Here is a 144,179-nt window from a genome sequence, read left to right as displayed (position 1 = left end):
AAATTTTATCATTTTGCATGTGTTCATTCTCCTATTGTCACATTGAAATATACCTTGAAGTTATAATCCAGATTTGCTTCATGTGATAATTTAATTTTCATATTGTCTGATACGATCACCCCACAAATATTTCCTTTCTAAATTGAAATGCCCATAATGACATTTCAGAAATGAAATGAGCCAATGCATTAACAAAGTTCTATGTCAGAATCTTTGAATCACCATTGAGGAGATGAGCATTGAAGCAGAAATTTAACTTAGGATGGGATTTGGGGGAAACAATCTGAAACGTTTTTTCGCAAAGTGTTGGTTTGTCAGGTTTCTTGGAGGGTTTCTCTCTGTGATGTTTAGTGGAGTTTTCTTGCACAGTCATTGCAAGTTTGCCTCATTAACTCGAGACCATGCCCCAGTGTCACCCCTCTGGTCCAATGCTAGTCTGATTATCCCACTTGCCATAGCCAGAAGTTCTTATCACTGGCACGATATTCTGGAATACACCAGCATCCTTGGTGCCACCACCATCTTGGAAACCCAGTCATGCACCTAGTCAAGCCCTGGTAGTCCACAGTTGCCCTTCATCATGAATGTAATGCCACAGAAGGCACAAGCCAATGCTTCTCAATGGCATTCAGGAGCCACAGCTGCTCCTTTCTTGTACATATTCTGACACCTATCACTGTTTAAGCACCAGGCCACACAGTGCTGCAGTCCTTAGCCATATCCCACCTTACAGCCCTCTCTACATCACCACTATTGTTTTGTCAATGTGGCTGAGACCAGCACAAACAGAAAAGCCTTTAATCATTTTAAAACATTACTTTTATTTGTAAACAACGAAAATGAAATCTAACAAACAAAAGCTGTCTTGGACACAAATGAACTGCTTGCATGTCAAAAATCAATGACTTGACAATCAATGAGTGATCACTGCACCCATCTCTCATCAGTTGGAAACATGGGTAAATTAAGTCCTGTTTGACTTGTAGCTCCCAAAGCAGCTGTGCTTAGCATGAGCAAGATGGCGCTCCTCCTGCTCAATGTCTTCCTCCTTCTTGTCCTCAGAAAAATAATGTTCCTACTCCCCCAATTCCACAGAAACTATCATATCCCTTCATCTCCTGCTCCAGTTGTGTAGAGTACCGCATGCTAAGATTATGTGGCACCTTCTGTCCAGATTATACTGCCAGGCATCAGCAGACTGGTTCATGCAATGGAACATGGTCTTCAGCAAGTCTATTGACTACCATAGCATGATCATGGTTGAAGAATGCTCTACATTGTTTCTACATTTGGCCTGCAAGTTGCATAATGAATTCATCAGCCATGGTCATAGTGTGTAGCCTTGACCCCCAGCAGCCATCTTGTACCATATCTGGATACTCAACACATCAGAAACACAAGAGGTTTCAAAGGTGTAGGAATCATAGAATCTCCCAGGATAGCAGGTGCAAACTTCATAGAATTAGTACCGATGATCAGAGATTATTTGCATGTTGATGGAATTTTATTAATGAACTCTGCTATAATATGACATGGCCTTCTCAGCACGATCTCAGTTGATGGTGTCAGTGAATGTCAGTGAATCCTACTGCCTGGCTGCAGCACTGGCTTTGACACAGGGAAAATAGATGAACCGGTGTGATCTGGCAAAAATAACATCAGTCACAATCTTGATATATTTATGAGAATGGTGAGATTTGGTAGTAAGGAAGGTATAATGAGTGATAATCCCCATCAATAAATCTCACACTGCTCACTAGCAAGAATCTAAAATTATTGTCATCACTGGAGCTCCCGTGGCTCAGAGATAGAGCCCTTGTCACTGGGTCAGAAACTCCGAATTGAAGTTTAACTCCTGAATTTGGTGACTATGAAAGGAATGTTTGTGACGTGATTCAACAGGTTGATAATGACCCTAATAATCTTTCCAACACTCCCCCAAAAGAGAAAAATAAGTGAGAAGTGCTGAAATACACATCACTTATAGATTCGAAAGTTGAAAGGACAAATGCATTATTCTCCTGTTATATTGTTTTGATGTGTCTGTGTGCCAGAACTAAACTTCTCAACATAGACATACATGTATGTAAATGACTGTAGTGTCATTGCTTATTTTGCACAGATTTCCACTCTTCATCTCTTCAAATCTCCACAAAGAGACTTAGCCTGTCCCTGATTGTTGACTAAACCATGCTCATATAAACCTAGTTAAAAATCACACAACACCAGGTTATAGTCCAACAGGTTTAATTGGAAGCACACTAGCTTTCAGAGCGACGCTCCTTCATCAGGACAATCACCTGACGAAGGAGCGTCGCTACGAAAGCTAGTGTGCTTCCAATTAAACCTGTTGGACTATAACCTGGTGTTGTGTGATTTTTAACTTTGTACACCCCAGTCCAACACCGGCATCTCCGAATCATATAAACCTAGACCTTGTCAGTAAAATATTCCATCTCCCATATATGTTAAAGGAAAAAGCTGGAATAGGTTCTAACTTCCCATACTTATAATTCGTGTGTAAAACTCAAAATGATGAACTACATGAAGAAGCACATTGACCTAAATAAGTGCAACATTCAGGAAAATATGGAAACAGAAAGCAGGGAACTGTAGGCCAGTTTGCTAAACATGTCCTAGAGAGATGCTAGAATCCGTTATTAAGAAGACTATAACTAGATACTTAGCAAATCACCATGTGATCAGTCAGATTTAGCATGGCTTTGTGAAAATGAAATCATGTTTAATTAATTCAGCAAGGTTATTTGAGGAAGTAACAATAAGGTGGATAAAGGGGAGCCTGATAATGTGGTGTACCGGGATTTTCAAAGACCGTTTGATAAGGTGCCACATCAAAGGTGACTTCACAAAATAAGAGCACATGCTGGAGGAGATAACTTACCAGCATGGATAAAAGATTGATTAGCTAATAGCAAGTAGACAATAGAGATGAATGAACCTTTTCCAGACTAGCAAAAAGTCACAATCAAAGTACCACAGGGATCATGCTGGTGTCTCAACTATTTACAATCTACACCAAAGATGTGAATAAAAGTAGCTAAATTTGCCATTGACACCAAGATAGGTAGGAACCTAAGTTGTCAAGAGGAAACAGAGAATCTGCAAAGAAGTCAAGCGAGTGGTCAAAAAGAAAATTGGAAGATGGAGTTATCGTGTGGAAAAATGTTGACAGGAAGAATAGAAAAGTATACTATTTAAATGGAGAGAGATTACAGAACTTGGTGCAAAATGTGGAATATTGTGCAAAGTTGCGGTCTCTTAATCTGAAAAAGGATATAATTGTATTGAAACCAGTTCAGAAAAGGTTCACTCAACTCAAACCTGGGATGAAGGAAGGGGCAGAGAGGGAAGTGAAGTTGAAGTTACAACTAGATCAGTCCCAGTCCTATCAAATGGCAGAACATGCTCAAAGGGATAAAATGGCTCCTAAACCCTATGCGCTTCTGTTCCTAAATTCCAGATTGCTACAGAATGTGAATGCACTGATACATTTGCATTTTGCTTGCAAACAACAGAGATGCTATTAGCCATAGACAAAATCTAAATGCTGAAAGTATCTTTCCTTGAGGGTATTTTCTACAAATGCATTGTCCATGACCTTTCATTATGCTTTGAACAAGGCCTAGTCCCTCCATCTGTGAGTGTGCCTGTGATTTCCTTATATACGTTGGCAATATGTAAGTTTCCCTGGCACCAGCAGACACTTTAGAAAATGATGCCATATTGACGTAAACTGGATAAGCTTCTATGACATTGCACAAGGTAACTAGAAAAAAGATAGCTCTAAACATGAATTAGAAAGGCAGAAGCTGTAGCTGGATTGATGAGATTCACAGTATTAGTATTAAATCCTGAACTGCTAAAGGATCAATGGGGAATAGTCACAATATGATCTCATGGGTGGATGCCTCAAAAGTCAATAGTGATAACTAGGAATTTTCCACTATCTAGTTGAAATATTGACAGAAGTGTTAACCAATAATGGTGACACAAAAAAATAACATTCATGTAGCATTCACACATAAAATCACACTTCCTTTCCTCACTTGACCTCTTTCCTCTCCCTCATGAATGAGGAAGACAAAGAATTGTGGCAAACAATCTTTTGTGTTTCAAACTATCTGTAAATATCATGATCCCTGGGGACCTCTGAACATTCTTTGTGATAACTTCTAAAAGACTTTGTCAGCCAAATGGTAATGGTACTTATTGACTACTGCTCCGCCTTCAACATCATAATTCCAATCAAATAAATCATCAAACTTCGAGACCTAGGTCTCTGCTCCGCTCTCTACAACTGGATCCACGACTTCCTGACCCACAAATCACAATCAGTGAGAATAGACAGCAACACCTCCTCCGCGACAATCCTCAACACTGGTGCCTATCAACGCTGCGTACTCAGCCCCTCACTATATTCCCAATACACTCGTGACTGTGTGGCCAAAGTCTGTCCTAACTCCATCTACAAGTTCACTGACAACACCATGGGTGGCATGGTAGCTCAGCGGTTAACACTGCTGCCTCACAGCGCCAGGGACCTGGGTTCAATTCCAGACTTGGGCGACTGACTGTGTGGAATTTGCACATTCTCCCCGTGTCTGCATGGGTTTCCTCAGGGTGCTCCAGTTTCCTCCCACAGTCCAAAGATGTGCAGGTTAGGTGAATCGGCTTAGTTAAGCTAAATTGCCCATAGTGTTCAGGGATGTGTAGGTTAGATGCATTAGTCATGGGTAAATGTAGGGGAATGGGTTTGGGTGGGATGCTCTAAGGAAGGTCAGTGTGGACTCGTTTGGCCAAAGGGCCTGTTTCCACACTGTAGGGATTCTATGAATTCTAAGAAAATGACCGTTGTAGGCTGGATCTCAAACAATGAGGAAACAGAATACAGGAAAGAGGTGGAGAGCTTGGTGGCATGGTGCAAATATAACAATCTCTCTGACAACTTCAGCAAAATGGAAGAGTTGGTCATTGACTTCAGGAAGCAAGGTGAAGGGCACACCCCTATCTGTATCAATGGTGCTGAGGTAGAGATGATCGATAGCGTCCAGTTCCTATGAGTGACGATCACCAACAATCTGTCCTGGTCCACAAACGTTGATGTTATGTCAAGAAAGAACAATAATGCCTCTACTTCCTCAGGAAGCTAAGGAAATACAGCATGTCCATAAAGACCTTTACTAAGGTTTGTCAGTGCACCATAGAAAGCATTCTTTCTGGATGTATCACGGTTTGGTATGGCAACTGCTCTGCCCAGGACCGTAAGAAAATTGCCTCAGGAAATTAGCCAACATAATCAAAGACCCCTCCCACCCTGTTTATAACCTCTTCCAACCTCTTCCATCAGGCTGAAGACACAAAAGCTTAAATGCATGCAGTAACAGACCCAAGAACAGTTTCTTCCCCGCTGTTATTAGACTTCTGAATGGAACTCTCAAATTTTAAAGTTAAATGTTGATTTTGCTCTTTATGCAACTTTTCTGCAACTTTTCTCATAACAGTGTTCTTCGCTCTGTTCTATTACCCTAATACACTTTGTACAGTATGATCTACCTGTACTGCACGCAAAACAAAACTTTTCACTGTACTGGGGAATATATGACAATAATAAGTCAAATTAAATCAAATCAAAATAGGCCAGTGTTGACTAATAACAATAATGTGCTTATAACTCAAAGGGAGAAAAATAGCAGAATCTGATGATTGATTGAGAGGTAAGTGATAACTTTAAAGACCCTCCAGGATTCTGTGTGGATCCAAGCTTGCCACCCAATGATGCTGATACAGAAAAGGCACAATTAAATTTATGTCAGAAACATTTTAAAATCCTATGCAATTCTCGGGCACGCATGAAAAGTTTCAGGTATCTTCATTCCAGTACATAATTTCTGAATTCTGCTTGTGTTAGGAAGCACACTGACCTAATTGTAGAATATTAAAATAGTAACACATTTGCATATTGCACAGAAGCAAGATACAGCAGCTTCCAGCTATATACAAGAACCAACTGCTGAAAATGCTACTCTGGGGAATACATTTCGACAGGCACAATTTGCATATGCGATTGTGTCGAGGAAAGTAGTTCAGTGTCATCAGTAAATTTCATTAGTAAAGCTGATCTACTGAAATGTTATAAAACTAAAGTGAAAAATAGAAGAGAGTGATTCTTATAATTTGTATGACCTATAATTGCAAACAATCACTGTCTGTCTCATCAATATGCAATGTAGATTTGGTAAAATTCCTAATTAGAACTGATACCATAATGACAGATGGAGTAGAGACTACCAATTTTACATAAGATCCAGATTTTTTTCTTTATAAGAATTAACTACTTGTTCCAAACATGTCTTGGTTTCCCTCAATTGCATCATTTCTAATTTCTGTGTTATCAGTATTCCAAATTTTCTTTAACCTAAGCCAATATTCTTGTGCAAAATCATATATGTAATTGAGGAATGGAAAGTAACTTGAATTATTTTGATACCTTAATTTTGTTTTTGCAAAGAAAAAAAGCAATTGTGCTTACCTAGTAGAATATGAAAATGATTTCAAATAAAAATTCCCAGATAATATAAAGATAGAAGAGGCTTAATAAATTAAGCAGTTGCATTTATAAAGATTCATTGACTATCGTGGGTTTGAAGCCCTGGTGCTGAAAAACAGTGAATCGCCAATTTCAACAGCAAATAAATTTCATAGATTATTAGTTAATTTGTGAATATGTCACCTCCATTAAACAGTTTACATATAAATATTTAATCATCATGATTCTAATCACTGGGATGATTTATGAAATTTAAACAGTTTATTTTACTATAATTGGAAAATAAAATGATGATTTTACTGAAACACAGTAGCCCAGAGAACATGTGCAATAAAATAATGGAGAATAACATCTATTTGAAATGCTCAACCTGCAGATGAGTTTTAACCACACAGATCCAGAAGGTGGCACCTACGTCCACTCCCTTGCTTGTACCATTTCCACACAATTTTAAGTCAAATTTAAATGCCACTGGAGGTAGAGGTAGTATGTGAAATACCATGACAAGCTTTTCATTGGAGCCTGTGTAGCCTATGCAATCTGAGGTGTAAAAAAGGCCCCATGGTATGGCTGTGCCACGATGGCTACTGCTTTGCCACCAAACTCCAATTCCATTAACATTAAACGTATTGAGAGAACCAAAGTTGCAAACATACAAACATAGCAAATAGTATTATAAATAGGCCACATGCCCCATTGAGCATATACTGCCATTCAATATGATCATTGCAGATCCTCTATCTCGATGCCTTAGTCCTGCTCTCCCCACACCCTCTTGACTTCTTTAGCTACTAGAAATATAAATCTAAGTCTAATTCTTTCTTAATGACATTCAGTGACTGTCTCCCCTGTCTTCGATAGTGTAGTAGCCCACAGATCCATCACCCTCTGTGTAAAGCAAATTCATTTCTTCATCTCAGTCTGAAAAGCCAAACCTTCTTCAACCACACCACCGTCACCACCTGAATGGGGAAATATCATCCCTGCATCCAGTCAGTCCAGCTTTGCCAGAATCTTATACATTTCATTGAGATCCTCTTTCGCTCTTCCAAACTCCAGTGAGTGCAGGCCCAGTTGATACAATGTCTCCTCACACAACAACTCTGCCATGGAACTTGCATGAGCATTTTTCAAATTTAAATGTCACTTACAAAGTATTTCATTTCATATCAGGTATCACTTTATCCACATGTGCATCATTTTCATTGTTAAGAGTAGTTTAGTCAGAGAGCTAAATAGACTGGCACACTCCATGGCTGGAAGCCATTGATGGTGACAGGGGAGTTTGGGGCACTCCTTATCGAAAGCTCATGTTATTGTCTAGTGATCTACTTAAGATTTCAGATGGCATAAAGCTGAGGGAGAATGTGTGCTGTGAGGAAGTTGTAAAGATGTGAGGAGGATTTGGACAGGTTTAGTAAGTGGAAAAGAACAATGACAAATGTGGCAAAATGTGAGGTTATCCACTTTGGTAGGAGCAAGAGATATGCAAAATATTTATTAAATGCTAAGTTAGAAAGTGTAGATGTGTAAAGGGACTTGGGTGTCCTTGTCAATAAGTTACTGAAGGCAACAAAGCAAATGTAGCAAAACAGGAAAGTTAGTGAAGTATTAGCTTTTAGTGCAAGAGGATTTCTGTACAGGAGCAATAAAGTCTTGCTTCGTTTGTATAGAAGCCTACTTAGATTGAACCTAATGTACTCTGTGCAATTTTAGTCTCCTCACCTTAGGAAGGATATTGCTGCCATGGGGTGAGTGTAATGAAGGCTCACAGACTTGTTCATGGAATGGTGGGGCTGTCCTATGAAGAGACATTGGGGAAACTAGGTGTGTATTCTCTAGACTTTTAATGAATGAGAGGTGATCTCATTTAAATATACAAAATACTTGAAGGGATGGACAGAGAAGATGCAGCTGAGATGTTTCCCCTGGTTGGAGGAGCTAGAATCAGCCAGCACACTTTAAAAACATGGTGCTAGGACAGAGATTGGAAGAAATATTTTTACTCAGAGATTGTGAATCTTTGGAATTTTCCACTCTACAGGGTTGTGGTAGCTCAGTCTTGGAATACATTTAAAATGAAGATTGATAGATTTCAGCTTGCCAATTTCATAAATGGTTATGGAGATAGTTAATTACCTTGGTCAGGCCACTGACAGAGTATTGTGTGCAGTTCTGGAATCCACATCATTGCACTGCAAAGGGTGCAGAGGAGATTTACCTGGATGTTGCTGAAGAGTTTTAGCTATGAAGAGAGATTGGATAGACTGGAGTTATTTTCCTTGGAGCAGAGGAGATTTTGGGGAGACCTGATTGAGATGTATCAAAATATGAAATGCAGAGACAGGGTAGATGGGAAAGATCTCTTCCTGTTGGTGGAGGGATCAATGATCAGGGTCGAGGGGGAGGGTTTAAACATTTAAGGTAAGAGACAGAACTTACAAAGGAGATGTGAGAAACGTGCTTTCTCCTAAATGAAGGAGTGAATTGATCAGAGTCTGGAACTCAATGATCATAAGGATGATGGAGGCAAAAACCTTCATAATTTTAATGAAATATTTCTATATGCACTTGCGATGTCAAGACATACAAGGCTATGAGCCAAATGCTGGAAAATGGGTCTGGAATAGACAGATCTGGGTAGTTTCTGATTTGCACAGACTCAGTGGTTCGCAGGGTCTTTTTCTGTACTGTAGACCTCAATGACTCTATGGCTCTGTAATGCTGGTAAAAGGCATTGAAGTGTTCAATCAATCATGATCATATTAAATAGTAGAGTAGATTTGAAGGACTGAACATGTTTCTCCTGTTTATATGTTCCCAACATAAAGTCTGGAAAGGACGCTGCCAGGAAACATCCCGAGATGGACAAATGGATGGTACTGGCCCTGTCCCTTAGGTCCTTCATGTTCTTACTTTCACTGACTGCCCTCATTATCTCTCACCACTAAACCCACTACCACACACAAGGCCCTTGCCTTTTCCACTCCTCCATGCCCTCTACCCACCCTCCCATCCTCCCTTGAATCCCTCTTCCAGCACTCCATTACATCAACTCATCCCACACCCCACCTCCACCCCCTCCCTAACTCATCCTTGCCAGTCTTGAGCCTCCATGCTGGAAGTCATTTTCCTGATACCCTTACTTGTGTGGCAGAATTCAACTTGGATGACCACTGGCATCAGACCAACTGCACAAAGCCATCTGATGTCTGCACCTTGAAATGAATATGAACCAAAAAAAAGAGGTTTGATGAGGGCAGAGCAGTATATATAATCTATTTGGACTTCAGTAAGGCGTTCGACAAGGTTCCCCGTGGGAGACTGATTAGCAAGGTTAGATCTCATGGAATAAAGGGAGAACTAGCCATTTGGATACAGAACTGGCTCAAAGATAGAAGACAGAGGGTGGTGGTGGAGGGTTGTTTTTCAGACTGGAGGCCTGTGACCAGTTGAGTGCCACAAGGATCGGTGCTGCGCCCACTACTTTTCATCATTTATATAAATGATTTGGATGTGAGCATAAGAGGTATAGTTAGTAAGTTTGCTGATAACATCAAAATTGGAGGTGTTGTGGATAGTGAAGAAGATTTCCTCAGATTACAACAGGATCTTGATCAGATGGGCCAATGGGCTGAGAAGTGGCAGATGGAGTTTAATTTAGATAAATTGTGAGGTGCTGCATTTTGGGAAAGCAAATTTTAGCAGGACTTATACACTTAATGGTAGGGTCCTAGGGAGTGTTGCTGAACAAAGAGATGTTGGAGTGCAGGTTCATAGCTCCTTGAAAGTGGAGTTGCAGATAGGATATTGAGGAAGGCATTTGATGTGCTTTCCTTTATTGGTCAAAGTATTGTGTACAGGAGTAGGGAGGTCATGTTGCGGCTGTACAGGATAGTTTAGGGTCCCAGGCTCATTAGGTAAACCTGCTTTCCATAGCTCCTGTCCCTGTTGGCCCCATCAAACTTATTCCCCAATATGGAGCCTGGCCACTAAGATCATATATTAGAATATAATGTGATTCCACTGTTTTTTTCCATGATAAATAATAATGTAGGGAATAAACTTGTTGTCTACTTCTCATTGGCAAGGAAGTGTAATACAATGACCTGAGCCCCATATCATAAGTAGGACATGTAATAACGACAAACTTTTGCCTCATATTCTAATCATGGTATGAATAATACCCCCTCAGCAATGAATTTCACATGCATTGTGGGTCTACCTACAGCACATGAACTGCAGCACTTCAAGAAGACAGCTCACTAGCACCTTCACAAGGGCAACTAGAGACAATAAATGCTGGCACAAAATGCCAGCAGGCAATAAGTACCAGCAGTATCCGTGTTCCATGAGAACATTAGAGAAAGTTAACTTTGGAGATAACTCAATGATAATGTTCTTTTCATATCAGTACTCAGTAGTGCTTATTTTTGGTATATGTCCAAAGAAAAAATTCAGAATCCACGACATCTTTAAAACACTTGGTTAAGGGATTCCTCTCATGAGGTTCAGGATTATATTATTGCTCACTGGTTCTCTTGCAAATGTTTTGGAAACAGGTGATTTCATATTAGTTTACTCCCAATCTCATGGTAAGACACCCAGTCTATGGTTGGCAACAATGAATCCACATGAGCCTACATTGAGAGCAGATGTACTCTGTACAGCTCTGAAGAGCCCTGGTAATTATGCCTGAGTACTATTGTAGATGATGGAAATGTGTTGCTGGAAAAGCGCAGCAGGTCAGGCAGCATCTAGGGAACAGGAGAATCGACGTTTCGGGCATTAGCCCTTCTTCAGGAATGAGGACAGTTTGTCCAGCAGGCTAAGATCATTGTAGATGTACTATTGTAGATGTATTTTTTGTCATCAGCCTATAAACATTTTGTTAATGAGGAACATTCTCATCTGTAAAGAGCGAACTCTGGTGTATCCTCCACCATGGATCAATGGACAGGCCACAGACAAAGGAGGATGGGTGGCAGTGAACTACCTCAAACACCCTCAACCACTTACTGGCAGACATGCAGGTACTATGAGATGCCAGCCATGACGATCAGGATAATAGCACAGGCCCCTGTCTGAACAAGGCCACAAGTATGGATCTGGGAGAAAGTGAGGACTGCAGATGCTGGAGATCAGAGCTGAAACATTTCGGGCATACGAAGGGCTTTGCCCGAAACATCGATTCTCCTGCTCCTTGGATGCTGCCTGAGCTGCTGCGCTTTTCCAGCAACATATTTTTCAGCACATGTATGGATCAACTTCCCTTCAGGTTAGGAAGGAGAGACGTTAACCATATTTCATGCTACTGATTATTATCCAATAAATCCCTACTGAAATCACACATCCTTCTAAAATGTGCAGTCTAAAAATGTGCAGGTTAGGTAAATTGGTCATGTTAAATTGCCCATAGTGTTAGGTGCATTAGTCAGGGGTAAATGTAGGGAATGGGTCTGGGTGGGTTACTCTTCGGACTGTCTTGTTGGGCCAAAGGGCCTGTTTCCACACTGCAGGAAACCTAATCTAATCTTCTCTTTGGATTAGATTAGATTATAGTGTGGAAACAGGCCCTTCGGCCCAACAAGTCCACACCGACCCGCCGAAGCGAAACCCACCCATACCCCTACATTTACCCCTTACCTAACACTACGGGCAATTTAGCATGGCCAATTCACCTGACCCTGCACATCTTTTGGACTGTGGGAGGAAACCGGAGCACCCGGAGGAAACCCACGCAGACACGGGGAGAACCCGGGGAGGCAGCAGTGCTGCCCACTAAGTAATGCCAAGTACAAGATCTTAAGTAATGCCAAGTACAAGATCTGACTCTGATACCCTCTGTCATTAAATATAATTCTGACCCTTAATATGTGGGTTTAGAAGTAAAGAACTGACACTGAAATGAAGTGATGAATCCTAAAGTTGCCTCTGATTCTATTCCCTGATAAGACTCAGGAGAAAGCGGGGGAGAACTTGTAGGGAGGGCAGCAGGGATTTCTGGCTGCAGGAAGGTGGTGGGGGAAAGAGAAGCTAATTCTACAGGTCGATATTATGAATACCATCACCTTGTCATTACCCATATCCTTGAGCTATTATTAATTTTTCCAAATTATCTTCAGCAAAACAACATGAACATTAAATTCACAAACTTACCCAACAATATTTTCTGATTTCAATAACCATGTTCTTGTAAGTTGTAAGGTAAATTTGGAAACAAATTTGCGTTTCAATTAAACAAGGACAAAAATATAAATACCACATCTATGAAGAAATTACTCATATTGTTACAATCCTTAAAATTACTTTGATGCTGCCAAAACTCAGAATTTAATCAAGAATAATTGACATCGATCGTAACATTTAAACTATACACTCAGCCTATAGTGTAATTTTCATTTTTTATATTTTCTAATTAATATTTTTCAGAGATTTATGAGGTGTATCAAGCAAATTAAATTCTTGCTGAAGGGGATTGAATTTAATTGCATTTAGCCATGATAAGAAAACGGCCTAGTTTTTCCAGCACTGATAGCATTATACAGCTTAGTCGAGAGTGGAAGTAGCCAGACTGATGAGTTTAGACCTTAAATGTTGCTAAACTTGGGATGGCATGAAATATTAGGTGATCCTCATTCTTTTTCCCACTACCATGATGTGAGGCCCAAATTAATGCCACCTCGTAGCCTCTGAACCTCTGCCAGTATGTAGTTCATGGTTATTTGAGGTACTGCATTCCAATTTGCAAAATAAGCAAATGAAATGTGAGAAAAAAAACACACATGCATCGGCCAGTTTGGTCTGGAATGCACTGCCTGAATGTGTAGTCGAGGTGTATTCAATTGAACAAGGCAAGAGGGTCTGAGATGATTACTTGAATTGAAATAATAATGCAGGGTTATTTGGAAAGGACAGGGGAATCACATGGAGTTAAGATGCTCATTCAAACTGCTGGCACAGATATGATAGGCCATATGGCCTTCTGAACTGTACCCAGTTTATGATTGGGTAATAACCACTTCACTGACTCCTAGCTGATGAGGTAAAGGCTGTAGAGAGCAAGAGAAGGAAATTGCTTTCTTCAGCATCATTCTGTGATGATAGCAGCTGGAGTCTTCTGTCATGGAAGACTTGAGCCCACCAAGGATGTTGACCAAAAATGTAACAAAAAATGTACTTGTGTAACAGCACTCAAAATAACCACAAATAAGGCAACTGGATCCTCAGTTTCCTGACCCACAGGCCACAATCAGTGAAGACTGGGGACAATATTTCATCCTCACTAACACTCAACACTGGACTCCCCCAGGGGGTTGTACTCAGCGCTCTGCTGTACTCACTATATACCATTGACTGCATCACCAAATACCAGACTAATGTCATTTATAAGTTCGCTGATGACACCACCATAGTTTGTCGAATCTCAGATGGTGACGAAACAGGCTACTGACAGGTGGTGGAAGACCTGGAAAAATTATGCGCTGTGAACAACCTAGCTCTCAATGCCGGTAAAACCAAGGAACTCATAAATTGACTTTTGGCGGGATGTTACTCATGCCCCCCCTACACATTAACAGCACAGTGGTGGATAGAGTGGAGAGTGTCAAGCTCCTGGGAGTGGTCATCCACAACAAGCTTTCTTGGACTCTTCATGTGGATGCACTGGTTACAAAGGCCCGACAACGTCTCTTCTTCCTCAGGCAACTGAGGAAATTTGACATGACAGCGAATATCCTTGTTAACTTTTATAGGTGCGCCATTGAGAGCATTCTGTCTGGATGTATCACTACCTAGTCTGGCAACTGTACCATTCAAGATCGGGGATGGTTACAGTGAGTGGTGAACTTGGCCCAGACAATCACAAAGGCCAACCTCCCATCTATAGAATCCATCTACCAGGCCCACTTTCAAGGAAAGGCCACCAGCATTCTCAGAGATCCATCCCACCTGGCAATGTTTCTCTACAACCTCTACCATTGGGGACCAGGTACAGAAGCCTGAACACAAGCACCAGTCGGTTTCCAAACAGTTTCTACCCTACTGTTGTTAGAATGCTGAATGGACTCACAAACTCTTAACGTTCGCCTGTACCTTTTTTTTGTTTTTGCCACTGTTTACCAATTATTTACTTATCTCTGCTACTCAACTCTGTGATCTGCCTGCATTGCTCGCAAGACAAAGCTTTTCACTGTGCCTCAGTACACATGACAATAAATTCAATTCAATTCAATACAAATTCACTCACAACAGTCACAACCTCAACCCCTGGGGCAATCAATTGGAGAAAGGTCATTCCTGTCCCCCTCACCATATCATTTTTCAATTATTCTTTCTCTCTCCGTTACAGGATTCTGCCAGTCACAGGTTCCCGTTCTCCCAGTCTTTCTGTACCTCAACAGACAGAAACTTTGACTAGAGGATTAGTCAAAGGAGTTAGGGAACCTGGGTGAATTGGAGGAGTTAGTCTGAATGATTCTGGGTCCATCATGCAGAGCCTGGGTTTCTGCTGGGTGCGGAAGTGAGGCTGATGTTAATTGGCTGCCACATTTGAGTTAATAATGGATCTGCAAACTTTTAAAAAAAGGAAAAAGCCTTCGATAGGCCTTTAATAATCATCCACAGATGAAAAACCATTCCTATGCCTCCTGTACTATAAATAATTCTGAGCTAAAATTTAACTTCAGTGAAGAATTCAAATTTCCTCATTTACTTGGCTTAACAGCAAAAGATAAGGCTATTAATAGTCAAGTGGTAAAGTCAAAGCCTATTTATATCACTGTTAATTTCAATAGCATCAGCAGCCTGAAAGAAATTCCTGTTGAAATGGATGCTGTCCTCTTCAAGTTCCCAACCATGGGCACCTCCCAACACGAATCACTGAATGACCATGAGGAATAAGAAACCTGACTGGTTTTCTTTTTGTTGCTGGAGTTAACTGTAACAATATAAGCAAAATATTGAGAATGTTGGAATTCTGAAACAAACAGGAAGTGCTGCAGAGACTCAATCGGTCTGGCAGCATCCATAGAGAGGGGAACAGAGTGAACATCTGAGTCCAATATGACACTTCTTCTGAATTACTAGAGCAGTTGAACAGACTCACTTTGGAAAAGCAGATGATTTTTGAGAAAGAAAATGATGGCAGAAAGCAAGGATTAGCAGGGAGACTAAGGATTTCTCAATATTAAACAACAGGCTTCATTCCATGTAAACAATGTAAATACTTCCTTGTAAACTTAAATTCCTTTCATGTTTATAATGACCTAATGCCAGTGGAATAAAGAATCCTGGCTTCATGATCTTTGCGGCATGCATGTGTTGAAATGTTATGTCACACATATAGGATTTGCCAACAAAATGATTGAAATAAGATGGAGGCGATGACTGGATGAATATTGGCTTTCTGTTATGGTGTTGTACTTTATATTGGCTTTTTAGTGCAGCAACTATTTACTGTCCATGGAGATTATTGTGAAATGTTGAAGAGACTGTGCACTACATATTGGGACTTACATGGAGAGAACAGCTTACTTCAAATGGTTTGTATCATACAAAATATATTAAAGACATCAAGTTGCAAACCAGATGGCCTGCCAATAGGTTAAAAAACACTCATTTCTGATAAATAAAAACTATCTGTTAAGCACGTACTTAAAAGGAGCACAGCTGTACAGAGAATCAGTACATTAACTTGCAGTGATGCTCCTACTTCTTTGTTTGGCTGATAAAGCTCCTCTGTGTATCTTTGCAATTAGAAATGACCTTTCACACTGCTCTCTTTTAAACTCAGTTGTGCAAGCAGTCTGTTGCTGGGGACAGTGACAAATGAAGTCTTCAGGGAATTATTTGCCATTTTCAATGTTATCTGAAACACTCAGTGCTGCACTAAGATTCGACATGCTGCACTTTATTAGTGGCAGAAAGGAAAACAAAAAGCTTCAGAGTAAAATTCTATAAAAGAGTCAGTCGCATTATTCGATTCAGAGCAATCAGAATGTTTCTGTTAACTTATCGAAGTATAAGACGAAACAAAATCAATTATATGTACTTGGCAAATTCCAGCATTATATTTAAATTCAATGCTAACACAGCTTGGTATTTAGATGACAGTTCTCAACCATTTGAGGAATTTAAATAGTTCTACTGTCTGAAATAATTAGGATAATACGAGATAATTAGGACCAGTTTGTTGCAAACTATTTAACAAAACATTGACTTGCATATAAATAGCATCTTTCACAATCATGGGAACACTCAAAGCATTTTATTGAGCATTTTTAAATAAAATATCCCAATATGCTTTGGCAGAGACATGGGAGCACCACACCCTGTAAGCTACACACACCGTTCTGATTTGGAACTACACCGAAGCTCCTTCACTGACATTGGACCAAAATCTTTGAACTCCCTCACTAATGGTACTTTGGATCCCATAATGTGGACTGAAGTGGTTCAAGGTGGCAGTTCACCATCAATTTCTCAAGGGAAACTAGGAACTGATACCCACATCCCCCTAAAGAATAAAAACAAATCCATCTGCAGCTAATTCCAAAGAGTATTCTGTGTTTTATGCATTGCCAGAATTTGTTTCACTTTTTTCATCGTCAGTTAATGACCAATGCAAAATTACTACTGAATAATCCCTGTTTCCTTTCTGATTGGCTACAATGATAACCATGTGGCAATTGCATTTATGTGATTAACAGTCTACAAGCAATTCCAACAATCACAGTCCGAAAAACAAGTACAGATTATTCATTACACAACACTGAAAACTGAAGTAACTGGAAGCACTTAAAATGTTACAGAACGTTGAGGTAAGGAAAATGAAATGTTAACATTGAAAAGGTTAAGTGCTAACATAAATCTGAACTCTCTCTTTACTGGCAGTTCAATTAGGCTGAAGTAATCAATGCATATTTTCAGTGCCTTGACTAAACTTAAATCAAGTTCATACCCAACGACTAGTCCATTAACAATTGTATTTATATAGGCCTTTGCAATAATGTCTGCCTCTGATCCTACCCCATCTCTACAGTCACTGAAATGCTCAACCACACTTCCGCTACCTCCATGCTAGAACTCGCCAACATGCTTAATGTTAAGGACTCCTAGATCCAATTGCATTGGCTTTCATCCAGAGTTTTACTCCTTAATGTCTAACTTGTAAAAGTTCTAGTTCTTGCCAAAATTTATGGCTGTCCAAGTCACCAATATATTGATTTCAGAAACCATTTGTCAACAATAGATCTTTCTCTCTCCATTCAGCTGTTACTGCACCCACTAGACCCATCTCCCAACTCGCATCCTCTTCCCTTGCCCTGGATGGTGTTGTATTATGTTCCCCATTCCATTCCACCATCAGAACTAAGTCTTCACCCAGCAGAGCTCTGCTGTCTGAAATCCTAAGTCACTGACATCTTGGTTCATCACTTTAAAACTATCTCACTGAACACATCTTCATTTTCCCTCCTCCATATCTCTTTTTAATTCTTGATTAGTAACTGAACTTCCTCCTTCTCTCTTCCCAAACTATCATGGGTCAGTTCAACAGGTCTCATTTTGGATTTCAATTTATATTCAGTCTCCTGAAAAAGCAACAAGTGTGGGCTATTCTGGCCTGCTCAATTCTGCTATCTGATGCTTCATCTAAAGAACGCGTCAGAGACAATCTAACCGTGTATGACTCATCTATCCTCTATCGTGATGTTGATGAATGTGTTTTCTGATCACGAAGAAGGCAATCTATCTTGTCCCCCTGATTGAAGATGCAGTGAACCCTGAGTTTACCAGAGCTGTTCAATCCCTTTTAATTACCAACACTGTAACAGGAAACAGAGAGATAATACGAGTTATACACCTGCTGTGTTGAACATTTTTTATACTGGGTTTTCCTCAAGGCATTGCAGAGATTACATTCATTTCTAAGTGAGCAACAGATTTATTTGCAGCATTTACCTTAAAATACCTCTGCAATCACAAAATGTGTACGCCATGCTCATCCCAGCTCAGCTTCAACTTTCCAGTAACATCTCATTTCACATTAGCTCTGAGGCATCAACCAGACTTAAGTAATTGAGCACTGTGAGCATAGATCACTAAACAGGCTTAGAGAATTGAACACAGAAAAATTGAACACAATGAAATACCTTTCATGACCTCGGAGTCTCAAATGCTCTGAAGACAATTCAGTAGTTTTAAGTGTTGTCACAGTTTCAAAGTGAAGTAAGAGTGGCAACCCAATTGCGTTGGCCAATAAACAGAGAAACCCAAGTTTTGCATAAAGATTTGTAGCTCGGGTGCCAGTTACCATAGTTGTGGGTATGTTCACCAGGCTGGGAGGTTGCTTTGCAGACATTTCATCCCTTGTCTATGTGACATCTTCAGTGCTTTGGAGCCTCTGGTAAAGCGCTGCTGTACTGTTTCTTCTGGGATTTATTTGGTTCCGTTCCTGCTGCTTCCAGCTGCCTGTTCCTATTGTTTGTTGTAGTGGCCGGTATATTGGGTCCAGGACAACGTGCTTGTTGATGGAGTCTGTGGATGAGTGCCATGCTTCTGGAAATTCTCTGGCACTCCTCTGGCTTGTCCTATGATCGTTGTGTTGTCCCAGTTGAATTTGTGGTCCTTATCATCTATGTGTAAGGCTACTAGGAACAGCTGGTCATGGCGAGTTGGTGATCGTGGGTACGGAATACTAGTTGTCTGCCTGTTTGTCCTGTATAGTGTTGCATGCAGTCTCTGTATGGAATCTTGTAAACTATGTTTGTCTTGCAAATGATGGGTATTGAGTCTTTTGTCCTGGTGAGGTGCTGTCTGAGCATGGCTGTCGGTTTATGGGCTGTCATGAATCGCTATGGTCAGAGAGGTCAGGCTGTTAGTTCAGAGAATTTTTTTATGACAGGTAGTGTGGCTAGTGAGTTAGGTTGTGGCATGCCCTCATCACGTTGTTTGTCTGCTAGGCATCTACAGATGAAGACCACTACAATGAACAAACAGAACCAGCAACCGGAGGCAGCAATGGAATGGAATGGAACCAAATAAATCCCAGAAGACACAGAAGAGCAGTGCTTCACAGGAGGCTCCAAAGCATTGAAGATGTCACCTAGACAGGGGACAAAACGTCTCTAATCAACTTCCCAGTTCAGTGAACATACCCACAACCACGGCAAGCAGGGAAACTGTCACCCCAACATGAGTTAATGCCAAAAGGAGCAGGAACAAAGTTTAATCATCTTTTATTGTGATACACTGTAACACGTTAATTTTAAAATTCATGATCTCAAACACTAACCAATACCAAATGAAAATACATCTTGCTATCACTAATTGCTTGAATCACCATGTGATCACCCTCCTTGGACTGTGGGAGGCAAGTGGAGTACCTGGCAGACACCCACACAGATACAGGAAGAATATGCAAACTCCACACAGACAATCACCCAAGGCTGGAATCAAACCCAGGTCCTTGGCACTGTGAGGCAGCACTGTGCCACCCCAGCAACCATCTGTAGAGAAAGGAGCATATATTCACAGATCGAATTTAATGTCCCCCAAAGGCACATTGGAAGCAGAGTACTTGTGATCAGGTGATCAGTTGTGAAGTGGAAATATAATGTATAATTTTGCCTTTTTCTGACTAAGTCCAGATCAGGAAGGCTTAAAGGTAGCTTCCCCACAGACAGATAGTTGAGCTTCTCAAGTGGCTACTTAAGTGTTGCATCCTATCACCAGTGACATTCAATATCGTGTTGGATAGCGATAGGTGGTTGTAAAGGTAGACCCTCCTTGTTGGTAGCTGTATGTTCAATGAAGGTACCATTCAGTAGGAATAGAGGGACCTTAGAATAATACAGCCCATTTCCCTTCCACTCAACACCTCACTTCCCAGCATTAGCTAATGTACCTCACACACTTGCCTTGGATCAGTATCGATCACTGCACAATGAGCCACACTGTAGTGCAGCAGTGGTCACTGCTCCCTCTGGCACTACCAATACTGAAGGGCACCAGCTTCATATAATTCAGTTGCTCTCTGGTGCAGGAGAACTGCAGGAGAGCCAGTAAGACTGAAGCTGACTACTTGATTAGGACTTAATTCCACTGGGTAAAAACAATGACTGCAGATGCTGGAAACCAGATTCTGGATTAGTGGTGCGGGAAGAGCACAGCAGTTCAGGCAGCATCGAGGAGCAGTAAATTCGACATTTCTGGCAAAAGACCTTCATCAGGAATAAAGGAAGAGAGCCTGAAGCATGGAGAGATAAGCTAGAGGAGGGTGGGGCTGGGGAGAAAGTAGCATAGAGTGCAATAGGTGAGTGGGGGAGGGGATGAAGGTGATAGGTTGGGGGCGGGGGGAGGGTGGAGTGGATAGGTGGAAAAGAAGATAGGCAGGTAGGACAGGTCATGGCGACAGTGCTGAGCTGGAAGTTTGGAACTAGGGTGAGGTGGGGGAAGGGGAAATGAGGAAACTGTTGAAGTCCACATTGATGCCCTGGGGTTGAAGTGTTCCGAGGCGAAAGATGAGGTGTTCTTCCTCCAGGCGTCTGGTGGTGAGGGAGCAGCGGTGAAGAAGGCCCAGGACCTCCATGTCCTCGGCAGAGTGGGAGTGGGAGGGGGAGTTGAAATGTTGGGCCACGGGGCTGTGTGGTTGATTGGTGCGGGTGTCCCGGAGATGTTCCCTAAAGCGCTCTGCTAGGAGGCGCCAGTCTCCCCATTGTAGACGAGACCGCATCGGGAGCAACGGATACAATAAATGATATTAGTGGGTGTGCAGGTAAACCTTTGATGGATGTGGAAGGCTCCTTTTGGGCCTTGGATGGAGGTGAGGGAGGAGGTGTGGGCACAGGTTTTTGCAGTTCCTGCGGTGGCAGGGGAAAGTGCCAGGATGGGAGGGTGGGTTGTAGGGGGGGCATGGACCTGACCAGGTAGTCACGGAGGGAATGGTCTTTGCGGAAGGTGGAAAGGGGTGGGGAGGGAAATATATCCCTGTTGGTAGGGTCGTTTTGGAGGTGGCGGAAATGTCGGCGGATAATTTGGTTTATGCGAAGGTTGGTAGGGTGGAAGGTGAGCACCAGGGGCGTTCTGTCCTTGTTACGGTTGGAGGGGTGGGATCTGAGGGCGGAGGTGCGGGATGTGGACGAGATGCGTTGGAGGACATCTTTAACCACGTGGGAAGGGAAATTGCGGTCTCTAAACAAAGTAGACAAAATGTTTGATCAAGAGGGGGAAGCAGAATATGAGAGGAAACTTGCAAGGAGCATAGAAACTGACTGTAAAAGCTTTTACAAATGTGTGAACAGAAAAACATCAATGAAGACAAACCTTAGAATCGGAAATGATAATAGAAACAAAGGAACAGCAGAAGAATTGAACACACATTTTGGTTCTATCTCCACAAAAAGAGAGTACAAGTAATTTCTCAGAAAGTTTAGGCAGCCAAGAGTCCATTGAGGGAGAGGACATGATGAAAATTAGTACAAGTTAAAAAAAAAATGCACAAGAAATGAATAGGTTAAAGGCTGACAGGATCTGGTAAATTGAATCTCAGAGAACTAAAGGCAGAGGTTCTGGAAGTCTTAGGTACGTTGGTGGTCCTGTTCCAAAATTTTATAGACTGTGGAACAATTCCGCCAACTTGGAGTTTGTCAAACGTAGCCCCACCATTTAATAAAAATGGAAGGAAAGAGAAAAAGAGAATAATTGATCAGTTAGCCTGTCATCACCAGTGGGGAAAACACTAGAGACTATTATAAAAGACATGATAACAGAATACTCGGAGAACAGTTGTTGGGTTATACAAATCCAGCATAAGTTCATAAAGGGAAAGTCATGCTTAACTAATCTGCTGGAGTACTTAAGGATGTCATTTGATAAGGAAGAATTTATGAATGTGATGGACTTGAACTTCAAGAAGGCTTTTGATAAGGTCACATGTTAGATGCTAGTGGGCAAAATTAAATCACATGGGAATTGGAGTAATATACTCAGTAGGAAACTGAGAATTAGTTGACTGACCAGAAACAGAGAATGAGAATCTTGGTTCTTTTTCTGGATGAGAGATGGTGTCCAGTTGTGCGCTGCAGGGATCAATGTTTAGGCTCCAGCTATTTACAATATACATACATGACTTAGATGAGAGTACCAAATGCAATTTTTCCCAGTTTGCTGATGACACAAAACTAATTAGGATTGTGAGTTATAAGGAAGACTTTAGCTTGACCTAGGCAAGTTGAATGTGTGGGCAAACATATGGCAGACACAGTATAATGTGGCGAAATGTGAAGAGAAAATGGATTTGCTGTCCTTGCACTTCAGTCAATGAAAGAAGACAGGCAGGTGCAGCAAGCATTTAGGAAGGCAAATGATACTTTGCCCCTCATTGCAAGAAGATTTGAGTTCAGAAGTGTGGATGTCTTTCTGTAGTTAAAAGGACCTTAGTGGGACCACACCTGGAGTATTACCCACAGTTCTGGTCTCCCTATTTTAAAAAAATGTATATATTTCCCACGGATGGATTAAGGTTCAGTGGGTAAATAGCAGGTATGGCAGGAATTTGAATAGTGTTTAGTAGAGTGAGAGGGAATCAGATTGAAACATGTAAAATTCCGTAAAGGCTAGACAGACTAGATTCAGGCAGGATATTGCCTTGCTTCGGAGTTCTGGAACCAGAGATCACATTCTCAGGATACGGGGTAGATCACTTAGGACTGAGATGAGGGTTGTCAGCCTGTGGAATTTGCTACAATGAGGTTTGTGGAGGCTGGGTTATAGAACAGATATAAGGCAGAGATTGATACCATTTTAGATAGAAGGGGCAACAAGGGATATATGGAGAAAGTGGAAATATGGCATTGATTGAGAATAAGCCATGATCATATTGAATGGCAGAGCAGGCTAGGGGACTAACTGGCTTATTCCTGCTCTAGTTTCTGAATTTCTGTGTGTCAATCCTTGTGCGAGATTGATGTTTGAACTCCTCGTCTGTAGGGTGGTACCTTCCTCAAATCATTTTGTATTGCATAGAGTCATAGTCATAGAGATGTACAGCATGGGAACAAACCCTTCAGTCCAACATGTCCATGCCGACAAGATATCCCAACCCAAACTAGTCCCACCTGCCAGCACCTGGTCCATATCTCTTCAAACCCTTCCTATTCATATATGTATCCAGATGTCTTTTAAATGTTGCAATTATGCTAGCCTCCACCACTTCCTCTGGCAGCTCATTCTATAGACGTACCACCTTCTGCATGAAAAAGTTGCCCCTTAGGTCTCTTTTATATCTTTCCTCTCTTGCCCTAAAGCTATGCCTTCTAGTTCTGCACTCCCCCACCCCAGGGAAGAGACCTTGTCTATTTATCCTATCCATGCCCCTTATGATTTTATAACCTCTGAGGTCAGCCCTCAGCCTCCGATGCTCCAGGGAAAACAGCTACATCCGATTCAACTTCTCCTTATAGCTCAAATCCTCCAACCCTGGCAACATCCTTGTAAATCTTTTCTGAACCCTTTCAGGTTTCACAACATATTTCCGATAGGAAGGAGGCCAGAATTGCACGCAATATTCCAAATGTCGCCTAACCAACGTCGTGTTCGGCTGCAACATGACCTCCCAACTCCTGTACGCAATACTCTGACCAATAAAGGAAAGCATACCAAACGCCTTCTTCACTATCTTATCTACTTGCGATTCCACTTTCAAGGAGCTATGAACCTGCACTCCAAGGTCTCTTTGTTCAGCAACACTCCCTTCGACCTTACCATTAAGTGTATAAGTCCTGCTAAGATTTGCTTTCCCAAAATGCAGCACCTCGCATTTATCTGAATTAAATTCCATCTGCAACTTCTCAGCCCATTGGCCCATCTGACCAGGATCCCATTGTAATCAGAGGTAACCTTCTTCGTTGTCCACTATACCTCCAATTTTGATGTCACTTCCAAACTTTGCAACTATACCTCCTCTGTGCACATCCATATCATTTATATAAATGACGAAACGTAGTGGACCCAGCATTGATCATTGTGGCACTCCACTGGTCACAGGCCTCCAGCTTGAAAAGCAACCCTCCACCACCACCCTCTGTCTTCTACCTTTGAGCCAGTTCTGTATCCAAATGGCTAGTTCTCCCTGTATTCCATGAGATCTAACCTTGCTAACCAGTCTCCCATGGGGAACCTTGTTGAACGTCTTACCGAAGTCCATATGGATCACATCTACTGCTCTGCCATCATCAATCCTCTTTGTTACTTCAAAAACTGAATCAAGTTTGTGAGACATGATTTCCCTCGCACATGTTGACTATCCCTAATCAGTCCTTGCCATTCCAAATACATGTACTTCCTGTCCCTCAGGATTCCCTCCAACAACTTGAGCAGCACCGATGTCAGGCTCACTGGTCTATAGTTCCCTGACTTGTCCTTACCATCCTTCTTAAATAGTGGCACCACGTTAGCCAACCTCCAGTCTTTCGGCACCTCACCTGTGACTATTGATGATGCATATATCTCAGAAAGAGGCCAAGCAATCACTTCCCTCGCTTCCCACAGATTTCTAGGGTACACCTGATCAGGTCTTCGAGATTTATTTATTTCTATGTGTTTCAAGACATCCAGCACTTCCTCCTCTGTAATATGGACATTTTTCAAGGTGTCACCATCTATTTCCCTACATTCTATATCTTCCATGTCCTTTTCCACAGTACACACTGATGCAATATACTCATTTAGTATATCCCCAATCTCCTGTGGCTCCACACAAAGGTTGCCTTGCTGATTTTTGAGGGGCCCTATTCTCTCCCTAGTTACCCTTCATGTATTTGTAAAAACCCTTTGGATTCTCCTTAACTCTATTTGCTAAAGCTAGCTCATGTCCCCGTTTTGCCCTCCTGATTTCCCTCTTAAGTATACTCCTACTTTCTTTATACTCTTCTAAGGATTCACTCGATCTATCCTGTCTATACCTGACATATGCTTCCTTCTTTTTCTTCGCCAAACTGTTATTATTTTTAGTCATCCAGTATTCCCTACACCTATCAGCCTTTCCTTTCACCCTAACAGGAATATATTTTCTCTGGATTCTTGTTATATCATTTCTGAAGTCTTCCCATTTTCCAGCCGTCCCTTTACCTGCGAACACTTGCGCCCAATCAGCTTTTGAAAGTTCTCACCTAATATTGTCAAAGTTAGCCTTTCTTCAATTTAGAACTTCAACTTTTAGATCTGGTCTATCCTTTTCCATCTCTATTTTAAAACTAATAGAATTATGGTCGCTGGCCCCAAAGTGCTCCCCCATTAACACCTCAGTCACCTGCCCTGCCTTATTTCCCAAGAGTAGGTCAAGTTTTGCATCTTCTCTAGTAGGTACATCCACATATTGAATCAGAAAATTTTATTGTACACACCTAACAAATTCCTCTCCATCTAAACCCTTAACACTATGGCCGTCCCAGTCTATGTTTGGAAAGTTAAAATCCCCTACCATAATCACCCTATCATTCTTACAGATAACTGATATCTCCTTACAAATTAGTTTCTTAATTTCCCTCTGACTATTAGAGAGTCTGTAATACAATCCCAATAAGGTGATCATCCCTTTCCTATTTCTCAGTTCCACCCAATAACCTTCCTGGATGTATTTCCAGGAATACCCTCCCTCAGCACAGCTGTAATGCTGTCCCTTATCAAAAATGCCACTCCCCCTCGTCTCTTGCCTCCCTTTCTATCCTTCCTGTAGCATTTGTATCCTGGAACATTAAGCTGCCAGTCCTGCCCATCCCTGAGCCATGTTTCTGTAATTACTATGATATCCCAGTCCCATGTTTCTAACAATGCCCTGAGTTCATCTGCCTTCCCTGTTAGGCCTCTTGCATTGAAATAAATGCAGTTTAATTTATCAGTCCTACCTTGTCCCTGCCTGCCCTGACTGTTTGACTCACGTCTGTTCTCAACTGTACCAGTCTCAGATTGATCTTTTTCCTCTCTATCTCCCTGGGTCCCACTCCCCCACCCTTACTAGTTTAAATCCTCCTGAGCAGCTTGAGCAAAGCTCCCTGCCAGTATATTAAACCACTTCCAACTCAGGTGCAATCCGTCCTTCTTGTACAGGTCACTTTTACCCCAGACGAGATTCCAATGATCCAAAAATGTGAATCCTTCTCCCATACACCAGCTCCTTTGCTCTATCCTTCTATTCCTACCCTCATTAGCTCACAGCACCAGGAATAATTCAGATATTACTACTCTCAAAGACCTCCTTTTTAAATTGCGGCCTAACTCTCTATATTCTCCCTTTGGAATCTCATCTTTTTCCCTTCCTATGTCATTAGTTCCAATGTGTACAATGACCTCCTGCTGGCCTCTCTTCCCCTTGAGGACATCCTCTCTGAGACATCCTTGATCCTGGCACCAAAGAGGAAGATACTATTCTGATTTTTTGCTGCAGGCCACAGAAATGTCTGTCTGGACTAGACAGGCCACTCACATAATTGATCTCTTGGAACCTGACATACCCCTCATTGAGTAACAGCCAGTCCCGATACCAGAAACCTGGCTGTTTGTGCTACATTCCCCTGAAAATCCATCACCCCATACAGTTTCAAAACCAGCATACTTGTTTGATAGTCACAGAAGACTCCTGCACTACCTGCCTATCTCCCTTACCTTTCCTGCAGTTAATTCATCTATGCGACTGAATCTGCAACTTTTCTCCCTTCCTATAACTGCCATCCATCACATCCCCTTACTCTTGTAAATTCCTCATTGACTCTAACTGTCTATCCAACCGATCCATTCGATATGATAGGATTTTCAACCAACAGATTTGCAGATATAATCCTCAGTGAACTCTCCCTGAGCCCCCATATCTGACGAGAAGAGCCTATCACTCTACTAAAGACCATTTTTGGTTCTTTCAATCTACAGGCCCAGAAAATAGCACGGTCTTATTTCTCTACAAAACACTGCTCCTGGCTAACTAAATACTTATGGCTTGTCCTGTAAAGGTATTACACTCTGGCAACAAGGTGGGAATGTAGATTACCCAGGTGAAAAAATTTAGTTGGAGAAGTTTCCAGCTGACTATCAGAGGAATCAGCGCCAGGGTCCCGAGTTTAAATTTGCTTATAACAATCTTAAAGATCCTGTCTTAAAGAAAAAATATTTGGACACAATTGATAAAACACCTCGGAGCGTCCAGCCTAGTGATATCTAGGACATCAAGGAGAGTCCAGTGATTGAGAGTCTCTTGGAACATGTGTAGAGTGGCTATGGATGTTTTTCAACTCAGATAATATCAGTGGCTGAAAGGGAAAGGCTGATATTTTTAACAGAAGCAGGTCCAGAAGTATATGGAATGCTCAAAAATGTGCTTGATCCCACTGAGGAGAAAGTGAGGTCTGCAGATGCTGGAGATCAGAGCTGAAAATGTGTTGCTGGAAAAGCGCAGCAGGTCAGGCAGCATCCAGGGAACAGGAGAATCAACGTTTCGGGCATAAGCCCTTCCTGAAGAAGGGCTTATGCCCGAAACGTTGATTCTCCTGTTCCCTGGATGCTGTCTGACCTGCTGCGCTTTTCCAGCAACACATTTTGATCCCACTGAGCTAAACCATATGCAAGTGTCAGACATTTTGTGTAAATTTGGTTAGTTTTATAGCCCTGACACATTAGAGACTGCAAAATAGTAGAAGGAATGTCAGTTGCCCTTCAAGTTCAACTTGGCTTTTTTTTTGGTGGTTTATTGTAGCATACCTCATATTGCCAGTTGGACTCTTTCTCAGAAGAGAGTCTAGAATGAGTTTTTCATTGCCGAAACCACATCTAGCACAGGCTGTAGAAGTGAAACAGTCAGCTGTAGATGATCCGTGATGCAGGTAGAGCGAAATAAAGCTGAAGTGAAAGAGACGCTTGAATTGAAAAAAAGCCATCGTTGGTATTTGAAGTGGTTACCAGGCAGAATAGTGAAAATGATGTTGTCCTTGTATATGGTTGGTTAAGATGTTTGGCAATGGAAAGGTTAGATTTGTACAAATAGATTGTTTTACCTTCACAAAGGAGGAAATTGGGTGGCACGGTAGCTCAGTGGTCAGCACTGCAGCCTCACAGCGCCAGGGTCCCGAGTTTAATTCCAGCCTTGGGTGACTGTCTGTGTGGAGTTTGCACATTCTCCCCATGTCTGCTTGGATTTCCTCTGGGTGCTCCAGTTTCCTCCTACAGTCCAAAGATATGCAGGTTATGTGAATTGGCTGTGTTAAATTGCCCATAGTGTTCAGGGATGTGTACATTAGGTGCTTTAGTCAGGAGTACATATAGGGTTGGGAGAATGGGTCACTGTTCGGAGGCTTGGTGTGAACCTGTTGGGCCAAAGGGTCTGTTCCCACACTGTAGGGATTCTATGAACTTCCATGAATCAAATGTGTTTGATGGACTGAATAGTTGGGACACAGATAGACTACATTCCTCCAAATTCAACATTAAGCTACTTCAGATTCAAGTCAGAATCAGACAGACATGTCAAAGGAAGTCAAAATTTCAACTGAAGCTCAAAGACAAAATCAATCTTTGTTGGAGGAAGGGACTTCTCAGATTCAAGTCGAGAGTGTGGTGCTGGAAAAGCACAGCAGATCAGGCAGCATCCAAGGAGCAGGAGAATCGACGTTTCGGGCATAAGGCCTTCATCAGAAATGGGGCTTTCGACTTTGCTCTCCAGCATCTGCAGACCTCACTTTCTCCTTCTCAGATTCAAACCCAGATGTGCCAAGGTCCTGAAAATTTGACTCAAAACAACATTCTTTATAAACTGCTCACACATACACACAGGTGGATTCTGCAATGATAATGCTATTTAAAGTCAAAAACAGACTGATTCTCTCTTATTGGAGATAGACATTGCTTGGCAATTGTGTGATACTGGCCACTTATCAGCTCGAGTCACTTTTTTATTCATTCAAGAGATGAGGGCATCACTGGCTTGCATTTATTGCCCACCCTAATTGCCCTGAGGGCAGTTACGAGTCAACTATATTGCTGCAGGTCTGGAGTCACATGTAGGCCAAAACAGATGAAGATGACAGTTTCCTTCCCTAAAGGACATTAATGAACCAGATGAGCAATCAACAATGCATTCATCATCATCAGATTCTTAATTCCAGATTTTGTTTCACCACTGACTTTGAAATCCACCATCTGCTGCAACAAGTTTCAATCCCAGGTCCCCAGAACTTTACTGGGTCTCTGAATTAACAATCCAGTGTTACCACTAGGCCATTGCCTGAATGTGGTCCAGGGTTTCCTATGTTTGAATATAGAACATTGCCCTGAAGAACTCCTGAAGTGATGTCCAGATGCTGAGATAACTGACCTCGAACAATTACAAACATCTCTCTTTCTACTTGGTGTGACTCTAACTAATGATGAGTTTTCCTCTGAATTCCATTGACTCTGATTTGTTTGGGCTCACTCTTGGTCAAATGTGGCCTTCTCAAATTACTACTGGAATTCAACTCTTTCTTCCATGTTTAGACTAGGCTATACTGAGGTCATTGGTTTCCTGATGCAGGGCTTATGCCTGAAACATTGATTCCCCTGTTTCTCGGATGTTGCCTGACCTGCTGTGCTTTTCCAGCACCCCACTCTCGACTATACTGAGGTCAGAGAGCTGTGTGTCACTGGCATAACCCAAAACTGACCATCATTGAGCAGGTTATTGCTGAGTGAGTTCCACTTAATTGCACCATTAATTACACTTTCCCTAACTTTTCCAATGATTGAGAGTAGAGATCTAGAGCTGAAATTAGTCAGGTTGAATTTGTCCATTTTTGTGGACAATTTGTGCCTGGGCAATTTGCCACATTGCTGGGCAGATGTCAGGATTGTAACTGTCCCAGAACAGCTTGGCTAAGGGTGTGGCTAGTTCTGAAGCACCGGTCTTCAGTACTACTCTTCAGTACTCTTGTCAGAGTATTGTCAGGGCCCATGGCTATTGCAATATCTTGTGCTTGAAGTCATTTCTTGATATCAATCAATTGAATCTGGGCGTGCAGGTCCACCAATCACTGAAGGTGGCAGTGCAGGTAGATAAGATAGTAAAAAAGGCCTATGGCATGCTTGCGTTCATTGGAAGGTGCTTTGAATATAAGAATAGATAAGTTATACTGCAGCTTTATAGAACTTTAGTTAGGCAACACTTGGAACATGTCATATAGTTCTGATCACCACACTACCAGAAGGATATGGAGGCTTTGGAGAGAGTACAGTAAAGGTTTACCAGGTTGTTGCCTGGTATGAGGAATTTTAGCTATGAAAAAAAGTTGGATAGACTGGGTTTGTTTTCACTCGAACACAAAAGGTTGAGGGGTGACCTGATAGATGTTTATAAGATTGTGAATGGATAGAGTGGAAAGTATGAGGTTTTTGCACAGGATGGAGGAGTCAATTACTAGGGGACATAGGTTCAAAGTAAGGGGCGGGAGGAGTTTAAAAGAGATGAGCGAGGCACGTTTACCATGTAAAGGGTGGTGAATGTCTGGAATGCATTGCCAGAGGAGGTGGTGGAAGCAGACACAATAGCAGCATTCAAGAAGCACTGGGATGAATACATGAACAGGAAGGGAATGGAGGGATATGGATCCTGTAAGTGAAGACAGTTTTAGTATGGGAAGGCAAAATGTGTCAGTACAGTCTTGGAGGGCCGAAGGGCCTGTGCCTGTGCGATATTGCTCTTTGTTGTTTGTCCTTGAAGCAAAATGTCTGAAGACTGGCATCTGTGATGCAGGAGAATCTTGGAGGCAACCAAAATGAATCAGCCACTCGGTTCACTTGATTTGAGATAGTTGCAAATACTTTAGCATTGTCTTTTGCACTGGTGTATTGGGCTCTCTCATCATCAAGGACAGGGATATTTGTTGACCCTCCTCCTCCTATTATTTATTTAATGTCTATGATCATTCATAACTGGATGTGGCAAGAATGCAAAGCTGAGATCAGGCCTGTCGGTTGTGGGTTCATTTAGCTTTGTTAATTGCATGCTGCTTATGCTGTTTGGCAAACAAGCAATCCTGTGTTGAAGCTGCATCAAGCATGGATGCACCTAGATCAACAAAATGGATTAAACTATTTTAGTTGGGGAACTGCATGTGCACAGACCCATCTCTTTCATCCTGCAAAGATAACATAGTCTCCTCCCTCAACTTTACCTTCCCACACCATGCCATGCCTACTGATTAACTTAGTACTCAAAAGTCTTGATTTCTGTCACACGTTTACTCAACCATGGAATATTCACAGCTCTTTAAAGCAGAAAATTCCAAAGATTGACAACCATTTCAAGTGAAAACATTTCTCATTTACCCAGTCTGGAATGGTCCATGCCCTAGTATTAAACTATGATTCATCATTTTACACCTTGCCTGGGGAAAATGCTCACCTATCCTGTTACTGCACTGTACAGCAGTAAAATCAAGGACAACAAAGATGTAATGCAGAGTTGGTTGATTTGCAATTTAGAAAATGCAAGTTTAAATGAAGCCATGAAGCAGAAGAGCCAAATGGCCTATCCTTGCTCCTAGTTTCTATGCTTCAGTCCTTGAGTCTGCTGCTACTCACAGAAGCATTTCCAGTAAATTCAGAGAGTAGGTCACCGTTTAATCTCGAGAGACAGAAAGGTCAAGCTACAAGTGTAACAGCTGTGCAACAGAGTTAAGGGTGAGTGGTGATTACAGCTGGATGGCAGAGTGTTTCCCATAAGCTTTGTTAGAGTAATGCAACAGCACTGCAGAGGACACATGATCTTTCTTGAAGCTTCAGCAGCAGTCTGGATGGTGCTATCACCATGTAAATGCCTGACTAAGGCTGCTGCTGGATTTGTATTCACAATCAGTACAACTTTTGTGTCTTATGTGCTACTGAGTGAAAGAAAGCAAACCTGATTGCTCACAGCCACCAGAATGCCTCCAAGCTTTGCTGGAGGCTCTCATGGTCTAAATTTGCAACTCTCTGCCTACCCGAGCTCTGAGTCAGCAGAAAGACAGATGCTGAGCTGCATCATTTGCTGCAAGGACACATGCACCTACAATTTAATAGTTCATAGCACAGCTCGGGATGGTACATGTTAGCCACAACCTAAGATTAAGGGGCGTTCCCATTCAAGTACAGTGCAAGGCTGAGTCAGGGAAATTATGCCATAGGACTTCAGTAAATTAGTCGGAATATATCTGAAATTGTTATATTTATGCATGTGCTTTGAGAACAATGAAAGTCAAGGAATGAAGAGAAATCCTGATGATCATATCATGCATTTTTCACTTCAACTACCCCAGCCATCAAACAGAGACGGAGTGTTAAACTGTTCTGTCACTTATTTGCAGATTCACCACAGATTCTCTTTTCCTGCATTTTTGCTGCCACTTATCAATCCCTGTCATTTAAGCTTTGAGCAAAAGGCCAGGATGGCTTGAACTAAATTTAAAATATTTTGTTTGGACAGGATTAAGGTGAACATTAAGTATGTTTCATCAAAGGGCAAAGGAGACGCAGTCTGACTTTGTCACCATTGAAGACTCTTCTACTTATACACATGAAAGGATTTATAAAGCTTGCAAGTGACACATCTTAGCCTAACCTGTTTTGTACACCTCAAAAATGGAACATCAATACAACCAGTTCATTCATTTCCATGTTTTACAGGCGTTGTATTGTTTCTTTACCCCGGTCCTACCAAAAAGGAGCAGCCAAATCTGTCATGTAAAAATGGCTCCAAGTAACTATTTAGCAAATACCTTCAGCAAACCCGCTGGACTTGTATATGAAAATTAAATTAAAAAAAATCCCCAAGATATTTCAGAAGTGCGTTTGGGACCATGCAACCATTGCCAAAGCAGATAACCAAGGTGTGGATGAAGAGATAGTGGGCTTTTTGGAAAGGTTTATGCTTGGTGGGTTTGAGGATTGTTAGTAGAATTCCCAAGTGCAGGAATACAATAGGTATAGCTTCTGTCATTAAAAGTCAATCCAGGAAAGTGCAGACTCAGAATAGAGGGAATTAACCATGAAACCATTGTTGATTGTCAGAAAACCCCACCTAGTTTAGTAATCAAAGTTTGGGTGAAGATTTGTAGCTCGGGTGCTCGTTGTTGTGGTTCTGTTCGCCGAGCTGGAAAATTTTGTTGCAAACGTTTCGTCCCCTGTCTAGGTGACATCCTCAGTGCTTGGGAGCCTCCTGTGAGGCGCTTCTGTGGTGTTTCCTCTGGCATTTATAGTGGCCTGTCCCTGCCGCTTCCGGTTGTCAGTTTCAGCTGTCCGCTGTAGTGGCCGGTATATTGGGTCCAGGTCGATGTGTTTGTTGATGGAGTTTGTGGATAGTACCATGCTTCTAGGAATTCCCTGGCTGTTCTTTGTTTGGCTTGCCCTATAATGGTAGTGTTGTCCCAGTTGAATTCATGTTGCTTGTCGTCTGCGTGTGTGGCTACTAACTAACACACAACAAAGAGGACACCACAACACATACCTGGGTTAAAAACCTCTCCCACAAACAGCTCACAGACACGGAAAGAACAATACTGGCCAAGGGACTCAACTACAACCACAGGGACGCCAAGACAGCAGACTTCCTAGCAGCACTAGAATGCACACTCAGGAACAATGGACTGACAGAAGAGACACAACAAACAGTGAGGCAAAGTATCGTACTGCTGATAACAAGGAAAAGACAAACACATAACCTCAACACCAAGGAGAGAGAAGCACTAAAATCACTAAGAAAAGATAAGAACGTAATCATACTACCAGCAGACAAAGGCAGAATGACGGTCATCCTGGACAAAGCAGAGTACATCCAAAAAGCACAACAACTACTTGCAGATACCAACACCTACCAAAAGAGGGAGTTTGACCCCACCCCACAGCTCACCAATAGGATAAATAACACACTGAGGAATCTACAAAAAATGGACAGATGACCAGAGCTGACCTACAAAGAATGAAACCTGAAAGCAACAACACCCCCAGATTCTATGGATTACCTAAAGTGCACAAATCAGACATCCCACTCAGACCCATAGTATCACTACTAGAGACACCATCACACAAACTGGCTAAAGAACTACAGCAGAAACTGAAACACTTGATCAGTGGATCCAGGCAATCTATACAATCAACACAGGAATTCTTGGACATCATCAGAAATATACACATAGACAAGGAAGAAACCATGGTCTCATTCGATGTAACGGCACTGTTCACCTCTATTGACAAAACCCTAGCCAGAGAAACAATAGCCAACCTGCTGTACATACAGAACAGACAACAGGACGTGGAACTTATCAACAAAGACGGCATACTTAAACTACTGGACTTGTGCCTCACAACACACTTCACATTCAACAACCAGATATACGAACAAATCAACGGAACACCCATGGGCTCACCGATCTCTGGACTAATAGCAGAAGCAGTAATGCAAAGGTTAGAACAAACAGTCTTACCACAAATTCAACCCAAACTCTGGGTCAGATATGTTGATGACACCTTTGTAATCATTAAAAACACAGAAATAGAGAAAACACACCGGATCATCAACGCCACACTAACAGGAATCTGATTCACGAGAGAAGAAGAAAAGGATAACCAACTCCCATTCCTAGACGTGATGGTACAGAGAACACCGAATGGAGAATTCACCATAAAGGTATACAGGAAAGCCACACACACAGACCAAGTCCTGAACTATGAAAGCAACCACCCCAACACACACAAACGAAGTTGCATCAAGAAACTGTTCAAAAGGGCCACAACACACTGCAGCACACCAGAACTGCAAAAAGAGGAAGAGGAACACCTGTACAAGGTATTCGCCAAAAACGGATACCCGCGCAATTTCATCAACAGACGCCTAAGAGAAAGACAACGGAATGAGGACATGCCGCAACCCAAAGGACTAGCCACACTACCATACATCAGAAGCATTTCAGAACTGACAGCCAGACTACTGCGACCACTAGGACTTATAACAGCACACAATCCAACAGCCACCCTCAGACAACAACTCACCAGAACGAAGGACCCGATACCCAGCATGAGCAAAACTAATGTAGTGTACAAAAATTCCATGACTGCACAAAACACTATATAGGACAAACAGGAAGACAGCTAACGATCCGCATCCATGAACATCAACTAGCCACGAAACGACACGACCAGCTATCCTTAGTAGCCACACACGCAGACGACAAGCAACATGAATTCGACTGGGACAACACTACCATTATAGGGCAAGCCAAACAAAGAACAGCCAGGGAATTCCTAGAAGCATGGCACTCATCCACAAACTCCATCAACAAACACATCGACCTGGACCCAATATACCGGCCACTACAGCGGACAGCTGAAACTGACAACCGGAAGCGGCAGGGACAGGCCACTATAAATGCCGGAGGAAACACCACAGAAGCGCTTCACAGGAGGCTTCCAAGCACTGAGGATGTCACCTAGACAGGGGACGAAACGTTTGCAACAAAGTTTTCCAGCTCGGCGAACAGAACCACAACAGTTTAGTAATCTCCTTTAGGGAAGGAGACTGCCATCCTTACCTGGTCTGGACTACATGCGACACCACACCTACCGCAGTGAGGTTGCCTCTTAACTACCCTCTGACATGGGCAATAAATGCTGGCCAAGCCAGCAACACCCACAGTCTGTGAATGAAGACAAGAAGAAAATTTGGAAAAAATCAAAGCCTTGAGCTGAACTGTAGGGTTTAAGGATTCTACAGCTATAGGTTGAAGTGAGTCAGGATTAGAGTGGTGCTGGAAAAGCACAGCAGGTCAGGCAGCATCTGAGGAGCAGGAAAATCGACGTTTCAGGCAAAAGCCCTTCATTAGGAATGGTGAAGGGCTTTTGCCTGAAACGTCAATTTTCCTGCTCCTTGGATGCTACCTGACCTGCTGTGCATTTCCAGCAACACTCTAGTCTTGACTCTAATCTCCAGCATCTGCAGTACCCACTTCTGCCTAGGTTGAAGTGAGGCAATGGAGGGTTTTGTTTTAAATCATCATAAAATACTCTAAAATCCTCATTCTGAAGAATGGAAACCCTTGGAGATTAGAAAGAATGCTTACGACAAGTGATGATATCTTAGTATGTCATACAATGCGAGTGATGCAGTTTGGATGAACTGGAAGTATTATAATGTGATCTCACGAGTCTGGCAAGGAAAGTATTGGATGAATGTGGAGCTGACACAGGTAGGGATGAGGGTTATGGCAGTAATTAGGACAGGGTTTGCTGGAGGCAGGCAGCAAAAAAATGGAAACAGAAAATTTTCTAAATGCGCAGGTCTGTCAGCACTCTAGAGCGAGAAACAGTTAACATTTGACTGCGAGTGATCACCATATCTTTGCTTTACATTTTCTACATGTGCCTGAGGTTGGCAACTATTTTGTCTAGGAATCCTGAATGGACGCACAAAAATGAAATATGCAACCTCCCATTGGCTGTTGCCTAAGTGATCACTGTAAATTTGACCAAATATTTAAAGAAGTCCATGTCAATATTCCCTCCCACTCTGAATGTTTTGAGAGCCAGACATAAGAAAATATATGCAAAATTAACCAACACAACTCCACCTTTAGCTTCAACACTAGACCAAGTCAGATTTGGAATACAAATTACGTTTCTGTTTTGAATAAGCTACAGAAACAAGATACATTTTTTTTGCAAGAGTTTGGCCTATGGCATATTTGGCAGGATGACAAAAGCTAAAGAGGCATCTCTTAAATAGTAGCAAGAGAAAAGCGAACTAATTGTTCAAAAAGCACAACAGTAACATGAAGTTAATATCCTCTTTCTCCTTGAATATGTTTTTTCTGGTCCTGCCAAATCGGATGTTTTGCTACGGACAGAGACCCAAAGGAGCCGGGACCATATTTTGGATCAGAGGCCAGGAATAGCACAGGTGCCAGCTGCGTGGAGGGAGGCTACGCAGCCAATTCCTTATACAGTAGCTTCCAATTGCCAAATAAATTTGTTGGTGATGGAGAGGACTGTGAAAGGAGCTGTGCTACTCAAGGCGCTGATTTCTTATTGCTGGAGGTTTCACTACCTCATCCATTCGAGTTTGAAACTCCTCTCTCCCCAGGGAGGAATCCTTTCAAGCTTTCTACATAACTATTACTCTTTTGTGCACACTGGTCTGACGTTTGTGTAGCTCAAGCGGGCAGATTGGAAGGTATGGGGATGGCGAGGTGTGTGGATGGGATGAGGTCACTGGAAAACAGCTGGCTGGGATGTTGTTTCTGGATTTTGTTAGCAGCAGGAGGGCTTTAAGTAACAATGCGGCACTGCATGTGCAAGGAACTGTAAGTTGAATTTCTGAGCAGGTAATTGCATGGAGATTACTTGAATTTTATGACTACTTATGATTCAATCTGTGGTGCATAGAGATCATGCAATATCTGATCCTCACCTCGTCAAAGGTGGTAGCACCAAGCTGATACCTTGCCGTTTCGTTGGGAAAGCAGGCATGGTGAGTGCAGGAGAAGTTCAAGAAGAAGGACAGGGATATCCTGCTGTCATTGGCCAACTCATAGTAACAGAAGGAAAAGGAGCAGGAGTACACCATTTGGCCCTTTGAGCTGCTTTACCATTCCTTCACATGGCACAGGTGATAGTCTACATTAGTGCCACGTTCCCACACTGTTCCCATGGATGGCTTCAATGATGGGTGCAGAGGAGGTGTTGCATTCATTGGCAAGAGTGGGGAAAGGGGGCAATAGCACATTGAAAGGAGAGTGGCAAAGGAAAGGTAACAGAAATAAGGTCCTTATTCAAACTTCAATGCACAGGAGGAGGCAACACCAATGGGCATGGAGCTCATACAGGCAGACTTTGCTGCACAGAGATATTCAGAGAACATCAGGCCCCAGTGCCATCTGGCAAGTCAGTGAACCTCAATGTGGAAGTGATGCTCAGAAGGACCTATCCACTACTGAGGATGTATCTGACTCAAAAACCTTTCAAGGCCAGAAGCCCAGTGTCAACAATGTCTCTGGGGGTGTCGTCATTGCATTATATGTCATGCTGTTCTGTGAGCTAAGATCCAGGGCTTCACAGGACATCCAATGGCCTTGCAGATTATTGTGACACTCTACTTTCATGCATTTGGATCTTTCCAGGGATATCTTGGGACATTGATGGTGTCTTCCTGTCTGGAAGTCAGCCCTTTACTGTAGTAAGAAGATGTACAATGGCTCGTTTAGTAAAACTGTGGATTGTATGCACTAACAAAATGACTCTGATGCTCAGATAGAGAGAACAATTGGCTTCAGAGCTAAGTCTGGATTTCCCCAGATGAGGTCTCATCAGTTGCACACTTATGGTTGTCAAGGCTACCACAGAGCATGCATACAGTGACCTTCATCAACAGGATTTGGAGATGTCAGTGTTGGACTGAGGGGTACAAAGTTAAAAATCACACAACACCAGGTTATAGTCCAACAGGTTTATTTGGAAGCACTAGCTTTCGGAGCACTGCTCCTTTATCAGGTGGTTGTGGTCCAGCACTTCAAAAGCTAGTGCCTCCAAATAAACCTGTTGGATTATAACCTGGTGTTGTGTGATTTCTAACTTCATCAACAGGAAGGGATTCCAACCTATTTGTATTCAACTGATCTGTGAATGAGTCATTGTAGTTGTGAGATCTGAGGCCTCAGTCGGGCTGAGGAGTTGCTGTCTGGAATTAGAGTGCGCTGAGAGAAAGTCCCAAACTGGAGGACAGTCACTTCTCAGCCCTTTCCCTTGAAACCCCTGGCTAACCTGAGAAGCATGAGAACCTGATGGAGTCTTGCAGCAGTTGTGCTGAACTCATAGACAAAGAGATGGTGTTCAGATTTTTATGTATTTATTGCAAACCTCTTGATTGAGAAAGCTATTTGCTCACCTATTGGGGACTTTTGACAGCACTCCTAGCCTGAATGGACTTCCTCACTGTATGCTTATGGCTGCATGTAGACCATGGTGAGTGCGCTGTATATTCGCTCCCATTTCACTAAGACCCCAACATCTTGGAGCCCCAAAATACCAAGTGAATTATGCCCTCCAGGAAACTTGTTTTGGGGGAGGCTTCACCCAAACCCATCAACTTTCTGATACTCAAATTTAATAGTAATTTGAATAAATAAATGTGACCATGCGTGTTGTTATTTGATTCTGGGTTGTTCATAAAATGTGATACCCTTCAAATCAGATACACATTCAGTTGCAATCTTACCTCGCTACTGGAGAGATTGCACTCTTTAATAGGTCTTTTTAAATTAAGGCCATTGCTTGTGTCTCAAGAAACCATTGCTGATGAATAGACCAATCTTTATACCTCACAGGAATCAGAGACCAGCCATTGCTATACTAGAATTTATTATAAATGGCCGGCTTGTGGCTATGTGGGGAGCACTTTTGAAAGAGACCTGCTTTTATAAATCCAAAAACATAGACCAGCCTCATTCCTTCCAGCCTAGGAGTGTTTTATAATGTTATAATTTATGCCATAAAAACTTAGTATATATTTGGGCACCTGTAGTATCTCCCTCCACTGCGCCCCCCCAACCAGAAGAAAAAGATTCTGTAAGGTAAGGGTTTTTATTTTTTCTCTTTCTTTTCTTTGATATATTTAAGTGCATTGTTTGGTTTTGGTTCATATAAAGCTAAGGCTTACAATGGCAGGGGCCTCCGACCCGTGGCATGTGCCTCTTGCTTGATGTGGGAGCTCAGGCATGTGGCTGATGTTCCTGACTCTTACACTTGCAAGAAGTGTGTCCAGCTGCAGCACTTGTTTGACCGCATGACGACTCTGGAGCTGCGGATGGACTCACTGTGGAACATCCGCGATGCTGAGGAGGTCATGGATAGCACGTTTAGTGAACTGGTCACACTGCAAGTTAGAATTGCTGAGGGAGACAGTGAATGGGTGACCAAAAGGCAGAAAAAGAGTAGGAAGGTAGAGCAGGTGTACCCTGTGGTCATCTCCCTCCGAAACAGGTATACTGTGTTGGATACCGGTGGGGGAGAAGGCTCACCAGGGGAGGACAGCTGTTGTCAAGGTCATGGCACTGTGCGGGCACTGCTGCTCAGAAGGGTGAGAAGAAAACTCGTAGAGTATAGTCATAGGGGATTCTATTGTAAGAAGAGTAGATAGGCAGTTCTGTGGCCGAAAACGGGACTCCAGGATGGTATGTTGCCTCCCAGGTGCTCGGGTCAGGGATGTCACCGGTTGGCTGCAGAGCATTCTCAAAGGGGAGGGTGAACAGCCAGTTGTCTTGGTGCATATAGACACCAACGATATAAGTAAAAAATGAGATGAGGTCCTGAAAGCAGAATTCAGGGAACTAGGAGATAAGTTAAAAAGGAGCACCTCAAAGGCAGTGATCTCGGGATTACTACCAGTGCCAGTGCTAGCCAGCATAGAAATGAAAAAATAGGCAGGATGAACACACGGCTGAAGGATAGTGTTGGAGGGAGGTGTTCAGATTTGTTAGACATTGGGACTTGTTCTGGGGATTATTTCAAATTGGACGGTCAACACCTGAACCAGACTGGAACTAATGTCCTTTGGGGAGTTTTTGCTACTGCTCTTGGGGTGGTTTTAAACTAATGTGGCAGGGGATTGGGAATGAGAAGAAAGACAAGTAAAGACTTGTAGGAAAGTGGAGACTGTAAGAATCATGAAGTTAGCATTAATAAGGGAAAGAGCAGATGAATGCAAAAGAACTGGTGGCCTGAAGTGCATATACTTTAATGCAAGGAGTACAGTGGGTAAGGCAGATGAACTTAGGGGTTGGATTGGTGCCTGGGAGTATGACATTATTGCAATCACAGAGACTTGGTTGAAGGAAGGGCATGATTGGCAATTAAATGTTCCAGGATTTAGACGTTTCAGACAGGACAGGGAATGAAGTAAAAGGGGGGCAGGAGTTGCATTGCTGGTCAGGGATGATATCACAGCTGTGCTAAAGGAAGTGACAATGGAGGCTTGAATGGGAGGCATTATGGGTGGAGCTGAGAAATAAGAAGGGTGCAGTTACATTGTTGGAGATGTATTGCAGGCCTCCCAACAGTGAGTGTGAGGTAGAAGAACAAATAGGTAGACAGAGTATGGAAGGATGTAGAGGCAACAGGTTGGTGATGATGGGAGATTTTAACTTTCCCAACATTGACTGGGATACACTTAATGTCAGAGGTCTGGATGGGGCAGAATTTGTAAGAAGCATCCAGGAGAGTTTTCTAGAGCAGTATGTCAATAATCCGATGAGGGAAGGGGTCATATTGGACCTGGTGTTGTGGAATGAGCCAGGTCAGGTGGTAGAAGTTGCAGTGGGGCATTTCTTTGGGAACAGTGATCACAATTCTGTAAGTTTTAGAATACTTGTAGACAAAGATGAGAGTGGTCCTAAGGGAAGTGGTACTAAACTGGGCCAAGGCCAATTATGTCAGGCAGGAGCTGGGAAATGTGGATTGGGCATAGCTATTTGAAGGGAAGTCCACATTTGATATTCAAAGATAGGTTAAAGATAGTGCAGGATAGGCATGTCCTGATGAAAGCAAAGGAGAGGAAAGGCAAGATTTGTGAACTGTGGATGACAGGAGAAATCGTACGACTAGCCAAGAAGAAAAGGGAAATGTACATAAGGTCCAGGCAGTTCAGAACTGAACAGGCCCCGGAGGAATATCGGGAGAGTAGGATCAGTCTTACACAAGGAATCAAGCGGGCTAAAAGGGGTCATGAAATAGCTTTAGCGAGCAGAATTAAGGAGCATCCCAAAGTCTTTTATTCTTATATAAGAAGCAAGTGGGTAACTAGATAAAGGACTTGTCCACAAAATGATAAGGAAGGAAGGCTGTGTGTCGAACCTGAGAAAATGGGTGAGATTCTGAATGATTACTGTGCATCAGTGTTCACTGAGGAGAGGGACATGATGAATGTTGAGATTAGAGATAGAAGTTTGATTAGTCTGGATCACGTTCATATAAGTAGGGAAGATGTTTTGGGTAGGCTAGAGGTTATTAAGGCAGACAAGTCCTCAGGACCGGATGGGATCTATCCAGGTTGCTGAGGGAGGCAAGAGAGGAAATTGCTGGGGCCCTGACAGATATCTTTGTAGCATCCTTAAATATAGGTGAGGTGCTGGAGGACTGGAAGGTTGCTCATGTTGTCCCCTTGTACAAGAAGGGTAAAAGGGATATTCCAGATAACTACAGACCAGTGAGTCTGACGACAGTGGTGGGAAAGTTGCTGGAGAAGGGACTGAGAGATAAAATCTATTTTTGCTTGGAAAAGAATCAGTGATGAGCAGCATGGCTTTGTGTGGGGGAGATCATGCCTTACCAATTTAATAGAGTTCTTTGAGGAAGTGACCAAGTTGATAGATGAAGGAAGGGCTGTAGATGTCATATACGTGGACTTTAGTAAGGCATTTAATAAGGTTTCCCATGGTAAACTAATGGAGAAAGTGAAGTCACATGGTATGTAAGGTCTTCTAGCTAGGTGGGCAAAGAACTGGTTGAGCAACGGGAGACAGAGAGTAGTAGTTGAAGGGAGTTTCTCAAAATGGAGAAAGGTGACCAGTGGTGTTCCACAGGGATCAGTGCTGGGGCCATTATTGTTTGAGATACATAAATGATCTGGAAGAAGGCACTGTTGGGATGATCAGCAAGTTTGCAGATGACACTCAGATTGGTGGAGTAGCAGAAAGCATAGGGGACTGTCAAAGAATACAGGAGAACATAGATAGACTGGAGAGTTGGACATAGAAGTGGCAGATGAAGTTAAATCCAGGCATATGTGAGGTGATGCATTTTGTATAGTCTTATTCTGGAGAGAATTATACAGTATACGGAAGAGCCTTGGGAAAGGTTGATGAGTAGAGTGATCTGGGAGTTCAGGTCCATTGTACCCTGAAAGTTGCTGCACAGGTGGATAAAGTGGTCAAGAAGGCATATAGTATGCTTGCCTTCATCAGATGGGGTATTGATTATAAGAGCTGGCAGGTCATGTTAAAATTGTACAAGACATTGGTTTGGCCGCATTTAGAGTACTCTGTACAGTTCTGGTCGCCACATTACCAAAAGGATGTGGATGCTTTGGAGAGGGTGCAGAGAAGGTTTACGAGGATGTTGCCTGGTATGGAAGGTGCTTGTAATGAAGAGAGATTGAGTAGGTTAGGATTGTTTTCATTAGAAAAAAGGAGATTGAGGGGGGAACCTGACTGAGGTCTACAAAATCATGAAGGGTATAGACAGGTTGATAGAGATAAGCTTTTTCGTAGGGTGAAGGATTCAATAACAAGAGGTCACGCTTTCAAAGTGAGAGGTGAAAAGTTTAAGGGGGATACACAGGGCAAGTACGTTACACAGAGGGTGGTAGGTGCCTGTAACATGTTGCTAGCAGAGGGAGTAGAGGCAGGCACGGTAGATTCATTTACGATGCGTCTGGACAGATGCATGCGTAGGTGGGGAGCAGAGGGATACAGATGCTTAGGAATTGGGCAACAGGTTTAGACAGTGGATTTGGATCGGATCAGGCTTGGAAGGCCAAAGGGCCTGTTCCTGGGCTGTAACATTTCTTTGTTCTTTGTATTACAACTGTAAAAGAAATCCAAACCAAGTCACAAACTTGGCAGTAGCAGCAAATATCTCAGCCACTGTTAGAAAAGAGAAGATAGTACAACATCGGTGGAAACATCCATGTCATATTGCTTTAAGAGTGATAACATTTTAAGTTGCTCAACATACAGATGAGCCAAGTGCCAGGATGTGACCACATGATTAAAGAACAGAACCATGTTATATGAGAACACCCCTACTAAGGCAAAGGATTTGTCTGGAGATTACATTGCACTGTCTGTACTAATTTAGATATATATCAACCCATCAGAAGTCAGGACATAATGAGAATCCCACAAACCTCATTTGTGCTACAACTGGAACAAAACACATTTTGGTACTGGCTGGCTTGGAATCTGTTTATAGTCTTTTCATTATACGCACTCAGTGATATCTAGCTTCTAAAAATATCAGCCATCATACTACCTAACCACTTTGGCTGTTTAAGTTCACAAGTATGCTGTAATCCTAGGGGCATTAATATTTATTGCTGGTCAGGACTTCTTCCTGAATTCGGATCTTCATTTATCTAAAGTGTTTTTGGTTTTAACGGTGGAAAATCTCTTCATCAGACAGGAATATCCAAGGTGATCTAATTTCTGCAGTAGTTTGAGATTTAAAAGTACAGCATTACAAACACATTTTTGAAGAGAACACCAGTTTGTTTCCAAAATAAGAAACATGATACATGGAGTTTAATTTCTGACAGGTTTCAAAGTTGAGAAGTTCAGATATACTTTTTTAGTGAGCATATAATAAGGCTGACTTTAAAAAAATTCCCAAAATAGTACGACCATCTCCACTCAATTATTCTTGGTTTGGAATGCTCCAGTGGCTTACTTATGTTGCTGTCAGTCAAAATCAAAGCATTTTATTTTTACCTTTCAGAGGAAGATGGCGACTCATGGAGTTTGGACTTATGCTTCTGCAGGCAAGTTTTCAGTATTCTTACAGAATTTTCCATTAATGCTTGAAATGATGCATCTATATATTAGAAAATACATATCAAAGTGAGTTAATTTTATCTGGCAACTGAACGTTTCAACTTTTTTGAACTACTGATTCCATTTCTGAACAGAGTATGTAAGTCAATACTGTCATTGCAATAAAATTTGAATTCAATCCAAAATAATAATATTCTTTACGAAGCATTTTCCTGTCTTTTAACATAAAATTAAAGTTTATTTTAATCAATTAGACTTTGAGTAGATGACCAGGATGTGTTGGACAAAAAAGGAGATAAGTAAGTGTTTTTATTTCAAATATGCGCTAATATTAAATTGTTGCCATGGTTCCATTATGTTCAATGCATTGAGAGTGAAATATGACAAGGCATCTACAAGGAAGAAATAGTGCCTTGTTCCATGAGCACTAATGTCATGTAATGTTTTAAACTGCTGTATTAGTTGAAGCCCTGAACAAGATGTAACATTTACCAAAAGGATAGAACACGACTTAATTTATAAATGAAACGGTTTAGTTTAAATGACCTAATCAAAGTGATATCATACACTTTGAAAAATACTTATCCCTGTGTTGTGGCCATTTTAATATTTGTATAGTTAACCTTTAGATTTCTATACTACCTGGGATAGATGATCTTTCTAAAAAACAAAAATAATTTGTGAGAGCTTTAAGCCTTGAATAGCAAGTGGTGAAGAGAGACGTGGGAAAATTTGCACTACCAGCCTGTGTGTCAGTCTGGTGGTTACATTCCACCCCTGAGCTATTTGCCCCAAGGCAGGATTGATGTCAGCAGAGTTACCCATCAATAAAAGATGCGTACTCAATTAACTATAATTAAAGTCATCTTAAGGTTCATTGTCAGAGGTTTACTGGAGAATTCTAGTAGCGCCAGGGGCATTGACCACCAGGCGAGTTGTTGAGAGTCAGTTTCTGGCAGGAGGCTGGGCAATCAGCAGTTCAAACAGGCTCCAAGGTCTTCCCAACCTGCCTTTATCCATGGTGCTCTCAGGTAGCCTGGTGAAGAGACTCTTCCTCCTCAATGGTAAACTACCATTGTTCCTGAAGACATTTTTAAAGATTTTTTAAATACGTTTGAGAGAGAGTGCCTTAAATTTGAAGTCAGCTATATGTTACTTAACTGAGATGTCTCTTGCAATGCTGGAGGGCCTCATATTTGCTTCAAGAGTCCAGTGACTGTTATGAACTAGACTGCAGGCCTAATCTTTGACCCATAATTGACAAATTCAGGGAATATCACTGCTGAGTGACTGTTACTCACACAATGCATCTATCAGCCCCCATATGACCCTAACATTGTGGTCCTGACCCATCAGGGATAGAAAACTAAGAAAAAAGTATTAAATTTTTATTTAGGTTAGGCCAGGTAGAGATTTCTCAGCAGTTCTCAGAGCTTTGACAATAATTATTAGAGATCTGACTGCTATTGTAGCCACAGTGCTTACATAGCTGCTCCAGGGTCATGGAGTAATACAGTTATTCAGCATGGAAACAGACCCTTCGAACCAACCAGTCCATGTCAAATATAATCACAAATGGTTCAGTTTCTAGTCAATTGTAAACCCCTAGGACAACACCAGTAGAGAATTCAGTGATTGTAATACCATTTAATGTTAAGCAGAGATGGTTTATTTCTCTCTTTATGAAGATGGTCATTTATTGGCACTTGTACGGTTCAAATGTTACTTGCCATTTTCCAGTCCCAGTTTGAATGTGATCCAGAATTTGGTGCATATGGACATATACCACTTCAGGTGTGAGGAGCTGTGAATGTTGCCAAATATTGTGCAATCATAAGTAAATATTCCCACTTCAGATTTTATTGTGGAAGGATAATCATTGATGAAGCAGGTTGAGCCTAGGACTCTACCCTGAAGAACTCATTTATTGATGTCTCTGAACTGAGAGGTTCAACCTCAAATAAACAAATGATAAAGAATAAACTGTTAACTCAGAAGCTAACCTAGTTGGAATAGTCTTACTGTCTATGGGCAATTAATACATGGGCAATTTTCCATACTGTTAGGTGAGTGCCAGAGTTGTACCTACATTGAAACATCCTGGAAAGTGCCCAGTATGCTAAGAAGGACAAAAATCACTGCCAGCAGCTCCCCCACATCCATGGGAATGGCCAGATAAACCTTAGACTCAGTTACTCTTTGACTATGCAAGTCCTTTCCTGGGCTCATTGTGCATGCCCACTCAAAGTGGCTGGACATGTATAGAACACAGGGATGACAATAGAAAAACTGGGCACATCTTTTGCAATACACAGACTTCAAGTCACAGATATCGGGCCATTGTTTACACAGCAGGGACTTTGGGCATCATATAAAGACAGCTCCATTCCATCCATCATCCAATGGTCTGGCAGAAGGAGCAGTCCAATCTTTGATGGCAGGCTTGAAGAAACAGCCTACAGCTTGTCTAGATACCAAACGGTCCTGATGGCTATTTGATTCAAGGACCACCCCTCTTGCAATTACAGGGATAGCTCCAGCAGAGTTGCGAATAGGGAGAAGACTCCATTCCAGGTTAAATCTAACCTTCCTGGACTTGGGGTGAGAGTGAAACAGCATCAGGAACACCAATGCCAAACACAACACTCTGTTAAATGAGAGAGACAGTTTACTTCAGGGGATGAAGTTTGGTGAAGGGCAAGAAGTTGGGTCTAGTGATGTATAAAGTTCAGTCGGTGAACAAGCACGTGGACCATGTGAAAGCTGCAAACATGCAAATGGTGCAGGAGCAAAACATGTCCAGCTCCTCGACTGCCATTCTGACTGTTCCCGAATCCATGGGTTCCCCCTCTCCATCAATCATTAAAGATACCTTGGTATTTGAAATGGAGGAGAAAGTGAGGTCTGCAGATGCTGGAGATCAGTGCTGAAAATGTGTTGCTGGAAAAGCGCAGCAGGTCAGGCAGCATCCAGGGAACAGGAGAATCGACATTTCGGGCATAAGCCCTTCCTGAAGAAGGGCTTATGCCCGAATTTGAAATGGACACAGTGGATGTTGCCTCCTCGATGCCTTTGCTGCCTGAAGAGAAGAATGAATTTATTCCGAGATGCTCCAGGTGCAAGAGGCAATTTCTGTGTTATACACCATCTGTATCAGAAGAGATGTTGGAGGAACCTGACATGGTGCTAAAATACCCCAGGAGGAGCTACAAAATAAAAAGAGCTGACCTACGTCCTCAGACTGAGAGGGAGGGGGATGGAGTGATTGTAACAAAGTCAGCCAGATGGACCTCGTAGAATATGAGTTCCCTGATTGGGGCTGTTAATCTGATCCAATCAGGGAGCCCTGCCTGACAGATATAAACAGGAGTGTCAGGGGGTTCTGTTCACTCTGAGAATTGGCTCTGAGGGCGCTGGCTCTGTGTCAAGGACTCTCCATGTGTAAATAAAGGGTGACTTTGTGATGGGATACTGTCCTCTGTGGAAGTCTCTATTTCAGAAACTATTGCGATCTCTCTGGCCTGTACCCATAACTGCAGAACGTGCCTCCTCAGGGCAGGCTATACAGTATAAGTCGCAGAGTTTCCATCAGCTACTCACTCCTTGGTGTTGGCAGTTTATCCTTTAAGAACATGACAGACACTTTTAATGTTTGGATTCGATATGAGTTGCAACTTAGGACTCAATCCAGCTTGTGTGCATGAAAAGCAACTCTTTCTTTACGTCTGCCATTAAACTCAAGCTGCAACACTACTTCAATAACCTCAAGTCCAAATCTAAGGCATAATTTACATTTACCATTTATTAATGTTCATTTGTCAATGCAAATACATCCTAATTAAATCCAATTAAATCGTGATTCATTTAGTTACACTACAGGTGGTCTTGTTTCTCAGTTGGTCTTGTTCCTACTGCTTCTGAGCCAAAAGCTCTGAGTTCAAGTCCCACTCCTGGACTTGTTGATGCTGGAAGAAAGGATCATTCATAATGTGGTTCAACAGGTAGATAAGCAATTCTACTAATCCTTGCAATGCTTCTTCTAAAAGGAAAAATAAGTATGTGAACTAATCAACTGCATTAGTAGATCTATCAGACTCTAAGGATATTTTTCCCCTCTGCAATAATATCAACGCAAGTGTGACAAGTTTTGACATGAGAATTAACTGCATTTTCTGTGGTCAGGCTAATTTGCAATGGGAGGCGGAGGGGGTGGATTCAGGAAGTGACAGGGCTTGTGGCACCTGTTGCATCTTAATGGAGAAAGAAATGAAGAGATCAATGAGTATGACAGCCTTACTTTTTATTTTTTATCAAATGCCCTTCATAGATTGCACCTACCTCTTTGCCCAAAGAAGCTTCTAGAATCTTTTTATACCTCTGGCAATGCTAAGTACCTGGTTACTGAAAGCATAATTTACACATAGTGCTGTTGGTATTTTTTGTTCATCACCATCTTGGCTACCATTTAATACCCAGCCCCAATTGTCCAGCAGAAAATTGCTATAAATCCAAAGTCACATGTCAACAAGGCCATTTGATGATGACAGACCTCCCTTCCTGAAGGACATCTGTCCTTTTTTAGTGAATTAATAAATAATTAATAAATTAATAAGCAACAGATTTAACAGCAAATAACAGTGATCATGCAGTTGCCATTAGGCCAGCTCTTTATTCCAAGTTTCATTTGGAGGCTCACTGATGATGTTACCTAGTATGGTGATGAAACATCTGAAAATGAACCTTCCAGCTCAGTGAACAAACCTACATCCATTCCAAATTTATGTTGAATTCAAATTTCATTATCTGCCATTTGAACTCATGTCCCCAGAACATTAACCTGGGGTTCTGTCGAGTGGCATTATCAGTATGGCACTGCCATTATGCCGGTACTAAAGCATTAATGCAGAAAGAATTGTGCATGAAGTCATTGCTGAGGGAAGGCAAACCCATTTGCACAGTGATGCCAATTTAAAATGTCGTGGAAGATCATGACAGTGTGTGAGCTGAGCAAAGATTTGCCAGGATGTGTCTCTGCCCAGTTTCTTACTCTCAACAAGAAGTATACCAGAGAGGAAAATCATCCTTACAACTTAAATTTTTCAAACTATTATGATATGTTATCTAACATGGCACATAGTGCTTCATTTGTGGCTCTTCCTTCTTAGCACAGTCAGAGGCTGATGGTGGGTTGGAGATCACGTCACTGAAATAACAATCGTAAAGCCCTAGGTTAATGCCCTTAGTTAATATCCAGTGATGTCCATCACCGCAATTTGTGGAATTTAATTGCAAATTATAGATCCTTTAAAAAGCTTGATTTGAAATCTCTAATGGTAGCCATGATGATTGAATGGCAGAGTGGACTCGATGGGCCGAATGGCCTTAGTTCAACTCCTACGTCTTATGGTCTTATGAAATCACCATTCACTGTCAAGAAAACTTATCCAATCCATTAACGAAAATCTGCCATCCTGTCTCGATTTGGTAGATACGTGACTCCAAATCCAGAGCAATGTGGCTGACCCTGAATTGTCGTTGGAAATGGCATCAAAAAACGTCATTCAGTTCAAGGGGAAAATGGGAATGGCAGCAAATGCTGACTTAATCAGTGACACCAACATCCTGTGAGAGAAATGTCTTTATTGTAGACTCCTAATTAAAACAAAAGCATGACTCCAAAACAATTTCAGAAAAGTGTTTGAATTATGTTTATTTGATTCGTTTGTTTTGCTTTGCAGTACTCCTCGCTACGGTATGTTCCATATTCGCTGATCAGACTGTGAATCCCATTGTAGGAGTTTTATTTCTCCATGTGTTAGAGAGGGGTCACTATCAAGAAGGCTTTCGATCCTTCCAGGTAACATATGGTGAGCAAAGCAATTCTACTTAATGTTTCTTTGGTGTCATATTGATGCTCCAAGTTTACCATTGTTGTAGTAATTTCAACTGTGCAGCAATGATGAGCTGAGAGAGAGAGAGAGATACAGGACTCTAAAAAGAGGTGATGCAATATTTGGGTTTATATCCAATATGGTATTAAAATTAGTTTGCAAGAAAATCTCTGAGGTTATTTACACATTTTGTAAACTAACCTAACCAAACCACAATATGAATGTTGTACTTTCTGCTCTCTCTGGGAAGATCGCTCTGATATTGCAGCCACACAGGCATGTATAGAGCTCTCTCACAAATAGGAAGGTTACATTTGAAGCCAGACAGATAGCAAGCAAGGTAAACAAAGTTCTGCCTGCTTGGAAATGCCAGCCTGAAATTGGAAGCCGCAGTATAAATGCATCCTTTCGGTGTGGTAACTTAGATACACAGATACACGACAATAAGATTGGGTACAAACAACTGGAGCACAGTTGTTGCATTTGCGAAAATATTTTCAAAGTTTCAATGCTCAATTTTTGAAAAACAACTTTTATAGAGACTCTGTTCTGTAGTAAAAGGACAAATGTTGTCTTCAGGTCTGAGTCAGTTCTCAATGGTTAAAGACTGACGCAAGTCACATCTGATCGTTCAAGTGTAAATAACGTGCAGTTGCCCAATGTAAGTAGATTTGTGTAACCATGCACAGCAGCAAATGTGAGTCTACTGGGTGGAGACAAGAAGAGATGGGAAATTTAGATAAAATCAATTTAAATGGAAGGGGGTCATTATAATTCTAAGTCAAAAGATTTAGAAAGCCTTTGGAAAGCCTCAAGGGTATCTTTGCCACAGCTGAAAAAATAGATTATTAAGATACAGCAGACTAAGATGAAGACAAAGGGAATCTGAGATGCAAAGTTGAGTCTGAGGACATGTGATCAACCAGCCCAATACATTGTCCCTATTTAAAGGAATGTTGCAATGGTGTTGTTTTGTGGCAAATCCACAGTTTATATTCACATGGGTCAAAGTTATCAAAACAGATTCAGTGAAGTTTCTGCTTGTAGATAACTGTCACTTCACTGTTCCTGCCTGTAGTATTCCCATTCTGCTTGCTGACTGTAGACCCTGAAACCTTCGGGGCACATGGAGCTCCACTTATTTTTTATCATAACTTTATATAATTTGAAGAAATTAGATTTAATTGCCACAAACCTAAGATAAAGGTTATAAGGTAATCATTAACAAATCCAAGTTGGAATTCAGGAGAAACTTCTTTCTTGGGTAGTAAGAAAGTAACATTTGTTCCCAGAGGGAGACATTGAGAAGAATAGCACAGATGCGCTGAAGGTGAAATTAGATAAATACAGGAAAGAAACAAATTGAAGGATACGACGAGGTGGGTAGATGCAGAGATGGATGAAGGAGCTCATATGAAGCTTAAACAATGAATGAAACCACTTAGACTGAAATGTCTTTTTCTGTGCTGTACATTCTACATTCTCTTGTACAACACACGATCCTTCTGGCAACAGTAATAGATAAGTATGAATTTAATGTTTTTAAATGATCATTTTATCTACAGAAGAAGCATCCTTGTTAATATGGAGATAATAGCTTTTCCACCAGTAAAATTGCCATTTACTTCTCAGTTCAATCTCAACTCTCTATTTTAGGTATAATTACCAATACTCCTATCACATTCAGTACGAATCTCGATGACCATCCTGATCGGCCACGGTGGCTTCGCTTTACACAACGGACGGCATACCATGATGGAATGCTCTACGGCACACCAACTTCGGAAGACATTGGACAGAGAATAATTGAAGTACTATATTTCTCTCTATGCACCAGAAACTACCTTAACATTTTCGTAATGTACATAAAATTACCAGTAAAATATTCACAGTCTAAATATGCTGTACTTATAAATAGGCACCCATTTAACATTTTAGGTAAAAACAAGGACTGCAGATGCTGGAGATCAGAGTCTAGATTAGAGTGGTGCTGGAAAAGCACAGCAGAACAGGCAGCATCCGAGGAGCAGGAAAATCGACGTTTCGGGCAAAAGCCCTTAATCAGGAATAGAGGCAGGCTGACCCTACGAAAGGTTTTCAGTCTAAGAATCTAAGACAATGGAATTTAAAATTCAATAGTTCACATTTATTACAATTGTAAAATAGCTCATTTCTAGTGTGTTCTATAGCAAGGATGCAATTACCATAATACTTTAGTGAAATTAAGGATGTTAAACGTTTTTAATCTAAATTAGTTTTTCTATATGCTGTTTTTAAAATTATATCTAATGCATTAGGAACCTTTGTTCACATTGACAGTTTTCTCTTAACTGTTTAAATGTATTTTAATATTTAATTATTAGCGATAAAGAAAACAAAATAACAAGCTGGAATTATAGTTAAAAACAAATTCCTAATTTTTGCTGCATCTTTCATCACTTTAAACACAACCTGCAAGTGTATCAACTGCAGAATGAGATCTTTGTCTTGGAAGATAAAGTCACAGAGCTGTATAGCATGGAAACAGGCCCTTTAGTCCAACTCATCCGCACTGACCAAATATCCTAAACTGATGTAGTTCCATTTGCTAGCACTTGGCCTATATCCTTCTAAACCCTTCCTTTTCATGTACCATCCAGATGCCTTTCAAATGGTGTAATTAAACCAGCCTCCACCACCTCCTCTGACAGCTTGTTCCATACATGCACTGCCCTCTGTGTGACAAAGTTGCCCCTTCAGTCCCTTTTAAATCTTTTCCCTCTCACCTTAAACCTATGCCCTATAGTTTTGGGCCCTCGGAAAATGACCTTGTTCATTCACCCTATCCATGCCCCTCGTGCTTTTATCAACCTCTATGAGGCCACCCCTCTGCCTCCAAAGCTTCAGGGAAAAAGCCCCAGCCTATTCAGCTTCGACCTATAGTTTAAACTCTCCAAATCCAGTAACAACTGTGTAAATCTTTTCTGAGCTGAAAATGTGTTGCTGGAAAAGTGCAGCAGGTCAGGCAGCATCCAGGGAACAGGAGAATCGACATTTCGGGCATAAGCCCTTCTTCAGGAATGAGGAAAGTTTGTCCAGCAGGCTAAGATAAAAGGTAGGGAGGAGGGACTTGGGGGAGGGGTGTCAGAAATGTGATAGGTGGAAAGAGGTCAAGGTGAGGGTGATAGGTCAGACTGGGGTGGGGGCAGAGAGGTCAGGAAGAAGATTGCAGCTTAGGAAGGCGGTGCTGAATTCGATGGATTTGACTGAGATAAGGTGGGGGGAGGGGAAATGAGGAAACTGGTGAAATCCGAGTTCATCCCTTGTGGTTGGAGGGTTCCTAGGTGGAAGATGAGGCGCTTTAATCCTTTAATGTTTAATAACATCCTTCCTATAGCAGGAGGACCAGAATTGAAATTCACTGGAATCAGTCAATGGTGTTAAGGAAACAGATTCAGATTTTGTCTCTACTGTTGCTCAGTAACTAATTCAATTGTGATTTGGAGATGCCGGTGTTGGACTGACGTGTACAAAGTTAAAAATCACACAACACCAGGTTATAGTCCAACAGGTTTAATTGGAAGCTACTACCACCCGATGAAGGAGCGCCGCTCCGAAAGCTAGTGTGCTTCCAATTAAACCTGTTGGACTATAACCTGGTGTTGTGTGATTTTTAACTTAATTCAATCGTGATCAGGATACATTGAATCAAGGGAAGTTCCTCATTGGTCTAATTCACATTACAACATCTATCATGAACACTCAACCAAATCATGCAGTCTGATCAAACTTAATTACTTGATTCATTGTGATGATGTTCACATTTCACTTTAAAAATTCAGATATTCTAGATAGAATCTTATTGGGGCCTGAACAATGTGGACTGTGGCAAAAAATGTAGCAGAATCGCTTGAGAAGTCCAACAGGTCTATGTCGACATCGAGAGCAACTCGCTGCATCTTTTAATTAAGTTGTGGGTGTCAAGGCAAGAATCTCTAAGCAGCAATGAGGTCCTTATTAAGGGGGTTAATTGCTAGTTACTGACTTAATAAGTGCACTTCTCATCTCATTAATCTCTTGCTTCCATTCTTATTATTCACTGCGAGAAAAATAGATGCTGAGAATTCTTGACTTGGACGTCAGAGCAAGTAGCTGGTGAATTTATCACAGCTTGCTCTACAGGACCTGTCCATTGAGCACCAGGCACAAGCATCACAGAGCATGCTCCAATGACACTGGTCATATGCACCCAATATCCATGGACACTGACAACCTACATGTGTCAGCTTCTAACAAAACATCTCCGATTCATTTACATTTCTGTACCTCAATGCTGTGATTTGGAGTACAATGGCAACTATCATTGCAATGCTGCAACAACAACATGTTATGTTCAGGAAGACACACCCAGTCGATGAACTGGACCAAGCTGCAAGTATGGGCTGTTCGCTGGCTCTCTCAGCACTCACTCATTTGGAACCTACCTAGAAGCTCACAGCATACCTGCCTTGCTTTGGAATTTTGTGCTCTGCTGCTCAACCAGACACACCAGGTCCTCAGTACTGCTGTACCACGTGCCGCTTAGCACAGATCAAAGCCAGGAAACATGTCATAGTTGTCAGCAGTCCTCATTCAGATCAAGGGAGATAGTCTTCACTCTGGGGTTACTGGCATGGTAGGTCAAGGGCAGCCTCCGATACCAGTCCAGGGGATTTCTCTTCTCAAAAGGGGTGAGGAGCTCAATGTTAGGTAGCCCATCAACTGTCGTGATTAGTTCTGCCCTAATATGATTTATTTTTCCCCTGGAATAAGACAGAAGCAGGTATAAAGGGTGATGAAAATTGATAGCACAGTCATTATTTTTCGTGCAGGTGGGGCAGTGACCAAAAGGTGTGTTTTGCATATACTTCAGTGATTAAAAAGACAGCTAAAACATGCTATATTGGCAGTCGATCTTAATTTTTCATACTACTACTAATGGGTATGTATTTATTAGTACCTTGTTCATTAGGTTCAGCAACTCAAACAGACAAAACAGACTGTGTTTTGGAAATGCAGTGGAGTTTAAGACACAACAACTGCTTGCATCAGATGTGAATCATGTTCCAAAATAGTGAGCACCGACACCTACAATGGTGGTTCATTTTTCTACTTAGTGCATAAATCAGTGTCAATTTTTGATGGGAATTTGGAGTCTTCAAAGATTAACTTAAAGGCTGACATCAAAAGTACATTGAAATATAAGGATCAGGTAAATCCATATTTCTGCACAAAGAATGAAAATATTGCATAATATACATAATTTCTGAGGCTAATTATTGCTTTGTTTTGATTAGGTAACTGCCTATAACAGAAAAACGTATGAGACAACAAGCCAAAACATCATCATTAATGTTGAACAGACATTAGGTGAGAAACTACAACTTTAACCATTGGTTTGAAGTATTAAAGGTTTGATTGGTTTTGAGAAACAAGTATTTCCTATTATGTGTACACAGTTCTTTTGAGATATTAGGGGCAAATATTTTAAAATTAATGTTGCTATACAATTGTATATATAATGCATTTGAAATCATGTTGCTGCTTTAGTTTCTCATCAAAGTTGTGTAAATGTCTACCAGGTTTTGTTTGGACAATGAGAATAATCTTTTGAGTACATAGCAGTGTTGTCCTGATTTTTGATCAACTGATGAGTTTCATTACTGTCACCCTATCATAGGTCCAAATGAATGAATAGTCTTTATTTACAGTGTCAATTTATTTAGAGGTCCATTTTATTTTGACTTTTAGACATTGTCTAGTATGATGAGCAAAGGAGAATTGCATTTTGAAAAGATAAACAGCCTATTTCTTTTCATGGAGAAAGTGAGGACTGCAGATGCTGAAGATCAGCGTCAAAAAGTGTGGCACTGGAAAAGCACAGCAGGTCAGGCAGCATCTGAGGAGCAGGAGAATCGAAGGGCTTATGCCTGAAATTTCAACTCTCCTGCTTCTCGGATGCTGCTTGACCTGCTGTGCTTTTCCTGTGCCACGCTTTCCGACTTTTATTATTTTCATGAGCAAGTAAATATCAACCAGCAATACACCTCATTTTGCTTGCATACTAGCAAGTTTGACATTATATTTTCCTATCAAGATAGTCCCATCACTCAAAATAGAATGATAGATTATATTTGAAGAAAATATAGTGTCATTGATAACATCATGATAGTGGACAACTAATTACCATCTGCAGTAAAAACAGGGAATCGCAGTACTCTCTGGAAACAGTCAGAATTAGCAATAGTGACGAAAGTACATTATGGCCATGCCAATATAACACTGTGTTATTGACCAAAGTTTATTAAGCAATAGTCTAAGCCCGAACATTATCTTATCTTAAAGGTAAGTGTAAGATGTTGTGTTCCAAGTGCAATTTGATTGGTCAAACTACTCAATGATAAGCAAAACACGCTTTATTTTTACAGTTAAAATACAGACAACTTAAAAAGAAAAAGAAAAGAATTGGCTTAACTGTAAGTCCATTGAAATGCTTAACAAAATAATATATAAATATATATTAACTACCACTAATTAACTGTTCCAATATAGTAACATCCTGTAGACTCGCCCTTTGAAAAGGCAAAACCGATTGTCTCACAGGCAATTCTAGCAGCAGAAAAAGAACCCCAGCATTTAGCTGTTACAGAGAGAGCAATAAGAGCTTCCACATCCAGTTTCAAGACCCCAGCAACTGCTACTGAAGACTAAAACTAAAAATCCTGGTTCTGTGGGAGGTTGACCCCACCCATTCAGGTTGCCTCAATTGTTCCAACTTCAAAAAATGACCTCAAGGTATCACAAGCTGTTTACTCTATTGGCTCAGCACCTCTGTCTCAACTTTTCTTCTTAAAAAACAATGAGAACAAAATACACCTCTTAAAGCCACAGTATCATCACAATGGCAAAATGCAGAGGTTACCCTGAGACCCTAACTTTACTCTATTTATTGTGTCCTCCATTGCGATGACTGATACAAAATGTTGATTCAATTATCTGTTAGTTCCCTGTTCCCCAATCTCATCCTCCAAGGGTGCCACACTGACTTTAGCCATTCTCTTTCTCTTTACATACCCATAGAAGTTCTTGCTGTTTATTTTTATATTACTTGGCCATTTGCTTTTAGAATGGCTTTTCTCCCTTATCATCAGCTTTTCAGTCAGTTTATGCTGCTTCCTAAGAAAATTCCCAATCCTCAGGCCTACCACTAATTTTCCCACTTTGTAAACTGAAAGGATACTCTTTTTAAGCACCATTTACTCATGGGTGTTTCATCCTTCTCATCAAGTCCTTTTTGACAGGAATACATTTTTCCTGAGCTTTATGAAATATCTGCTTAAATATCTGTTGGCTAGGGGCAGCACAGTGGCTCAGTGGCTAGTACTGCTGCCTCACAGCACCAGAGACCTGGGTTCAATTCCTTCCTCGGGCAACTGTCTGTGTGGAGTTTGCACATTCTCCCCGTGTCTGCGTGGGTTTCCTCCAGGTGCTCCGGTTTCCTCCCACAATCCAAAGATGTGCAGGTTAGGTGAATTGGCCATGCTAAATTGCCTGTAGTGTTAGGTGCATTAGTCAGGGGTGAATTTTGGGGAATGGGTCTGGGTGGGCTGCTCTTCAGAGGGTCAGTGTGGACTTGTTGGGCCAAAGGCCTGTTTCCACACTATAGGGAATCTAATCTAAAAAAAAATCTAATCACTGAATCTTCCACTGAGTCAACCTTTCCCTCACACTTCTGTCATTGCCTTTGTTTGAGTTGAGGTCTTTGGTTTGAGACTCAAGTTGCTTTACCACAAACTGAATTTGAAATTCTACTTTGTTGTGATTGAAAACCACTAGACGATCCTTAACTACAAGATCTCTTATTAATCCTAACTCATTACATATTACCAGATCTATAATAGCCTGTTCCTGGGAAGGTCTGATCTCCGAGCATATGATACAACAGGATAGAATACAAACAAACCCAATGTTGGTTTACATTTGTGAGCCTTATATGATGTGTAACATATAATGCAATTTTAAATACACAATCTATTGATCTTCATTATCTGACTTGTAAGTAATAGACTAGAAATGTAAAGATGCATCGGACAACTGTGTTTTATTTTTAGATTACTTATGGAAGACGAAGCTGGAAATAACTTCAAATTAAAACCCTAGGTTCCTGCTTTGCAGCTGTGAAATGAATGTCAGCGTTCCAATATAGTGGTTGGTGAAACCCAATAACAGGAGCCAAAGTTTTAGGGGGCCTGCTGTACTTTGACCAATGGCTTGGAGCCCATGCCAATGGGCTAGGGCAGAGACTCATGCATTCTGCAGCAGGTTTTGGTGTGTGGTACACATGTGGACTCTGTGCCAGGAATGTATTGTCCAATGATATAGATATGAGGTGGCATCATGGTTCCACATATTAGGATTATATTTTTGGCATGTACCTACCCATTCCAGGCCAGCCCTGGATAGCTGTGTTTGTTTGGAGATTACTTATGGAAGACAAAGTTGGGAAGAACTTCAAATTAAAACCCTAAGTTGCTGTTGGTCACCATTCAGCACCCTTCCACCCCTGCTATTTCTTCCCACCACCCCCACCCCCATAATTATCCAACTCCCTCCCTGTTTCTCACACACCCTCGACTCACCCTGTTGTTGTCCCTACACATGCTCCTTGAATGTGGAGTCGCTGATAGATAGGATAGTGAAGAAGGCGTTTGGTTTGCTTTCTTTTATTGGTCAGAGTATTGAGTACAGGAGTTGGGAGGTCATGTTGTGGCTGTACAGAACATTGGTTCAGCCACTATTAGAATATTGCGTGCAATTCTGGTCTCCTTCCAATGAGAAGGATGTTGTGAAACTTGAAAGGGTTCAGAAAAGATTTACAAAGATTTTACCAGGGTTAGAGGATTGGAGCTACAGGGAGTGGCTGAACAGGCTAGGGCTGTTTTCCCTGGAGCTTTGGAGGCTAAGGGGTGACCTTATAGAGGTTTACAAAATTGAGGGGCATGGATAGGGGAAATAGACAGTCATTTCCCTGGGGTTGGGGAATCCAGAACTAGAGGGCATAGGTTTAGAGTGAGAGGGGAAAGATATAAAAAGGATCTAAGGGGCAACTTTTTCATGCAGAGGGTGGTATGCGTATGGAATGAGCTACCAGAGGAAGTGGTGCAGGCTGGTACAATTACAACATTTTAAAAGACATTTGGGTGGGTATATGAATTGGAAGGGTTTGGAGGGATATGGGCCAGGTGCTGGCAGGTGGGACTAGATTGGGTTGGGATATCTGGTCGGCATGGACGAGTTGGACCGAAGGGTCTGTTTCCATGCTATACATCTCTATGACTCTGACTCTATGCATCCTGGTCAGTGGCCTGAAATACAATTGACTTTATGAATGAACTCTCTGGGAATGCTCAGTAGACCACACCCCATTTCTGAATGTATACGAGATGTGAGATCCAACATCAAGTGGACCTTGAAGCCTTATGACCTTTCTTGAACAAACCAATTTCTCTGTCTTCCGGATTAGAGTCATCAGTGAAAGACTGCACATGTTTACCATGACAACTGATCCCTTCATTCACACTCCTATACTTTTTCTTAAGCATCATGAGAATACAATTTTTTCCCAACACTTGTACTGAAGAGAGACCTTTGGAAAAGGATCGGTTTGACATTGTTTCTGTCAGATGTAATACAACAGTTAATGCAGGTAGAACCTGTTGCTCTTTGGAAAGCACACAGGGAAACTTTGTTCACATTCAGTAGTCATGTTAAATTGAAGTTTTTTCTTGCTACAGGGTTGAAATTTCCATACCAAGTTGAATTCTTTGTGAAAAACAGAAATGTGGAGGAGGTATTACCCTTTGAGGTACAAAAACAATTCAAGGACAGAGTGCAGAGCATTTGGGAATCGAATCATTTGACCATAATCAACATCACTTCTGCATTAGACAGAGGAGGCCGAGTCCCATTGCCTATTGAAGGGAGGAAAGAAGGGTGAGATAATTTATATACATTTCAAAACTTTAATGGCTGAAGTTAATGCAATGTTTGTGCATATTTTCTCATGGATGAAAAGGTATCAAATAATTAATAGGAGTAAGCCATCCAGCCAATATTGTCAAAATGTGTCCATTTCAAAAGCAACTTAAAAAAGAAACAGATTTTTAAAAAGTTGCATGTTCATTTCTATCGCTGTGCTATCGTGAGTTCTGTTGGAGCTTGCCAGTTATGGCTGTACAGAGAACTGATCAACTCATTTGATGAATCAGGTGTCAGTCGATACCTGGGCATTCAGGGTGGATGTTGTGATTGAAATGTTTAAGTTTGCAGTAGGAAAGTTAATCCTGCTCCTGCAGGCCCCACCAGAAAAGTGCTGAAATATGCCCTGGACCATTTTGTGAACAGTCGCCAGTGGAACCTTTCCATGCTGCTTTGTCCATTTGTATCTTAAGCTTTCAAACAGTCACCCCACCCCGATTCATTCTAAGAATTAAATGAGGGTCCTTCTTGATTCAGATATGTGCTTGTGTTGTCCTTCAAAAAGGAAGACTTGGTCACGTGGCAGTTTGTGTCAATAAAACAAGAATGGAGCATTAAGTGCCCCACTCCAATTTTAAAACCCATTTTTTAAAACTTCATCCTAAGAATGGGTCTATGTAAGATATATCTTCCATCCACTGCCAATGGAAAGGCAGCTGCGAGTTTTAAAAAACACCATGTAGAGACATAATACAACAGCAACATCTTATTAACCATTCCCTTAAACTAGCAGTCATGCTCATGAAAGCCAAGGCTGAAGAAGGGCTTATGCCCGAAACGTCGATTCTCCTGCTCCTTTGATGCTGCCAGACCTGCTGCGCTTTTCCAGCAACACATTTTTCAGCTCTGATCTCCAGCATCTGCAGTCCTCACTTTCTCCAAGGCTATTCATAGCCGTGCAAATAATATGTATTAGTACAATCACTGCCTACATTTTAATTACATTTCAATTCTAAAAAGCCATTGTACTGACTCTGCAACTTTGTTAGTTTATTTTGTCTAATTTGTTCTAAGATGGATTAGAAAATAACTTAGTAAGAATCAGGAAAATCACTCAAATCAATTAACAGTGGAATGTTCTGCCCTTATAGAGATCTATCATGCAAACCTTCCACATTTTTTCTAGCTTATATTCACATAGCTCCTCAGCTTTTGTCCATATCAACTATTTCATTACCATATTTACAATTAGCTCATTTTTGATTACATCTTATTCATAAAGACTGACATATAGAGAGCATTATACTGAAGGGCTGCTGTGTATTATTAGTTAAGTTCTACATTAAACAAATACTATCCTCAGCAAATATGAATTCCATGTACAGACTTTATCCATCAAAGAATGACAAATTGTATCAAACAAAACTGACAATTCATGTAGCCATGTATTATTTTAGATACTAACCCAAGAAATAACTGACTGCAAGCTTATCACTTTATTCTCCTTTATCATTAAGAGCTCTGAGTATTTTAGTATTGCATTGAGACCAGCCTTAATTTATTGTAATTATAAAGCATTCACAAGTGGAGAATAGAATCTGCCAGAGAACAGAACTTGCTATGGCAACCACAGCCTAAATGAAGTTGCTGCAGAGAGGAAACAAAAATTCTGTCCATTATGTTATGTTCTTCAAACATCATGCAAATTCATTCAGAATTACAATTGTGCATTGCATTGAGTAAGACCAATGCATACTCAACTGAAGGCTATTATTGAACAATTTTATCTGCACTTCCACAACAGAGAGGGCAGCAGAGAAGATTCCACACTGTATTACATTTCTGATGTGATTTTGCCTCCAGAAGAGTGTTTTACTTGACGCAGCAAAGGTCATGTTCACCTTTGTAACTTAAGAAACCAAGCATGGACAGCCTGGCTTTGAAGAATCCAACAGATACTTATTACAGTTATTTATGATATCAGACATTCGGAGACACCAAAGTCCCTGGATTAACATTAAGCTAATAGTTAGAACAGAAAACCAAGGGCTTTGTGCTGTGTACCAAGCTTCTTGTGATCTGAAATAAGATAGACTCAAGGAGCATTATAGCCTTGGGTCACATGCTATGGAGCCTATCTCCTCAAAGTACACTGACACACTGTGTCTCCTAAACATATTTTGTTTTGAACGAGGCCGGACCTCCTCAAAATGTTTCAAAAAGGTAGTCCAGACCCTAACTTTTCTCGTTGCTGTAAGCAGATGAAAAGTGCACATACCAGGAGTAATGCAGCTGGCTCAACCACTTGGTTTTAAACAAAACAGAATTTATTTATACGCGCACAAAAGAGTGTAGAATAACATAACTCATCTGAAAACCCAATCGACTCTATCACAACCTAATGCTGTTTCAAACACTTGCAACATCCCCATAAGCACCCCTTGGAAAAAAAATGGTAAAATCAAACACAGGTTCTTACAGGAGAGATGTCAGAGAGAGAGAGAGAGAGGGAGAGGGTGAGAGAGAATCAGCATGGAGCTGTTTCTCTGGTTCCCAGCTAAGATTTGATCAGCTGCTGCAAAACAGCCAATGCTAAAACCAAAACAAACCAGAGAAAAGCTGAGCAGGGAGGATGGGCTACTCCCCTTGTGCAGGTTTTTTTTTAAACTTGAAAGCCTTTTTGTCTGAGACAGTATCTGTTAGCTATAATCAAATTGGCTCTAATACCCATACAAATCAAACACATCAGAACTCTGCATTTACGACTCCTCATGAAAAAAACCAAGGACAGAATAACCTCGTTAAAGGAGCAGCATCATCATAATGTAGACAAACTGAGAATAGGGTATATCACAACCAGTATGTCCTGTATGCTGTAAGGCTGCACAGCCACACTAAAGTTCCTCCGTGGTTCCATACACAGCACTTGACGTGCAAATGCATTAGGTTCTGGTTTTAGACATTGCTAATGTGAACAGACCTTAGAGGTGCATGCACCAAAAAAAAACTGAGATGGAGCATTGATTATTACACCCCATTTTTCCAAAGATAAAAACTTATCCCCAATAGATATATTTGGCTGTACATAGGCACCAGTTGATAATTCAATAATTACACAAGTAGGTAAACAGAACTTCCAGCTCATTGGGCATCACTGACAATCTCCTCTTTGGAAAAGGCACAATCATGCCATTTGCTGAGGCACCCTTCCACCAAATTGGTCAATAGAGTCTTAGCATTGCTCTTGGTACAACGTGAGTTGGAGCCATTTAATCCTGAGGTTCAAGAGCTTTCCAGATCTTTTATGTACCTTTTTGATTGACTGTGGAAAGACCAGATGTGTTAATTTTGTGAAGCTCTGCATTGGCAAGAGCAAGCAAAAATTTTCTATTTCTTTTCTCGACATCATCAATCGCTTGATATGTGAAATATTTGTTGTGGTATATGTGTGTCTGTGTGTTAGTTGAATGGTTGGTATTCCCATAAATGTTTCATTAGATGCTCAGTCCATAATTTGCTATCCATGCATTTGCCTTAAAAGCCTTGGGCAGTTAAGATATTTTCTATATTCACTCATTTGTGGCATGTGGGCAACATTTATTGCCCATTCCTAGTTGCCCCTGGGAAGATAGTGGTGAGCTGCCTTCTTGAATCGCTGCACTGCATGTGCTGTAGGTAGACCCACAGTGACTTTCGGGAGGGAGTTCCAGGGTTTTAACCCAGTAATAGTGAAGCAATTGTAATATATTTCCAAGTCAGAATGGTGAGTAACTTGGAGAGGAACTTACAGGTGGTGGGGTTCCCCTATATCTGCTGCCCTCATGCTTTTGTTTGGAAGTGCTCGTGGGTTTGAAAGGTGCTATTTAAGGATTGTCGGTGAATTTCTGTAGTGCATCTTGTAGTTAGTGCACACTGCTGCTACTGAATGTCAGTGATAGAGAGAATGGATGTTTGTGGGTGTGCTGCCGTTCAAATGGGCTGCTTTATCCTGGACAGTGTCAAGCTTCTTCAGTGTTGTTGGAGCTGCACCCATCCAGGTAAGTGGGGAACTCCCCAAGGGCAACTTGGAATGGGTAATAAATCCTGCTGACATTCCACAAATTAGTGAATACAGAAAACGTCTTTACTGTCCAAGGTTTTAAAGGCAAATTCATGGATATTAGATTATGTTCTGGGCATCTAATGAAACATTTACAGAATAACAACTGATCAACTAACGCATGCATATATGCAACAACAAATATTTCACAGATCAAGTGATAGATGATCCCGAGAAAAGAAATAGAAAAGTTTTGCTTGCCATTGCCATGATACTCCTAACTTGAACCTTGTAGGTGATGGATAGACTTTGGAGAATGAAGAGGTGAGCTACGTGTTGTGGTATTCCCAGCCTCTGACCTGTTCTTGTAGCCACTGTGTTTATGTGGCGAGTCCAATGGTAAGCCCTCAGAACCTTGATGGTGGGGGAATTCAATGATGACACTGCCATTAAATGTAAAGTGCAGTAGTTAGATTGTATCTTAAAGGAAATAGTCATTGCTTGGCATTTGTGTGGCACAAATGTTGCTTGCCATTTTTAAGTCCAAGCCTGGACATTTTCCAAAACTTGTTGCATCTGAACATGGACTGCTTCAGTATCTGAGGAGTCGCAAATGGTGCTGAACATTGTACAATCATCAGCAAACATCCCCACTTCTGACCATATGATAGAGGGAAGGTCATTGAAGGAGCTGACTTGGGTTGGCCCACGGATACTATCCTGAGGAAATCTTGTCAAGACATCCTGGTGCTGAGATGTCTTTGACCTCGAACTACCACAAGCAACCTCCGTATCTCCAGCCAGCAGAGAGTTTTCTCCTTGATTCCTATTGATTCCAGTTTTGCTAGGATTTCTTGATGCCAAACTCAGTCAAATGTGACCTTGATGTCAAGGGCTGTCACTCTCATGTCATTTTTTTGTCTGCGTTTGAACCAAGGCTATAATGAGGACAGGGCTGAAAATGTGTTGCTGGAAAAGCACAGCAGGTCAGGCAGCATCCAAGGAACAGGAGAATCGATGTTTCGGGCATGAACTGAGTTGCCCTGTCAGAACCCAAACTGGGTGTCAGTGAGTAGGTTATTGCTGAACAGCACTGTCGATGACATCTTCCATCACTTTACTGATGATTGAGAGTAGACTGATAGGCTGATAATTGTGGATTGGATTTGTCCTGCTTTTTTGCATGTGGAACATACTTAGGAAATTTTTCACATTCTCATGTAGATGCCATTGTTGTAGCTGTACTGGAAGAACTAGGCTAGGAGCATGGCAAGTTCTGGAACACAAGTATTCAGTGCTAGTGTCAGAATGTTGTAGGGGTCTATGGCCTTTGCAGAATCCAGTGCCTCCAACATTTTCTTGATATGTTTTTCTTTACATATTTGAATGCACTCTTGCACTTTTCCAACGGGGTAAAGTTAATAGTGATTGTCAGCAATTATACAATGCTAGTCAATGTAACAGTTAATTTAGATTTGCAGGTCAGAGCACTATAATTAATAACTGTATTAAAAACCTATCTACATTACAATACAATTGTGAAGATGGTAAAACACTTACCTGTTACAATGTTCGTGACTTCTCAGTAGGTTTCCCCCAGTGTCATGACCTCGTAAACCTCGCATGTATATTTTAGTGATTCCAAAATTCACACAAACATGCAAAATTAGTAGGATAACGGAAATTCAAACTTCCGGTCGTCCTCGTAATGGTAACACTGGCCTCAGAAGAGCTGTGTGCAAGTCACACTCGAGGACCCATCGAGTGGGAAGGCACTGCAGGTTGGAAGTTGCAGCCAGAAATTCTAATTTGTTTTCATTCTCCTGACCTCAGTGCTGCCTCCAACAGGACTCAAACATATGGTCATTTCATTCCAAACAACTTGCTTTTTAAAGATAGTACTATATTACCCCTACAGATTGGAAGCTGACCATTCCGCCCACACCGACCCTCCAAAGAGCATCCCACCCAGACTCTGTAGCCCTGCATTCCCCATGGCTAACCCACCTCACCCACATATCTTTGGACTGTGGGAGGAAACCAGAGCACTTAGAGGAAGTCCACGCAGACATGGGGAGAATGTGTAAAGTCCACACAGACAATCCCTCAGAGGGTGGGATCAAACCTGGGTCCCTGGCACTGCAAGGCAACAATGCTAACCACTGATCCACCGTGACCTCATCTATTGTAAATGCATTTACAGTGAGGTCTTAATGAGTGGTATTTAATTACTGCAAGTTTACAAATGGTAGCTAATTGCTACAGAATTTCATGACCAGTACTGGACAACTTACTGCCCTCCGTGTGAAATTTCTATGGTTATCCATATAACTGAGAGAACATTGCAAATGTTTTTCCTTTGAAGAAAAAGTCACTTTTACTACCAGTAGGTGGCAATACATGTAAAGGTACTGTAAATGTATTACACCTTATTAGTGTCAAATTTTATTTTTTTGAAATACCAATCCAATAAGGCTGCACAATGAAAAGATCACTCGGGCAACAGAATGAACTGAATTCCTGACCTATTAACCGTAATTGCCCACAACAATGTGGTTTACTCTTAAATACGCTTTGGGCATTTAGAGAGGGGCAATAAATGTTGGCCTTGTATTTATTGAGTGATTTTTTTTTTAAAGTGCTTAAAATGCTCTCAAAGGAGCAGCCGTACTACTGTAAATTTCTGGTTCTGGGATTCCATGTCAGTTTTGGCGTTGCAGGATCTTAAAATCGGGGGGAACTGATTGACGAGCCAACGAATTGAAACTGATTTTTATCATCTGATCTGAAAAGGAAACGTTCAAATTTTTAATTTGGCACTCCCATAACATGTCTGCTGGTGGCTGATTGAAGTGTATAGTCGTAAACTCCAAACTCCAAAACCGTTAGTTTTATGCTTGCAGTGCACAAAGGCTAAGTTAGAATTTAAAAAGACACTGATGTTGCCAGGCTCAACTGAGACAAGCTGAAATTAGAACATTTTGAGCCTGAAGACTGCTGAAAGCTTAAGTGGTTTCACAGCAGGGAAAAACTTGGTGAAAGAAATTTTTGACATTCTGTTTAATCAGCCTTTTCCTTGCTTCTGGCTGATTGCAACAGTGAAAGATTTTGACACCTCAGTCTCTGCTCTGCTACCGCAATGTGGCTTTCTCAAAAGATGTAGTATTCCTTATCAGCATACTTTTGTGTGACATTAAGATTATGCAGCCAACCTGAATCCAATGAGGATATTTATGAGGAGATGTAAATTAAAATTGACTGCTGCACTAAAGTGGTAATAATCGACTCTGCTGCATGAAAAAAAATTACAGCCATGTTCTCCTTCCAGATAACTCTGTGCCAGCTATGAAGGGTAGAGGCAGCTGTATGAAGACAATTCATATGTAATATTTTTTGGGCACTTAAGGTTGAAGGATTGTGGAGATGCCTCAATTATTATGCTTAGAGTCAAAGTGAAGACAAGTTGGATTTTTTTTAATGGGGGAGGCAATGGCCTAGTTGTATTCATAGAACCCCCACAGTGTGGAAACAGGCCATTTGACCCAATAAGTCCACACCGGCTCTCCGATGAGTAAAGCACCTAGACCCATCCCCCTAACTAATGCACCAAACCCACATATCCCTGAACGCTATGGGCAATTTAGCATGGCCAACTCATCTAACTTGCACATCTTTGGACTCTGGGAGGTGACCGGAGCACCTGGAAGAAACCCACGAAGACACGGGGAGAATGTGCAAACTCCACACAAACAGTCACCCTAGGCTGGGATCAAACCTGGGTCCCTGGCACTGTGAGGCAACAATGCTAACCACTGAGCCACTATGCCGCCCCCATATTAATGACCAGACTGTTAATCCATAGTCTCAGGAAATGTTCTGGGCCCAGATTCAAAACCTGCCATGGAACCTGTTGGAATTTTCATTTCTTTTTTTTATTGAATTCAGAGTCTAACGATGACCATTGTCTATAGTTGGAAAAGCCCATCTGGTTCACAAATGCCCTTTCGGAAAGAAAACTGCTTTCCTTTCCTGGTCTGGCCTACATGTGACTCCAGACCCACAACAATGTGGTTGACTCTTGAATACCCTCTGGGCAATTAAGGAGGGGAAATAAATACTGGCCTAGGCAGTGGTGCCTACATCCTATGAGTGAATTTTTAAAAATCAGGTACTGCTTAGAAAGAGACAATTCCAGACAATTGCTAGTTTTGGTTTCTTAAACACACTTTGATGAAAAGACCTTATTGTTTTACCACTGCGTTTATGGCTACTCTGCTTGGTCAGTGTTTGCAGTCTTGGAGTTTGGCTTGGATCTTCATTTGGAGAAATCCCCTGCTCAATTTGTTCTTCTGTTTCTGATTGTTCTTTTGAAAGTGCGACTGAAAGAATTGGTCAATGCTGTATTACTCAGCCTCCATCTCAACTTTTCACACTGTTGCTGAGGTAGATTTCCAGTACAAAAAAGGCTGCAAACTACAAAATAGGTAGTTAAAAATCACACAACACCAGGTTAATGTCCAACAGGTTTATTTGGAAGAACTAACTTTCGGAGCTCTGCTCCTTCATCAGGTGGTTATGGAGTACATGATCGTAAGACACAGAATTTATAGCAAAAGTTTACAGTGTGATGTAACTGAAATTATACACTGAAAAATACCTTGATTGCTTGTTAAGTCTCTCATCTGTTAGAATTTCTAACAGATGAGAGACTTAACAAATAATCAAGGTATTTTTCAGTGTATAATTTCAGTTACATCACACTGTAAACTTTTGCTATAAATTCTGTGTCTTACGATCATGTACTCCATAACCATCTGATGAAGGAGCAGAGCTCCGAAAGTTAGTTCTTCCAAATAAACCTGTTGGACATTAACCTGGTGTTGTGTGATTTTTAACTTTGTACGCCCCAGTCCAACACCGGCACCTCCAAATCATGACAAAGTAGGTAAGTGTCACTCCATTCATTGCAATTAACGAGATAGTGATAGAAGCTTATGGCTGTCTGATGTCTCACAGGGATACATTGTTAACTTTGCAAATGTATGGCCACCAAACTGCCCTGAGCACTGTGCCAACTACACCTCAGACCACTCCACAGCTGTCCAAAGAGTCCCAGAGATGCATAAGTTTCATGCAGATGATTTAATACAAATATTTCTAGCTATATCCAAATACACTCTCTGAATTTGCTGGACTTTTTGTGTCGTGTTTGTTGCTACAGAACTCACTGCAAGGAGAATATATGGATCCTTCCCTTTAATAACAAAAATGCCCACAATAATCAAAATGTATTAATATCTTTAAAAATGTTATTTGTCGAAAAGCCGAAAAATCCAAAATTGAATTTAATATTTTGCTAAGAAATATTTCCAGCAGATTTATAATTTCACAATCGCATTGGCATCACGCCGTTTAAAAAAAAATCGTACTGAAAATTAAGAATAACATGACAAGCTTGTTTTTATAGTGTGTATGTAAAGGTTGGCTCCAGGATTCCCTTTCCCTCTTGCCTGGAAGAAGAAGCAAGCCCCGATGAACAGTGTGATGATCAACAGGAACCCATCAGCTGTGAAGATGCATTTAGTCCTCATTTTATTATTGACTGGTGTAATACTTTACTGGTAAGTACGTCTGATTGGTCAAATTGAGAATACATCACAAAACATCTCCCAAAATTCATTGCAGCATTGAAGTAAAACTTTCTTCCTTTTATGTAAAAGTTACAAAGCATTTTAAATCAAAGGATCTACTTTTAATTCAGAAAACCACCAAAAGGAAGACAAAAATAAATATTTCAGCATATCGTAGTTCTAGAAGGTCCAAATGATGCTGTGTGCAAATGATTGGGATATCCATAGGCAAGTACAAGTTCAGAGTGCTGCCGGCAGGACATGGAATTAACACAATAACCTGGAAAGGGCATCTGGGGCTTATGTAAACAGTCCAAGCAACTGTGGATTTCCTGAACCAAACAGTTTGAAATGTCACAATTGGAATTGTAAATGTAAACAAAATTGAAGGAATATAACCCCATGCATACAAATATTAATTTTCTGTGCCAGAGAGGTTAATTCTCAAAAGTTAAGATATGTCACTCTGTTAAAAGGGTATTCAGTTTGCAAAGCCTGAGGGCTGAACTTAACCTGTATCCATAATAGGGAACTTTATTTATAAATAGGGAACGAGTTGGTGAGGTGCTGTTTTCATGCTGTTTACTGAGGAATGATGCAAGCTAGAAAGCAATTTAAATGTCTAACTGTGTATGCACTCACTGGAATTTGCTATTTGGTTTTCCCATGACCGTGAGTGCTGTTATCTTCACTATCCTTTCTACAGGAAAATTGTAATTGGAGATTTTCCTCTCAAAAGCTTTTATTTAGTACCAAGTTTATAAATCCATGATATTTTGTGGTCTCGTTAAATAACTTGCGGAAGTCCCATATTGTTGCCCACAGTAAGTTGAAGAATGAATATTATTTTATAATGATAGGATTGAAAACATTCAGATTAATTGTACAACAGGAAAATCATCATTTTGGTTCCTACCATAAATGCCTCTTTCTTGCCGTTCAGCTGTAATAAGTGGCCAAGGGCAGATTATACCATGCAGAGACTTTAAAGCAATACTTCCTCTGTTGTCCATTGTAAATCAATAACATTTAGTTTCATATCAAAGCCTCTTTGATCTACACCACTGAATTGTTTCAGATGGGTTCTTCATTCAAACTCAGGCTAGACTTCTAGACTAATTTTAAACAGTATGTATTAACAGTCTGTACATGACGAAGTTACAGACGAGCCTGCTCTGGGTTGTAAAAGTTCCAATCTCCAAGGAGAATACTCTCAAATGACTATTGAGGTCAAAGTCTCATTACAGCTGACCTCAGAGGCTCACCAACACATTCATTAAACCGTTGCTCTACGATATCCTATACCTCCAGAATTTTAAACCCCTCTCTCAAATGAGCCTGTATTCATCAATGTTAGAGTAAAAGCATAGATGAGTGACAGGTCAGCATTCCTGATAAATGTGGGAAATTCAAAAAGTTGACAACTTGCAGAATCATGCACAGAAGTAAAGTCAGTTTTATTTTTGATACATAAATCAATGTGGAATTTCTTTTTTAACTGAGTAGGAGAGGCTGTCCACAGGTAAGGAACATCTGGCAAGTGAGAGGCTTTCAAAAGCATTAGTAGGGAACACTGGATGACGAGAGAAATTGAAACTCTCATCAAGAGAAAAAAGAAAGCACGTGTCAGGTATAGGGAGCTAGGATCAAGTGAATCCCTTGAGGAGAACAGGGGATGTAGGAGTACACTTATGAGGGAAATCAGGAGGGCAGAAAGGGATATGAGATGGCTTTGGCAGATAATGTGCCAGAGAATCCAAAGAGATTCAATAAGTATATGAAAGGCAAAAGAGTAACTAGGGAGAGATTAACACCCCTTAAAGATTAATGAGGTCATCTATGTGTGGAGCCACAAGAGATGCGTGACATTTGTACATTAAAAAATATTTAGCCGGGTACATGGGAAGCAAATATTTAGAGGGATATGAGCGAAACACAGGTGAATGAGACTAGTACAGTTTAGGAAACCTGGTCAGCATGAGTGAGTTGGGCTGAGGGGTCTGCTTCCAGACTGCATATCTTTATGATTCCATGACTGACATATTCAGAACATTAGCTATGAAAAATATGGGGTAAAGATTTTATCCAAAGCTAGTGAATGATTTCATATTTAACTAAGGTTATCCAGTTTGAATTAGACTGAAAGTCTTCACTGTACTGCTGGTCAGTGGAATTACAACGTTCAAAGGCTAATTGTAACTCCTATTATCCAATGTAAATAAGAATAGCAGTAACTTGAAAACTGTACCACTTGCACATTTACCTAAACTCTTGATTCAGGTAGGGTGTGATTTGTAATATGTGATTAAATTCATGGTATAAATGGCTGGAGCATCTGCCATGCAATCTCCACTTGTTATGGGCGAACCAGTAAGGATAATGCTGGTGACCACTTGTAAAAGTGGTTGAGTTATTTCTCCATCTGCAGAGAATTGCAACATGTTACCAGACCTTTCGAAGTATCCACCCTGGCCGCTTCCTTCTCAAAATACACCACTGCTGATGTGAACTGTCAGCAGCCTGTTCCTGTTGGCTCTTAGTTTAAAGTCTTGTTTTACACTCCTGACGCTGCAACTCTTCCCTTTGAAATGCAGCTGCATGCCCTTCAATCTTGGCAGTGGTGCCCAGTTTCCTGTCTTGAGACATTCAAGCTGCCTACTGCTTTTCAACAATAATCTGAGTCTGACCAAAACTTGGTTCACTGACAGAGCTAATATATTTCTCTCTTCCTGAAGTCACCAAACACAAATCTCCAATGAGGCACTTCTTACTTGGGACCTCTCCATAGCACCAATAGGTGGTAATTAGACAGCGAAAAAGATTGAAAGGTTACATAAGAATGTTCTTAAATATAGTACAACACTGGGCCACATAATATGGAATTACAAAAAAATAAAATGACCAAGAAATTGGTCAAAGAGATTCCAGGAAGAAAATTGAGAAAATGGGGCAGGGAGATTTAGGGAGGGAACTCAGACTCTTTGTGCTATTTTTAACTTAAGACAAGCCCTCAATGGAACAGTTAAAATAGAGGATTCTTTACAGCCCAGAATTGGAGAACTGCAGACAGAATACTTAAAACAATCTAGAATGGAAAAGATTACAGAGTTAGGGAGGGGTTCACAGAGTAGTTTGGAAACAAAGTTGAGAATTTTAAAATTGGCTAACCAATAATTAATGTGGGCCAGTGTGCACAGTGATAATTGGTAAATAAAATTTGATGTGACTAAGGATAGAGGAGCGTTGGCTTACCTCAAGTCCATAGAAGGCACAAGATGGAATGTTGGCTAAGAATACATTGGAATGGTTGACTTTAAAAGCAACAAAGGCATAGAAAATGGTTTCAGCAATAGATAAGCTGAAACCGAGGTAGAATCAAGTGATGTTACAGAGGAGAAAAATCAGCAGTCTTTGTGATGACAAGGATATGTAATCCAAAATTCAAGTTGAGTCAAATATGATATGAAGATTTGAACAGTCTGGTTCAGCATCAAGATTTTACCAAATACTGGAGTTATGTTGACGGCTAAGGTTTAGAGTTGTGTCAGGGACTGATGTCAATGGCTTTTGTTCTTCCGAATACTTAGTTGGAGATAATTCCTGCTCCTCTGTTACCAAAATGTTGAATGAGGAGCCTGACAATATAGGGTCTGCAGGGAGGTTGAGAGAAATGTAAGATGGAGCTATTTTGGGGGTCATTTAAGAATGATGTTGTCAGTTATCTGGAAAATTAATGCTGCATTTCCCATGATGTCAGCAAGGGGCAGCTTGGAAATGAGAATTAGGAGGGACTTAGAATAGATCCTTGGGGAACTCTCAAAGTAATCATCTAAGTCTAAGAAAAGACTCTACTGAAGGTGATTGTCTGGCTATCATTGGTTGGAAAAGAATGGAAACAGACAAGCTTAGTTTTGGAAAATTAAACATTCAATCTCGAAATTCATTTGTCATTGGTCTTTCCCTTAAGTAGCTCCTGTGCCTTTGTAGCAATGATAAAGGAAAGACCAGTCCAGAACTCTCAGTAAACCTCGATCCCTCCTAATCTATCCTTCATTGGTTTAGCCTGCTTTTCCTTACACTTTCGGATCATGTCAATGCAAGTTTTTCCACATTAAACACATCACATAAATAAAAGGTGATATGTATTGAACTTAATCCAATGCACGTTATCAAAATGTGCATGAACACATGATATTTCTCTTTCAAATTAGATACAACCACCATTTTACAGTGTTCACATCATTTTTCTTCTTTAATCTTTCTCGGAATGTGAGGACTTCTGGCAAAACCAACATTAGTTGCCCTTGCCAATTATCACAGAAATTAGGAGCTTGTCCAACTATTTTGGGGGCATTTAAGAATGATGCACATTGCTGTGGGGCTAAAGTCAGATCAGTTAAGGACACCTGATTTCTTATCTGAAGGACATTAGTGAACCAGAGGTTCACTAAAGAGGTGAGATTTATAAGTTATGCATGATAGGATGAAAGAACTGCACAGAGGTCAGTATCCCGTCAATAAGTCACCCTTTATTTACATGTGCACAGTAAATGAACTCTGACCAGAGTTGAAAAGTGTCTGGAACATTCCTGATGAAGGGCTTATGCCCAAAATGTCAACTCTCCTGTTCCTTGGATGCTGCCTGACCTGCTGTGCTTTTTCAGTGCCAGCATCTGCAGTCCCCACTTTCTCCTATGGACTCTGACCAGCCAAGCCAAATAGAGTGAAGGGATTATAGAGATGGAATTGCAGTGAGGAACCTCCAGGAATGGGTCTCTTGATCAACCAGACAGGGTGCAGATTAAGCTACAGCTGGAATTCAGGCCAATTTGGTGGTAAAATCTACAGAGTGAAGGCCAAGTTCCAGAACATGCAAGAGACATGGAGGAGTTTGGAGAATAAAGTGGTAAACCTATTCTCAGGGAGTAAAAAGCAACGTGCTCCATTTTGATGGTAAAAGAGGGCAGGCTGCAAACTGAAAACAGCTGGGGAGTGCGTATGGCGGGGGACATTTTTAAAATAAACATTTTAAAATATATTTGTGCAATATATTTAAGGCGAGTAGCATTACACCAATGAACAAAAATCAAATCGTGATAGCAAAGTTAAAAAATAAAATAACAGGCCCACAGATAATGCTGGCAGCCAAGATCTGGTTTACACATTGATAAAACTTGTAGAAAGTAGAGTTGCTCATAGTACAAGGTAGGCCCTTTTGGAAATGCAAACTGATCTGTTACAGCATAACCTCTGTTGTAAGAATGTAATTTCATAGTGAAAACTTTACACTGGTGATTGTCATACAATGTGGACATAGGAATTAGTGATGAGAAATATTGACAGGAAGTGTATGTAGATGGAAGAGTTTCATTCAGTGGGTGGCACGGTGGCGCAGTGGTTAGCACTGCTGCCTCACAGCGCCAGAGACCCAGGTTCAATTCCCGCCCCAGGCAACTGACTGTGTGGAGTTTGCACATTCTCCCCGTGTCTGCGTGGGTTTCCTCCAGGTGTTCCGGTTTCCTCCCACAGTCCAAAGATGTGCAGGTCAGGTGAATTGGCCATGCTAAATTGCCTGTAGTGATAGGTAAGGGGTAAATGTAGGGGTATGGGTGGGTTGCGCTTCGGCGGGTTGGTGTGGACTTGTTGGGCCGAAGGGCCTGTTTCCACACTGTAAGTAATATAATCTAATCTAATCTCGCATTATGGACACAATATGTATTGAATTGTAAACATAGGCTTCAGTAACTCTTCATATTTTTATTTCGCAGATGGATAAATCCAAACCTGATATCCCTGATCCTGATTTGGTTCCTGGTGATGGTGTCCTGACTGATGGTGGAGAATATAGCCCACCTTCAAATTCCCTTGAAGACAGGGACTACTACTTAGACTATGTGGTGACAATCACTGTTCCTTTAGTGATTGCTCTGATTCTGTGCCTCATCCTTACTTATATAATGTGTTGCCGTCGAGAGGGCATGTAAGTTTCATTTCAACAATTTAAGTTTGATATCACTTAGATTTTTCAGTGATTAGTAGGAAGTTTATTAGTTCATTACATTCTGAAATTTAAAGTTAAACTACAAGAATTTCCATTTATGTTTGACCTTGCAAGTTCTTTAGATGTGACAAAGCACTTCACAGGCAATTGCAAATGTTTGTTACAATCTTCTTTGTATGTAACCCTTGGGATCGATTGTTATGTGTTGTGAGGTAACTAATTAGTTCACAAACTCTACCACATGTGGAACAGGGTGGTGTTTCCTGAAGGGAGAGGGTTTTTGGGTGCTCCTTCCACTTTTTGCACTTCTTCTCCGTCTGAGAATGTTGGAAATGCATGAAACAGTTAGCTGTTTCGTGACTGTTTCTTTTCCAAATTGGGCAGGCTTGGACTAAAGATTCCAAGTCAGTAGGAGGGGGGGAATTGCATTTGAGGATTGGAAAATATCCTTGAAGTGTTTCCTCTGCCCTGCTGATAACTGCTTGCTGTGACAAAGCTGGGAGTAGATAATGTGTTTTGGAAGACTTGTGTCAGGCTTGTGGACAATGTAGCCCATCCAATACAGTGGATTGACCATAATCAGTACTGGGTGTGTTGGTCCAAGAGTGAACACTGACGTTGGAGTGCATCTGCTGCCAGTGGATTTGCAGGATTTTGTGAAGGCACATCAGGTGCTACTTCTCAAGGGATTTGTGGTGACTGCTGTACACTGTCTGGTCTCCAGTACATTTACTAGGGTTGGTAACAATGCAGCCCTATAGACCACGAGACTGGTGCTGGGTTGAGATCTTTGTTATCAAATGCTTGGTTCCTCAGGTGATCAAAGACTACACTGGAGGCAATGTTGAATTCCACTGTCAATGTTTGCTTTCTCTGAGAAGACCTCCAATTCCAAAGGAATCAATGCACATTGTCTCACTTTGGATTTTGATGATTGGAAGGAAATGGGGTGTGGCAAAAGCAGGCTGGCAGAGCACCATTGCCTTTTGTCTGCTCACCCTAAGGCCCATTCTCTCATATCCCTTGGTGAATGGATCACTGAGTATTTGGAAGCTGGACTCTGACAGAGCAAACATGCACGTGCTGTCTGCATACTGCAGCTCGATGAAAGAGGTTGATCTCGGTTTTGGACTCAAGACCACACAAGTTGAACAATTTCCCACTCATTGTGTAGATTAGCTCCACACCATAGAGAAGCAAATAATGGGATTTGGGGTGGAATGTTGTGGCAGTGAAGATGGAGAATAGCATTGCTGCGATGGTACTGCCTTGTTTGAGCCAGTTTGGATGGTTAATGTATCTGATGATGATCACAGCTCGCATGCATTGTGCAGCAGTAGACGACAATGATGCATTTCTGTGGGTGATCAAATTTGAGGAGAACATGCCATTGTCCCTTCCAGCTGACAGAGTCACAGTTCTTTGTGAGGTCATAAAAAGACCATGTCTAGAAATTGCTGAATATCTTTGCACTTTTATTGAATTTGTCTTGCTATGAATATCAAGTCAGTTGTTCCACCTGATGGAAGGAATTCTTGCTGCAACTCTAGAAGGAACTCTTTAGGCAGTGGGAGAATTGAGCTGGAATTTTGTAATGACCTTCCCCATGATGGACAGCACAAATACCCTTCTCACATTAGGCTCAAAACATCAACTTTGTTCATTTCTCCACAGATGCTGCCTGACCTGCTGAGTTTCTCTAGCATTTTCTGTTTTCTTTTCCAACCTCATGTCAGGCTATAGAAACGCAAAGGGAAGCAGAGCAGCTAATTTATGTGCAATATGGTCCCGCAATTAGCAACAAGATAAATGAGCAAATAATGGGAAAAATGTTCAATCTGCGGAGGCTGAGGGGTGACGTTATAGAGGTTTACTAAATTATGAGGGGCATGGATAGGGTAAATAGGCAAAGTCTTTTCCCTGGGGTTGGGGAGTCCAGAACTAGAGGGCATAGGTTTAGGGTGAGAGGGGAAAGATATAAAAGAGACCTAAGGGGCAACTTTTTCACACAGAGGGTGGTACGTGTATGGAATGAGCTGCCAGAGGAAGTGGTGGAGGCTGGTACAATTGCAACATTTAAGAGGTATTTGGATAGGTATATGAATAGAAAGGGTTTGGAGGGATATGGGCTGGGTGCTGGCAGGTGGGACTAGATTTGGTTGGGATATCTGGTTGGCATGGACGGGTTGGACCGAAGGGTCTGTTTCCATGCTGTACATCTCTATGACTTTGAGTCTATGTTGCTTGGGTATAAAATATTGTAAGTGTGGCGCTGGAAAGCACAGCCGGTCAGGCGACATCCGAGGAGGAAGACAGTCGATGTTTCGAGCATAAGTTCTTCCTCAGGAATCTGAAACATTGACTCTCCTGCTCCTCGAATGCTGCCTGACTAGCTGTGCTTTTCCAGCTTCGCACTTTTTGACTCTGATCTCCAGCATCTGCAGTCCTCACTTTCTCCTCCCTGTAAAACATTGTAAAACATTGTATTTTCCAATGGTGTCTATAATGATAGGTCAATCTGAAATGTCAATGTCCTTTATTGATCAGAGCATCGAGTATAGGAGTTGAGAGGTCATGTTGCGGCTGTACAGTACATTGATTAGGCCACTTTTGAAATATAGTGCACAATTCTGGTCTCCCTCCTATCTGAAGGATGTTGTGAAACTTGAAAGTGTTGAGAAAAGATTTACAAGGATGTTGCCAGGGTTGGACAGTTTGAACTATAGGAAGAGGCTGAATAGGCTCGGACTATTTTCCCTGGAGCATTGGAGGATGAGGGGTGACCTTATAGAGGTTTATAAAATCATGAGGGGCAAGGATAGGGTGAATAGGCAATGTCTTTTCTCTGGGGGTGGAGGAGTCCAGAACTAGAGGGCGTAAGGTGAGAGGGGAAAGATTTAAAAGGAACTCAAGGAGCAATTTTTTCATGTAGAGGGTGGTAAGTGTATGCAATGAGCTGCCAGAGGAAGTGGTGGAGGCTGGTACAATTACAACATTTAAGAGGCAACTGGATGGATATATGAATAGGAGGGGTTTAGAGAGATGTCAACTTTTATAGGCGCGCCATCGAGCGTATTCTGTCTGGATGTGTTACTACCTGAGAAAGCAACTGTACCATTCAAAATTGGAGACGGTTACAGAGAGTGGTAAACTCATCCCGGACAATCACAAAGGCCAACCTCCCATCTATAGAATCCATCTACCAGGCCCGCTGTCAAGGAAAGGCCGCCAACATTTTCAAAGATCCATCCCACCCTGGCAATGTTTTTCTGCAACCTCTACCTTCGGGAGAAGATACAGAAGCCTGAACACACGCACCAGCTGGTTTTGACACAGTTTCACCTTATTGTTGTTAGAATACTGAATGGACTCACAAACTCTTACTTAACATTCGCCTCTACCTGTGATTTTGCTTTTGTCGCTGTTTACCTACTATTTACTTATCTATGCAACTTAACTCTGTGATCTGCCTGTATTGCTCACAAGACAAAGCATTTCATTGTGCCTCGGTGCAAGTGACAATAAATTCAATTCAACTTCAAATTCAAATTCAAATTCAAATTCAAATTCAAATTCAGAGATATGGGCCAAGTGCTGGCAAATGGGACTAGATTAGGTTAGGAAAACTGCTCGGCATGGACGAGTTGAACAAAAGGGTCTCTTTGTGAATCGATGACTCCATAGAAGGGTGGCATGTTGAAAGTCGACACTAATCTGTTTAATTTTTGTGGTTGAATTATTGGTGTTGCCCTGTAGACCATGAGTCAATAGACTATGGTCCAATGCAAAAATTCCAGGGCTTTTTTTTGAAAAGTGCTATGGGGTCTATTAATTGAATTGGCAGAAGAAGCTTCAGTTTAATTATTTATCTGAAAGTCAATACCATCTATCATTCTTGCACTTATTGGCACTGAAGTCTCTAACATTATGATCAGTGGTTTAATAGCAAGCTTAAATTACTGGCAATAGTAAGTTATGAGAAAGAAAAGTTAATGTTAATTTAAAAATCTCAAGAAACCTCTTCACTTATGGTCATGTTAACAGTTGTAAAATAATGGAGAATTGCATCTTTCTGGAGTTCATTAAGAGATCATAGAAACTGTTACCATTAAAGCAATCACAACAAAATCGAGAAACTTTATTCAGTGATATCTGTGATGCTGTGAATACCAAAAGAAGATCATTTTCAACAAGCAAGTTAACTAAAAGAGCTAATAAAGTTTCCACTTGCACCAAGTACTAGAGGATTATCAACAATTGCCAACTAATATATTAATAATAAAAAGAAACTGGATTTCAAGACCCATTAGTCAAGTAAGCTGCTGTAATACCAGAGAAAAGTCTAACATTGTTGTACAACAAGATTGTCAAGATAGTCCAAACTCATCCAGATGGCAAATTAGGGTATCCCTGAGTCTTTGTTGGCAGGTTATAAGTAACTACTAAAATGGGAAAGATCTTCAACTGAATTTTATCAGACTACTAAAACTCTCTACTGCCTCGAATACACAAGGAATATATTGATACAATAGTTCATTGCTTCACTATTCATAAGATTTTACACCCCCTGCAAGATGGTACTTTCTACTATTGCACTTTCAACTTGGCAGCAAGCTTGCTGATACAGTGCTGGAAGACTGGAGGTTGGCTGACATCGGTGCTGGGCAAGTTTTTGGAGGGAATCCTGAGGGACAGAATTTATATGTATTTGAAAAGACAAGGACTGATTAGGGATAGTCAGCAAGACTTTGTGCCTGGGAAATCATGTCTCACGAACTTAATTGAGTTTTGAAGAAATAACAAAGAGGATTGTTGAGGGCAGAGTGGTAGACGTGATCCATATGGACTTCAGTCAGACATTCGACAAGTTTCTCATGGGAGACTGGTTGGCAAGGTTAGATCACATGGAATACAGGGAGAACTAGCCATTTAGATACAGACTGGCTTGAAGGTATAAAACAGAGGGTGGTGATGGAGGGTTCTTTTTCAGACTGGAGGCCTGCGACCAGTGGAGTGCCACAAAGATCGTTGCTGATTTTCATCATCGATATAAATAATTTTGGATGTGAACATAGGAGGTATAGTTAGTAAGTTTGGGAATGAATCCAAAATTGGAGGTGCAGTGAACAGCAAAGAAAATTACCTCAGAGTACAATGGGATCTTGATCAAATGGGCCAATGGGCTGAGGAGTGGCAGATGGAGTCTAATTTGGATAAATGCAAGTTGCTGCATTTTGGAAAGGCAAATCAGAGCAGGACTTATACACTTAATGGTAAGGTCCTGGTGAGTGTTGCTGAACAAAGAGACTTTGGAGTGGAGGTTCATAGTTCCTTAAAAGTAGAGTTGCAAGTAGATAGGATAGTGGAGAAGGTGTCTGGTATGTTTTCCTTTATTGGTCAGAGCATTGAGTATAGGAGTTGGGAGATCATGTTGTGGCTGTACAGGACATTGGTTAGGCCACTTTTGGAATATTGTGTGCAATTCTGGTCTCCTTCCTATCGGAAGAATATTATGAAATTTGAAAGGATTCAGAAAAGATTTACAAGGATATTGCCAGGGTTGGAGGGTTTGAGCTATAGGGAAAGACGGAATAGGCTAGGTCTGTTTTTCATGGAGTGTCAAAGGCTGAGGAGTGACTTTATAGAGGTTTATAAAATCATGAGGGGCATAGATAGGATAAATAGTCAAGATCTTTTCTCTGGGGTGGTGGAGTCCAGAGCTAGTGAGCATAGGTTTAAGGTGAGAGGGAAAAGATGTAAAAGGGACCTAAGGGGCAACTTTTTCACACAGAGGGTGGTGCATGTATGGAATGAACTGCCAGAGGAAGTGGTGGAGGCTGGTACAATTACAGTATTTAAAAGGCATCTGGATGAATATATGAATAGGAAGGGTTTAGAGGGATGTGGGCCAAGTGCTGGCAAGTGGAGCTAGATTAGGTTCGGAAAACTGATAGGCATGGACAAGTTGGATCGAAGGGTCTGTTTCCATGATGTATATCTCTATGACTCTAAATACATTCTGATTCCAGCTACGCCACACATCCTCATTACTAATAGTACTCACAACACTGCCCTCCAATCATGACTTTGCATTTCATTTATGTTTCTTGTGCTCTTGCTTGCAGTCATCGCTATTATAGCTCTTTATTTGTCACATAGCACGTGCAGATTGTCAGCTGGCAGATGCATTCTCCACATATCTCACTATATGTCACTTTCTTGTAGAATGTTGCACACTGTAGAAGGCAACAGGTCTTTACCAGAGGAAGGAGAGCCATTCTACACATTCTCTCCTCTTAAAGAGAGATTCCTGGCCAAATGGGAATGGCCAGATGCTGTGGCTACTGCTAACCCTAGAAGACACATTTTACAGGATTTCTTTATACCTAATCCCCTGTGCCTTCTGTTTGTGTAATAAGGGGCAGCTGCTTCCAACCCCAATCTGTTTCTCTCTGTTGTCCCTTGACATGACATATTAATCTATGTATCTCTCTTGCATTTCAATGCTGGGACTGTTGATGGCTCTTAGCCCACAGAGAAAGAAAAGGGCAGCGTTTCCGAAGTTGATCTGACTCTTGCAAGCACCAGCCAGATATTGAAACCTCATGATATCTTGAAGCTAGATTAGAGGACATGGTGTAAGCAGTGATTTAATGGGGCCTGTGTTCACAAGACCTAAGCCAAAGGACTAGGACATCACAAACACAGGATGGTGACATTGCAAATTGGTTATGCTGAGAAGCAAACCTTTGAGGTCCCAGGCAAATGAAGAATACTGGTGAACATCCACCAAGAAACATGGAGTGCACTGTGCAACCTGCCAGATAACTTACAAACAATATCAGTATGAAGAAGTCCATCTCCATTGGATTGGGTTCTCGTTCAAAGCTTGATCTGCAGCCACTCTATCCAACATGAACATTGAGAGGATTGCATTGTAATACTCAGAGTTTATGGAAGCTCAGGGGAAAAACCCAGGTCAAATTCCTGAAATTTATACTCTGCCTTCCCTAATCAAGGAATTCCCTGGCTAATAGTTGTATGGAGAGATAATAGATTTTAATGGAGAGGAAAACAGGAATAAGTGGTGCCAATGGAAGGAGCAAATCAAGATGGCCCTTTGGAACAGTGGTAGTGTCCCTACCCCTGAACCAAGAGACCTGAGTTCAATTTCCACCTGCTTCAGATGTGTATAATAATATCTCTGAACAGGTTGATTAGGAAAATAGGTCAAAAAAAAGGAAACAAAGATAAAGGAACTCTTGCAGTGGCACATGAACATTTCATGTAGCACTGGAAAGAAAATAAACCCTATTAACAGAGTTTCAATCTACTTCTGTAATCAATCAAATACTCAACTGAATGTTATCTTCAAGGTGAATGAATGAATCTTTTTTGAAATGAAATAAATCCATTTGATTTAAGAGTCTAGTGATGACCATGAAGCCATTGTCGATTGTCAGAAAAACCCACTAATGTCCTTTAGGGAAGGAAACTGCCAGCCTTAACTGATCTGGCCAACACGTGACTCCATATCCACAGCAATGTGGTTGACTCTTAACTGCCCTCTGGGTAGTTAAGGATGAGCAATAAATGCTGATGTAGTCAGCAACGCCTACATCCTATAAATAAATACAAAAAACATCAACAAATTAGTCCGTGTTCGACCTAGGTGTTATTTGATCAGAATGTTGGTAATTAGCATTGACTTCTGTTTCGGAATTTTTACATTTCGACAATTTCCTCTTCCATTACTGAACAATATTGACTTCCTTTTGTTCATTTGCAGAGCAAAAAGAGATGCAAAGACTTCAGAGTAAGTTGTTTTTTATATTACAAGTAAGTCAGTTCATTAAGTGGAATATGTTGAATGCAGAATAACTGTCTTCATATGCATTAAATAATGCAACGTTCTGAAAAATGTCCATCACTATTTCAGTGGGAAGCAGATAGTAAGTAAATAATTTACGGGAGTGCCTCTGAACTGGAATAAAGAACAAAGAAAATAAACAAGGAGTATTTGCCCTGGCAAATTTCATCTCAGCTGTGTGAGAAAGCCAGACATCACCTTGTTACAAAGATTGTGCCAGATATAAGTGAAGGCAAAGTTGGTGAAGAATTCTGACATCAGTATTTAAGGGTTTTAGGCAACACCCAATGCAATCTCTGGGACATCAGGATGATATTTGCAACATGGAGCTGGTGGCTATGGGCGAGGTTATCACTGCATTCAACGTTTCTGCCTCAATCCAGATTATGCAGTAATATTAAAATTAACTTAGTGAGCACTTATAGCTCCTTTTTCCCCAATTTATGCAAGGAATGTGGCATGATATTCCAATGTCAATGCCATACTGTATTTGAGAAAGCACAGGTGTCAATGATACAGATTTATGGCCATTTAAGCAACATGCTACTCTCTTGTTCTGTAGGCCATGCTGTCACCTAGTACTAATGGCTCAAGGCTATTTGCTGCACCTTTTAGAATATATGTTGTTGCATTACTGTTTGCAGACATTAACAAGAAAAATATAAAATGCTGTGTGTTGATAATCTTGAGTCAGCCACACATTTTGCACTTTCAGGCCGGCAGTTATAAAGTTGCACCATGTGTTCAGATTGCTAACTTGCAAGACATATCTTCAGTTTCTGTATTTGCAAAATCCCTTTGGCTTTCCCTTTAGTATACAGGATGCCCCCCGTAACCATCTCCAAGGAAGGAAAAGCTTGGGGAGAAATTTTCTTTGTATCAGAGAGGGTTCAAATATCTTAAATGAACTAAATTTAGTGTTAAAAGATGTATAGAGTGAGGCGTTGTAGGAAAGTTGGAACTCCACCAATTTCCTATGAATTCTGTGCGATGTTGTTAGAACAGGCAAGCAGGAGGATGCAGCCGTTGCATTCGGGTGGCAGCCCAGATAGGTTGCCTGCCACAAGTGAGCAGAGGTGACTACCCAGACGAATGCCTGAAGCATAGCAACTCGTGCCTGGTTGCAGTACTGGAAAGAGTTTAATGATTCAACCTGAGCCATTAAGATAGCACCTCCTTAGCTCTGCATCTCCCACAGGCCCACCACTCAAACCTTCCTTCCCCACATTCTTTTCAGTCTTTTCTGATCCAAGCGGTGTACCTCTCCAAAGCTTCTGCTGCTTTCTCATGCACGCTCTTTATCAGTTTCAAACCTAGTGCCCATATTATTTGTTGTATCTTCCAATGTGTATTAAAGACATGACTGATTTACTGGTCGGAAAACCAGCACTTTCATCTCCCTTCCCACAAAATGTTGTTGTACTGGTGTCTGAAATTGTTGATGAGAGATGCTGCTTGCTAAGGGCTGTAATACTGGTCAACTAGCAGCATTATCAGCCTTCATGTACCGACCTACAAAGACACCTAGAAGCATGTGGTGGAATGCTGGTTCTCAGGCAACTTTTTAAACAGGGATTACTTTGCATGCAAAATGTGTTGTATTTGTGTGGCCACATTGTGTGGCCACATTGTGTGGCCACATTGTGTGGCCACGTCGTGTGGTCACATTAATGCCTTTGTTGGAATGTATAGGATTAATGACAAAAAATGAATTGGTATTAGTCCTGAGCTTTGCAGAGATCCCAAATTTCACTTTCTTTTTGTTCATCCACACTGTGTTATAAACAAGAAAACTGAAGGGAACCTTCTCAGTGAGAATCAAGTGTTGTAATCTTGGACCAGAGTTTACTCCTTGTTGAATGTACCATCTTGTGATGCCAAGAGCTAAATATTTTACAGATGATGCAAGTAAAATGCCTAGCACAGTGATGACGTGCCTGAATGCAACAGCTGATCATACATAATGCATACAGTTTGTGGGTGTTACAAAGCTGCATATGTTAATAAGCCAACGGTTTCAGTTGTAAGCTACAATTTGACTAGGTGCTCTGCTGGAGTATCCGTCGAGATATAAAGCAATATAAGAGCTGTACGGTCCATGTGTCAAGTATGGAGCACTAGCAGAATTATAGTCAACACATTGCCAGCTTGAGTTATTTTTCTGGTAAATATGATTTATTTTTCTTGGCAGCTTATTTACTTTGAGCCATATAATTTGTTCCCAACTCCTGAATATGGTACTAGCATTGGCTGTCACCTCCTTTTCTGGGGAGGGTACTCTGGAATGGTAAGAACTTTGTGTGGCTGATGAATTGCTCTGGAAGATAGGAAAAGACATGGTTAATTTGCAAATGGCAATGACCATCAATTAAATCAATAACCTGTTCAATCTGTTCTTACAGATGTTGGTGGAGGGCAAAATGTTGCAAAATACTCTGGATGAACTCTCCTGATTTTCACTGAATCTTTTACATCCAGCTGAGCAAGGCCTTCAGGCCCCAGTTTAACAGAGAGGGGGTCAGTTTCAATGCCCTAAATAATATATGCCAGTCTTGCCAGCCTTACAGGAACACTAATATCCAGCACTATATTATATATTTTCCACCTCGCTCCCCTACCTCCCTGTGGAAAGCACTGGGAAGCAGCATTACTGACAGGACTATGTGCTTGATCAATTTCTCCAACCTTAATTCTTGAACAAGCTCTTAGCCCTCTAGAAAATTGGGATCCCTACTTTGACAGTTGCAAGAAGTGCAAATATTCAGTGTTAAATCATTCTGAATGAACTATGAGTTCAAATTTTTATTTTAAATATGCTTCCTACCTTTTACTCTTTTAGCATTCAACTTGTTCATCACCATTCAATTCAAGATAATGCCTGTGAACTTAGAGATTTGGCTAAAAGCAGGGATGGCATCCGGCCTCTCTCCACTCTCCCTATGTTTAATGCAAGAACGGGGGAAAGAGCACCACCACGTCTGCCTTTCAACTATGACACTTCCCGAGTACCTCTTGTATTAGACCAACAGTAAGTTCAGCTTTCCCTTTTGCAAAATTGTCATAGTATAAGAAAGAATTGATCAATGAATTGTGAATACTCAGGGACTGTCAACTCTCTGGTGAATATGTTGTACATCTACTGCTTATTTTTGTTTTTATGTTTCGGAAACTAATTCAATGCTTGCTAATTGAATGCTACAGCTTCAATTTTGCATCCAAATCAAAAAAATGTTTCATCAAATAAACTTTTTTGTTGTAGCTCATTACTCACCTGCAATGCCAGCTTGGCCTCATGGTAAACAAAGTTGTTAAGATTGTTGCAAGCATGCGCTTGTTTTCCCTATGGCTAGCCATTGTTCAGAGATAGTTACAACAATATTGTTATTCTACAGGGATTTAAATTTTTTTTTTAAATTTCCAGAATGTGTGACAAATGTAAAAAATAGGGTTGGTATCAGACTGAAATTGCAGAGGACCCATAACACCAACAGCAATACTTTGCATTTATATAGCAGTTGTAACACAGTAAACTGTCCCAATATGCTTCATGGGAACTGACAAAGAGTTAAGTTTTAAGAACTGTTGTAAAGCAGGAAAGAAAGGTAAAGGTGGAAAGGTTTTGTGAGGAAACTCTGTAGTTTGAAGTATTTGTATCTGAAAGCAGTCACCAATGGTGAACAGATTCAGTGAAACAAAAGAGCCAGAACTGGAAGAAAATGGAGATATAAACTTAAATTGGTGCATGATCACCAAATAAAGATAAATTTTATTTCTTCCAATTTGCACTTAAAAGACAGTTATAAAATGTGATTGCAGTGATGTGAAATAGTCTTGTGTGCATTAAATGTATGTCTGGATAGCTCTCAAATTACCTGGGTGATTTTCAGTGCTAAAGACTAAGATTTAACACAGAACATTTAAAGCAAATTATTTTACTAAACTGCATGTCATATTACAATTGTCAAAGAGCTGATGTTTCAGGCAGAAGACTTTATTAAGCAGTAAAAGAAATCCTGTGGCACAATTTTAAAGAGGTTGTGTTGTTCCCATCGATAACTAATTTCCATTTTAGCATCATATCCTGTAATTGGCACTCAAGTATTCATTAAACAGTATACTATTTCTTTGTAGGACAAGTACCGAATAAAATTGTTTAAAATGTTGAATAATTAAATTCACTTAATTCTACAGAGAAACTGAAGGGACTGTTTTTCTCTCCTCAATATGACATGAACGTCTTGCACCAGATTGAACTGAAAGAACTAAAATCATTTGGTCACTTATAACTTGAGTATTACTTAGAAAAAAATGTGCTGGTGATTTGTTAGACTTTACATCTCAGTACCTAACAGATAGTATCAAACACTACAGTTCACAAAGGCTGCGAACTGACTATACACAACCAGCTTGTGCTTGCAAAACTCAAAATCTAGTGTCCAAAATTCAATGTGATGGTTAGATTAAACAACACTTGCCAATCAACAGAAATTGCTGGAAAAGCTGAACAGGTCTGGCAGCATTTGTGAAAGGTCACCAGACCTGAATTGTTAACTCTGATTTCTCTTCACAGATGCTGCCAGAGCTGCTGAACTTTTCTAGCAATTTCTGTTTTCATTTCTGACTGACAGTACCTGCAGTTCTTTTGACTTTTACTTGCCAAGCAATCCCAATTGAGTTTAGAATTGCATGCACAAACAAGTTAAGCTTATCAGTTGGATCCAGTGTGGATAAATCACACATATTAGAAGCTATGCATGCGCATGCAGGGTCCTGTCCTTTGCAAATGGAAAAAACAATGTCCAGGGATTGCGCCTTTTTCAATTAATCAAAGTTTGGGGGACAGTCATTTCCTGGTGCATTCCTCATGACTCTGTTTTGATGAATCAAAGTTGATTTGCCTGTTTTGAATTTAAACAAAAACTTGGTAGTTAACTGTTCCTTATCAAGTTTTGCATGGCAAAAGCACTACCAATCGATACCCTCTTCTCATGCAGTACAGATGGTTGAGATTTGCTATTCTTGCAATTCTGTCCTGATGAGGACAAGATAAAAAGCTTTTACAGTACATTCTGTCTTTTAAAAAAAAATATTATATTGTTTTAGTTATGAACTTATTTGCCATTTTCCTTTAAGTTCTTTCACCCTGTTAAACTGACTATTATCTGTTACATGATGTAAGCTGGAAGGGCTGACTTTATGAATGTAAAATCTGGCAGGTGAGATACACTAACAAAGCTGTGTTTCTAAGACAAGCTCCATAAGACAGGTTCTAAATTTTATTTATTCTGGAATTTATGCTTTATAGCATATACATTCATGACAACATTATGATAAATTCAAAGTTCATACTTACAAGATTTACAAGTAAAAATATCAATGCAAATGAAAACATAAAGATAATTATTTTAAAATTCAAGCTACAATTATAGATGTGCTTCATTTATAGTGAATCCTTGAATACTTGTCACATTAACCTTCTCAGCAAAAAGTATAAATTTATTTCTTTCATAACATGAGATCAATAAAAAACATTTTATACATTATATCAAAATGTAAAAGGATATGTTAATAAATCTTGCAACATAAATACTTAAAAGAACATTTACACAGTCCATTTTTGCCAGGTTTTCCTGAGCAGCCATAAGAATGAGTGACTCAACAATTTCAACAATCTTTGAAAATGATCTGAATATAGGTGCAGAACCCCCACATATTTAAAGCCAAACTCACTTCAGGCAGCTGACAGGGACACCCAATGAATTTGTGAAGCGATTTGGCCTCCATCTGTTTTTGAGAGGACTTCCCACATAGGATATCCCTTTATAAAACTAGTCAATGGAACAGTAACTTTATGGTCAAAACATAAGAATGAAAAGGAAATTCTAACCTATGTTAGCCTGGAGGGTAGCCGTAAGTGTTGGATTAAAATAATTTTTCATTATCAGTTATTTGTTGCGTACAGGTATTTGCCTAGTTTATTTATCACTAGATTTAGCAGATAAGTAGGTATTAATTTGTTAAATTATGCATATTTTAGCTATTATTCATTTATTCGTGTTTGAAAATGTTTTATTTTTCCATAGGAAGCCTCACAGTGACCCCTCTCCAAGGTGAGTTTGCCATCAAGTTGTAAATTAACAAACTCTATTAAATGATATTAAAAGGGTTTAAACATTATTGAACTAGCTAGTAGTTTAAATACTAATTGATTCAGATTTGACCATCTCACGAACATAATAGCAACTGCTTCTAGCAGATCATTCACACCACCTACAGTTCAATGCATGATACTGCTACAGTAAGTAACTCATTGAACAGCCATAACGCTTCCTTTATGAAATTTGTCTTTTGCAGAAACCAGCCAAAAACACAACAGCAAAAAACTGGTAAGTGTTTCAGTATCATAAAAATATAATGGTATATAACTTTTAAAAAACAGAAAGATTGCGCTATTGTTGAAATATTTTGTTAATATGGGCATTGGGAATATGGGAACAGAAATAAGCCATTTAATTGCTCCAATCTGTGGTACCATTCAATTAACTCATTGCTGAACTGATTTTAACTAACTTTTTGCATATTCCTTGGTTCCCGATCTGTTAACACCATTACCTTACTAAAAATAAATTAGTCTTCATTTTGACATTTTCCATTGATATATCCTCAACTGCAACTTAAGGAGAGGTCTATACTTCCTTTACCAGTTTTGGATGTAGAAGTGCTTTCAGACATGTCCCTGAACTGTCTAGTGCTAATTATGATGTTATGTGCAGGTATGTGAGAGATGTTCTCTCCAAAATGGGCTTTGGGGAGGGAATCTGCAATTGGATCAGACTGCTCTACACCAACATTGTCAGTGCAGTCTCAATCAATGGTTGGGAATCAGATAGCTTCCCAGTCAGATCTGGAGCCAGGCAGGACTGCCCTCTCTCTCCTGCCTTGTTTGTGTGTTGCATAGAGCCATTTGCCAAGTCCATCAGGAAGGATGCATGCCTGAGAGGGGTGACTATTTCTGGCAGCAGGGGCCTGCAGGTCAAGGCCTCCCTGTACATGGATGACGTTGCCGTTTTCTGTTCGGATCCGCTGTCCGTGCGCAGACTCATGTGCATATGTGACCAGTTCGAACGGGCCTCGGAGGCCAAGGTAAACCGAGGCAAGAGCGAGGCCATGCTCTTCGGGAACTGGGCCAACCAATCCTCGATCCCCTTCACCGTCAGGACCGACCACTTGAAGGTACTGGGTATTTGGTTCGGGGGGGCTGGGGTGTACGCCAAGTCTTGGGAGGAGCGTATCAGCAAAGTGAGGCAGAAACTGGGAAGATGGAAGCTACGGTCGCTCTCCATCGTGGGAAAAAACCTGGTCATCAGGTGTGAGGCACTGTCATTGCTGTTATACGTGGCACAGGTCTGGCCTATTCCCAGAACCTGTGCTGCTGCAGTCACCTGAGCCATCTTCCAATTTATATGGAGGTCAAAGATGGACCGGGTCCAAAGGGACTCGCTGTACAAAGATCTGGGCAACAGGGGAAAAAAATACACCCAATGCCACCCTCACCCTGATGGCCAATTTTGTGTGTGGCTGCATCAAGCTGTGCGTGGATCCCCGGTACGCAAACACCAAGTGTCACTACGTACTGAGGTTCGACCTGTCCCCGGTGTTGCGAAGGATGGGCCTGGCCTCGCTGCTGCGGAACGCTCCGAGCAGTTGGACCGTTCCGTATCACCTGTCCTTCGTGGAGAAGTTTATGAAGAAAAACATCTTTGACCACAAGTCCATCAGGAAGTGGTTAGCACGTAGTGTCCTTGAGACCCTTCGGGAAAAGGGGAGGGCAGATCCTATCGAGCGGTTCCCTGAGCAGACTGTCAAAGCCATTTGGCAGAATGCCTCATCGCCAGAACTTTCCAACAAGCACCAAGACATGGCTTGGCTGGTGGTGAGAAGGGCTCTGCCTGTGAGATCCTTTATGCACGCCCGGACTCTGAGCCGCACCGCACGCTGCCCTCGAAGCGGCTGCGGGGGGGAACGAGACTGTCACACACCTCCTTCTGGAATGTGCCGACGCAGAAGAAATCTGGAGAGGAATGCAGTGGTGTTTATCGAGGTTCATCCCGAGCAGCGCCATGACGCAGGACTCTGTGCTCTACGGTCTGTTCCCCGGGACGCACACCAAGACGAACATCAACTGTGCCTGGAGGATCATCAACTCAGTGAAGGACGCTCTCTGGGCGGTCCGAAACCTGTGGATCTTCCAGCTGAAGGAGTTGACCCCGACTGAGCGTTGCAGACTGGCACATTCCAAGGTCTAGGACTACGTGTTGAGGGACACGCTGAAGCTTGGGTCAGCTGCCGCCAAGGCACGGTGGGGAAAGACCACCGTGTAACATCTGCCTGCCTAAGAAGAACAGGGGGCCCACGCAGTCATTTGGGCTCTGCTGATGCCTCAGCTAAATATGTGGACATATGATTGATAAACATACAGACCTGTATATAAAAATGATAAATTCTGATCTCTGTATATAAATGTTTACGTATGTATGGCATGACCAATTGTACAGACCATCAAATTATTTTATGAATAAAGTAAATTTTTGAAATTAAAAAAAGTTATGTCTCTTGTTCTGACCTACCCAGCCAGATGAAGTAGCTTCCTTGGGTGGTACGGTGGCTCAGTGGTTAATACTGCAGCCTCACAGCATCAGGGACCTGGGTTTGATTCTTGCCTCAGGACACTGTCTGTGTAGAGTTTGGACATCCTCCCATGTCTGCGTGGGTTTCCTCCAGGTGCTCCGGTTTCCTCCCACAGTCCAAAGATGCTTAGATCAGGTGAATTGGCCATGTTAAATTGCCCATAGTGTTAAGTGCATTAATCAGGGATAAATATAGGGTAGGGGAATGGGTCTACGTGGGTTACTCTTTGGAGGGTCATGGACTTGTTGGGTCGAAGGGCCTGTTTGCATATTGTAGGGAATCAATACTAATCTTTCTATCTTCCCTATGAAATCACATTACCATCTTAAACACTTCAATTCAATTTTCCTGTTAATCTCCTATACTAATCTGGGTATGTTGACAGTGTTCCATTACACTCCTGCTGATGGTGGACAGGTGTTGGGAAATCAGAAGCTGAGTTACTTGGCACAGACTTCCTGGTCTCAGTCTGGTTCTTGTAGCCACAATATTTATGTGGCTAATCTAGTCACTGGTACCCTCCAGGATATTGATGGTGGAGGATTCAGCAATGGTACTGTTGTTCAATGTAAGTTACAGAAAAGTCAATTTTATATATATGATGAAGTAAAGGGATGTACCAAATAAAGAGATACAGTAAGGAAAATGATACCAGAGGGATATCTCTTGCTTAAATCATTTCATAATTTTCAATTTGGAGTATATTTATTTATAAGAGCTTAAGGAACAGTTTTCAGAATTAGATCATTGAACGATTTGTTTGACTTAACAAATTCATCTTTATATGGACTTATGTACGTATCTTTATATGAATGCTGCTTATGCATAAGTGTTGCTTAAACAGAAATGTTACAATAAGCTTAGGTATATTGAAAATCAACATACACAGTACTTCTATCTTTCACTAAAGCTTAACTATAATTTTAAATCTTCGAAAAATCTCAGTGTCATTATACTTTCACTGTCTGCTTTACATAGGTAAGTCCTCATAATGGTCTAGAACAGTGTTTCTCAACAGGGGCGAAAGCGCCCCCTGAGGGGCGTTTGCCTTCCTTCGGTGGGCATTGAAGTCAAAGGGGGCGGCAAGGGGGCACTGAATGATTTTGTAGAGAGCTTACCAGTCACTTGGAAGACTGCCATGTCCTTGAATGACTTGCTGTGTGCAGATGGATAACACGAGTCACATAACACGAGTCTGTTATTTTCCCTGCACCCATGGAGGCGTGCGGTCTGATTGGTTGCTGCGCTATTATTGAGAGTCTTCTCTGTCGTCCCATTTGAACTCATTTGCAGTTGGCACTGATTCTACTGCCGAGATCAATATCACCTAACTCGTGTCTCTTCTAGGAAGACGAAACTGTTCTACCGGGTGGCACAATGAATGCGCATTACAGCTAATTAGCCAATCAACTTTTTCCACTTATCTGAGCATCTTAAAATTATCGTGATAAAGTAATATCCATGATTCCATCAGGGTATTTGAGCGATGGCCTCATCGAATAAGAAAAAGTGCAGGCAGTATGGCATGGATTATTTGCAATATGGCTTTATTCAATCTCCATCTAATAAGCAGTTACCACTGTGCTTGCTCTGTAATCAAAGTTTTTCCAACAAGGCCATGAAGCCTTCCCATTTTATTAAACATTTGGAAAAGAAACACAGTGACAAAAAGGACAAAGATTTGGCATATTTTCAAACATTAAAGAATAAATTCAATCAGCGACCAACGATTTCCACTGCCCGTTCAAAGATGGGAGTCACAAATGTGGATGGCCTTGTGGCATCATACAACATAGCGAAGCTAATTGCAAAATGTGGTAAACCACATTCCGTGGGTGAATCATTGGTGCTTCCAGCTATTGCCGAAGTATTATCAACCGTGCTACATCAGGAACCATCAATGACTATCAAGTGTTTTCCTCTTAGCAATGATTCCATTAGAAGGCGCATCGATGAAATGGCCTCAAATATTGAGGATAAATTATGTTCCCTTTTGATATCGAAAGAAATCGCCTTCCAAATTGATGAATGTACTATATGTGGAAGTCAACCTTTACTTTTGGGGGGCGTTGCATGATTTCAAGGATAAGAAGGGGGCATTGAATACAGAAAGGTTGAGAAACACTGGTCTAGAATATCAAAAGAGATTTTAGGATGTGCATCAGACATGCTCATGCTATTTGAAAAAATAGGAGGTTGTTCAGCAAAATTATAGCACATTACAGGAGGTAGTGTATTGATTAAAGATTGTTTAACAGATAGAAAACTGAAAGTAAGAATTCTGGTCTTCCTGCTATAGGAAGGATATTGTGAAACTTGAAAGTGTTCAGAAAAGATTTACAAGGATGTTGCCAGGGTTGGAGGGTTTGAGCTAGAGGAAGAGGCTGTACAGGCTGTGGTTATTTTTTCTGGAGCATCGGAGGCTGAGGGGTGACCTATGGAAGTTTATGAAATCACGAGGGGCATGGATAGGATAAATAGACAAGGTATTTTCCCTGGGGTGGAGGAGTCAAAAACTAGAGGGCAAAGGTTTAAGATGTGAGAGGATAGATTTAAAAGAGATCTAAGGGGCAACTTCTCCACACAGAGTGGTGCATGTATGGAAGGAGCTGCCAGAGGAAATGGTGGGGGCTGGTACAATTATAATATTTCAAAGGTATCTGGATGGGTACGTGAACAGGAAGAGTTTAGAAGAGTTTTGGCCAAATACTGGCAAATGGGACTAGATTTATTTAGGATATTTAGTCTGCATGGACGAATTGGACTGAAGGGTTTCTGTGCTGTACATTTCTATGGCTCTATGACTCTAAATGGGTCATTTTTACATTGGCAGACTGTGGTGAGTGGGTCCCACAAAGATCAGTACTTGGGTCTCAACTGTTCACAATCTATATCAATGGTTTAGATATGGAGGCCGAGTATAATATTTCCAATGTTTTCAATAGTACAAAGCTAAGTAGCAAAGTGTGTTGTGAAGAAGATTTAAAACATTTTCAGGAGGATTTCGTCAGGTTTGCTGATTGAACAAGAACATGGCCAATTTTAAAGACTGAGTACTGAATATTTGGAATTACGTACCCCAGAAGATTGTGGGAGCTCAGCCTTTACATATATCTAAAGTAGACATTGATACATTTTTGATAATAAATGGCATAAATGGTTATTGGAATAGTGTGCATTAAAGAAATTGATGTGTTTGTTCAGCCATAATCCCATTAAATGGCCAGGCAGGCTCAATGGGCTAAAAATGGTCTATTCCTGTCACTATGTTCCTATGTAGTAGATAATATATTTATTATAGGTGCTACTCATAATGTCTGCCACATATCTTTATTATTATTATTATTATTATTATTATTATGAATTATCCCATGATTAAGTACTGAAAAATATTGATATTATTTTCAACTCTAACAGTAACATTGTCCATATTTTTTTCAAAGACCACACGGATGTTGAAACTTAATGGTGTGTTTCTTTTTAATTAGGTAAATAAAAGGGTAAAGGAAAGGCTGTGGACTGGATCCTAATCACTCCAATGCAAAACATTATGCTTTCCATAATGAAAATGAGAAGGAAGCCATGATGGAAATGCATGTGCACTTAGATTCATGCTATTAATTTCTAATGATCATATATTATGTGTTCTATAATGACTGCTGACATTTGCAGTGCTTCATTCTATGTGAGTTCAGTAACTAATTAAACAAAGTCACTATTGTTACAAGGAAATTGCAATGCATAATTTCAACAAATTAAAATGTTATGAGCATATACCAAAGTATTTATAAATGGTTTATTTGTATGGAAATATCAGTCCATATGCTTTTAGCAAGATGTTTGAAAGATTATATAATTGTTAAATTACACAATAGCCTGAATAAAGTGATCTACTTACAAGGCAATGTTGCACCAAAATAAAAAGCAAAGATTTATTGGTTTATAGATAGTATCTAAATCTTTATAAGGAATGTAATCTAAATATCTTAATCTAAACATTATTTTGTGCAATGTTGGCTCACAGGCTCTTTATGTATTTCATTTCTTTTCCCTAATTCTTTCCATGCAGAATACATTTTGTGGTTTGGGTAGTGGAGCACAATTATCTCCACTGATACAGTGGAACCAAATATCAGATGCCATGGAGCCCTGGCAGCCAATCCAATACAGCCCATTTTGCACCACTGCGCAAAACAAATGTCACACTAATATGTCAACAGATAGTCACCTTGTGCTAAGATTACCAGTAGCTTCAAGGATGAAAGATGCAGTGGATGACACAGTGTAAATGATTTTCAACAGATTACTGTGAAACAGAAAATAAATTGCAAAATATATTTGTATTTTACATTTGAGATGGAGCTCTTAATTTTTATTTTGTATTTTAATTGAATACATAGAAGACTAATTACTTTTTACAATAAGTTGTAATGCATAAGATACATCACTGTCAAATATATAACACAACTTTCTATTATTTGAATTCATTGTTTACACATTGCTTGTGTTTGCTTCAAAAAAATTACTTTCTTAGCCTTGTTCCATGATATATGATGCCACAGCGATATCAGTTCAGCTCTGCATTCTAAATCAATGAAAAGAGAATACAAATTAAAGATGCATATTTGCCAGTTATTTCAGAGTTCTCCTCATTATTGAGAATAAGTGCTCTGTCTGTTTTTACACTGTATTAAGAATCAGCCTTCGTAGAAGACTGTTCATAGAAGGCTGGTCCTTCATTGACAATGACTACTGAATTATCAGGGATGAAGGATGAAGTCTGTTCAGTGCCAAAGCCTGTAACATGTGCAGTGATGCATTAGCAATTTGAGATGTAACAAATAATGCAAATTATGCAACCTGACCACTGCTCAGTAAAATGGATGCATTAGAATTCTTGTTTTTTCTCCCTTTGTCCAGTCTCTTAACACTCTCAAATTTAGGTGGTCTGATGCATTACGTCAGTTCCACAATTTCCAATTTATTGACACCAGCCACATCATCTCCCATGAATGTGAATATCCTCTATACCTCCATTCCACATCAGGATGGACTGAAGATTTTTCATATCTTCCTTGGAAGGAGTCCTTAACAGTTCCCATCCACTACCATCCTCCTTTGCCTAGTTGAGCTCGTTCCAACTTTGAACAATTTCTCCTCTAACTTGCCTCACTTTCTCCATGTAAAGAAGGCATGGCTATTAACACCTGCATGGGTTACATAGAATCCCCACAGTGTGGAAACAGGCTCTTCAGCCCAACAAGCCCACACTGACTCTCCTAAGAGAAACCCACCCAGACACATTCCCGCTACTCTATATTTACTCCTGACGAATGCATCTAACCTATATATCTCTGAACATTATGGGTAATTTAGCACAGTCAATTCATCTGAACTGCACATTTTTGGACTGTGAGAGGAATTCCACGCAGATATTGGGGAGAATGTCTATGTGGAGTATGTACAGTCACCTGAAGCTGGAATCAAACCCAGTTCTCTAACACTGTGAGGCAGTAGTGCTAACCACTGAGCCACAAAGCCACCCTAACAGTTATGCCGGCCTTGTTGTGGGAAAAGCAGAACATGTTTCAGTCCTACTTGGGTTTCGTCCCTCAAATCTTTCTACAGCATATCGATCAGTATCAATGCTATTTCCTGTTCTTGCCTGGATTTGGAAAAATGAATAAATTTTGGTTCCAGCTTAAACCCTTCTTTCATGTTCAACTGGTCATCCCCAATTCTTTCCTTCACTTTCTTGATGTCACTGCTTCCATTTCTGGGGATAGACTGTCCACTAATTGAAGGCGTAACACTTGCTCTTTTGTCTTCTCCCCCTCATTGTGTAAGGTACCAAGCACACCTTCCAGGTAAAATAGTTGTCCTTCTTTGAATCTGGTCTCCTGTATTTGCCACTCACAATGTGGTTTCCTCATCAAACACAGACTGTGTAATCACTTACTCAGTGTCTCTCCTTTGTTCTCAAAAATGACCTCAATTTTTGGATCACTTACAATTTCTATGTGCCATCTTGCTCTCATGATAACATTTCTGTCTTAGGCCTGCTGCAGTGTTCCAGCAAGGTCCAACATAAGTTGGAGGAACAGTGATTTATTTTCCATTTAAGCAGTTCACAGCCTCAGAACTCAGCATTGAGTTCAACAAATTCAGACCATGAACTCTATCCTCCATGTGTCATGTCTGCATGTGCTTGTTCCCAGCAGAGCTGACCTAATTTCTGCTACTAACATTACCATTAGCACAAAGTCTTCAACTATATCATTACTCTGTTACTATTGGCATGCCCTTTGCATTTTGTTCTGGTCACTTTTATCAACTGTTCCACTTGCTCTTCCCCATCTTTCTCAACAGCATAAAAGGTATCACATTTCCAGCCCCTTTCAGTTCCACAGGAGACTCATATTGGACTTGGATTTAAAATATGAACTCTGTTTGCCTCTCCATAGACGTTGCCAGACCTATTGAGTTTCTCCATCACTTTGTTTTTCTTTCAGATCTCCAGCACCCTGAGTACTTTGCTTTAGCTTTAGCTATCTTTACTAGTTGCCCTAATTTTGTTTTTGTGGTCACCTGTCAATTTTTACAAACGGACACAAATCTTTTTCTGCCCAGAGTCCAAGAAAAATTGTTTGCAATGAACAAAAAGCTGACTGGAATATTTTTGTCCCGACTAATGTAGTATTTGCAAATTCGGTGTGTGTTGCAGGGATAAGTTATGGAAATGAGTTGACTTTGAATCACTAGTCAAGGTGAGATGATAGTCTCTGAAGTAGCAGACTTATTTTGTAATTAGCCCAGGCTCATAGGGAGCATTCTAACCTCAGATTGTGATTTTAAGTATCACTCCTGGATCTGAGGACCAAAATCTAGGCTGATGTACCTGTCTAAAACTGAGGGAGTGCTGCTATGTTGGAAGTACCTCAAAATAAGGTCCCAACTTCCCTGTCTGGTGAATGCAAACGGTCCCATGGCAATATTTTGAAGGACTGCAGAGGAATTGTCCCCATGCACTGGTCAATATTCATTCCTCAGTCAACATCACAAAAAAATGTTCTAGGAGAAAGTGAGGACTGCAGATGCTGGAGATCAGAGCTGAAAATGTGTTGCTGGAAAGGTGTTGCTGGACCAGCTGTGTTGCTGGTCAGGCAGCATCCAAGGAGCAGGAGAATTGACATTTCGGGCATGAGCCCTTCTTCAGGAATGAGGAAAGTGTGCCAAGTGGGCTAAGATAAAAGGTAGGGAGGAGGGACTTGGGGGAGGGGTGTTGGAAATGCGATAGATGGAAGGAGGTTAAGGTGAGGGTGATAGGCCGGAGTGGGGGTGGGGGCGGAGGGGTCAGGAAGAAGATTGCAGGTTAGGAAGGTGGTGCTGAGTCTGAGGGTTGGGACTGAGACAAGGTGGGGGGGAGAGGAAATGAGGAAACTGGAGAAATCTGAGTTCATCTCTTGTGGTTGGTGGGTTCCTAGGCGGAAGATGAGGCGCTTTTCCTCCAGCTGTCATGTTGCTATGGTCTGGCGATGGAGGAGTCCAAGGACCTGCACGTCCTTGGTGGTGTGGGAGGGGGAGTTGAAGTGTTGAGCCACAGGGTGGTTGGGTTGGTTGGTCCGGGTGTCCTAGAGGTGTTCTCTGAAACGTTCCCCCTTACTTCCCTCCAAGGCCCCAAGGGATCCTTCCATAACCGCCACAAATGCACCTACACCTCCACACACATCATTTACTGCATCCGCTGCACCCGATGTGGCCTCCTCTATATTGGGGAGACAGGCCGCCTACTTGCGGAATATTTCAGAGATAATTGGTTGCAAAGCATGTTAGATGTTGCTGAAGTAACAGAAGTCACTCTAAAAATGCAAGATTTTCTGCTCCTACCTATGAAAATATGAGAGTTCTGAAATTTGTCTCACACAAAACAGAGTTAGAATCATAATGAAACGGTACATCAGCTGCTGCCTGTAATGGTTGGCTGAGCTAATATCGGCTATTTTATGACACAAGTTTCTACTTGGTGGGTGGCACGGTGGCACAGTGGTTAGCACTGCTGCCTCACAGCGCCAGAGACCGAGGTTCAATTCCTGCCTCAGGCGACTGACTGTGTGGAGTTTGCATATTCTCCCCGTGTCTGCGTGGGTTTCCTCCGGGTGCTCTGGTTTCCTCCAACAGTCCAAAAATGTGCAGGTTAGGTGAACTGGCCTTGCTAAATTGCCTGTAGTGTTAGGTGCAGGGGTAAACGTAGGGGAATGGGTCTGGGTGGGTGCGCTACGGCGGGTCGGTGTGGACTTGTTGGGCCGAAGGGCCTGTTTCCACACTGTAAATAATCTAAATCTAATCTACTCTGGAGTTGTGTGTGATGACCTCATCAGTGAGTAAATGTCTTGAATTGTTTGCATGCAAATCAACTGAAAAATTGCACAAATTGAAATAATCACCAGGATGTTATGTGGTTTTCACCTTTCATTTCATGAAATCATGCTGTAATACTGTATAACATTTATGTAACTTTTTGCATTTTGAAGTTATACTTGCATATTATCACTGATGTGAGAATTTTATTTTAGACTGGAGGCCTGTGACCAGTGGTGTGCCACAAGGATCACAGATTGATCCACTACTTTTCATCATTTATATAAATGATTTGGATGTAAACACAGGAGGTATAGTTAGTAAGTTTGCAGATGACACCAAATTTGGTGGTGTAGTGGACAGCGAAGAACGTTACCTCAGAGTACCACAGTATCTTGATCAGATGGGCCAATGGGCTGCAGAGTGGCAGATGGAGTCTAATTTAGATAAATGTGAGCTGCTGCGTTTTGGAAAAGCAAACCAGAGCAGGACTTATACACTAAATGGTAAGGTCCTAAACAAAGAGACCATGGAGTGCAGGTTCTTAGTTCCTTGCAGGTTTCAATATATTTACATACTAATGCACTGAAAGCTGTGTCCCCATTCTAGGTGATTAAAGACTTAACAGCAATCTAGGTTTGTTTAATACATTGCATCATTTGTATGACACTTTGATCTTTTACTATAAATTCTGTGTCCTATGATCCAGCCTCACTAGCGACCTGATGAAGGAGCAGCACTCTGAAAGTCTGCACTTCCAAATAAACCTGTTGGACAATAAGCTGCTGTTGTGTGAGTTTTAACCTTGGACCAGTGAGGTTAAGTTGTAGTTTAAAAGAGTCCATTACATTACAGATCAGTGGTTTCAGATCCTTCCCCTCAAATAGATGCAAAGCAGCCAATCAGCGGTCACCAGCGAGTAATAATCCCTCGACTGCATTGTTCAGGGCCAATCAGGAAACAGCACTGCGACCTCGTGGTCTATATAAGGGATGGTCCGCAGCTCCTGCTCTCCATTCGACCCCTTGTCTCCGGGTGGACTAAAAGTTTGGTGCCAGTTACAGTCAAAGGACGGTCATGGTGAACCGGCGGAGCTGCTCCCTGTCAATCTTCCCAAAGTTAGAAATCACACGACACCAGGTTATTGTCCAACAGGTTTAACTGGAAGGTTCTGGATTGGTTGTCACAACCACCTGATGAAGGAGCAGCGCTCAAAAGCTAGTGCTTCCAATTAAACCTGTTGGAGTGCAACTCGGAGTCGTGTGATTTTTAATTTTGTACACCCTAGTCCAACACCGGCATCTCCAAACCAATCTTAGGGCGTTTCAGCTATGACTGTGCTTCACTCCCAACAGGGCATTCACATTTAAAGTAAACTGCGTTTGCCTTCGGCTCCCGTCAACGACTCACTGAAGTAAAACTGACAATAACTTCGCAGTTGGGACAATTGGTTTTAAGACCAATTTCTTCAACTCACTGACTTTGCTACTTTTAATTTCACAGTGGCTGAAACCCCCCTCACCCTTCCCTACATTTTATCACCATGGTCTGCTTCAATTGTAAGTTCAGCCTGGAGCCCCATTCCAGAACAGTTGGCAACTCCTGCTTCCCTACAACAACTACCCACCCGTTTTGCTCAAGATTTGATATTTTTTCCCCCTGTCCTTGCAACCACCGTAAAGGTTTACCTCACTCACCCTGCACCCGGGCAATCCCCATTCTGTTCACGTCGGGAAACATAATTCTTCAGCTTGAAGGGGGTTTTTGTTGTGTTTCTGTGCGTTTACGGTAACAAACTTGCCCCTTATTTTAAGGTAAATCTACAACTGCCTCAAATAGCTGACAATGACATAGTCCGGAACAAAACCACCACAACAGCGTCGAAAGAAGAAACCAGATTCTGGATTGGCATAAAGCACATTCACCAAATTTTCCAATGTTTCTTTATTCCGAATTCATTGAGAATTTCATTTCAGGACTGTATGAAGTTTAGAAATGTAATTAAGTCACAAAGTCTGATGCACTCATCCCAAGCTGCGCTTCGTTTCTTCAAACAGTTTTTTTTAAAGAAATAAATAACACAAACACCCTACTCAACAAACTCGCTCTCGTTCTTAATTAGGAAATGACCGCACCGATTAGTTTAAATGCTCAAACTACCTCAGGGTTTGATTTCCTTCGCTCATGAACAAGGAAGTGAAACAATGTACATTTCCAAAAGCGGTTTTGAAGCTAAAATTGGATTGAAAATGCGAAAGGAAAACGTGTCCCATGACAAAATCAAACCATCCGGGATTGTGCCGCTAACGATCACGGCGCAGAGATGCGGAAATGCTTAACATCGAGAAACTAAACCAATCCGATTCGAATTAGACGAAGTTTGTGTTCTCCCGAAGCTCCTCTCCAAGTTCTGACCGTACAGCAGGAGAAATGCGACTGTCGAATAGGCTCACTGTGGAGTACTGTGAAAGATAGCAAGCGGCTCTAAGCCGTTCGCAATTTTTTTTGTAAATTTATACAGAGCGGCCCGTGGGCAGTCTTTGCAAATCACAGTGACGTAGCAGATGTGTGACCAGAATTGCTACATTTCTGACTTTTCACAAACTTTCCTCATCCTGAAATCAGCGAAGTTTCACAACTACGACTGTTTGTTGTCGCAGTGTATTTGAGAAACGGGCAAATGTTGAGTTCGCGGCCGCGTTAAAGAGGTCAAAAGTCACTCGACATCAGGTTGTAGTCCTCGAGGAGAAAGTGAGGGCTGCAGATGCTGGAGATCAGAGCTGAAAATGTGTTGCTGGAAAAGCGCAGCAGGTCAGGCAGCATCCAGGGAGCAGGAGAATCGACGTTTCGGGCATGAGCCCTTCTTCAGGAATTCTCCTGCTCCTCGGATGCTGCCTGACCTGCTGCGCTTTTCCAGCAACACATTTTCAGCTCTGATCTCCAGCATCTGCAGCCCTCACTTCCACCCCAGTGCAATGCCAGCATCTCCACATCATGGCTTTGAAGAGAAGCCAGAGTTGTGTTCAGACCGAATTTAGTGTTTGTTCAGTTCTACAACACTGTTGTAAAGAACAGGTTTTGCAGAAACCCGCGAGCGAACCCACTCAATATTTAAAACAAACAAAAAAAAACCCTCTGAAACTAGAAAAAAAGTCACCCAAAGGACTACTGGAAATCCGAAACAAAAAAAAACAGAAATTGCTGGAAAAGTTCGGCAGCATCTGTGGAGAGAAATCAAAGTGAACGTTTCGGGTCCAGCCACCCTTAAAGAAAATAAAAATCTTTCTTTCGAAATTAACGGTACCTCCAAAAGTAAAAGCGCCAAGGTATAAATGGAAAACGTAACTCCGCCGATTCGCTGACTTGCATTTGTCCAAACTCACCAATTTTGTTTTAAGCTGCTATCTCCTCCTGGCGTTAGGACGGCTCTGAGCGACGGCGAAACGCAGAAGGTCACAGGCCCATTAGTGGGAGGCAGTTCATTTGATGGTTCAGCCCGTACGTCCTCCTAGCGTTATTCCCTCGCCTCCTCTAAATGTCACAAACATTTATTCAACTCTAGAAGGCAAACGCTCCCGTCGCTCTGTTTGAAGATTTGTTCCACGCTTTGGTTTTCCCTTGTGCGGGCAAGCATTTCTTGACAGCGCCGTTTTGAAGTTTGAATGTGCCCCCGGTTCTCTGCACACACCCTCCCGCATGCTTCTTTTTTTTAAAAAAAAATACCCTTAGCAATTTTATTCTTTCAGATCCCGGCTGGAGTTTCTGAAGCCCCTTTCTCATATTTCCTAGCTCCTCGTTGCAATGTTTTCAGCTCTGAAACGTTTTTTTTTTGTTTGTTATCTGGTGGCCCGAATGTGAGCGTTTGACCCGAACACGATAGAATTGAATTATTCCCTGCTCGATTGTAAGTTCCACTGTTTAATTATCCAACCCCTTCACTACACAAGCATTTCCTGTTAGTAAACGCAATCAAAAGGATAAAAGTACTGAGTAAACGTAATTGATCAAATGCCATATCGTTGAACACAGTGCTAATTTCAACGCTCATACTTACTTCTTGGTGAAATAAGCCGTCAACTTCTGTCCTGATCATTTTAAAGAATTTAACATCCAAGCTATTGTCATGCGGACGACTTAAAATTAACATTCTTTGCAAGTTAGCAAAAAGAGAAATGTTTTCGGTCACAAAATTAGTCATAAATATAGGGTTTGCTACCGTTTTAGTTTTGCCTTGCCATCATTTCCATAAATGAACGTTTATGGCTGTACATTATCCTGTAAAATGTCAAAGTCGCCATAGTCCAATATGCGGCACTCTCGCTAGAGGCACAGCTGACAGTGAATTTAACCCGAGGGTCACTGTACCTCAGGCAAGGGGGAAAAGGCATGACCTCAGCTGGTATTGGGATTGAACTCAGACCATAGGCACCACTCTTTGTTGCAGATCAATGGCCCAGCCCACTGAGCTCGTTTGCTTCCACCCTATTTGCTATTTACAAGTAGGAGGGGTCTAGAAAGAGAGGTCATAGTTTTAGTGTACGAAATGGCTGATTTAAATCAGAAATGAGAAGAAATTCATCCTCCTAACTGGTCGTGAATGTGTAGAATTCACTAGCTCCGAATATGGTGGATGCTGGGACATTGTGTAAATTTAAGGAGGATATGGGCAGGTTTTGAATTCATTATGGGTTGATGCATGATGGAGAGCGGGCAGAGAAGTGGAATTGAGACTGAGGTGAGATCAGTCATGGTCGTATCGAATGACGGAGTTGCTCGAGGCGCTGAATTGTCTACTCCTGCTCCATGTACTTACCCATCGTTATCTCACAAACTTTCCTCACCATGAAATCAGTGGCACATGAAATAGTGAACCACGTGCATAAACCTTGATTTTCTCAGGCAAATTTTATGACTGTTTTGATTGTCACTTGAGGCTGAGTCCTATTTCCCTGTTTTTTTCTTTCGATTTCCTCTCTCCTTTCATGAGAACATATGAAACAGGAGCTGAACTAGGCAATTTAGCCTTTCAAGCCTGTCTCACCACTTAATGAACATTTGGTCTTCTACTGCAATTCCATTTACTTTCATTATCCATACCATCAACCTTTATATTAAGTAATAAGCATCTACATTCTACATCCTCCACTTCACCAAGACTGCATGCTTCACATCATTCTAGAGTCATTTGGACACATACATAGCCATTCAGCCCATGGAGTCTGTGCTGGTTCTAGTAGAATATTCCAGTCATGCCTGCCCTTCTCCATTGCACTTGTGTCCCTCTAATATCTCTTTGAAATCCATCATCTCTCTTGATAATACCCACTTGTTGCATAAAATTCTTCCTCAAATCCCCTTTCATCTCTTGCCAAAACCTTAAAACTGTGTCTTCATGTTCTTGAGCCATCCATTTAATGGGAGAAATTCTTCCTTGCCTTTCTTATCTGACCTTGACATAACCCTGTATACATCTATTAACTCCACCTTCAGTCTCCTTTTTATTCACAGAGAGCAACTCAACTTCTCCAATCCAACCTTCAAGCTAAAACCATTTTGGCCTTGAATTATTCTAGTAAATCTGCTCTTTAGCATGTTCTGGCCTCTGACATCCTTCCCAAAGTGTAGTAACCAGAACTGCATACAACCCTCTAACTTTAGACTAACCAGAATTATAGAAAGATTCATTATATTTTCCATGATTTTGTATTCAAGGCCTTTATTTGTGAAGCTCAAGATCTTGTGTGTTTTGCTAACCACTCTCTCAATATAAGTTACCACCTTGCAAGATCCATGTGAATAAACCTCCAAGTCTCAGTCCTTGAATACTCTTTAAACCTGTGCTATTTTGTCTATTGAGCCACTCCATATTCATCCTGTGAAATGCATAATTGTATTCTCTGTGTAAATTCTATCTGCCACTCAGCTGATCTGTTTATGTCTTATTGTATTCAGTTTGCATCACCCCCATTGTCTGTCTATCCCATCACAAGTTTTTTATTAATGCATTTTGAAATTTTACTCTGTATCTTCATGTCCAAGTCATTTATATACATCACAAAGAAACAGCATACTAGCATTAACTCATTCACCACCCTAGCCTGCCTTCCTCCAGGGTAAAAAAAATTATCATCACTCTAGCTTATATCTCTAAGCCACATTTTATCCAAGCTACTACTCACCTTTCTATTTCATGTGTTTTAGTTTTAAACATCTTCAGTTCTTTCATCAATGAGCTCAGAAGTGGGAAGTTCACTGATCATTGCACAGTTTTCAATTCCATTTGCTTCTTTTCAGAAACTGATGCAATAGCTGCTTATATACTTCAAGCTCTGGATACCATTCAGACTTGCTTCAATTATTTGTTCATTGGATGTGGGCACCAATCGCTGGGACAGATTTTATTTCCTATTCCTAATTGCCTAGAGAACAGTTAAGAATCAGCCAGATTACTGTGGATCTTGAGTCACGTATAGGCCAGACCAGGTAAGAATGGCTGATTTCCTTCATTAGTGAACCTAATGGGTTGTCAAGACAGTTAATAATAGTTACACAGTTGCCATTTGCTTCACATTCACACCAAAGTAGTGTTAGACAATTATTATCTTCAGCAAGAGAGTCTAACCATCTACCTTTGACATCTCAAGGGATTACCATTGTTAAAGCCTTCCTAATTGAACCCTGGGGATTACCCTTGACCAGGAACTGATCCCAGCTGGCCATATGAATACTGTGGATACTAGAGTGTACCAAAGGTAGAGAATTCTGTTTGCAAGTAACTCACCTCCTATCTCCCAAATGCCTAGGCACCATGTGTAAGACTCGGGCCAGGAAAGTGATGGAATATTTTCCACTTGCCTGTATGAGTGCAGTTCCAATAACTCTCAATAATTTTAACACCATCTGGGTCAAAGCAGTCCAATCATTTGGCACACCGTCCACCATTCACTTCTGCCACCACTGGGGCACAGTGCACTATGCGTAAGATGCACTACTATTTGCATAGCCTTCTTTGAAAGCACATTTTAAACACATGACCTTCACCATAGAAGGACATGGGCTTGGGAACACCACCACCCGCAAGTATCCTCCAATGCACACACCATCCTGATTTCACAGAGTCCCTACCATGTGGAAGCAGGCCATTCAGCCGATTAAATCCACATCAACCCTCCATAGACAACTCCACCCAGACACACCCCCATCCCTGTAACCCTGCATTTCCCATTGCGAATCCTCCTAGCCTGCACATTCCTGAACACTGGGCAATTTAGCATTGCCAATCCACCTAACCTACACATCTTTGGATTGTGGGAGAAAACTGGAGCACCCGGAGGAAAATAATACAGACATAGGGAGAATGTGCAAAGTCCATATAGAAGTGACCCGACAGTGGAATCGAACCCAGGTCCCACTGTGAGGCAGCAATGCTAACCACTGAGCCAACATGCCATCCCATTTGAAATTATATTGGCATCCCTTCATTACTGATGGTTGAAAATCCTGGAACCAGCACCCAAACAGTATTGTCAATTGATCTATGACACTCAAACTCTCTCAGTTTAAGGCAATAGTTCACCACCAATTCTCAACGGTAATTAGGGATGGGTGACAGGTTCTGACCTAACAGTGTGCTCACATTGCATGAATGAAAGTTAAAGAATTCTGACAGCCATGACTTCAGTGCCTAGACCTTTAGCTCTGGATAGCCCTCTCTGTTTCTTTCTATTTTTGTGTCTTCCATTAACAACCCACTTAAAAACCTAACCCTCTGACTAGGTTTTGGCCACCTCCAAATGTCACCAATATCTGTTTTTTGTTTTATGGTGAATTGGAGAAGCAGTTTAAGATGTTTTATTACATTGAAGATAGTATAAAAATATAAATGGTCGTGACAGTTTGCTTAGTGGTTGACTTATCGGCAAATCTGGCTGGACCACATAATGTGCTGAGGGATCCTCCATACTTTGGCAAAGTTTTCACCAGTCGAAAACCACCATGCAAAGGTTCTCTTCTCCACTAAGCACCTACTTAAAATCATTGCCCTGGTATTTTTACCTTCAGTAAAGCCTGACATACCTTCTGTTTCTCATGTAGCACTGTCCATCAGTGACATTATCTGAAAATATGTTGGGTTGCGCACACACTCCACACTGATCACGTTAAGCTGTACCTCACCAATACTTCTCCCAACTCCTTTACAGCCTCTATTGATGTGCCACTTATTCAACATCCAGAATTGGATGAGCTGAAAATTGAATTTTCTTCAATTACAATTTGGAAGCCAAAGACATTGTCTTTGGGGTTCCCACTACAAATTGCATTCCCTTGCAGTTATTCTGTCACTTCCTCTCACCACTGAGACTGAACCAGGTGATTTGCAATTTTGGCATTCAGTTTTACCCGAAATTCAGTTTGACATTTAATCCCCTTCAATACAAGACTACCTTGTTCCATCTCCATAACATCACCTCCTTCTTCCTTTGCCTCAGCTTATCTGCTTCTGTGGAACCATCAGTCATACTTTTGTTATTTTCATACTTGGCTATTGCAATGTTATCTTGCTTCATCATGCCATCTCTGTGAGCTTACCAAAAGCTGCCTGCAAACTAATTCAGACTAAATCCCTCACATATCTCCTCCATGTTTGCTGATTTGCTTTGGCATCTATTCGGACAATGCCTCAATGTTAAAATTCTAAACAGTTTAATCAAGTTATTCCTCAGTTATGTGGTTCCCCATTTCCCTAACATTCCCCAGTTTTACAACACTCCGGGATATCTTTATTGATCTAATTCTGGTCTGCACTTCCATGTTTATATTCACTTTACCAGTTTTGCCTTTAGTTGTTGTATAATTCTCTTTCAGAACTCTTCCATTCTTCTATATGGCCTCCTTTAACATTTTCCTTAAAACATTTGGTCGTTTACTCCAGAACAGGCATGATGTCAAATACTGTTTGCTAATTGACTGTATGAAGCACTCTGAGGATGTTTAAGTCTATTCAAGGTAGAAGCTTGGTTAAAATGGTTCATGGCATCAGTATGACTACTTCAAGTATGATAATAACCATTACCTCAGAAGCAAAATACTACAGATCCAAATTGAATATAGAAAGTGTTGGAAGTACTCAACAGCTGAGGCTGCATCTGTGGAGAGATACAGAATTAAAATTTCAGTTCAAAAAGCTTTCATCAGAAAGATTCTGAGGAACGTAAACATAATGGTAAGTCAAAAAGCTCAACCCAGAGTCAACAGGTATCCTGATAATGACACTCCATCTTTAACAGTATCATTACCAGTTTATGATTTCAAAGTATATTGAGTTGTAGTATTTACAAGAGATCACAGCTCATCAATCATAATAGATGCTTATGGCTTATAAGTAATAGATGATGGGATCAAGGGTTAATAAATATGATCAATCCACAGTAAAACAATTGGAATAAAGATGGCAGCAAATACATATTGTATTAATGAAAATGTGAGTTTGTGCAAAGCTTTGAAAAAATAGATTCCTATTCCTCCATCATCAGTGAATTGGTAATGCCACTTATTCACTTGCTCAAAGAATTGCAAATGTTTACATGACTACTTATCTATTAATAAAAGTAATCTCAGTCTGTGAGAACTATATTAGATTCAGGACATAAAACAATAAGATACAATATGGTCTGCAGAAGAAATGAGTGACTACTTCTAAAGAAATAAGTTGTCCATTGGCTTCTGGGTCAAAGATTTCATTTATCACTCGAACTGCTTTGTCTGGTGGAAATCTACAGACTAAAGACCAGTTTAAAGGAAAGACCAGTTTAAAGGAAACTGAAATGCTGTTTCAGCTAGCACCCCAAGAAGAATATAAACCACCAAGCTTCATCATTAGTGGAACCAAGTTGCTCTGGAGCAATTTATCTATTTGTGGAATGCCATCTCATTTGATGTCACTGTGTACAAAGAAGTAGACAATTGACTTTCTAAAGCATTCAGCGCATTTGTGAGACTTTACAAGAAGTTTGGAGCAACCACAGCCTTAGATCACAAGCTAAACTCAATGTACAAAGCCATAGTTACCTCACCACACTTCTGGAAGGGTGCTGAGACATGAGTCTTGTACCGATGCCATGAAAGCCGTCTCGAACACTTCCAAGACTCATCTTTGCAGCATCCTCAAGATCCACTAGAAAGATCATATCACAAACATTGACGTTCTAGAAATGCCAGTATCAACAGCATCGAGGCCACCCTCTTGCAAAAGCAACTGTTTTTTGAGGATTACTTTGCCTGAATGGATGACTGTTACTTGTCCAACACTATGTTGCATGGAGAGCTGACTACTGGCAAATGGAACAGAGGAGTCCCTGACAAAAGTTTCAAGGACTTTCTGTAAACATCCTTGCCTGTGCGTCACATCAACTATTGCCAGTGGGAAGCATAGAAATGTCTTGAGACACTACCTCAGGACATTGATACTGAGCAAACAGCCAGCATGATTAAAAAAAGTATAGATCCAATTGCCCCCAGCATCAACTGTGCCTGCACTTGCATCCACTGTGGAAGCATCTGCTGATCACTAATAGGCCTGACTAGCTACTTGCAACCAATGAAAACTACCTTCATAAAATCTTTGTCCATAAGAAATACCAAGAGAGATAAGAAACAAGTAGGAGATGTAACAGAAGTGTCAGTGTCTGCAACCATGAAGGAGGTAAAGAGGCAGCTGCTCCACTGTGAAACTAGAAGTGAAGATCAGAATGAGTCGGAAACTCTGATGTGAACAATCAACATGTGTGTTTCAAGTAATCATCACATGATTCAAAGTTGTCGTATTTTGAATATAAGGCAGCAAACTAGTGTTAAAGCAGGAGGGCTAACGCTTGATTTTCTAAAACAACTTTAGTACAATCAATGGCGAGTTCTCAAAGGACAATATTCGATGGATTTGGATGGTAATATAGAAAGGTATTAGCCAGTTAACAGTGAACCAGCCTTGCCTCAGCAGTTAAAACATTAAATGGCTGAGTGATGCGAGAGACAGATAAGGCAAAGAGGATTTTACAGTTTAGGATTGTTGGTAATAAAAGGCCACTACATTATTATGTGAGGATATAATTCTGTGTTTCTCGTGGACCTGGGTGCTGTAAGCCCTCAAGTGAACAGAAATTTATAATGTTTGCTCTGGGGAAGCATGGAATTGCAGTCATAATTCTAGCACATCTTGCATGCAAGTCTATGCCAATCATTGGTACAAGTTTTACAGTCTCTTTTCTAAACCTCTGGGAACAAAGAGCAAGATTGTTTACAAAATGGGGAGGTGGTGCCTCGACAAAAAGAAAGGTATTTAACCTTTCTTTTATTTATCCATTCCCACCACATTGCTGACTCTTGTGAATGGTCATCTGGACCTCTCAAGAATCTGAGTTCTCCTAAATATAGGATTGCCAATTTAACTTGGTGTCATTCCTGGAGTGTGGCTTTCTAAAAGTTTCTACTTTTAATGTTCTTTAAAGTGCTGACATTTTCAATGTTATTTGTCATTCATTTAACATCAGTGAGGCAGAAAGATGCCTCATCTAAATGAAACGAGTGACTCATTTAAAAATAGTAATCGGAGTTAAGTGAATCAACTATTGAGTGAAGAATACATATTTACGAATATTTCTTGGATCATTTAACATGCTTTATTTCAGCATTCAAAATAATTAAAAACATCTCAAATTATTATACATATACAAAATAGGTACATATCCATGTACTTGCCCCAGAAACGTCTGCCTCTTTTTTTCCCTCTAAAGTAGAAAAAAAAGGTGTATTGCCAAAAAGAAAAGCACAAAAAGGGCATTGAGATGATGAAACAGGAATGGCAAGGGAGAAAGGGATCCACATGCTTAACTTTGAAAAAAGACAGGTAGTTTGTGATGTTTCATTTGCACATAAAAGATTTAACCTACTGTATAGACAGACACTTCTAAATAGCACCGCATTTGGAAGAGAAATTCACTGTATTCCTAGAAAGGGAGTAATGTTTCTTAGCACCAGTCAAAGGTTCTTCAAGTTTATTGTGCTCTGCTGCACCACTTTAAGAACCTAAGCATAAATAGCACCTTTCTTCTTATATATATTTTTTTCTTATAGCTGTGTAACCTATCCCGGCACTTTGATTCACTGTGGCTTGTTAATACATTAGGTAACATTTTGTGTGAGGTAGCCCTATAAGTTTTGAACTGGAAGATGTGAGGATTTTTATCTTCTGCACTACAAAATAGCAAAGAACAGATGCTTTCTCACCACATGTAGAAGGACAATAACAAGTTTTGACATTTTTTCAAATTTATTTTGCCACCTGAAAATGGTACATACAATCTTTCAGTTTTTTCTCTGCAGTGGTATATGGCAAAATGTCACCTGCAGTGATCTCTTAACTCCAGGGGAAGGTTTACACCTGACAAGTACTTTTTTCCTGTTGCCATAGAAACAGAGAACATAAAAAAGTGTCCTTGTAGTTGTCCCACCCGTCTTCAGGCCCGAAGTTTAAGCAAGTGGACCGTGGCTGTCGAATGAATTAGAATTCAATGCATAGAAAGTTTAGAGATGACTGCAAGTAAATTTCAAGTCCGTTTTACAAGAAGCAGACTGGGCCAATGTCAACACCAAATTCTTGATCAGCGCCACCAACATCCATAGGTGCAATGTCAATAATAGGCAGTCGTGATGTTTTCATCGTTTTGTATTCGAAGACTGTCCTGCCCCATTCGCCAGTATGTCTCTGTTGGTTAAAAAAACAAGAATCATTACTAACTTGTGATAGTGGGTGGAGTACCTAAGTCCTAATGTATCACCTATACAGACTGTTTATAATCTTCTCAATTTTGCTCAATGAAGTATCTTGACTCATTTTGTTTGCACGTCTCTAAGCATTAAAAGTTCCAAACGCTGAGTGCACAAGCTGCTTGGTAAGGTGCATTAGATCTTACTAACTCTATTGGCTGTCTATTGTTAATGAACAAGATCAAAATGTGCTCAGAGATCCTGTATTTCCATTTTCTAAATGATAACGAAAAGACCTATTGCATTTCAAACTTACCGTGCAACCATCCTCAGAAACGGTGTATGTGAATCGACTGTTGCCTTCTGCTCTGATTTCAATTTCGTTGGAACCTTGGAGCAATACTGCCTTCTTCAGGTTACCAGCTTCCTCGTCCATGTAGGCAATGCTATTCTTACAGTGGTATGTGATGTTCTGGGTTGCCTCAGAGGACATCAAGCGCAGGAAGGTAATTTGGATTGCAACATCTCCAGCAAGGACACCATCATCACCACCATAGCCAAACTATAAAGAAAACAAATATAAGGTCAGGTTATTCCTAAAAGCTATTAATTGAAGACGGTTCACATATAGTTTTGAAGCATTCTTCTGCTTTATTTATGATGCCAATTGCATCATAAATAAAACGTAATTAGACACAATAAATTTTACCGGATAATCATTTGTGTTTTCTTTTGCGAATATGCTTTATACCTGGAAGCCGCCATCCATGTTCTCGCCGAACCAGACATGCTTCTTCTCCTTTGGATTCTTGGTTGTGTACCAGTTCTTTTGTGGGATTGTCTGTGGGCTTGAGTAGACGCAGGTCTCACCAGTTTCCATGTTACAGTATACACGGATAGCATCCAGAGTGCAGCCTTGGTTAGGATCAATCCAATAATCGCCTATGGAATAAATAGTAAAGATCATCAGTGTTCCATTCTTGCTTCATCAAGTTTGGCTTCAGTCAATTTGTATAGCGTTTCATAATCGTTTTAGTGACATAATTCTGAACTTTTTATACTGGTATGTTTTGCTTTCAAGAAACTTGTGTATGGCTATGATAGTCCCTACATGCAATGTTTTGTCTGGTTAATTTCAGCATTGGTTCTGTACAATTTCAGCATTGGTTCTGTACAATATGGATATTTGTTTTAAGTATTTAAACTCACCGCTCTTCCAATCTGGGTGGCACATCTTCAGGTCACGGCAGGTACGGGCTGGGTTCTTTCTGGTGCCTTCAGGGCTGCGGATGCTCTCAATCTGCTGGGTCAGGGATTTCAGAGTGGTGTCAATTTGAATGTCACGGTCCGCGACAGCCCCGGCATCATCAGCTCTGAAATAACGGAGTGGATCTGGGCCTTTGTCGGGTTGTGGTGCAGCGAATTGGAAGTCGAATCCTCCAGAAGATGGACCAGGTGGGCCAGGGATACCAGGAGGTCCAGGTGGGCCCTGGAAGGTGAACACAATTGTAGTTAAGTAAGGCTACATAGAAGCAGGTGAAGTTCATTCCAATGTGCAAACACAACAGCATCAGGAGAGACATTACTTACAGCAGGACCCATGTCACCGTTACGACCACGAGGACCAGGTGGACCAATAGGACCAGGGAGACCACTAATACCATCTTTGCCAGGAGAACCAGAGGGACCAGCAGGACCCTGGTGGGAAGGGAAACACATTAACAAATGGTGCCAATGTAATTTTATTAAAATATTCATGCAATTTGCCTAAAATTAAACAAAATAGTTGAATCACTTAATTAAAGTGATTAGAAATCATGCTACACATTCCAAGTCATTCCTGTTTTCTTTAGAAATAGTTTCTTCTATTAAGATAATGTTTAAAGACTATATTATATATTAAAATACTGACGGACTTGAAAAGTGACATTGCTTTTACACAAATGAAGAATATACTTACACGTGGGCCAGCAGCACCTGAAGGGCCAGCAGGACCTTGCTCACCAGGAGGACCCTGTGGAATTGCAGAAAATATTTCAATATGGGAAATACATAACAGGAAAGAACAATTTTAGACAGGGAATGGAGCTGAAGTTCTCAGATAAAAATGGATAACTTACAGGAGGACCAGGCAGACCTTGAATACCAGGGAAACCTCTGTGGCCTTTGATACCTCTTGCACCAGACTCACCAGATTCACCTCTATCACCACGGGAACCAACTGCACCCTGAAGTGAAGTGAAAAGGAACTTATTTTAGTTGCTCATATTTTGTGTTTCACTCTTTACAATGTTGGAAAGCTACCAAATGCTCACTTTACTATTGCTAAAATTTCCTCTCTCAAGTTAACATTACAATTACACAATTTGGTTTAGTGAATTTATTTTGGTGTTTTTGTTGATCAGTAAGGAAGAAACCAAAATAGCTTAACTATAGCTTATATCTAAATTGCATATCACCCAATTCATGTAAATATGCCAGTGTTTGCTGAGAATTTGTCAACAACTCTGAAAAGATGAGTGGTTATCTATTCAGCAAGCATAATCTTAAATAGCAGAGTTTACTTACCACAGGACCACGGGGACCCATTGGACCAGCAGGACCAGCAGGACCAGCAGCACCCTGAAGGTTAGAAAGAAACCCAGAGGTAAATATAATTTTCAAATTAATACATTAAAACTACATCATTGAAATCAGTATGTCTTAAATAATTCAAATTTTCAATTTTGACTCTTTCAGAGACAAAATACTTTTACTCCATTAGCTACATTCATTCGGAATTAACAATGGAACGTGAACAAATGACTACATGCAATCTGCAGTTGTTCACTTTGGAAGCTAGGTTTTAACCTGACATTAAATGAAATTTCACTGCATGATCGTTTAATCTGGATAAATGTCTAATGTTGCAGGGCTGTATATTTAAAGAATTTGTCCAGAGTGCAAAATGCTGATAATTTTATGTATCCATATGAAAATATTTTGAAAAAAGCATAATTACTGGTTCACCACGATCGCCATGCTTGCCAGCAGGACCAACTGGGCCAGGGGCACCAGGGGCACCAGGAGCACCGGGAGGACCAGATGGACCGGACTCACCACGATCACCCTACACAGGAATAACAGATTTGTTATAACACAATAAGCACAATCCAAAAGAAAGGTACTCAAACAATTAAATAATACCGGTGAACTTGAAATAGGGAAAAACTAACCTTAGGACCAGGAGCACCATCACGACCAGGAGCACCTTCAGCACCAGGGGCACCCTGAAAACAGGTACAATATAAATCTCAATATTTGATATTAAAATGCACCGGTTTCATTCTTTTCACCAACAATGTATTTGCACATGACTACAGATGTTGGTGCAAGAGATTTTACTTCACACAAATTTTGAAGTTATTATTGACTACAGCATACATAATGAGCTTGGACACAACTGGAGAAGGAAAACCGGATAAACTTCCTCAGAAGAAATCTTATGCCAACAGAAGAAGCTTGACTTTTACTATTCAGTTGGCATGATTCATTTGATGTGACTGTGAAACAAAGGTCACCTCACACCAATACTAAACTTGTATAGATATCGCAGCAACTCACAGCTAGTCAGTCTGGGCTTTATACCATGTGTTCAGAAGAATTTATCCCACCACATGCATGTAGACAGATGTAAACACAGCCTCAAAATGTACTTTAAGTAGTTCAGGGAGTTGGATTTGTGGAAGTATCAGAATAATTGACTTCAGGGTGAATTATTACAAAGATGAAAATTTGGAATTTGCTAATTTGTGCATCAATATAATTAATTTTCATTGGACAGTTATTATCTGAAAGGTAAATGGGTAAATACACGGTAAATGAACAAAGGATCTGCATATACAAGTACACCAGTCACAGAGTTAATTGCAGGTTAGCAAGGCCATAAAAAGCAGACTATTTCTTGAGGCATAGAAATAAACAGGAGAGGTGTTATCTAAATCTGTATCAAACCATAGTTTATAGTCATAAAAAAGGATAGAGACGCAGGAGATGGTGCAGAGAAGACGTTCAAGGGTGATGCCAGAAATATCTGGCAAAAATATCAGGAAAGATTAAAGTAGAGCATGGATCCATGTTTTTGACATTTGTAAAGGTTGTGATAAAATGGATCCAGAAAGAATGTTTCCTTTTTGACGATATGTGGAGAAGGCATCAGTTTAACACAGTCACCAACAAGTCTAAAAGGAATTTAAAACTTGCAAGCGTAGGCAGTGATTGAAGCAAAGAGTATAGATTCATTTATGACAAGGAAAACAAGAATAGCAGATACAAGAAAGAAGGAAAAGAAAGCTATGATAATAAAGGAAGAAGGTTGGTGAGAGGCTTGACAGAAGCCTATATGCTCCCATGGACTATTTGGATCAAATGAATTGTGTCCAGTGTATTTTCTTTTGTTCAGAAGAATTATGTGCTCAATTCTATTGATAAATGTGGTGTGTCATCCTATTTGTGTTATGTGCTCTGATTGAAATGCTTTGCTCTGTTTCAGCTGGTGACAGAAGGGTGATAAATTTTGAACAGAAGAGCTAATGTGTTCATATAATAATGCTTGGGGATAACAATGAGAAATCAATTGAAAAATCAAAACTTTAAGAAATGAAATTATGAACATCCTTACTTCACGACCAGATTCACCAGGTGGGCCAGCAATACCAGGAGGACCCATTGGGCCTGGGGGTCCACGGTCACCAGGTGCACCAACTGGACCTTGTTTTCCAGGCTCACCCTAAACGACAGAGAAATAGTTTTTGCTTTGTGAGCATACGGACTTTGACCAAGAAACGATCGAACTTCATGGTTATAATGATAACATGACAAATCAAAGAGAATAAATGTGTTTTTTTAATCAGAAGAACATCTTGATCTAGAGTCTGTTCATAAGCATTTATAAAGACAGCTAACTATATTTAAATTAAACAAGTGCATTTTGTTAATTCCATGATAGAGTTTTCTGATAGCTCAGAAAAGATGTGGAATGTTGCATTCTGGTTGTATACTGCACATGAAGCATTGAAGAAAATTGATATTGTTCTGCAACTTACAGATTTGCCTTGGAGACCCATGTTACCACGATCTCCTCTTGGTCCAGTCAAACCAACTACACCACGGGATCCAGTAAGACCTTGAGGTCCAGGGATACCTGCTGCACCCTATGAGAAAAAGATGTACATAAAAGTTATAAAAGAACAGAAACAAATTGGTTTTATCTGTTCTAATAGATAGTTTGTCAAAACTATTTCTATTTAAAATCAGTCACTATTGGTTCATAAGGTAAGCATCTGAAACACTGAAGCCCTATTTCATGTTTTATTCAATAATATACAAAGATTAAGTACACTATCTTTGCAAACTTTGTCCTGCCAAATTGGCAACAATAGAGTGGAACAGCTTACAGTGGTTGACCCTTAGACTTCAATTGTTTGTAAGGAGGAGAAATGTGACTTTGGAATTGGGGCAAAATGTATGGTCACCCATTATGCATGCCATCTGATAGTATGCATCACCATACTAATGAAAAACATGAATTTCACCATTACATATTTTGGTATGTTGCAGGTGTGGCTTAATATGTTTATTTACAAATCATCATGTAAAAACAAGTAATTGAACTTCATCCTCATTGCGAGAATAAAGTTCTCAATGTCTTTTGAAAATTGCACATTAGTTCATTGCTAAAAATTATTTTCTTAATTCTGAGATTTCAAGTCTGTGTATTTTAAGCCAAGCAAACTTACAGGTGGACCATCAGAGCCAGGAGAACCTTTCTCGCCAGGGGAACCAGGAGGACCAATAGCACCAGGTTCACCAGGGCGACCAACAGGACCGGTTTCACCACGAATACCTTTGGCACCTTCTTTTCCAGCTGGGCCAGCTGGGCCAGGAGGACCAGTATTTCCCTACAAACGAATGCAGCAGTTAAAATGTGTATGTTCAAAAGCAATAATTATAGTAAAGAAATAGTTCAGAAAATGTCCTTACATTACCAACCAATATTGCTTATATTTTGCTATGATGTTAACATTTTGTCCAATATTGTATTCATATATAAGCAGCAAAGTCTGTATCTTACTGCCTCATGATTTTGAATATATTAACAAATAAACTGAATAAATCATTTTAAAATATTTTTAAAATTGTACTTACACTTGGGCCAGGTGGACCAACTCTACCAGCAGCACCAGGGAAACCAGTGGCACCCTAAAACAAGATAGCAAACAGTTATAAGAATTAATTTTTTTGCCTAAATTAATCAGGTTTTTGATAGACATTTTCAGAATTATATGAAAATTCTTTAATAATTAATGATATGGAAGTAACAGCAATGAGTTTAAATAGCTCACCTACAAAATGGCTTTTGGCATATTTAAAATTCACTGTCCGCCATGTTTTGGCTCTGAGCTTACACCTCTGAATCAAGCTCAGTTGTCCCATTGCCACAATCGCAAACCCATGAAAGGTATGAGTCTGTGGCCCAGAATTTCTGGTCAGCAGTTACTTGCCACTGACCTTGAGGAAAAATGTTCACAAAGATCCACCAATCTTTGTAGCATATCGTTTCCCTTTCCAGTCAGCAGTTTAAGTCCGATGCCATGTGGGAGGAATGCATGGGCCTACAACATGGACATCACCATGCAGGTAAGCTTCAATCTCATTGTTGCATTCACAGGTGGTAAAACAGGATGTTAAAAGCAATCTTCCTAGAACAACATTTATTTAAGGAAATTTGGAATTTCTATTATTACAGATAAATTTCATTTCCATCAATATTACTTCAGTTGCTCGGATAGTTAGGGTGCCTGGATATAACTGTAAAGTTAGTATGCCAATAAAAACCCAGGTAAGGTGTAACCTTTTGAAGGTTTTTACAATAAGGCCAATAAAAGAATACAAATTCTCATCAATTCCTAAGATTACTGTGTGTGTGTGGGTGGGTGGGGGTGGGGTGGGGTGAAGTAAAATACTCAATAGTGCATCCTCTGGGGATGTGTGCAATTAATGTTTGGGATTCTGTTAACCTGAACATGTGGCGATTCCAAATGTTACAGTCAGTTTTTTCAATGGACTAATGACAATGAACACATTACTGCTGTTTAATCAAGGGCAATATATCACAATGGATAGGATAAAGAAACTGAATTTGTGATCCCTGGATTCCAAAATGAACAAAGTACCAAATTTCAACACAGTAGTCTAAAAGAGGATTTCAGTCATTAGTCTGAAATAATTCAAAACATGAACTTACAGGTGGACCAGCAGGACCACGAGCACCTTTAGCACCAGGGGCACCAGTAGGACCCTGCGGAATTAGAAAAAAAAGTGGCTTTGTATTAGGCGCTGACTTACATTAAATGTGTCAGAAATACAGTTCACTTTATAAGGTAAAAATCCAATTTTAGCTGAGGAAATCTTTGGTGCTTTTTTAATGGTTACTTACAGGAGGACCAGCAATTCCAACTGCACCAACAGGACCGGCAGGACCAGGATCACCCTTTGCTCCAGAATCACCAGGTTCACCTTTAGCACCAGGTTGACCATCTGTACCCTATTAAGAAAAGAAAGACTTAAATATTTTCAGCTCGGCAACACTGATGCTGCGCAAATACCAATGTATATTGTCACAATGCTCTACGGGCAAGAAACTATTATTAACAACAGTTGCTACAATCATTATGAGGTAGCGTAACAAAATTAATTTTACATGCCGAGCAAATGCTTAAATACCCAACATTATTTTTCAAATTTACGCGAAGGCCATTTGTGCATGAATTTTCTGATAAACTCAATCTGGGATCCTTATTTATTAATAAGTCATGATTTTTAATATGAAAAACATTCTCAATACTTACAGGAGGACCAGCGAAACCAGCAGGACCAGGAGAACCAGGTTCACCACGTTCGCCCTAAACAGCAGAATAAAAGATCAGAGGCATCCATTACCATCAATGAAACATCCTTAGTTTTTGAGAAATGTCAAAAATATTGAATACTGTAAGAATTGAAAGGTACGAAAGTGCTTTATGATGGACCTGACAGGCAGCTGGCAGTGATTGTGATGCCATGCTTCCAATTTTGCAGCTCACACCAGTTGCATATTAGACCCACCAATAGCACAGGAGTCTTTACAAATGCATTTAATGTCCTGTATGGTTTCTTAAAATATTAATTACTCACAGTAGCACCGCGAACACCAGCGGGACCTGCAGGACCAGAAGGACCAGCTTCACCCTACAAACAATATATATATACAAAATTTAATTACAACAAACAAAAACATAACATGAAAGTTTGGAATTAATACAATGCATTTAAAACTGTGATTTGGCTATACTTCATGAAAAGTTGTTTTGTTTTGTAAGTTATTGATTTTGAGAAAGGAATATGAGTTCTCAGGTGTATACTGATGTTATGTCATGCATTGATTTTGCATGTACTTCACAGGTTATACTATGTTGAGGATGCATGGTGCATTGGATTCAGTTTATAGATCTGTTCAAAGCATTTTATCAAGGAAGTAACAAGAACCAGTGAAAAACCATACCTTCTCACCAGGAGCTCCAGCATGTCCAGGTGGGCCAATTGCGCCAGTCATGCCCTAAGAAAATGATTACATCTTGCAATTAGAACATAGAACAATACAATGCAGAACAGGCCCTTGGGCCCTTGATGTCGCGCTGACCTGTGAACTATTCTCAACTCGTCCCCCTACACTATCCCAAAATCATCTATGTGCTTATCTAAGAATTGTTTAAATCTTCCTAGTATCACAAAAACTGGTATTGTACTGAAACATAGAAGGATATGGTTGAATGTTAATATGACCAATGTAAAATCTATCCATTTAAAAATAGAAGACATTAATTGAACTTGTGCTTCCAGTAGGAAAGCATTCTCAATAGGAGTACAGGTAGGAGACAGGGCTGTCATATGACTGCATCAGTTCTCCAGCCTGAAATTCCATTGGTCACAGTATCCTGCTAAGAGCGCTGGTCCAGGAATTTACCCAAAGCTTTCAAACTTACAGCAATGACCATGATCAGAACATTTAGAAAACAATTTGACTACTTACTCTCATTCCATCTTTGCCAGGAGCACCATCACTTCCCTTTGGACCTGTCTCACCCTTTGGAGAGAAAGAGAAGTCAAGGAAAGTTATTTTTCATCGCCTAAGTAAAAATGGCTAATAACAACTAACATCTTCAGATATACAGTCGTTCAACACTTCAGTCAGAGCTAAAAGAATATCGCAAGATAACTGTGCAGCGTATACTCACTCTTGCACCCTTGGGACCAGGAAGACCACTAACACCAACAGCACCAGGCATACCCTGCAGACCAGGAGGACCCTGACCACCAGGAGTACCAACAGGACCAGCATCACCCTGAAAGGAATAAACAAGAGCTAATATTATGAGGTTATATGTGGCAAAAAGACTGTCTAAAAACAAATGAATACTTCCAGAGTTACAATGAATGTCTTTTATATTTACTAAAACATTGTTACAATAATGTCTGGTGCACATGTTAAAGCAATGCACAGCTCTGGAGGCTTCTCAACAGGTCATCTGAATGAGAAGTCTATGCCTCAATATATTGCTTGCTTTCAAAAAGGCAATGGAAATTGAAAATATAAAGGTGTTATTCCACACACTCTCTTGTCTCTTGGGCACTCTTCTTGTGCTATTTCCATTTTACACTTGTGTCACATTCAGGTATGAAGTTTAAGCTGATGAGGTTTATATGCCTTTATGTTGGGTGGCTCAGTGGTTAGCACTGCTGCCCCATAGCGCCAGGGACCCAGGCCCACCCAAACCTTGGGTGACTGTCTGTGTGGAGTTTGCACGTTCTTCCTATGTCTGCGTGGCTTTCTGTGGGGTTCTCTGGTTTCCTCCCACAGACCAAAGATGTGCAAGTTTGGTGGGCTGGCCAAGCTAAATCCCGCTGTCATGTGCAGGCTAAGTTAATTAACCAATTGTAAATGCAGAGTTATGTGTACAGGGTGGGTCTGGGTAGGATTCAGAGGGTTAGTGCAGACTCAATAGGCCAAAATGGCCTCTTCCTGCAGAAATTGTAGGGATTCTGTGGACAAATCTATGCATCATAGTGCCATCCACTTCATATATGCATGTACCCTCGTGTAATTAACTCCAATTCTTGTTGCATCCCTCTCCAGGCTAGGATACCAAATATATCCTAAAGTTCCAACTGCATCTCTGCTTGATCTCTGTACTGTCCATCCACAACCCAAGAATACAGACCTAATCCCAACCTTGTAGCCAAGAACTGATGTATGCTTCACCCATCAGTTTAAAAGTCATGTGTACTTATTTCTAACTTCCTAAGTGTCTATCTCCATTCCATATATTTTCCAAAGAGCTTGCTCACTGAGAATTGCATTTGAATCCCATACCCCTAGTATACGTGCATACACAGCATTCACCTAGCCTAACCTCGGCATGTGATCTTCTGTATGAAGATGCATCTAGCACTACACTCCACTTAAAAACAAACTTGTAGAGGCAAAATAAGGCTGGTTTGAGATGAAGAAGCATCTGCAAGAGTCAACTTCATTTCTGGAATTGCAAGTATCATAAATTAATGTTTTTGATGTAGAAACCCCGCATTTAATGCCTTTAGTAAGTATGAAATCATTTTAGTCCTGATTCAAAGTCATTTCCTTTTTGTGTGAAGATTTACCTTAGGGCCATCATTACCAGGAGCGCCAGGAGCACCACGAGTACCTGGAGGGCCAACGGCACCAGGAGGACCACGTTCACCATGGAAACCTCTTTCACCCTAAAGAAAATCACATTGTACCATTAGAAAATCAGACTTCACCAAAACAAAATTGCACAGAGTCAAATTCTGTGGCTGGATTTTGTTTTTGGTTTGCTTTTAATCAAAATTCCAATGATAAACTTACTCTTGAGCCAGGAGCACCAGGAGCACCAACATCACCAGGCAAGCCCTATTGTACAAAAATAAACAGTAATTAAAATCCTCAAAGTTCTCAGACAAGCCTTCACTACAGAACTTTCAAAGTACAGCTTTTCCCTTCTCTTTTAAAATTGTCACATTATTTCTCCTTTATTGCCATCCAACCAAACAAATAATGTTCCATGACAAGACTTTCGCTGTGTGTATTTTTAATGACTAATTTAATCTACTAAAGAAACCTTCTCCTATTTAGTTTCCACAAATACAATGCCTTGATTTTCTCTGATTAACTCTAATTTGCTATCCAGCAATCTAAGAAGCAAAATTAGAGAATCATTCATTGGAGTGGGTAGTAATACCACCTTCACAAAAATTTAGGACATCCAGTATTACATTAACATTAAACTAATACAATTCCTGTTTATAATCAAAGAGTGACTAAACCAGATAATGCTAAATATCTGGGAGTCATGGTCATCGATAATGCTGAATCAACTTCATAACTCATCAAAGATTATTTATTTGTCCATCTATGGATATACTTATTTCAAATAACATTGAAATCCTATTATGCTTGCAATCTTGCAATCTATGGTTCTGTTCTGATATATACACACCTGTTCGCCAGGTTTGCCAGCTTCACCAGCAGCACCGGGAGGACCTGGGAGACCCTGTGAAGGCACAATTGTGATAATGCGTATTAAAGTAGTAATGAAAGATCAATGAATTAATCCAAATCAGTGGTGCATTTTATGTTGGAAAGTTCTGAAGAGTATTGATGTTTTTATACCTGGAAGCCAGGAGGACCTGCGGGTCCTTGTTCACCTCTGTCACCAGTTGGACCCTGTTTGAAAAAGATAAATAAAGATTCAAGTCTTGGATTTGAATACAACATATTTCTTTCATTTTTACAATATGTACTAACTATGGATTAACATGACTGATATCCAGTCTATCATGCACCCAATTTCTCTTGTTATATACAAACATTAAAAATATTAACATAAAAAGTCACTGTACAACATATTTGTTAATATCTGGTTTAGTATAAATTTACAAAAGACAAAAGAGAATGGACACAATATTTTTGTTTGCAGTGTTCACTTTAGCCAATCAGTCTACAACGTAATGTTGGGGTTGCTTCATTTATTAAGCTAAGTACTAATTTTCCCTAATTGACTAGATTGTTACTTACAGCAGGACCAGCAGGACCAGGAGCACCAACTTCACCATCTTTGCCAGCAGAACCCTACAGGAGAACATAATTAAATGACACCCATGAGTGATAATCATCCAATTCAAATGCTACTCATTGAGTTTGCAATTCAGATTATTAAACATTATTAAAGGCTATGTTGAATCTGTAATGTTATGAGATTGAGCAATTTGTATTACAACTTGTATTAAATTAATGAATGATAAAAATCATTAAAATATTAGTACAAGTATAATGGGAGTTAAGAGTAAGCAACATACTTACCACTGCGCCAACAGGACCAGCAATTCCTCTCTCACCAGATTTGCCAGGCTCACCCTATAGAATGCAATATATGAGTAATTATGGGCTCATGTGATTCATAGAGACCTTTTTAAGATAACCTCTTGATTAACTGGATCTTATTAATTCATAAGGTTACATGTTGTTTGTTTCTATAAAAAGCTTTGTACTAGGACTTTAATGTAGTATCAAAATTATCAAAACAAATCAATCCAGAAATACTGTATGTGATATCAGCCAGCTAAAAGCACCTAGAACTCATACAAAGAGCTCTATCCTCTAACAAAGGAGGTGAACTACTAAAACCTCTGCGGCCTTAAGTTGCAAAGTTAGCATTATGTCATTTACTAATTCACCTACCCACTCATTTCTAACTCTAAGCTGAAACTGAGATTAGTGTGATTACATTAAGGCACATATTAGTGCGTTTTACAAAAACATATTTATTAAACAGAAGTTCATTTTTCTCCAAATTCTCACACTTTGGGCACTCGATGCTATCACACACTTTAATGGATGCTGGCTCTCATTATAATACATGCTTTGTGGTTTTTGATTTTGGTACTTACAGCAGCACCCTTAGGACCAGGGAAACCCATCACACCAGGCTGACCTCTTGTACCAGCAGAACCAGGTGGACCAGGACGACCATCTTGACCAGCAGGACCCTGTTAGATTAATGTAGACTATCAAATATGGATAATTTGTAGTGTTGCCATAAACCTATGCTTAAGAGGCTTTTACAGATTTTTTTGCTACGTTTGTTTAATACACAAGTAGTGCAGTGTAAATTGAAATACAGGGCCATGCTTTCTTTAAGATTTTCAAATCTGTTCACTCTTTATAACGACAGCCTGGTACATATCTGGTGAACAACTTTCAGCAAATATTCTAAAATGTTTTCCTCAAGGAAATAAATACTTACAGGAGGACCAGGCTTTCCATCAGCACCTGGGCTGCCAGGGCTACCAGTCAGACCCTAAAATAATTTTAAAAAAATGAATTAATATAGTGTCTAACAAATTCTTCAGAAATATTCTAATAATTTTTGCAGAATGAATTGCAGTTAGAGAAGCAGCTAGATTGCACGCTATACTGCACTACAAGAAATCATAAAGGAAATTTACAGTGTTATTTGTATGTAAGCTGAGAAGAGTATTTCTCATTTCTGAATGACATCAATAATGGAAGCCTGAACAAATAGCCAATGAAGAATACTGTCTCTGCATTTGAATAATCGCAAAAGTTCTATTAGAATGTATTCAGTAAAAACACTCTCAGAATCACTTCATACTTTCCAAACTAAAGGAGACAATTGCTTTGTGATATTTTACACTGAATTATATCAGGGATCAATCAGTGTCTTTATTATATGTTATCACATGTGATTTTCTGTGTTTGGATCAAGTATTTCATATAATTTAAGGATAAGTTAAATTTTGCCTCTTCTTTCAGCCTATTTCATAATTTATACAAGATGTGTTAAGTTACTGTAAGAAAAGATATATTGTCTTCAGAGACAAGATATAGAACCGGATTTTCTTCAACTTACTCATTTTGGCATAAGCATAAAACAGGTAACAAATCAACGGATAAGTTTTGCATCTAGGTTTTAGTTATAAGTAATGAGGAAAGGAACTGTGTGCCTTCTTGAAGTATGGACATACCATCTTGCCATAAGCACTGCATAATTTATATGTCTTGTGAATATGTTGTTTGCATTTTTGGAATAATAGCTTTTGTAGTTCTCTATTGTGACAGATTTTTGAAAAATGTTGCTGAAGTGTTGGTCTGCTACCCTATCCTTGTCAAATACTCACTCTTGCACCGGGGAGACCAGCCTCACCAGGTCGGCCAGGTTCACCAGTGGCACCCTTGGGACCAAGAGGTCCTCCAGGACCACGCTCTCCTTGAATGCCCTGCAACAGGAAAGAAACAGAAACTGAGCAACTAGAAAGAATTTACAGACGGTATAGTTCCTATAACAATGAACAGAACAGAAGAGCTCCAAAAGAATTTCCATACCTTGGGACCTATTGGACCATCTGAACCAGGGAAACCACGCAGTCCAGGGCCACCCTGCAATGGAGAGAAGGTTAAGGGAACAAGATTATGCATCACCACTGTTGCCTCAGAGATTGTTGACATATTTGCCTACCAATTTAATATTACTAATAAAAATAGCATTTCTAACTTACACGTTCACCAGGGCTGCCAGGAAGACCCTGAATGCCAGGCTCACCACGGGCACCTCTCTTTCCTTCCTCACCAGCAGGGCCAGGGGGACCTTGGGGACCACCAACACCCTAGGAAATATCAAAGTTACAATCAGTGACTCAATGGGGCAAGTCACTCTTGTTGCATAGAGTGCTATTGTACATTTGATCATATTTCCTAATACATTAAAACAAGTGAAACTGCTGATTTCAAGTAATTGCTTAAAGTTTACGACAAATACTTACAGGTTCACCTTTTGCACCAGGTTCACCCTTGGAACCAGGGGCGCCAGCTTCACCCTAAAGGGACAAACAAATTAAACATCAAAAGTCAATTATGAATCAAGCTTCTTTTACAAAAAGTGATTTGGATCTTTCTGAACTCTTGGTGCTGAAATTTTAGAGAGGCTTCATTGGTGTTCTGCTATATGTCCAGTGGGACAACACCAGAGCCATTAAGAGAACAGTGAAAATTGCTGTGTTCAACTGTTGGTACAATCTCCACAGATGTTTTACAGCTTTGATTTGAGAAGTACAGTTGGAGATCAATTGAACTCCATGGAAGGTCAGCTGTTTGACATTGTTTAATGTGGAGAGACCAGCTAGACTGCAGATAAAGTAAGAGCTAGATTTCATTTTTTTAGTTAAAATATTTGTTATTATGTACATACATGTGTTCGCATTGATGAATAGATTATGGCCAGTATTATTTTAAAATATTATATCAATGCAGCACAGCCATTTAGTTTTCTATGACTTGGATTGTACATCTTGGCTTTCATGTTAAGCTTTAGCACAATCAATTTTGGGGCTGCTGAAGAAAATTTTCATCAAGCGCTTGTTTACAAAATGAACACTTAATGAATCAGATGTTTTGAGTGACAAGACCATTGTCTGAGTGACAAGTTCATGGTCTGATGTCCGAGTGCTCAAGTGAATTGTAAAACAGCCATTAAATCCAATCTCCCGCCTAATAGTGGGTCCATTGGACAGAAAACTGACTCAACTTTGGAAGAGAGGTCAAATCCTCAACAGGTAGGACAAACAGTAAGATAAAAGATAACAGAAGAGTAGTAAGAAATATTATGAAAGTTAATAGGGTAGAATGGAATAGGGATAAAGATGAAATACAAACCAAGTTACTGAAACTTTTACTTTTATTTCAAACTGCTTTACTGACTTGGGGATATATCATTCTATGACTAACTATACAACTAACTTTGAGTCTGGAGTAAATACAAGTCCATTCAAAGCTTAGTTTGGTAGAATTTGTGACTTAAGATCTTAATGTAATGGCTGGTCCATGAATAGTCTAGACCCACTAACATTTGAAAGACTATTCTAATCTCCCTCTCAATGCAGTGGATGATGAGAAACAATGAGATCCTGCGGATCTAGCAGCCACTTACCGTGTTACCCTTAGGACCAGTAGGTCCGACAGCACCTTGTGGGCCACTTGGTCCTCGTGGACCAGGGAAGCCAGGAGCACCAGAAATACCAGGAGCACCCTAGAACATAAACGGTCATAATATCACTCAGTGCAATCATCATTTACCAGAAAATCCTAGTTCATCAAAATAAATCAGGAAGTGAATAGAATTATTTACTCACAGCTGCACCTTTGGCTCCAGGTTGACCATCAGTACCAGAGAGGCCCTAATGATGAATAAAAGAAAATATTAATGAGATCAGTGTTTGAGAAAGCCAAGGCACATGTCAACTTGGGTGACAGTCTTTTGAATTTTCAAACAGGTAGAATTAACTTATGTAGTCCAATTCAGGACAAGCAACACATGCCTGACTTGCCAGAAATGTTAACATCCCATTGAAGAATACCCCTAACCCCAACCTGATTTCCAAACTCCCAGCCACAAATACTTACAGGAGCGCCAGTTGGGCCAGCAGGTCCAGGGTTGCCAGGTTCACCACGAGCACCAGCAGGACCATCAGCACCACGACCACCAGCAGGACCAGCTTCACCCTAAAGAAAAAGCAATCGATGAATTCTGACTGAACAAATTGCTTCATTTGTGCTAGAATTCTAATGCAGCACAGAGAATGTCAGGTAGAAATGACTAGGGCCTTTTCAAAGGACTGGTATTCCATCATTTCACTGGGTTTAGTTGAGTGGATGCCACGAGCATTTTGTTTGAGTCAGTAAAGCATATCATGACATGTCCCAGAAGTGAAGCATGTCTGACAACTTGAGTGTTGCAAAGTTAAGTAATTCAGATCTGGGATTAGAATCAGGGTGAAGACTGATGTTTTTCCAGACAGTGTTTGGTGTTCCCTTGAGGCTTTTCAGTTTGAACTAGATGAAGTGACATCCTAGCATGTGCCCATCAAGCTGGCATCTCACCACACACTGATGCCCAACTGTAATATCCATAATGGACAGATACACTTAAAATAGGAAAACATTGGATACTTAAGAAGTGAACTCATTGAAAATAAATAATGAACAATTATTCTTCAATTTCTACACTGTAGGCTAAAATGATATTTCACTCTAATTGGGCTAGGCCACAGAACACCAAAGGGGCTAAATGATCCATTGCCATGTTCCTAACTGCCATGTAATTCTCATGTAAAGTGATCTTTCTGTTATAAAAGTTTTAAAATTAATGCTTTGCAATATGCATGTGAACCTCATTTCAAGTTATTGCTCTTTCGTTTACTTCCACTTGGTTTAATCAGATATTAATCTATGAATACTCCAGGGGAAATCTTACACACTGTTCCCACCCTTGCCTTGACTGCCTCCATTTTGAAACTCAGACTGCAGTTCTCTTCAGAGGTACACCTTTGTTCTGATTCAGAATGAAAATGTTCAGGACTTAATGTCAGTCTCAGCATGAATAAAAGTCACTCCTTTCTCCTTAAGAGAATAGTTGAGAAGAGTTCACGAACATGTGTACTGTCAATGCACCACTAAGTGCAACTGAGAAACAGTTAACAGTATCCTTCTCACAGAAAGGTTCCTTGGGGAAAAAAGTTAGGTATGTCTTTTCAATCCTAACTAGCAGCACAATGAGAAAGAATGGTGCCTGCTACCGTTATTCTCTGGGGACAGTTAGTGGAGTCAAAGATAACTGTGTTCTCACACTAGAGAGATACACTGAAATCACCTGGATTAGGTACTGCAGCAATATTTTAAGGCATGAACAATTTGCACTGTATGAGCCAAGTCGAAGCTAAAATTGCTTCAACTTGACCTCCACACTACAGAAGGAGCTTCTTCATTCATTTCTCTCCATTCAGAGTTATGCTTGCTAAGGTGACATCATGAAGAACATTAATTGTATTAGGGCACAGCTATAATTTTAATTGACAAAATTGTAGTGTATATATCATACCTTGGCACCAGGAGCACCAGGGAATCCAGGGGGACCAGCTGGACCAACAGGGCCCTGAAAGATAAGTATTTAGAACATGTTACATTCTGAAAAAGGGAAAACATAATCTGTAAATCTCATATAGAGTAATCAGTTGACACAAAGTACTTACAGGTGGGCCAGCAGCACCAGCAGCACCATCGTTACCACGAGCACCCTGCAATAGTTAAAGGAAGAGCTCATTGTTATCCTGTGGCAAAATGAGTCAAACAATAAATATCCAAGTTAACATCAAATAAATTCTTAAGGCAGCAAATCAGATAGGTGTTCTAATTAGTTTATAAATATAATTTTGTACTTACAGCAGGACCAGGGGCACCAGATCGACCTCGTTCACCAGCTTGACCACGAGGACCCTGTTGAAAGTAAAACATGTTACTTCTATTCATCATTATAACTGTAAAACCATATGGCATCATAATTTTGCTTGCCAATGCTTGTGTGTAAACATGATTGTACTATCTATCTACAAAAGGTAACAAATTTTGTGTAGGCCTACCAATTTCTAGGTGATTCCCTCTATCTTGGGCCTTATTGTCAACAGATCAGAGCAATGCTTAACAAAATGTATCTGTATGTGTGTTTCCAGTTATTTAAGGTTTTCAATTAAGAATCTGCAGAAATATCAGTTGTAGGTGTTCCCATGAAGTGGTGTTCTCTGCTTTATCTTGATATCTACATTTTTCACTTAATTCATGAACTGAAGAATGTGTAGATAGTAACAGCAAACTGTTTTCCTCAGCAATATTAATATCAGTGTCATTTAGGCCTAGTGTGTTTTGTTATGGTTATCAAACAAATGGACTGTGTATGATAAATTTACTTCTCCTGTATAGTAAGTTCTCAGCAAACTTTTTTTTTCAGGAAAAATGTTAATTTGCTTACCATTGCACCGGGGCTGCCATTTTCACCAGGAGCACCAGCTTCACCCTTTTGAAAGTAAAATGGAAGTCACAGTTAGAACACTGAGCTATTATTACTCAAATAATACAATTACTGTGCACAACAGAAGAGAAAGTATTATTACAAAATTTGTCAATGGAACATGGAGGCATTACCTTAGGGCCAGCAGGTCCAGGATCACCCTTAGCACCATCTAGACCATTGTAACCCTGTACAAAAAGGGAAAAGTTATGAGAATCTACTAAATCAAAAAAAAATTCAAAGCCAAAAACATCTCTTTGAATTTAAATTACTGTACAAACTCAATCAGTGTTATTCACAGAAACTATCATTGTTGGCATACTAATGTATCATATTTGACTAAACTACAACTCACTCTGTGTCCTTTGATTCCTGGCAGTCCGGGAGTTCCAGGGAAACCACGAGCACCCTAAAATATAACAAACGATTGGTTAAAATATGGGAAATTGCTGAAAAGCTGTTTATCACTTGCAAAGAATTATGTAAGGTGGATTCATTCATGCATTTTTGAAATTGAGGCAATATATTTGAATGTTGACAATTTCAGAATGCCCCCTTCCTCTTGGGCTGTAATCAGTGGCTTTTGTTTAGTAACTAACCACGTGACAGAGAAGAAACTGACATACTAGGTGTCAGGCGTGTTGCAATATCCTTATCAAGAAGTGATGGTAGAAAATCCTTTACCTGAGGACCAGGGGCACCACGGTCACCAGGGCGACCAGGCTTGCCACTTTCACCCTATGGAGGAAAAGACAAAGGTCAGCCATTTGAAAACGGTCAATTATCTTGAATAAGACACAAATATGCTCCTAATATGCACATTTATGAATTTAGTTCTAATCAGTATGTTTCAAGGACTGGTTTTAAAATGTTATGCTATTAATTATCACACAGTTCCAATATAAATTCAGTTTGGCAGAATTGATTGGACTCAATGGTTAAAAACAGATTCGTGAAATTAAAGCTGAATGTAACAAGCAATTCTGTCCAAAAACAGAAAGCAAGTAGCTAACCGTTGCATATTATTGTACTAAGTGAAGTTATAGACCATTTGATGCTACTTACATCATCACCATTCTTTCCAGGAGGGCCAGGAGGACCACGTGGACCCATTGGACCCTAAAATGTTTAAAATGCAAGGTCATAATATTAAGACATGGTAAACACAAGGAACTGGTGTCTTGCAGTTCACTATTCTAAATAGCTAAGTTTCAGTCTGTTAGTGAAACTGTGAGCGGGTATCACAATGCTTTCATATCCTGCATCTGTACATTCGTAAACTATCTTCACAAAGCGTCAATGGTTTAAAAAAAAGTCCCACCTTGTGGGGAATTATTTTGAAAAGTAGAAATCATAAGTTTCTAAAACAAATTTAACATGAATCAACATGATGATCCGAACTGCAGTGACTTTTATTTTACTGAATACTTACAGGTGCGCCTGGTTCACCAGGTTCTCCTTGGTGTCCCTGGAATCCTTGAGGACCCTAAAGATTAAAAAACATAGCACACATTTTAACAATCATGGTCTTTCCATGTATTCGGAATCTATATTACATTCCAATTAAAGTTCTGCACTCCTTCTTCACAACTGAAAATGATTAACATTTTATATCTTAAATATGTATTAATTCCATTGATATTTAGCTGTGTTAGTCAGTAGTCAATGTCAACTGGTATTTTAGGAAAAAGCATTTGCATACTTACGGGTGTACCAGGTGGGCCGGGAGCTCCTCTGGGACCCATTGGACCCTAGGATAAAAACATGGTTCATTAGTAAAAAGGCACAGTCTTATGGATCTTTGCAACTTGTTTTTTAACCTTACATTGGAAATAAAATTATGATGATATGTCAAAATTCATCACTTCAAAAACTAAATTCTAATCTGTATCCTCAAGCCAATGACTCTACTCTTTCCTGATCTTAAGTTAATAGTTTTATTGCTCTAAACCATTCATTGTTACAGACTTTCTTCCTGCTAGGTCAAAGTTAATTGTACATTACGCCACTCTCAGGTGGTTACATGTAACTTACTTAATTTGGGAGTGTCAAACTGACATAAAACATTATAACTTTTGCAGGGCCATTGTTGCATCTTCTATGTATTGTAAGGAAAAGGGAAAGATGGGCTCATACCATAGGTCCGGGCATTGGAATACCACCAGATGTTTTCTCACTATAGCCAACACTCATCTGAGGGAGGAAGTTCTGGAAGAAAACAAAGTGATTTTAGATGCCTGTGGCCTGTGAGATGTATTGAAAATTATTAGACCCATTGCACTTTGTATTTCATTAGGTAAATATTGAAGGCCACTTACTCCGCCAAGGCCAGATGTTCCAGGAGGACCAGGTGGACCAGGGGGGCCATCACGACCTGGAGGTCCTGGGATTCCATCTCTTCCTGGTAAACCTGGAAGTCCCTAAAAATGCAAAAAAATGTTCAGTGTTACAGACGAAAATATTGTGTATATCACTTCATTTTAGTTGCAATCATAGCCCCAGCAACATTTTTAGCTATTATCATCTCTTCAGTTGTCACTTCCTGTTTACCATCATTTCCTGTCTCTAAAGCCTCCAAAGGATTCCAATTTATTTTAATACAACCCCATAAGAATAATACTAGCAATTAATTGTGGATGATTATAATACATTTAACTTCAAGCCCTCTGTATTTTAATATTTATTTTTTACATATAGTGTCTATGAATATTTGCTCTTTTGTCTTTCAGTTATTCTTTTGGACATTTGTAGCTTTTTAAAAAGTTATGTTATAGTTAAGGACCTTACAACTTGGAAGCAATAATGTCACATTTGTTTCAATAAGATAGTAACAATCAACTTACTCTATCACCTTTAGGACCAGGTTCTCCCTTGGGGCCTTGAGGTCCCTGAAAACAAAAGGTATTGTTTTATGATTAGATTTGCAACAAAAGGTAAAGTTAATAAATTTTCAATTTATTGTAAATTTAAGGTTTTTTTTGACCTGTAAATAAAAAAAAAATCCTATTTACCTGAATACCGGGGCCAGAGGGATACTGGAAAAAAAAGACAATTAATTAAGTCAGTATTTGGAAATATGTTACAAGTAACTGTGCAAATATGTCATTGTCATATTCTTGAAGTAAAACATGATGTACTTACTGTTTCTCCGCCATCTGCTGTAAGAGAATTTTAAAAAAATTAATCCATATACACATTTTTCTCAAATAACATAGCATTGTAATTATTGTACAGAAATGGCAGATAATTTATTTACTGTGCATATGTTTTGAGGGAGGAGAGAATGACAGAAAATGACTTTTAAGATTCCTCCCTGTTTTAGCTCTACTTGAGGATGTGACATGTTCATTGGATCATTCAATGATGTCAGAGTTAAAATTTATTTTGAAAAGGAAACCCAAAGTGCTTAAATTGGTTTAAACAGAACTTTTTTTCAGATCAAATGATTCAGAAAAAGACAACAATATGGGGGTTGCTTTATCAAAGGCACTCACTTAAAATTAAAAGTGGCTTATTTATATTTATCGTGACTGTGTTTATTGTAATTTTCTCCTTACATAACCCGATAATCTTCACTGTCACTTTCACCATAAAATGACAAAACGTTTCTTAACAAACTATAAATGTTGACTCACTGGTATGTAACCATTACTGTTTTGAATTGAATTCATCCAGACTCTCAAAGGCAATGTGTATTTTGGCACTAGTTACAGTCACGTTGAGAATTACCCATTTGAATGGATACTTCATCCCAATTCCAATTGCTGCCTAGTATCTATTACTGCTACCTTTTCCTCAACTGCTTTGCTGTTGATAATTGGATTTGGTAGCGTTGTGCGAGGATCTAACATAAATTGCTGGACGTCTGCTAAAGGACGACCTTTAGCCCCTTGAAATAATTGACCTAGGCGCTTGCAAGAGGGACCAGAGCAAACACTTACGTTCTTGGCTGGGGCAGACGGGGCAGCATTCTCCAGGGCGGATTTCAGCATCGGGGCAGTCGCTCGTTTCCTCGCAGATTATGTCGTCACAAAGGACCCGGCCATTGTCACAGACGCAAATCTGACAGGGCTGGGGTTTCCAGATGTCCTTGTCTTCGTACTGATTTCCATCCTTGTAGCAGCTCGTTCCGCTATCTGAGAATCAAATGGGATATAATATAAAACCATGGTGATACCGAGCGCCCTCTAATGCGCAGAAAGGCAAAAAGGTGACAAATGCCCCAAATTCAAAGGGACTGGAAAATTCATGCAGACTCGTGTTTATCTATTTATTTTGTGCCTCAACAGCAAAAGACGGAACTGATAACACTATTCCTCTATATTTAAAGCAAAACATGCATTTTGATATTTGTGACATTCAACACAAGACTTGCCGAGATTTAAGTTTCAAAAATGCACCTTTTTTTTTTGCTCTTTATTTTCAAGGGACTTCCTTTACTTTACACTGACATTATTTAACGGAACACGTTGCTTTGAGTGTTAAAAGTTTTCAAGCCAAGAATATCAGGTGAGAAATTCAACAGATGGCGTTCAAGCTCCACCTCAGATTTTCTGACCAGTGCAAATTGACACTGCAGGCAGGAGGCTGGGAGGAGAACACAGCAAGCCAGTCAGCATCAGGAGGTGCAGAAGTCGATGTTTCGGGTATAACCCTTTTTCACTGCAGTCAGCAGTGAACTGCACAAAAAATGCACCCGACTCAAACAAGGTATATTAGTCAATTGTGCTGTAATTTTCTTTAAAACACGTCAGTGCAGAATTGTTATGTGGTGCTGGAGTAAGTCAGAGCTAAAGTGGATTTCTGAAGAAGAAGAATATTGTACTCGAAACTTTAATTCTGTCTCTCTCCACAAATGCTACCAGACCAGCTGAGTTTTGTTTTGCCAGCACAGTTTTTTTTTAAATTAGAACGTGATTGTCTGGGAAAAGATGCTTTTTCAATAGCTACAATTTTACATGTTGTCTAGAGATGGCGCTATTGAGCCATAGCACTGGACTGCTCGCAACTTGTCTGGGTTTCAATATGATGTCCCAACATCTGGATTGTCTCTACTCCGAACACTAACTTTGTTTTTCTGAAACAACTTAATTTCTTGGCTTAAACTGGTAAATACGCAAATTTTCGGAATTGGAGCGATTTCGATTTTCTTTAAAGCTATCTTATGCCAGTAATTCAATTGTACCTGCAAACTTAATTTCTAACCAAGTAAAATCACTAAAAATCAAATCTAGATTTTTACCCCTTAATGTATTTTACTCGCTTTAATGATGTTCTAAGCATATTTTAATTCACGCTGCGGTCTGTTCTCCTTGTCCTTGACACTATTTTCCATTTGGAACCAGTTCATTCGAAATTCGCCACAAAGGATCTGTTCCAAAGTGACACACCCACTACCAAATGCAGCTGCTTTCAACCAGTTATCTGGAAAATACTCCTTCACTTCCAACTAAAATGGTCTTTGTTCTGTTTGCCTTTCTTAAACAGGGCGGATACAACAATTCTGCAGGTTGGCGTAGAAGTTAGACAGTCCGACAGCCACGTAATACACAAATGTGGTTTCTTTTAATGCACCCCATCCCCTAGGGATCGAAAAACCCATTCCATAAAAGGAAATTCGTTGCAGTAAACTATTTCAAATCGTTTACATAGTTCAAGACAAAACTCAACAAGCTTTCGGAAAACTCCAAGCATTACCATCTGAAACTAACATCAGGAGAATATTGCTGGACTTTTTTTTTTGAATCTGCAATCCTGCAAGTCAGTTTCACATTACAGCTTTCTGTGCAAACTTTTAATGCAATTCAAAGTTGTGCATCCCTCTCCTGATAATTGTCGATCGTCGCGTTCGCCTCTTTAGCGGGCGATAGACGGGAGACTTTTCAAACCGTTTCTTCAAGGTGAAACAAGGAAAACGAGAAAGCAACACTTACTGTCATCGTCCGCTTGACATCTTCCCACCACTAACGTTGCTGCTAGTAACAGCAAAGTCCGCGTATCCACAAAGCTGAACATGTCTAAATATTAGACATGTAGACTCTTTGGGGTAAAAAGGGGAAACTTTCTTTAGCGTCCGGACATACAATGGTTCTGGTGTGTAATTCCAAGCTTCAGCACCGTGCCCCAGCAGAAACTTCCTACTGTTCCGTTTGCCGATCGCCTGTCCTTTTATGTGTGCCATGGCTTTGGAGGTGTGAACCGTTGCCGCCCATCTCCAGGCAGACAACACCCACCCTCCCCACCACCCCCAACCACCCCAACCCAGTCTCCTCCTCCGGTTGGAAACCAGCGAAGTCCCCGCCTGCGGGAGGATCCAATTGTCCTTGACCATCCACCACCATGTACATAGATGCCTTCCTCCAATCGGGATGGAACGAGGGAATTCTGGACGGCTGGTCTGAGCCGCCATGTGGCTGTTGGACTCACACTTGCACTCCACCCCCACCCCCCAACCCCGATGCAAGACCCATTTAATTTAATGAACCATAATTTTTTTTTTCGAAAACCCATTCTTCTTAAGGCAAAGGCACATCATTTCTCAAAGGCATTTTTTTAAAATTGGCTACGTTTCAGAGGCTGTTCAGAGCAGAGAGACACGTTGAAGCATGACTCGGTCAAAGAGGGGCTGGAAAACTCTCAAGCAAAGGAACGGCTTCGCTCTTCCTAACCCAGCATACACGTAATCACTTTTATTGATACGCCAACTCATCAGTTTTTTTCCCCCAAAAAAGTTGTGAAGCAACACAACTTGACTGAGGAAACCTCCAAGAAACCAGAGTTTTTTTAAAAAAAGACCCAAATCCAAACGTTTAGCTGGGAACTGATTTAAATACAGAAATAAGTAAATTGTCAATGTTTTCTGCATCTTAGTCTCCGTTACAGAATCACCCCGTCGCCTGATGTGAACCTAACAGGGAGATTACTCTATTCATAGGGATGCACGGGCATTTTTAATCATGAAGCATTAGAATCGAAATATATAAACCCCAAAGCTCATCAACCTGAAGGGTTTTAACAATGGCGTTATTCCCTGATCGGAACTCGATTGGTTTGAACTTGAAACATTCGCGCCTTGCTAGGATTGCATGTGTTTTTGTTTTGCTTGCAACAATTTGATTGTTACTGTATAAACAACACCTGTGAGGATGATGGATTTTGTTTTCTCTTGCTAGCCTCAGTACTCTCATCTCCATAAGGATGTTCCTGGTGTGGGGGTTGGGGAAGTCATATGTGGCACAGAGACTGGGTAACAACATCGAAATCAACGTGTCGCCGAATCATCCTGCTCCGAGGATTTAATGATTTGGGATGTGGCGCTTGATCGAAATCTGTCGTGTATTGTAATCCCTATGAGAAGCAGCAATGAATGTTTCAATCAGTCGTTTAAACTCTAACAATTCAGCTTCCTATTCTTAGACGTTTAAAGAATAATTCCATAAAGTGACCACCAATTCGTTTCAGAACAAACTAACGGCTAAAGGGAACTCCCAGAGCTGAACATGCTAAATTCTTCCCCCAGTCAGGATAATCCTTTTCTCATAACGTGGCGGGTATGACAGAACCCAAAGTTCAGGTCACGGGCGGTGTATTAATGTGTTTGTTCAGCTCACTTTCTGATCGTTTGGTGAATTGACGATGCGCCTGAAAACGGTTTTGCAAAGCCCGCAGTGGACCTGGTAACGATGCAGGTCTGCAGTTAAGATCATCAAGAGGCAAGAGTTGAGCAAAGTTCCCTATCAGCTGCATGTTTTCCAGCGCTAAACCATGAACGGAGCACTTCCAAGACGGGGTAGGGGGTGGGGGAGAAGAGATTTGGCAGTATTTAGAGGGTGCATTGCTTTGGATGTAATAATAGCTGCGAATAATTGGGTTTTCACGTTAAATAAAAATCACAGCTGCTGTGTTCACCTTCCACTTCGTTTTAATACATTGCGCACTTTAACACGTTTTGAGACTTGGATCCATCTTGGCAGATAGATTGTGCTTCAATTTAGCGATTGGTGCAAAACGCAAGGATACTGGTCCCGAAGTGGTCTCTCTCTCTCTCTCTCTCTGCCTGAACTGACAGTTCCCCCAGCGCAACTATTGCCTGATGCCTCTGAGCTCGACCTCAGGAGACTCCTATCAGCTTCCCTTACGTAACGGTGGAAGAATTGTTGGTGGCTCGGAACTTTTTTTTTTAACTTGGAGACCTCTGAGGAAGAAAGTTCTACAGGTGGTGTGGGTGTGGATGGTGGGTCAAATTTTCGTTTGCATAAATCGCAGGTGAAGACTTAATAGAGTTGAGGAAGGGCTCGGTGCACTCATACAAACCAGGTGGAATCAAAAAAGAAACGCCAGTCAGCGTCGGTCAACCAAACCAGATCAAAAAGATGAGCTATATATATATATATATATATATGTTTCCCTGTTGAAGCTGTAGTATTGACTCAAACTATCCCAAATAATATTCTCCCAAACTGCACAATGATTTCTCTCTCTGATACCGAGTAGACAGTTCAACATCTGGGATGCGTTAAACTCGCTTACATCAACACTATTCCAGTTACAGATGGGATGTATTAGTTAACATGTTTTTTTGGATCCGAAAGAAGGGGCCAATAATGTCAGTTACAATGGCGTTATGATATTCACTATAATAATAGGTGCACAAAATAGTTAAGGATTCCGATTACAATCATTGTATCGTCGAACTGTTTTGGCAAAATTAAAATCAACGTTGTTTCTTAAATTGTTTTGGTGCAAGTACCATTTCCCATCGAACGAGCTCACAAACCCTATCGGTGCCTGCAGTGTCTACGTGGTGCTCTTAGAGAAGTAGGTGCGGTGTGAGGGAGGCCAGCTCTCTTGTAGAGGGATCACACTCATTACGTTTTCCCTTCCCAGACCCTCGTTTCACAATGCATAAGTCAAAGCGAAAATTACACCAAACGCTGCTGTGAAACATCAACTTGCTTGTATTTCTCAACTTTAAAAGAAAGCTGAAATACTCTCAGCATTTATGAGCTGAGCCACCAATCTGCTTCTTCCATCTCAGCACAAATGTTAGGAATTATCACCTTGCCATTTCGGCAGTACCCCTAACTCTGGGCCAGGGAGAGCCAGGTTCAGACCTGCACCAGACGTGTGTCTTATCATCTCTGAGCAACTTGATTACAAAATATCTTGGAGTAGATTCTGTGATTTAGACCAGTCAGGTTAACTTCGGTGGTGGGGGTGTCGGGGATGGAATTCCAGAAACAATCGTTTGGCATCAACATGGAACAAAACAGTGGGTTGTTTAACAAGTGTCAGCACGGACTTACTCAGAAAAATCGAATTGAACAAGCTGGAGATTTATGAAGAGGTAACGGGCAATATTACAGTGGACTACCTGGGCTTCTAAAGGGCATTGGATACAATGCACACAACAGCCTTGTGAGGAAAGTTATAGGTCATGGAATAAAAGGAACAGTAGCATTATTACCTGAGAGATAGGAGAGAGGGAATAATTGTGGGTATTTTTCAGGCTGGAAGAAATTTTGTAGTGGAGTTCCTCAGGGGTCAGAACTGGGACCTTTGCTTTTCCTGAGATCCGAAGGATCTAGATTTTGCGTACAGGGGACAATTTCAATGTTTGCTGATGACACAAAGTTTGGAAGAATTGTAAACTGTGAGGAGGACAGTGTAGCACTCCAAAGGAACATTAATATATTGGAGGAGATGAGCTCTCAAACCCTATGGTGCCTGCAGTGTCTATGTGGTGCTCTTGGGTAAATAGGTGCAGTGTGAGGGAGGCCAGCTTTCTTGTAGAGGAATCACACTCATTACATTTTCCCGTCCCATACCCTTGTTTCACAATGCGAAAGTCAAACTGAAAGGTGGCCGATGAAGTTCAATGTGTAGAAGTGTGAAGTGATACACTCTGGTACAAATAGCACAGAAGAAAATAAAGGGAACTATTCTCAATGGTGTGCAGGACCATATATGTACTTAAGTTATTAAAGATGGCAGAGTAGGGTCAGATTAAGCATATAGCACTATGAGTTTCATAAATAGAGAACTGGGGTGGCATGTATGGTGGACAATAATGAACTTACAAGGGATGCTGGCGAGCCATCAGCTAGAATGTTGCGTACATTTCTGGGCTACACACCGTAGGAAGGATGTGAATGCATTGGATACATTGCAGAAGATGTTCATGAAAATAACTCCATGGATACACCAAGAGGAATGCATGGACAAGGCGGGATTGTTTCCCTTGGAGAGGAGGCTAAGAGGAGATTGGATAGAAGTTTTCAAAATCATGAGGTTTCCGGACAGAGTGAGTCAGGAGAAATTGTTTCCCACATGTAAATAGATCAAAAACCAGAGGATGCAGTTTTAAAGTGTTTGCAAGAAAAACAAATATGAGATGAGAAAAACCTTCTCACACAGTGAGTGATTAGAATGTGGAACAAACTACCTGGGAGTGTGGTGAAGATTGCAGAAACTGGAGATCGAGATTGTGGTGCTGGAAAAGCACAGTAGGTCAGGCAACATCCGAGGAGCTGAAGAATTGATGTTTCAGGCATAAGCCCTTCATCAGGAATGATTCCTGATGAAGGGCTTATGTCCAAAATGTCGATTCTCCTGCTCCTCAGATGCTGCCTGACCTGCTGTGCTTTTCCAGCACCATACTCATGACTGTGGTGGACGTAGGTTCAATTGAGGCATTCAGGGGGACATTGTTTCCAATTAAATAACCATCCAATGTGCTGGGCTATATGTAAGAGGCAAGGGAATGGCACAAAGGAAAAAAA

General features: G+C 40.6%; 2 protein-coding genes and 1 long non-coding RNA gene across 4 annotated transcripts; 1 reads left to right on the top strand and 2 right to left on the bottom strand.

Moving 5' to 3' along the window:
- The first annotated feature begins 44,714 nt into the window (after positions 1 to 44,714).
- LOC122539929 (epsilon-sarcoglycan-like) lies at positions 44,715 to 97,042 on the top strand. The gene is made up of 13 exons (XM_087977871.1): positions 44,715 to 44,796; positions 45,098 to 45,140; positions 50,892 to 51,020; positions 52,701 to 52,855; positions 56,360 to 56,432; positions 60,857 to 61,055; positions 70,547 to 70,700; positions 76,478 to 76,689; positions 84,500 to 84,526; positions 87,420 to 87,608; positions 90,664 to 90,690; positions 90,935 to 90,966; positions 96,757 to 97,042. Exons 2-13 carry the CDS (start codon positions 45,104 to 45,106, stop codon positions 96,762 to 96,764), a joined length of 1,242 nt encoding a protein of 413 aa, XP_087833997.1. The 5' UTR covers positions 44,715 to 44,796; positions 45,098 to 45,103; the 3' UTR covers positions 96,765 to 97,042.
- A 563-nt stretch (positions 97,043 to 97,605) lies between these two features.
- Positions 97,606 to 105,836, bottom strand: LOC122539930 (uncharacterized). Of its 2 annotated transcripts, XR_006309209.2 has the most exons (3): positions 105,681 to 105,836; positions 105,010 to 105,157; positions 97,606 to 97,853 (listed from the first exon to the last, which is right to left on the bottom strand). It is a non-coding gene; the product is annotated as an uncharacterized LOC122539930 (long non-coding RNA). The 2 variants fall into 2 exon arrangements; XR_015752494.1 differs by lacking the exons at positions 105,010 to 105,157; positions 105,681 to 105,836 and adding an exon at positions 103,787 to 104,436.
- An 8,096-nt stretch (positions 105,837 to 113,932) lies between these two features.
- On the bottom strand, positions 113,933 to 139,523 carry LOC122539928 (uncharacterized). Its single transcript, XM_043675124.2, has 53 exons — positions 139,332 to 139,523; positions 137,340 to 137,534; positions 136,540 to 136,556; positions 136,410 to 136,433; positions 136,242 to 136,286; positions 135,717 to 135,818; positions 135,535 to 135,606; positions 135,105 to 135,149; positions 134,831 to 134,884; positions 134,464 to 134,517; positions 134,083 to 134,136; positions 133,754 to 133,807; positions 133,533 to 133,586; positions 133,360 to 133,404; positions 132,777 to 132,830; positions 132,587 to 132,631; positions 132,436 to 132,489; positions 130,962 to 131,060; positions 130,691 to 130,735; positions 130,489 to 130,587; positions 129,326 to 129,379; positions 129,062 to 129,169; positions 128,889 to 128,942; positions 128,684 to 128,782; positions 127,789 to 127,842; positions 127,433 to 127,531; positions 126,846 to 126,899; positions 126,561 to 126,614; positions 126,156 to 126,209; positions 125,983 to 126,036; positions 125,352 to 125,396; positions 125,126 to 125,224; positions 123,703 to 123,810; positions 123,498 to 123,551; positions 122,970 to 123,023; positions 122,603 to 122,656; positions 122,278 to 122,331; positions 121,866 to 121,973; positions 121,674 to 121,727; positions 120,575 to 120,628; positions 120,166 to 120,327; positions 119,473 to 119,580; positions 119,049 to 119,156; positions 117,604 to 117,657; positions 117,390 to 117,497; positions 116,957 to 117,010; positions 116,509 to 116,616; positions 116,349 to 116,402; positions 115,979 to 116,086; positions 115,598 to 115,877; positions 115,140 to 115,330; positions 114,705 to 114,950; positions 113,933 to 114,386 (listed from the first exon to the last, which is right to left on the bottom strand). The coding sequence occupies exons 1-53, from the start codon at positions 139,411 to 139,413 to the stop codon at positions 114,240 to 114,242; spliced, it is 4,389 nt and encodes a 1,462-aa protein (XP_043531059.1). The 5' UTR covers positions 139,414 to 139,523; the 3' UTR covers positions 113,933 to 114,239.
- Positions 139,524 to 144,179: the final 4,656 nt, after the last annotated feature.

Source organism: Chiloscyllium plagiosum, unplaced genomic scaffold, assembly GCF_037043375.1.
Source record: "Chiloscyllium plagiosum isolate Xiang-an unplaced genomic scaffold, Cpla_swu_hap1 HiC_scaffold_32, whole genome shotgun sequence".
In the NCBI taxonomy this organism is placed as follows: Eukaryota; Metazoa; Chordata; class Chondrichthyes; order Orectolobiformes; family Hemiscylliidae; genus Chiloscyllium; species Chiloscyllium plagiosum.
The sequence above is the reverse complement of the archived record's forward strand: the minus strand, read 5'-3'. Positions and strand labels throughout refer to the sequence as shown.

Coding starts and splice junctions, on each gene's coding strand:
- LOC122539929 (XM_087977871.1), top strand. CDS start 45,104: ATGGCGACTCATGGAGTTTGGACTTATGCTTCTGCAG. Junction 51,021..52,700: donor ATCCTTCCAGGTAACATATG/GTGAGCAAAGCA, acceptor TCTCTATTTTAG/GTATAATTACCAATACTCCT. Junction 61,056..70,546: donor ATTGAAGGGAGGAAAGAAGG/GTGAGATAATTT, acceptor TTGTTTTTATAG/TGTGTATGTAAAGGTTGGCT.
- LOC122539928 (XM_043675124.2), bottom strand. CDS start 139,413: ATGTTCAGCTTTGTGGATACGCGGACTTTGCTGTTACTAGCAGCAACG. Junction 135,150..135,534: donor TTCCAATGCCCGGACCTATG/GTATGAGCCCAT, acceptor TTTTTATCCTAG/GGTCCAATGGGTCCCAGAGG. Junction 127,843..128,683: donor CTGGTCTCCCCGGTGCAAGA/GTGAGTATTTGA, acceptor AAATTATTTTAG/GGTCTGACTGGTAGCCCTGG.